Here is a 144179-nt window from a genome sequence, read left to right as displayed (position 1 = left end):
GTCTATTAATGTCTGTAGTGTTTGTATAATTATGTTAACTCTTAGAATTCCACATGTGTTAGAAATATTTATTTGATTTGGGTTTGTAATATAATTGCCATGTTGGACCTGTAAACTTATTATATGCATGTATGATGGGACTGGATGAGAGAGCCAAAAAATATGGAATAACACACCTATAACAGCCAAAAAATTACAATCAACATTAATGTTTTTAGCTTTCTTGAATGAGGGAAGAAATTATATCATCTACAAACTTGTGGTAATTCTAAAGAGAGCTACCACTTCATGTTTCAACTTTCATGTCACAACCCAAACTATGAGTTGGACTGGCACTAAGACTTGGATCAGCATAAAACTCCCAAAGCCCGTAATAAGCCTAACTATTCCTAACTCAACTATGAGGCCCATCACTATAGTCAAAGTCCAACTATAAATTAAATTATCCAACGGGGAGTTTTTAGCTCACCCGACCTGTAAATACAAAATATATCGAATTGGAGAGCTCATCTCACCCTTACTATCCTCAATCAATCACAAATTAATCAAATGGGAGCTCAGCTCCCTCATCCATAAACAATCCATCTCATATACCCATACAAAGTCACATATATTGTAACACCCCTCACCCAACTACAGTGTAGCTGAGCAAGGCGTGTTACATTCGGTGCCAGAGCACTCTATCTTATCTTACTTTATTTCTTTAATAATTTGATATCGTTATATTTTAATATCAATTATTTTTCTATGGAAAAACCAGCAGAGTTTCCCCTATTTTATTAAATATTGACGTGATTTATTATTCACCTGTTTGAAATTTTCAATAATATTTTCAAATAAAGATCTCATCCATGCTCATCATTTCTGATAGTGTCCATACATTTTGATTCTTATTCATTACCATGCATATTCATTCATGCTCATTTCATATATCAAAATTTTCAAATTTCCATTAATTACATAATTTATAATTTACATAATATACAAATTAATTACAATTCCATAATTTATATTTTAACATAATAACTAATTATAAATACATAAAATAACTTTTGTGAGCCCCATCTATATTCATTGCTGAGGAGGTGACAACCTTATACACTTCTGACACTTCTGCAGATCCGGACTCCAAGATCCCAGTCTCATATCCACTGGGCTTTTATCTTTAGTACCTGCACGAAGGAAACAATGCATCGCACTAAGCATTGCTGTTTAGTGGTGTAATAATATAACAAGAAATAATGTATACAAATAAAGAAATAATCAAGCATTCTAAATATTCAAGTATCAATTTGATTTAAAATGACATTTCTAGTATTAACTATCTTATATGCTAATTCGTTGCTCTTTGGAAGTACCGAGTTTATAGCCTTACAGTAATAATATTTAATATACATTTTATTCTAGGAGTATTATATTTGAAGTCTCTCTACAATTATGCAAATTGTATTTTTGTTATGTTTCTATTGCTAATCTCTTTTTCACATTTTATTTAATACTTTCTAATATTTTTATTTGCTAATATGCTTAAATAATTTCAATAATTTACACTGCCCAAGTAACCTATGACAGGCTGACTAAACTGGATAACGGGTCGTTGGCACTGGACACTGCGGTGCCTCGGGCCACCATACCATGGAATGTGGAACGTTAACTACGTATGCAGTCAATATGGTTAAAAAGCCATTATAACACATAATCGAGCATAAAAGCCATGAGTGCAGGCATAAAAGCCATGAGTGCGGGCATAAAGCCATGAGTGCGGGCATAAAGTCTTTTGCAGTACTGCTAAAATAATACCCCATTGGCATGCCAATTTATCTAATCTGACACACGTGTCTAGGTAATACATGGGCACATAGTACCATTAAATGTTAATATATTGTGTTTTATTACTTCATTATTTCATGAAAAATTCCATAATTTATACATTCATTTGATAATTCATATGATCACAATTCTCATCAATGGTTCTCATGTACCATTGTACTTAAAACATTCTTCTATGTTTTAGGGTCACTTAAATTCAAAAATCACAATTCACTAATCATATTATATATTATCAATCATAATGGCTTCTTTAATTTCTTTTATTATTCCTTGTGTTTTTGGGGTTACTATTCATACATTACTATTCACTCCATTTATTAACTTTTTCATACATAATATGTATAACAATTATAGATACATAATTATTCCACATTTTGGGTTCTAGATTTGTTGGTATTGATTGCCAATACCATTTCAAAGCTTATTTCATGTTATTCAAAATTTTCAGATTTCATGCCTTAAATTTACTGTTCCATTGGTCATTGTTACAGTAGAATTTTGATAAAACTTTCTTCATAAAAGTTGTTCCTTTATGTGTCTTCTTTAATTTACTTTTTGAATTACTCCATTTGGAGTTTTGTAGCTCAAGTTATAGCCATTTTACTATAATTGGCCGGATTGACCTGTACGCAAAATTTCTGGGCAATTTGGTTCTGCCAGATTTGGTGTCCTAACTTGGACTAGCAATTTGAATTAGTTAGGTTCAGAATTTGAGTTTGTATTCTTCGTGAAAGTTGTTATAAATTGTCTAAGTTTCTATTGATATAAAATTCAGGTCAATTGGATATTTCTACACTGAGTTATGGTCAATTGAATAGATTGGTCACTTTTACTAGATCCAGAATTGGTTACTCGGATTTGTTCAATTTTTAAGGTTTTCTAAGTTTGTTTTCTGGGCAAGATTTCTTCATTAAAGTTGTGCCATTATGTGTCTAGTTTTATGTTGAATTGGCCTTGCACCAATTTAACCTACACCACTCAAGTTACAGCTGCCCAAATCTGCAGGACTCACATCTAGTCCTGCAGGTCACCTAAGGCAACATACCTAACCTCAATTCCAAGGACATAAATCACTTCAATTCCTCATCAAAAAAAGCCAAATGATCACTAATTGACAATTAGGACTCCAATTCCACAACACATGAACAAAACCCTAACTTCATGCCTCAAACCCTAATTCTCAAATGTCCATTTCATACAACCATGCAAAACTAACATTCTAACCATATATACAAACTAAACAACTCCAACAATCACAATTTATTTCATTCAAATTCATCAACTCCCTTAACTCATAAGCTGGCCAAAATTTCTCTTGAATTAAACATGAATAATTTCTCAATTTCTCTTAAATTTCTTTTCATACAAAAGTTCAAGTTTAAAGAAGAGAAAGGGAAGAAGGTAGCACTAACCTCTTTAGAGCTCCTACTTGAGCTTGTAAATCTTCTAATTTTCTCCTTTTAATGGCTGCCCCAAGCTTATTCTAGTTGCAAGGATAAATTTTTGTGAAGACTACATAAGGGTTTTATGGTGATTGAAGGTAGAAATTGAAGCTTGGACAAGAGCTTAAATGGTGGTTTCTTTCTTCTCTCTCTCTCTCTCTTTTTCTCTTTGGTTCGGCTGCCCATGGTGAGAAGATGCAGATTTGTTTGTCAATTTTCGTCTCATTTATCTCTTTTCTATTAGTTTACTAAATAGTTGTCTAATGGTGATTGGTGGAGGGCTTTTAATTGCATCATGTTTACTCAAGCATGATGTAATTATTAAGTTTTTTTTCATTTTTCTTTTCTTTTATTTATACTCATTTTTAATTAAATTTTTAGCAATATTTATTCATATTTTATGTCATATAATTTATTTACTTAAATAGATAAGTTGGTAAAAAATTGTCTCTGAAGGTGAAATGACCAAAATGCCCTTTGTTTTGCTTAATAGACTAAAATTATCTGTACCGATCTAAAAATTTTCCTAAGAATTTTCTTGGCATTCTAATGCCATCAAAACCTTAATGACTCTTCTCTGGAGTCCCAAAAATTATTTTATGAATTTTCTCCCTGGTTTAGGGCTCCTAGCTACGAGGACCGCAACTTCCCACTGGGTTACCCATTGCTAGGGCACAGGCTCATTTAATTTGGTTGTATTTTATTTCTAAAATTTTTCCTAAATTTTTTATTATCATTATTTGAGTTATTTATGACTCCTCACTCTAGTCTAATTTTTTTTTAGATGTTCTAGCGGTCCGGACCGACTCCCGTCAATGAAACAATAAAATGTATGAAATTGCTACAGTGAGGGTGTTACAATTCTTCTCCTCTAACAAAAATTTCGTCCTCTAAATTTACCTGGTGTCAGTAGTCGAGGAACTACTACCACCTTATTTCTTCACCTTACCAGAGAAAATAGATCTGCATTAGTGTCACCTCGACTCATATGACTGCAATGCATGTTATGCACACGATCCCTTTCCATCTATCTATGCCTAGGAACGCCTAAACCGTGCTCTGATATTAATAAATGTAACACCCCTCACCCGACTACAGTGTAGTCGAGAAAGGTATGATATATTCGGTGTCGGAGTACCCTATCTTATTTTACTTTATTCCTTTAATAATTTGATATCGTTATATTTAAATATCAATTATTTTTCTATGGAGAAACCAGCGGAGTTTCCCCTATTTTATTAAATATTGATGTAATTCACTATTTACCTATTTAAAATTTTCAATAATATTTTCAAATAAAGATCTCATCCATGCTCATCATTTCTAATAGTGTCCATACATTTCGATTCTTATTCATTACCATGCATATTCATTCATGCTCATTTCATATATCAAAAATTTCAAATTTCCATTAATTACATAATTTATAATTTACATAATATATAAATTAATTACAATTCCATAATTTATATTTCAACATAATGTCACGATCCAAAATTCTGAACCGTAACCGATGCATAATTTAAGTATTCTTAAATCATGCAAGCCTTATCAGAGTATCTTGAATGAATATATTGTCACTTACTAATCCCAAAAAAAATAGACAAAATCCAAATAAACTAAATGCTGAATAAACATCATAAATATCCCACAAGTAAATTACGGAGTTTCTACACATTTCAAATAAAAACTTAAACTGTTCAATAAACTAAACTAATTATTAGCCCGAGAAAACATGAATTCGGGCATACCATGAGAACAAATCAAATATTGTCCCTCTCCAAAAAAAGGATTGAATATTTGGATCAACTACAGAATTCTACTTATCTGAAACACATAACAGACAGAGAAAATATGGTTTGAGCTAAATGCTCAGTGAATGATAATTATAGCACACAACGGAATAGGAATAGGCAGACGCTTGATTAATTTCACAATAAATTTTCTATTCAATAAAATAATGCTCATGCTGTTAAAATCATTAATAAAATAATTTCATAAAACATTTATATAAAAGAAATTTATTCAATAAAAATTTTATGGTACAGTGTACCAGGTTGACGATACCCCACATCACCAAAGGCCAGATGGTAAGCGCACTACCAGATATTAGATACCTTCCTCCTCCTTCACAGATATCAATGCATATGATACTAATGCAAACCATAAACTGCAATGATGCATGACTCGACAATGCAACCTAATACCGTGATAGTCTACATAGTGGGGCCAGATAACAGAAATAGATACTGGGCACAGGTACTAATTCAAAATACAAAATCAATTTGTACAAATCAATCAAAATCAATAAAAAATTTTAGATAGCAAATAATAGCTGATAGTGCAATTCCAATAGTTTATTTCAATAATTTTAGAGAGTCAATAAGATCAAATCAATCTCAAATCAATTCAGTGTAACACATCGGTAAATTTAATAGTTAAATATCAATCAATATAAATACATTAAAAACCTGTTTCCGGAATCCTAATGGCTCTAATGCAGAGATTGTTGACAAAATCAATTATTTAATCAAAATAGAAATAAAATTCAATAATAAAATAAAACTCTAGAAAATCACATGTAAAATAATTATTAAAATATTGATTTAAAATTTTATTTAATAACAAACTTAATGCTAAGAAATTTTAAAATGGGCTAAAACGGTGCCATATACTATAATTACCACTCACTTGGAACCTCCAAGACAATAGTTATTTTCAATGGAAGAGGGACAATTTTAACTGACAGATTGAATATTCGAACTCCTTGAAAATAGAATCGAAGGTGATGAATAGATAAGTAAAAATTTAGAGATTGTCTGCGCACATCAGCTTATAAATCGTAAATTTATATATATATATAACAATAAATAAAAGATGATGAAAAATACCTATTGAGAGTATTTGGTATACAAGGAGATGATAAACAGGCTTTGAGAGCAAAGTTTAGCAGAAAGAGATGATTATGGTATATATATTTCAAGAGTTCTATTAGGTGTAGAATGAGATAAGAGTTATTATTGAACTGGGTTGTTCAGATTATAGATATATATTTAATTTCAAAAATAATATATATATATATATATCTAAAAATAAATAAGCAGGCCATCCAATAAAATATATTTTTTATAAATATATTAAATTATTGTTAGCTAATTAAAATAAAATAATAATAAATAATAAATATATATGACTTTCCACATACTTCCCCCCTTAAAAAATTTGGTCCCCGAATTTGAATAGACAAAATTCTAACCTGAATAATCAAATAAGTGAGAATATTTGGCTCACATTTCAGATTCTGCCTACCATGTGGCCTCATTACTTGAGTGATTATGCCACAAGACTTTGACCAAAGCCACTTCCTTAGACCAGAGTTTCCTAATTTGTCGATCTAAAATCTTTACTGGTTACTCCTCATATAACATATCATCCCTAAATTGCATGGTTTGAGGTTGTAAAACATGAGATGGATCTGGTACATACTTCCTAAGCATAGAAATATGGAAAACTGGATGTACGTGTGTAATGGCCCGGCCCACTAGTGATATTGTCCGCTCTGGGCTGAAGCCCTCACGGTTTTAAAACGCGTCAATAGGGGTTAGGAACCTCCATCTTATAAACCCAGCATCTCTCCCGTGTTTTGTCGATGTGGGATTTGCCTAGAGTGTTACAATCCACCCCCCTTATGAGACTCAGCGTCCTCGCTGAGGTTTGCCCCACCATCGCTCAAGGTTGCACGCGGAGTGGCTCTGATACCACAAATGTAATGGCCCGGCCCACTAGTGATATTGTCCGCTCTGGGCTGAAGCCCTCACGATTTTAAAACGCGTCACTAGGAGTTACGAACCACCAACTTATAAACCCAGCATCTCTCCCGTGTTTTGTCGATGTGGGATTTGCCTAGGTTGTTACAACGTGTGCAAAACCAGGTGGAAGGGCTAAATGGTAAGCAACTGCTCTAATTCTCTCTAAAATTTCAAATGGACTAACAAAACAAGGGCTAAGCTTCCCTTTCTTCCCAAACCTCATGATTCCTTTCATAGGTGAAACTCTCAGAAATACATGATCACCAACCATAAACTCTACATCTTTATGCTTAGGGTCAGCATAACTTCTCTGTCAACTTTGAGCAGTCAAAAGTCGATTACGAATTACTCGAACCTTCTCTGAAGTTAATTGTATCAACTTTGGTCTAGTAAGCCTTCTTTCTCCAACTTCATCCCAACAAACAGGTGACCAACACTTTTGACCATATAATGCCTCATATGGAGCCATCTCTATACTTGCCTGATAATTGTTATTATAAGTAAACTCCACTAAAGGCAAATAATGATCCCAACAGCCACCAAAATCCATAACGCATGCACGAAGCATGTCCTCTAATGTCTGTATGGTCCTTTCTGACTGTCCATCCGTCTGAGGGTGAAAAGCAGTACTAAAGTCTACTTGTGTTCCTAAAGCTTCTTATAATTTCTTCCAAAATCGATAAGTAAACTGAGTACCACGATTAGAGACAATGGAAACTGGAACTCCATGAAGACTAACAATCTTGTTTATATACAACTGTGCAAGTTTAGCAAAGTCATATGTAGTCTTCACAGGAAGAAAATGAGCAGATTTTGTCAATCTCTCCACTATCACCCAGATTGCATTGAAACCGCCTCGTGTACTAGGTAGACCCACAACAAAGTCTATGGCAATATGCTCCCACTTCCACTCGGGAATAGGCAATGGCCGAAGTAACCCAGATGGTCTCTGATGTTCTGCCTTAACCTGTTGACAAGTCAAACATTTAGCAACAAAGTTTGCAACATCCCTCTTCATGCTACCCCACCAATAATGCTCCCTTAAATCACGGTACATCTTAGTTGAACCTGGGTGTACCGTGTAAGTAGAATGGTGTGCCTCCTCCATGATTTCTCTTCTCAACTCATCAACATTGGGGACACAAAGTCTAATGCCATAACGAAGAACTCCATCATCATTTAACATGAACCCTTGAGCTTAGCCTTGATGAATATTATCTATAATCTCACATAACTGAGAATCCCTCTTCTGAGCAGCCTCAATTCGATCAATCAAGATAGGCCTAACTCGAAAATGTGCTAAGAATGATCTAGCTACGATTTCAGACTCTACTCCCTGATCTAGCAACTCATGTAATTCACCAATCAGAGGCCTCATCTTGGTAGATATATGGGCTAAACTACCAGAAGACTTCCTGCTTAGAGCATCAGCCACTACATTAGCTTTTCAGGGTGATACTGTATGGTGCAATCATAATTCTTCAGCAATTCTACCCATCTCCTTTGCCTAAGATTAAGATCACGTTGGTCAAAGATGTATTTGAGACTTTTGTGGCCAGTGAAGATTTCACAAGTCTCAAAATACAGATAGTGCCTCCAGATTTTCAAAGCAAAAATTACTGCAGCCATTTCCAAATCATGAGTTGGATAATTCTGCTCGTGCCTTTTCAACTAACGAGAAGCATATGCAATAACCCATCCATGCTGCATCAAAATACATCCTAAACCAATCCTAGAAGCATCACAATGCACTACATAACCCCCTGATCCAGACGGAAAGGCTAACACTGGTGCAGTAGTTAAATGAGTCCTAAGCTCCTAAAAACTTTTTTCACAAGCCTCAGACCACTGAAATTTCACATTCTTCTGTGTCAACTTAGTTAAAGGTGTTGCAATACAAGAGAAGTCTTAAACAAAACGTCTATAATACCCTGCTAAACCCAAGAAACTATGAATTTCTGACACAGTTGTGGGTCTAGGCCAATGAAGCACTGTCTCAACTTTCTTCTTATCAACGCACACCCCATCCTTAGATACTGTATGGCCTAGAAAAGCCACACTATCTAACCAGAACTCACATTTTGAGAACTTGGCATATAGCTTGTGTTCCCGTAAGGTCTGAAGGACTATTCTCAAATGCTGCTCATGCTCCTCTTTACTCTTTGAGTACACTAGAATGTCATCGATGATTACTATAACAAATTGATCTAAGAAAGGCTTGAAAACTCTATCCATGAGATCCATAAAAGTGGCCGAAGCATTGGTAAGACCAAAAGACATTACAAGAAATTCATAGTGTCCATACCTAATCCTAAAGGCCATCTTGAGTATGTCTTCTTCCTTAACCCTCAATTGATGATACCCAGATCAAAGATTAATCTTGGAACAATACTTTGCACTTTGAAGTTGGTCAAACAGGTCATCTATGTGTAGAAGAGGATACTTATTACGCACAGTCACCTTATTCAATTGCCTATAATCAATGCACATTCTCAAAGACCCATCTTTCTTCCATACAAATAACACAGGAGCACCCCATAGAGAAACACTAGGGCGAATAAACCCCTTATCTAGTAGGTCCTGTAGCTGCTCCTTCAACTCTTTAAGTTCTGCGGGTGCCATACGATAAGGTGGCATAGATATGGGCTCAGTTCCAAGAACTAAGTCTATACCAAACTCTACCTCTCGCTCCAGGGGTAAACCTAATAAATCTTCTGGAAACACATCAGGAAACTCCTTAACCACTACAACATTCTCCAAGCCTGCACCTTCTACTTGAACATCTCTAACATAAGCTAGATACCCTTTACACCTCTTTTGCAATAATCGTCTAGCACTCACTACGGAGATAAGATTACTAGAGGCTATACTGCGATCTCCCTGAAATTGAAATTCTGCCTCCTCAGGAATTTTAAAGAGTATAACTTTATTATGACAATCCAATGAAACGTGATAAGTGGCTAACCAATCCATGCCTAAAATCACATCAAACTCAAACATATCCAAAGAAACAAGACTTACAGCTAATTCCCTATCTCCAATATGAACTATATATCCCCTCTACACCATATCAATGTCTATTGCATCCCCCATAGTTGTTGATACAGATAAAGGATACTTTAACAAAGTAGGTGATGTACTAAATCTCATGGAAAAGTATGGAGAAACAAAGGAATGACTGGAACCAGGATCAAGTAGTACTCTAGCATCAAATGAGCAAATAGGAAGTGTACCTGTCATTACTGCATTAGATGCCTGAGCATTCTGCTGAGTCAAAGCAAAAACCCTAGCTTGACCTCTACCACCAGATGTCTGTCCCTGAGTTTGAGCAAATCCTCTACCACCCTGACCGCGGCCACCAAAATCCTGACTTTTATCACTATACTATGAAACTGGTTGAACCTAAGAGGGAGCAGAATGTGCTGCCTGACTAGCACCCTGAGTTGTCTCACTAGTAGGACAGTCCTGTCTACGGTGTCCCAGCTGTCCACAACCAAAGCATGCTCCAGTGACCCAATGACAAGTGCCCTTATGTGGCTTACCACAATGCTGACAAGGAGCGGTAATAGGCTTAATGCTAATCTAGTTATACCGAGCATTCCTTTCATGAGTCCTCTGCTCACGTCCCTGACCAACTATAGATTGATGTGCCCTATTGCCAACTGTAGACTGAGAACCCTGTTTATTATCCTGATAAGAACCCTGATGACTCTGTCCTCTATTAAATTGATGACCTTGACTAACTTTCTTAAACCGCTTGCATTGCTCATGAGCCCAACGTTCATCATCATACATCTCCATCTGTCTAGCCCGATCAACCACCTCCTCATATTTGGGTAGTTGTAAAGGAGCTACACGATCAATTAGCCTATCTCGTAATCCCTTTTCAAACCTGCGAGCCTTCTTCTCCTCATTTGGAATCAAGTGTTTACCAAAACGGGATAATTTGGTAAACTTCATCTCATACTCTGTAACTGTCATTTTACCTTGCTTCAAGGTTTCAAACTCTAAAGCCTTAGCCTCTTGAACACTAGGAAGGAGAAATCGCTCTAAAAAGAGAGAGTGAAACTCATGCCAGAGGATAGAACCTTCGGGTCGCCCATTCTTCTTAGAGATATACCACTCACGAGCAACTCCCTTAAGTTGATTTCCTACCAACATCACCATCCTAGCACTACTGCAACCCATAGTGCCATAACACCTCTCCATGTCATCTAGAAAATCTAAGGGATCAGCTAATGTACCCTCCAGTGAACTCCTTTGGTTTTAGCTTGAGAAAGTCTGTAGAGTCAAGGAATCGAGCCCTATCCTGAGCTGGTGCTGAAATAGAGCCAACCACTGGTTGCTGTGGTTGAGTTGTAAGGTACTCAGTTATAGTATTAACAGCACGATTCACTGCATGCAATCCCGCTGCCAGATCTGCCACAGTAACTTGACCAGCTCTAGGTGCTTGAGCTGCAGTAGCTAATTGGAATGGTTGTGCCCCAGTCTTAGCCATAGGCATCTGTTCAGATGTCTGATTAATACTTTGAGGTGGTACCTCCCCTGTTGGATCAAGGTTTGCACCATTAAGACCCTTGGCCCTAGTTCTCCTCTTATGTCTAATAGACCCAAGCACCTATTCATTTTATTAAACAAGCATTAAATTTGAAAATGTGAGCCAAATTAAGACAGGTGAAAGGTATGAAGGACGCAGACATCTAAAGCAATGATAAACTGAAAAGACGTTAAGGATACTATGCTCCGCAAGTTTACTAGACTTCAACCGAGGTTTGATACCAACTTTGTCATGACCCAAAATTATGAACCGTGACCGGCGCATAATTTAAGTATTCTTAAATTATGCAAGCCTTATCAGAGTATCTTCAATGAATATATTGTTACTTACTAATCCAAAAAAAAACTAGACAAAATCCAAATAAACAAAATACTGAATAAACATCATAAATATCCCATAAGTAAACTGCTGAGTCTCTACAGATTTCAAATAAAAACTTAAACTGTTCAATAAACTAAACTAATTATTAGCCCAAAAAAATATGAATTCGGGCATACCATGAGAATGAGTCAAAGATTGTTCCTCTCCAGAAAATGGACTGAATATTTAGATCAGCTGCAGAATTCTACTGATCTGAAACAGATAGCAGACAGAGAAAACATAGTTTGAGATAAATGCTCAGTGAACGATAATTATAGCACACAACGGAATAGGAACAGGCAGACGCTTGATTAATTTCACAATAAGTTTTCTATTCAATAAAATAATGCTCACGCTGTTAAAATCATTAATAAAATAATTTCATAAAACATTTATATAAAAGAAATTTATTCAATAAAAATTTTATGGTACAGTACACCAGGGTAATGATACCCCACATCACCAAAGGCCAGATGGTAAGCACGTTACCAGATATTAGATACCTTCCTCCTCCTTCACAGATATCAATGCATATGATACTAATGCAAACCATAAACTGCAATGTTGCATGTCTCAACAATGCAACCTAATACCGTGATAGTCCACACGGTGGGGCCAAATAACAGAAACAAATACTGGGCACAGGTACCAATTCAAAACACAAAATCAATTTGTACAAATCAATCAAAATCAATAAAAAATTTCAGATAGCAAATAATAACTGATAGTGCAATTTCAATATTTTATTTCAATAATTTTAGAGAGTCAATAAGATCAAATCAATCTCAAATCAATTCAGTGTAACACATCGATAAATTTTATAGTCAAATATCAATCAATATAAATACATTAAAGGCCTGTTCCCGGAATCCTAATGGCTCTAATGCAGAGATAGTTGACAAAATCAATTATTTAATCAAAATCGAAATAAAATTCAACAATAAAATAAAACTTTAGAAAATCACATGTAAAATAATTATTAAAATATTGATTTAAAATTTTATTTAATAACAAACTTAAAGCTAAAAAATTTTAAAAGGGACTAAAATGGTGTCATGTACTATAATTATCACTCACTTAGCACCTCCAAGATAATAGTTATTTTCAATGAAAGAGAGACAATTTTAACTGACAGATTGAATATTCGAATCTCCTTGAAAATAGAATCGAAGGTGATGAATAGAGAAGTAAAAATTTAGAGATTCTCTGCGCACATCAGATTATAAATCGTAAATATATATATATATATATATATATATATATATATATATATATATATATATATATATATATATATATAACAATAAATAAAAGATGATGAAAAATATCTATTGAGAGTATTTGGTATACAAGGAGATGATAAACATGTTTTGAGAGCAAAGTTTAGCAGAAAGAGATGATTATGGTATATATATTTCAAGAGTTCTATTAGGTGTAGAATGAGATAAGAGTTATTATTAAACTGGGTTGTTAAGATTACAGATATATATTTAATTTAAAAAATAATATATATATATATATATATATAAATAAGCAGGCCATTCAATAAAATATATATTTTTTATAAATATATTAAATTATTGTTAGCTAAGTAAAATAAAATAATAATAAATATATATGGGTTTCCACACATAATAACTAATTATAAATACATAAAATAACTTTTGAGAGCTCTATCTACATGCATTGCTGAGGAGGTGACAACCTTATACACTTCTGACACTTCTGCAAATCCGGACTCCAAGATCCCAGTCTCATATCCACTGGGCTTTATTTTCAGTACCTGTGTGAAGGAAACAATCCATCGCGCTAAGCATTGCTGCTTAGTGGTGCAATAATATAACAAGAAATAATGTGTACAAATAAAGAAAGAATCAAGCATTCTAAATATTCAAGTATCAATTTGATTTAAAATGACATTTCTAGTATTAACTATCTTATATGCTAATTTGTTCCTCTTTGGAAGCACCGAGTTTATAGCCTTACAGTAATAATATTTAATATATATTTTATCCTAGGAGTATTGTATTTGAAGTCTCTCTACGATTCTGCAAATTGTATTTTTGTTATGTTTCTATTACTAATCTCTTTTTCACATTTTATTTAATACTTTCTATTATTTTTATTTTTTAATATGCTTAAATAATTTCAATAATTTACACTGCCTAGGTAAGCTATGACAGGGTGACTAAACTGGATAATGGGTCATTGGCACTGGACACCGCTGTGCCTCAGGCCGTCATACCATGGGACGCGGAACGTCAACCACGTATGCAGTCAATAAGGTTAAAAAGCCATGATAACTCATAATCGGGCATAAAAGCCATGAGTGCGGGCATAAAGCCATGAGTGCGGGCATAAAGCATGAATACAGACATAAAACCTTTCGTAGTACTGCTAAAACAATACCCTATTGGCATGCCAATCTATCCAATCTGACAGATGTGTCTAGGCAATACATGGGCATATAGTACCATTAAATGTTAATATATTATGTTTTATGACTTTATTATTTCATGACAAATTTCATAATTTATACATTCATTTGATAATTCATATGATCACAATTCTCATCAATAGGTCTCATGCACCATTGTACTTAAAACATTCTTCTATGTTTTAGGGTCACTTAAATTTAAAAATCACAATTCACTAATCATATTATATATTATCAATCATAATGGCTTCTTTAATTTCTTTTATTATTCTTTATGTTTTTTGGGTTTCTATTCACACATTACTATTCACTCAATTTGTTAACTTTTTCATACATAATATATATACAAATTATAGATACATAATTATTCTACATTTTGGGTTCTAGATTTGTTGGTATTGATTGCCAATACCATTTCGAAACTTATTTTATGTTATTCAAAATTTTCAGATTTCATGCCTTACGTTTACTGTTCCATTAGTCATTGTTACAATAGAATTTTGATAAAACTTTCTTCATGAAAGTTGTTCATTTATGTGTCCTCTTTAATTCTCTTTTTGAATGACTCCATTTGAAGTTTTGTAGCTCAAGTTATGGCTATTTTACCATAACTGGCCGGATTGACCTGTACCCAGAATTTCTGGGCAATTTGGTTCTGCCAGATTTGGTGTCCTAATTTGAACTACTAATTTGAATTGGTTAGGTTCAGAATTTGAGTTTGTGTTCTCTATGAAAGTTGTTATAAATTGTCTAAGCTTTCTATTGATATAAAATTCAGGTCAATTGGATATTTCTACACTGAGTTATGATCAAATGAACAAACAATGTTCATTTGGTCACTTTTACCAGATCCAGAATTGGTTACCCAGATTTGGTCAATTTTTAGGGTATTCTAAGTTTGTTTTCTGGGCAAGGTTTCTTCATCAAAGTTGTGTCATTATGTGTCTGGTTTCATTTCTAATTGGCCTTGCACTAATTTAACCTACACCACTCAAGTTACAGCTACCCAAATCTGCTGGACTCACATCCAGCCCTGCAGGTCACCTAAGGTAGCATACCTAACCTCAATTCCATAGGCATAAATCACTTCAATTCCTCATTAAATATAGCCAAATGATCACTAATTGACCATTAGGACTCCAATTCAAATGTCCATTCCATTAGGACTCCAACACATGAACAAAACCCTAACTTTATACCTCAAACCCTAATTCTCAAATGTCCATTCCATACAACCATGCAAAACTAACATTCTAACCATCTATACAAACTAAACAACTCCAATAAGCACAATTTATTTCATTCAAATTCATCAACTCTCTTAACTCATAAGCTGGCCAAAATTTCTCTTGAATTAAACATGAATAATTTCTCTTGAATTTCTTTCCATTTTCCTACTCAAGTTCAAGTTTAAAGAAGAGAAAGGGAAGAAGGTAACACTAACCTCTTTAGAGCTCCCACTTGAGCTTGTAAATCTTCTAATTTTCTCCTTTTAATGGCTGCCCCAAGCTTGTTCTTGTTGCAAGAATAAATTTTTGTGAAGACTAGATAGGATTTTATGGCGATTGAAGGTAGAAATTGAAGCTTGGACAAGAGCTTCAATGGTGGTTTCTTTCTTCTCTCTCTCTCTTTTTCTCTTTGGTTCGGCTGCCCATGGTGAGAAGTTGCAGATTTGTTTGTCAATTTTTGTCTCATTTATCTCCTTTTTATTAGTTTATTAAGTAGTTGTCTAATGATGATTGGTGGAGGGCTTTTAATTGCATCATGCTTACTCAAGCATGATGTAATTATTAAGCTTTTCTTTTATTTTTCTTTTCTTTCATTTTTACTCATTTTTAATTAAATTTTTAGCAATATTTATTCATATTTTTTGTCATATAATTTATTTACTTAAATAGAAAAGTTGGTAAAAAATCATCTCTGAAGGCAAAATGACCAAAATGCCTTTCGTTTTGCTTAACGGACTAAAATTGTCTGTACCGATCTAAAAATTTTTCTAAGCATTTTCTTGGCATTCTAATACCATCAAAACCTCAATGACTCTTCTCTAGATTTCCAAAAATTATTTTATGAATTTTATCCTAGGTTTAGGGCTCTTAGCTGCTAGGACCGCAACTTTCCACTGGGTTACCCATTGTTAGGGCACCGGCTCATTTAACTTAGTTGTATTTTATTTCTAAAATTTTTCCTAAATTTTTCTTATTATTATTTGAGTTATTTATGACTCCTCACTTCAGTCTAAATATTTTTTCAGACGTTCTAACTGTCCGGACTGACACTGATCTCCGGAATAGTAGAATGTATGGAATTACTACAGTGAGGGTGTTACATATATAATATTACAAACCCAAAGTTTAGTTACTTCAAACCCAAATAAATATTATACTACCAATACATACAGAGTTCTAGAATGAAGATAAAGAAAAAGAATAATACAATAGAACTTCTTTTATTAAACCTGCAGAAAGAATACAGGTTATACTAAAAAAGGGATCCTTCTGTAGCCTGAAAAAATAAGATGAACCCTGTGAGCATTCTACTCATAGAGTAAGATATTGATTTTAAATATAATTTCTATAACTATCTAGGGCTAATGGATTCCTAAGGATAAAATGCAGCATATATCAATACATTTAACCAAATTCAAACAATATTCGCATAAAGAATAATTTGAAGCGCTCACACACCTCTGTGTTATATCAATCAAATATATACATCTGAGAGTTGATCCCCTACACAGCTCTATGAATTCCAATCTCTGCTAGTGAGATCAACTCGAGCTGAATGTTCTCTTAATAATCTAAATGTGGGGGTCATCGAGATTAACTCAAAGCCATACTCATCCCGACTTATCACAAAAAGAACCGAGCCCCAAGCGAGACTAGCTCAAGCCAATCTATCTGTCCTACCCATATCCAGTACCATACCTCATACACGCTGACACACGCACACAGCTCAAAATTACCCTAAGGTGATATTCACATCAATTTCATCAAATAGTAATGCAACACAAAGCATGCCTATAATAGCTATATACATATAATTATAAGTGAATGCATGAGTATGTCTTGTATGTATAATAATATTGAAATTATAAATAAAATTAATATCTACTCACAGATTAACCAGAAGCTACTATGGCAGCTGAGTGGAGGAAGAAGGTTGACTCTGATCACCTAAATAATTATATTAATAAATTCATCAGTATCAAGACAAAATAAAAGTTTAAAGAGTCAAAGATGTCCTAATTTATACTGAAAATCTAGCAGAATTTTTTCTGTACCAAGGACCTACCCAACCTGCAAGGCAACCCAAACAGCATTTCTAAAACCAAAGGCCTTAGGCCCACTTCACAACAACATCATATTGCCTTTCCTAGGCCCATCAGACTAGTCAAAAATCATATAACTATACATAAAATAATTATTTAAAAATTCAGAGTATTACATTTCAACGTAGAAGGGGATGGGCAGTTTATGGGGAGATAACCACTAGAGAAATGCTTATAAAGCCACTATATCGTTAAAATATCAACAATGTCACTCCATGCTTAAATGTTGAAAAGGGGGAAATTCAACGTCACACAAATTCCTACGAAGTGCATTTGTAGAAAAGAGAAGAAAATTGAATTTCCACTGTGGACTTTTACTTTAATTTGATGAAATATATATATATATATTTGCTGCAAAAGAATCGTATTAAGAAATCTAAAGGCCATCCAAGTACAAGATGGAGGAAAACAATCAGGAGCAACTCCAATCCGATTACAAAGAAGAGAACCTCTCAAACTAATATAGCAATACAATCTGCTGCCTTACTAATAGTTCTCTTAATCAAAGTGAAGGAGTGTAATGCCCCGAATTTACAGACCACATTTAGTATATTTTAGTAAGAATATCAGATATTGAATATGGTATATAAATTAGATTGAGGGGTTAAATAAAAAATTTGAAAAAGATATCTATAGACTTTGTTACAAAATTAATGAAGTTTGAGGAAAAAATTAAAAATTTTCAACTTAGCATCTATTGAGTTTAATTAAGATTACTAAGTGTGATTAATCACTAATTAAAAGGGATCAATGGCAAAGTAACACATGTTTATGAAGGATAAATATCTAGGCATATAAAAACAAAAAAAGGTGTCTTTCTTCCCTCGCCAATCAGCAGATCCATCTCCCTCACTTGCTCTGCATTTTTTGTAATACCCTCTATCCGATCTACAGTGTAGCCGAGTAAGAAATACCACATTCTGTGCCAGAGCACCTTGTCTTAACTAATTTTATCCATTATCCATTATTTTAAGTTCATCTTTATTTAAATCTGAATATTTTTAAGTGAAGAAATTACCAAAATTTTCCCTGTTTTATTGATATCTAACCTATTAAAACAGTTACCTATTTAAAATTTTCAATATAGTAGACAATCTAAATTTCATCCTCAATCATAAATTCCAGTCATATTTTCATATTTATCCATATCATCATTTCATACTCATTCATATCATTAAACATCCATTTCATTCATTTACAAAGGTACATAATTATTTACAACCAAAAGTTAATTTACAACTATGTATCTAATTACAAATACATATCATGCATGTGAGGGCCCTTGCAGTATACCAAAATAGTGGGTGGAGGTGACAATGACTCTACTGCAAATCTATACAACTCCTTGTGCCAAGGACTATTGGGTCTTCTCGCCTGAACCTGCGCGAGGAGAACCATCGCGCTAAACATTTCTACTTAGTGGTGCAATAACAGAATGAAAATATACTATACAAATAAAAGTAAATAGTTCATGTTTGTAGTGACACAAGATTAATGTATTTCTAATTAATTGTGAGTCATTTCACATTTTTTTGATCTTTGCAAGCAATTGTTTCATTGGGATCTTTTTCCTATTCACTTGTTTAATATTCAACATTTTTAGCCCTTTTCAATGCCCAAACAACCTATAATAGAACTGACTGGACTGGATACGCAGGTTTTACTAGCACTTGGTACTCGATACCTCGGGTCGTCATACCATCAGACACATAGTATCTACCAAGTATGCAATATAATGGCTTAAGAGCCAAAATAGTCATAGATATGAAATAGTCATAACTAGCACTGGGCACTCGGTACCTCGAGCGGTCATACCATCGGACATATGAATGTCTACCAGGTATGCAATATAATCGGGCTTAAAAGCCATAGGCAGTACTGCTAAACTCGTTCCTTCTTGGCATGCCAATCTATCTAACCCATACACTAATATCTAGGCATACATAGGCAATTTAACATCCTTAGTTATTCAATATTCTTATTATCTCATCATATGTATCTTTCCAATCATAGTGGGAACATAAGTCCCAATCACATATTCACACGGTATTTATGTTCATCAAAACATTGGTGCTAAATACAAATTATAGTTCAAGTCATTTTGTGAATGTTTCATGAATTTTAGAATTTGTACTTTAACTTTTCTCATAGATTTGGCCAAGATGTAGAATCAATTTGGCTATACTTTCTTCATGAAAGTTGTAGGTTTATGTCTTATGTTTAATTTGGCTTTAGAATCACTCAATTTGCATTTGTGTAGCTTAACTTATGGCTATTTTACCAAAACCGGTCCAGTGACCAATTCTGGTTTTAGGTCAGTCCAGAACAAGGCAGGTTTCTGAAACTAATTTGTCAAGCTATTTTGGACAAGTTACAGTCATAATTTGACTTCATATTCTTCATATGAATTATTTCCTTGTGTCTGGTTTCATAGGTTTAAGAATCACTAAATTTGAAGTTTTGTAGAGAGAGTTATGGCTAATTGATCAACCCTTACTCACAAATGCAATACCCTATAGATTTTAGGGTTTCAAGTTTTTATGTCAATTTTGCACTTAATATGCAGGTATCCTTCACCCAGAATTTGAGCAAGGTTTCTAAAACAAAGTTGTAGGCCTATGTCTTAGGTTTCCAGACATTTTGAATCATCTCAATTGAATTTATACAATGAAAGTTATGCTCTGATTACTACACAGGGGTCATAGGGCATTTGGCTAGAATTGCAGGGAATTATAATTTCAACCATACATATTTACTCTAGGAATTTGACCTATTTACAATTAAAACTAAGCAGTTTATTCTTCATAAAAGTTGTTCTTTTGTGTCTCAGATTTCCAACAAAATAAAAATAACTTCAATTGGAGTTATGTAATGAGAGTTATGCCCTAATCATCACATGGAGGTCAAAGGGCAATTTGTTGGAAGTTCAAGAATTTCCAGTTTCAGTGTTTGGCACTTGTCCTAGCAATTTTACCCATTTTTCTTCAGATTTTGGCCTAGGCCAAAACACAAAAGTTGTGGCTATGTGTCTTAACTTTACTTTGATTTAAGTTTCACAGCAATTAGATTTATATAGCTCAACTTATAGTCAATTGAGCACACTGGACTCAAGCTGTCTAGAATCTACCTCACTACACAATACTACTTTCTATCAACTAATTTGGTATCTCCTTAACAAATTCCAATAATTTACACATCCAAGAGTTATAATGTACACTCAATTGCATCAATTAGGGCATAAACAAGAAAAGCCCTAATCATACCAAACCCTAGTCTTAATTCTCAAAACTTTAAAAATAGGAGGAATTCATAGCACTAACCTTGTTTCCAATGCTCTCTTCAACTTCAATCAAGCTTCAAACCATCCAAAGTCTTCACTCCCTTGTTGAACCCACCTTGGCCGAATTTCCTTTATTTATTGAGTGCTTCCTTCAAGTTAAGCTTTAATTTAGGGCTCGCTATGGATTTACTAAAGAAATTAGTGGAGAAGATCTAAGTTCCAAGCTTGGTGTCAAGCTTTCATGGAAGATTTTTGAGAGAGAAATGAAAGAGAGCAAGGGGACGAGAATTATGGGAAGAAGATGATGAATTTTTACTTCAATTATTGGCATTTATATTAATTAAATACATAATGGCAATTTTGTAATTAAGTGGAATGGCAATCTTGTAAATATTTGGACATTACTCATCATTAGATTTGACTTAGTTAAAAATTATATTTACTTTTTATAACCCTACTTAATTAATTTAATCCTACCCTATTAACTTAATTACTCTCATTTTAGGTCAATATTAGATCTTTAAATTTAATTGACCTAATTTTTCTCTTACTAGATTTATATCCGTCTTTACTGATAGGCATTGGTTTCCTTTCATTTTCTTGACATATTCATTTCCATTAATCTCTCAATTAAATCCTAAATAAATGTTTCACAGGGTTCCATATAAATTTAGAGTATCACTGAATTCACTGACATTTCCTAGTGTTTACCCATCGTTGTGTTTTATGCTCATTTAACCTGTCGCAAAGTGTTTTGCGATTACCAGGCAATTCACACCGAAGTGAAAAAGTGTCGAGTTGCCACTCTAATTTTTGCTAGACAAATAGAGAAAACCTTTTATTTTGAAGTTTTTTTTTACTTAAAAAATATAATAATCCACTTCTATTTTAGATATTCAAGGTTCAGGGTCCTTATACGTGTTGGAAAGATGTTAGGCATCACACATCATCCTAAAAGGATGGATGGATTTAAGGATGTGCTCAAATGAATTAATGTCAATAATTTGAAATGGAGTTTAATTTATAATATTGGTTCCTTGCATTTGATCAGAAATATAAATATAAGAACACTTAAATATCTCACTATTAGGGTAATACACAAATAAGTGAAGCGACCCAAAAAGTGAATTTTGACTCCATTTGATCTTTGTTTTATTTTTATTTTTTGAAAACTTTTTATTTTAAAAAGGCTTCTAGATTTGACGAATAATCTAATAAAATTTTATTTGAAAATTAAATTTGGTTTGAAAATTAAATTTCGTTTGAAAATTAAATTGGGCTTTAAAAATTAAATTTGTTGAAATAAAATCTTGCCTAAAATGAAATTACTTGCCTAAAATGAAATTATCTTAAAAAATTGACTAATAAATTTAAAATTTTTGGAAATTAGATTAACTTGAAAATTAAAATATGTTTGAAATTGAAAATGGATTTTAAAATAGATTTTTGGTTTTAAGATTTTTAATTTTTATTTTTTCAAATCACATTATTAAAAAAATAGAACCCAATTATTTTTAAGAAATTGAATTTTAGTTTTATTTTAAAAAGTTTCAGTTATTTTATTAAATACAAATATTGTTAAAAAGAGTCAAACATATATGTGATACAAGTGATGCCTACTTAACATTTTATTAATTTCTTCATTTTCCTTGATTAAAACTTTAATACTAGAAAATGTGTCATTTAGTTCCTAGGGATTTTGATAGATCGCGAAAACCTCCAACTCCCCATCATTATTCCCATCATCGGTGTCCAAATAATTGAAGGTGTTATGTGTGTGGTGTGCCTAATTATTTATGAAATGCAACTTATGAATTGAACACATATGTTACTTACAAGTTGACTGAGAGATTTAACAAGATGCCCCCAAAGTTAAATTTCCTTTCGATTTGCAGCTCTCAATCAGCCAAATAATTCATGTCACGAGAATAATGTTATCTATTACATCTATCGCTACTTTTAATTATTTTGATTTATTGGGTATTATCATCACACCCAACAAACTATTAATTATTATTTTTAGGTTCAAGATGCAATTATCATCAAACCCAAAATTTTCATTTTATTTCATTTTGTGGGATTTAAGATGAAATTATCATTAAATTTTTCAAAGATTTTATTATTTTAATTTTATTTGATTTATAGAGTTTAAGATGAAATTATCATTAAACTCTAAAAAACCTTAATTATTTGACTTATAGGATTTAAGATAAAGTTATCACTAAACCCTAAAAGATTTTATATGCTTCATTTTTAAATTCGTAGGATTTAAAATGAAATTATCATTAAATCCTAACAACCCTTAGATTTTAAAATCATAAGGTCTAAGATGCAATTTTCATTAGACCAAAAATATTTAATTATAATTTTGTAATTAATAAAGTCTAAGATGAAACTATCATTAGACCTTCAATTATTTTAATGTTGTATTTTAGTGCATTGTTATGGGGTTCAAGATTATATCTTATATTTAGGTGATGAAATTATTAGCCAACCCAACAAATTTTAATTAACAATCAATTTTATTTTATATATGTTTAAGGTGAAATTACCGTCAAACACCAAAACTCTAATATTATATTTTATTTAATGAGATTTATGATGAAATTACCAATAAACCCAAAGATTTAATTAATTTAATTTCAATTTGACCTTAGTGGGGCTTAAAAAAACTCTCCCAAAACTTAGATTAATTATTTCATTTTAATAGGTTTAAGGTGAAGTTACCATTAAACACTAAGCATAGATTATAAAATCTATTTTAAATAGGATATAAGGTGAAAACACCATTAAACCCCAAAACTTTAATTTATATTTTTATCTTTAGGGTTCATGATAAAATTATGAATAAGCCCAATAAATTAATATGATTTTGTAAGATCTAAGATGCAATTATCATTAGATCTTCAAAAAAATATTTTGTTAAGTATTGGCATTATAATTGTTACTATTATAAAATGAAAACAATCCAAGGCTTAATCAATTTGAATATTCATGTCTCCCATGTTATCAATATCATTTTTAAAGGTTGAGTATATACATCCCACGAGCGAATCACACCTCATATATAAATGGAGACATTGAAATAAACTAAAAAAGAAATCATTTCTTCTACTGATGTTTTCAAGATCCATGATAGAAATTAATATATTGAGATTATCATATTTCAAAGACCCAACTAGGACTACAAACTAGTCACACATCATCACCCAATGGAATCATCCCTAAGATTATATATCAAACGCACTAAATGGTAAGATTATATATCAAACGCACTAAATGGTACCACCCATTGTTTATCAACGAATTTAAGTATAAGGGTTCCATTAACAAAATTATCTTCCCATGAAATCAATATAAAACATCACCCTTCATAAAAACTGAATGAAACGCAGTGTCAAAATTTAATCTCACAACCAGCATGTATTGACCCACGTTATTATCAAACAATATATCGAGGAAAAGCAAAGAACAGAGTTGTATAATTTAAATCACCACAATAACAAATTAACTATGTCAAAAATCAAATAGATATCAATCAATTTGTTAATCGAATGGAAATTAATCAATTTGTTAGCATTCTATAATTAACAAAGCAAAATGAAATCAAGAAAACTCATTTCCCATAATACAATTTTATGCGGAACAGTTTGAAATTTTACCTCAAACTCTAACAAGTGTAATTGTTGGAAAAGGATGATGAGATGAGAAGAAGAGACGAGGCGAATCTTCACAGATGGCTTCAACGTGATGGGTCGTTTCCCCTTTTTTTCAGAGGGTCAGTTTCTTCTTCAAAAATAGAGGTTTAGGTTTTTGAGAGAGTCAGTCAAAGGGAGAGGAAGAGTTTTCTCTACAAAGACCTAGGTAGCTTAGGAAATTAACAAAATTAATTAATCTTTAATTAATTCTTATTTTAATTAATTTCTATCCTCTTCTACTTCTCCCTAAAAAATTAAAATGAGAGGATCTTTTCAAACTTAAAGGCTTAAATTAAGATCCAATAGAGTATTTTTTCTCTTTCTATAAAATAATAAAAAAAATAAAATTTCGAATAAATTGAAAATGTGAGATAAAAAATCAGAATGAAATCCAAACAATTCATTTTGTTGTCTTTTAAATTTCTTTTTTTAATTAAATGACACAAATAAAACTACATAATGAAATCTGAAATTTAAAATTTTTAAAAAAAATGAAGATAAAAATGTAGTATAGTAAAGATTGAAATCAAATGCCAACCAAAATTGAAACCAAAATTCAAAATAAATTGATTTTCTTTTTGTTCTCTATTTTACTTTTATTTTATTTCATATTTTATTTTATTTTTTAAATTTTAATTAAATAATAAAAATAAAATTACTATTTAAGAACTAAAATTAAAAAGGAAAATAAAAAAAGGAAAGATTGAAATTGAAAATGTCAATTAAAATTGAAAATGAAAATTGAAAATAAATTGATTGTTCTTTTTCACTTTCCTATTTTATTTTTATTTTCATTTTTGAAAAAAAAATTAATTAAAGTTTGAACAAAATGTGGCGTCTACATAACCCATTTACACTCCACTTCTTTTATTTTTCTCTACCCTTAATTAATCTTTATTTAATTTAATTATAACTCCTCACTCTAATTTGTGGTTCCATACATTCTAACTGTCCAAATAGACCTTAGTCACCGGAACAGTAGAATGTACGGAACTGCCTATAGTGAGAATGTTACATTTTCTTTGTTACAAACTCAAATAAAAACCCTAATTCAACAATCTAAGATGATATTTTGTATTGAAATTAAAAGAATTGATGATCAACACTTGAAATCAAAGTGAAAGGTAAGGAAGAATCAAGAGTTGATGAGCTGATTTCAAGAGGCAGAATTTGTTGGTATGAAAAACCAAGATCAAGTACCGATTTGGCTTGGAATTTTTAATGAGAAGTGCTTGCAATTGAGAGTAAATTGCTGAAACTAAGTTGAGGTAAGTACTTGTCTAAGCTTATTGAAAAAATTGTTACCTTATACATCCTTAAATGGTGACTGCCAGGATTAGTGAATCCAATGAGCAATTTGCACTCATTTGGCTATAAGTTGAGTTATAGAGCTCTAATTGTGATATAATCTATACTAAAATTTTCTTAAGACATAGACTTACAATTTTTATGTTTTGACCCGAACCTAATTCTTAGGACAAAGTGGTTGAAATTTTAGAAAAAATTAGAATTGCGAAACTAGAATTCCTGGAATTCTAGCAAACCAGTCCTATGACCTTTGTGTAGTAAACAGGGCATAACTCCCTCCGTGCAACTCCAATTGAGGTGATACAAGATACTTTGAAAATCTAAGACATAGGCCTAAAATTTTACTTTAGAAACCCTATATAAATTTTGGGTATAAAGTACTTAAATATTGAGTGAAAATCTAAATTGAAAATCTGAAAATTTGGAATTTCCAGGACAATGCATCCATAAATAGTAGTTGATTATTTAGCTATAACTCATGATATAGGCCTCCAAATTAGGTGATTCTTGAACCATTGGAAACTTAAACATGTAGGAACATTTCTTATGCAGACTACTTTGATGGAATCTATCTTTTAAATGGTCAAATTGGCCTATGAACATGAACCATAAATTTTGATTGTAGCTAGACTTGATCAGGTAGAAACTGGACAGTATATAGAAAAGTGAGCATAACTTGATATCTAGACCTTGAAATGGGGTGATTCTTAATTTAAATGAAAGGTAAGACACTAGGCTATAAATTATATGAAAACCATAGGAGCAAATTCTATCCTTAGGATGCCCAAAGAATTGATAAAAAAACAGGGTATCAAATAAGCGTCCCTCTTGAAATGATAACTCATCTTTTTGAATACTTTGTGAATAATAAATTTCTACATGTCTAAACGCTGATCGAATTGATTCCTAATGAAAGTTAAGATATAAATTGACATGTTTTTCAAAAGGAATTGATCTTGAAATGTCTCTCTAAGTCTAATTATGATTGCAATATGAGTTGGGAAAGCTGCCTATTGGAATGTGATTTGATTGATTCTAAATGCTATGGAATAAGATGTTACTACTTTGCCAAATGAAATGATAAGTTATATAATTATGTTCTTGTTGAAAATATGCAAATGATTATATGATGATAAGAAATAATATTATGAGAGTCACTACTTTGCTTAAATAAAATGACATATTACATGGTTATGTCTTTATTCTGAATATGTAAACAATTGTGTGATAATGACAAATGATGTTAAAATGATGAATGACAATCCTTTGTGGATGTAAGAATGGTTGAATTATCTAAGATCAAGTTATGAGATTCTTAAGGCCCAATATTCCATCTAGCTTAAAAATAGAAACCAGATAGTTTGGCATGCCAAATAAGAAAGTAAGTAAGCATATCTACAAAATGAATTGAACCTATATCTTTGATGATTTAAAGATGGCATCTGAAAGACGGTGTCACAATATATGTACTGATTCTTAAAAGGGCACATAAGACAATACTTGAGAGAAGGTGTTGCAATGGTAAAAAGAGCACATGAGACCACCTGAAAGAAGGTATTGCAATGGTGAAAAGGACACATAAGACAACATCCGAAAGAAGATGTTGCACTAGTAAAGAGAAAATATAAGACGACATCTGAAAGAAGGTGTCATATTAAAATCCTAGTATCCAGTATAAGGAAAGTCATACTAGAAAGGAATTGGGCTATTAAATGAAAATAATAAAATGACCAATATTCAGGCCAAATGAGTTGCTCTTTTATGAGTATGTTTGGATTATAGATTGGTTAATGGATAACTTATTTCTATATATATATATATATATATATATTTCATGAGCAAAATCAGTTGATTACAATTAAATAGTTACAGTAGAATGCTATACTTATTTTTGCAAAGTTATTATGAATTGTTACTTGTTTGAATTATTTTAATTGTTTGATTAAATGATTATAGTATATATAGTTATAGACGACTATTAATTAGCCTTCTTATGCAACGCCCTCATATTGGACACTCCTGTACAGTCTACTGTTTCGGCGCCTAATGTCTGCCCGGACAGTCAAGACGTCTGGAGCTATATCTGTGACATCCAAAAAAGTCATAGATAAAAATAAATAACAATTATAAGAAGGAAAAATATAAATAAAGAAAACAAGCATAAAAAGTTAAATGAGCCGAGGGTCACAGCGATGGGTGACCTTCCGGGGAAGTGACTGCGAAGTCAGTCCTAACCCTAATTTTAAATGGGAAATTGTGACGTCGCAGTCCTAAGGACTATCGCGAACCTAGTGGAAAAGAAAAAATCACGGAAAAGAACTGATAAGTAGGTCAAATAATTAGGTTAGGGTTCCGGAAGAAATATCGAATTACTTGCAAATCGGATCAAACCGGCGAGGGACAAATTGAAGAAACGGAAGCGTGAAAAACACAAGTTTATACCATTGAATTCAAAAATTTTCATCTAGGGTCACATGCATCATGCAAGATTTATTTTCATCTATTTGATTTCAATGATAAACAACATATTAAAACTCTTTTAATATGTTTTTGGATCTGTATTTGCCATTTAAGATTTTAAAATTAATCAGATTAATTTTAGAACCCTAGATTAAATCAAGAACGATTACACTAACCTCTTGATGCAATCGCAGTGTCTGCGCCTTTGAGATTCATCTTGAGGACACGGATGTTGTCCCTCTAGCTTGTCCACACCAAGAACACCTATGGCAGCCCTTGAACAGCTTCTAAAGCCTTTTCTATTAATTAGAAATTCAAGTTCTGCCTTTTAAGAGATTAGAGATGTAAACAGGACACTAGAAACAATTCCTAGTGTTCTTAATTCAAGAGATTGATGCTAATCTCCTTGAATTGATAAGAGATGAAGAAGAAGAGATAAAAAACCTCAAAGTGGCGTGACAGAGGAGTGTGGCTGCTGGTTGTATTTTATTTTCTCATAACAACACTTAAATAGCTAGGTTAACACATTAAACCCTTGTCACATGTCACCCTTTGATTAGCTCTAGGTTTAAGTGACCCAATCACATTGTGCCAAGTGTCAAACCTATATTTAATCTTGATTTTAATAATCTTACATGATTAAAAACATTTGGCAAGCTTATGTGTAATCCCATGTGTCACCATCTCATGGTGCCACGTGTCACACTGCAAAAATGACCAAAATGCCCCTATGTCTTAATTTTGAGTTCTCAACCCAAAATAATTATTTTTCTTCTTCTAATTAATTTATATCAAATATAAATTAATTAATTAATCTTTATTAATTAATTTCTCATTAATTAAATTCATATTTAAACACTTTAAATATAAATTTAACTTATATTATACATCCAATAATCTATATTTGGTTTCAAGTCATGCTAGGGACTTTGCAATCTAATTGCAAACCAAACATATTTAATTAATCAATTAAACTCTTTAATTAATTAATTAAATCATATTTAAATAGGAGATAACTTGTGTATGTGTGTGACTTACTAGGCTCATCACTAATTGGCAATGAGACATGATATCAACTCTTAATATCATCAGAACTCTTTCTTACCATAAATGATTTCTCTAAATCATTTTATGAACCTCATAGACCATGGTTAACACCTAGCATAGCATGCCATGGCCACCCAATTAGTAATAAGGTTTACCTTAAGTGAACCTATAATCATATGTTACCATGCACTAGAATCTCTCTGTTACAAAATCCCAACTCAAGCTAGAGTCATGGTTTATGTCAAACTCCATTTGCTATGAATATTATGTTCTCTTTTAATTCCAGTTCTTGACTAAAAAGATTTTCTCATCAGAAACTCTTTTCTTAATAAATCTATTTGTCCTGGCCAGGAACTTGAAACATCAAGAACAATTAAATGAACATAGGATTTTATCTCTATTTACTTAGAGGAACAGATTCCATCTTGATCAACACCTACCTCCATATATAACTAGTAGGAGCCAACACATGCCCATATACCCATACAGTACAAGTATGAAAGCGATCAAACTCAAACTACCTATATACAAGATAATCGTGCTATCTCGTGTCTAAAGTTTCTATGCACTGATATGATTTATGACAAAACATTGACAAGAGTAAACTCCATATGCTTGTCATAAGTGTCACTGGTTCGGCTTACTTATCATTTATAAATGCCTATCATGTTTGTCATATGGCATGAGACTCACCATTCCATCTTATTTATATCTCATATAAATAACTTGGGAACAAACATGAATACAATCTTTCTGGATAAGTCATGTCCTTATTATGAAGTATCCTCGATTGTAAACCTATTTATGATACTTTGTGCTAGAAATATTGTCACTCATATTCTTAACAACTTAAGAATAATATTTCTAACAAAATATCAATGGACCTTTTCTATTACACATAAATATATTATGTAAACGGAAAAGTGGAAATGCCTTTTATTAATAAAAATATATACAAGATACATACTAAATGATATGCTCTAGGGCATACTACTAACAATCTCCCACTAGCACTAGAGCCATTCATTACAATACCTTAGACCCATCTTCTCAAGATGTCGGTCTAAGCGAGCTTGTGACAAAGGCTTAGTGCATGGATCACTAAATTTTTTTGGTGATGTTATTTTTTTTCATGTCTATATCGCTTTGCCCAAATATATCTCTGATAATGTGTTAGTGACTTTCTATGTGTTTGGATTTTGGGTGAGACCTTAGTTCCTTAGCTCAGAGGATCGCTGCTCCATTGTTGTCACGGTGTAGTGGAACTGACTCAATGGAAGGAACTACTGTAAGTTCTCACGAACTTCTTTATCCAAATGACTTCCTTTGCAAGATTCGATGCAAGAATATACTCGACCTCTGTAGTGGAATCTGCAATCGTGCTCTGCTTGGAACTCTTCCAACCGATCGCACCTCCATTACAAATGAACACATATCTAGAGGTAGACTTTCTATCATCAATATCCGATTGGAAATCGTAATCAGATAACCATCCAATTGCAAGTCTCCACCTCCATAAATCAAGAATAAATCCTTAGTTCTTCTCAAGTACTTAAGGATATTCTTGACAGCTATCCAGTGTTCCAAACCTGGATTGGATTGATACCTGCTAGTCAAACTAACAGCATATGCGATATCCGGCCTAGTACACAACATTGCATATATTATACTTCCAATAGTCGAAGCATATGGAATCCTGGCCATCTTATCTCTTTCTTCAGGTGTCTTTGGAGACATCTCTTTAGAAAGATGGATACCATGTCTCACTGGTAACAATCCTCTCTTGGAATCAAGCATGTTAAACCTCTTTAACACCTTTTCTAAGTATAGACTTTGGGATAAACCAATTATTCTTTTCGCTCTATCTCTATAGATGCGAATCCCAAGAATATAGGTTGCCTCCCCTAAGTCTTTCATGGAGAATGTATTTGACAACCATACCTTTATAGTCGTCAACATACCTGTGTCATTACCCATCAACAGTATGTCATCCACATATAAGACAAGGAAAGTGATAGCACTGTCACTAACCTTCTTATATACACATGGCTCATCCTCATTTTTGATAAAACCAAAGGATTTAATGGCTTCATCAAAACGAATGTTCCAACTCCTCGAACTTGTTTCAACCCATAAATGGATCGCTTTAGCTTGCATACCTTGGAACCATCTTGGGATTCAAATCCCTTAGGTTGTTCCATGAAAATGTTTTCTTCAATGTATCCATTGAGAAAAGCTGTTTTGACATCCATCTGCCAAATCTCATAATCATAGTACGCAGCTATTGCTAATAAAATCCTAATTGATTTAAGCATAGCAACAGGCGAGAAAGTCTCCTCATAGTCGATTCCTTGCCTTTGGCGAAACCCTTTCGCTACTAGCCTTGCCTTATAGGTCTCTACCTTTCCATCAGAACCAATTTTCTTCTTGAAAACCCATTTGTTCCCTATAGGTACAATACCTTCAGGTGGGTCAACAAGATCCCAAACTTGATTCTCATACATGGAATCAATCTCGGATTTCATAGCATCAATCCATTTTGAAGTGTCTATATCTGATATAGCTTCTTCATAGGTAAGTGGATCATCCCCATGATCTACTTCTTCATGAGTAGACAACTCTTGTTCTTCTTCATGAAGAAAACCATATCTCACTGGTGGGTGAGATACCCTGGTTGTTCTACGAGGAACAGCTGTAGATGTTTCATCAACGGGTATAGGTTGACTAGATGGATCTATATCCATTTGATATGTTGGTTGGTCAGAATTCTCCAATTCCAACTCTATTTGCCTTCCTTTGCCTCCTTCTTGAACAAACTGTTGTTCAAGAAATGTGGCATCTCTACTTATCACAACCTTTTGTGAAGTAGGCAAATAAAAATAATATCCAAAACTATCTTTTGGATATCCAACAAATCGACCCTTTTCTGATCTGGTCTCCAATTTATCAGTGTTCAGCTTTTTGATATAAGCTGGACAACCCCAAATCTTAACATGCTTAAGACTTGGTTTTCTTCCATGCCATATCTCATAAGGTGTGGAATAAACTGATTTTGATGGAATTCTATTCAGAATATACAAAGTTGATTCTAATGCAAATCCCCAAAAGGAGATTGGCATATCAGTATAGCTCATCATACTACGTACCATATCCAATAGGGTACGATTTCTCATTTCAGATACACCATTCAGTTGTGGTGTTCCTGGAGGAGTCAGCTGAGAAACAATGCCATGCTCTCTCAAGTATTCATCAAATTCAGTACTCAAATATTCACCTCCACGATCTGATCGAAGAGCTTTAATACCCTTTCCTGTTTGATTTTCTACTTCAGATTTAAATTCTTTGAACTTTTCAAAGGATTCATGTTTGTATTTCATCAAATACAAATACCCAAATCTTGATTTATCATCAGTAAAGGCAATAAAATAATGAAAGCCCCCTCTAGCCATTTCTTTAAATGGACCACATACATCACTGTGTATTAGCTCCAAAATATTTTCAGCTCTTAGCCCTTGTCCAACAAAGGGTGATCTAGTCATTTTGCCCTGAAGGCAAGATTCACAAGTTGGAGTAGGTTCAGAGTCCAATAAGGATAGAATCCCCATTTTCTCCAATTTTGTAATCTTATCTTCTGCAACATGACATAACCTTAAGTGTCAAATATATTTTGAACTTGAGTTGTTTTTCACCACGGCATTGCTTTCATTTAGATTGCTATACTCTGGCCAGTGGAAACACTTTCTTACTGGTAATGGAAACACTTTCTTATTGGCAATGGAAACACTTTCCTGTTGGCAGTGGAAACACTTTCCTTTGCCTTCATCAGCTTTAGTCTTCCTTTTCTGTTTAGCTATTTTCTTAGAAGGACCGTGAATCGAGGTTTCTTTTTCTTATTGCACTTCTTCATGTTGGACTTTCCAGAAGAAGATGCAACCAAAGCTACCTCTTTTCCTTTATTGCCTGGCATATTCTTTTGGGCAATAACCAGCATGTTGAGTAAACTAGCTAAGGTGCATTCCTGTTTAGTCATATGGAAATTTGTCACAAAATTCTCAAAAGACTCAGGAAGGGATTGAAGGATCAAATCCATCTGTAGTTGGAAATCCATGTTGAAGTCAAGATGTTCCAACTGCTCAATCAGCCGAATCATCTTGTGGACATGATCCCCAACATTCTGTCTCTCATACATCCTCATACGGAATAGCTGTCTAGATATCTCATACCTAGCATTCCTGCTGTGCTCACCATACAACTCTTGTAGGTGAAGGAGGATCTCACTCGCACTCTGCATGTTCTCATGTTGCTTTCGTAACTTATTACTCATGGAAGCAAGTATGTAACACTTAGCTCTTCATATCATGCTCCATCCACTTGTCCAAAGTTTCATGTTCCTCTTGTGTGGCCTCTGGAGGTAAGGGACCAGGAACATTTGAATCTAGAACATATCCTATTTGTTCAAGGTTCAGGACAAGTTTCAAATTTCTTAGCCAATCAGATAGATTAGGTCCTGTCAACCTATTGTGATTAAGTATGCTTGCAAGGATATTGGATGGTGGTGGTTGTTCTGTGCTCATTATTATCAGAAAATTAATTGCAGAAATAACCAGATTAATTAGTAAATGTATCATGTAATTAACCAAATATGATTATGGTCTTTTAATCAAATTGGTCCTCCCACTAACTTAGCGAATCCTACACTTCCAAAGTAGAAAACGGAAATCCTAGTTGGATGGATTTCTAGTGGGTGATTGAATTCTTATAATTCTATTGATCATCCTCAGGTACATCCATTATTGGAATTACAATAAACTATAAGTGAGCAACTCCTTGCCCATCACATCTCATGTGAGGTTCAATCCTTTACCTAGCCCCTAATGCTCAAAATCACAGGTACATCCATTATTGACTTATCTTGCATTAGTTAAGTTGATCCCATTGAGCCAGTAATTATGCAAATAATTTTAATGTCCTCAGGTACATCCAATATTGGCCACTAAACCATTTACATATTTACAACATCTCATGCTTAACAATTATTCTTAAGAAAATCTCTTAAATAAATTGCATCTTATGCAACTATTTAAAATTTCTTAAAATAATTGCCCCAATGGAGGGCCTATGTTATAATTACTTTAATTATAGCATTTCCAACTTAATCATTTGTTTGGAAGATTTTATGGTCATTCTATTTACTATTAAGGTCTCACTTTGCATATTATCCATTTAGCATGCATATATCATATAATTGCATACATTCCCATACATCTCATGCATTCATGGATAAACAGTAAATATGGTATGATCATGGACTTTCTAAGGGATTCAATTCTGAGCCACCAAGAATTGAATCAGGGCATTCCTAGGTGCATTTCATTCATTCATTCATTTTACAAGAGTTGCTGAAGGAGTACATAATCAACACTTGATCTTGAATTCCTCCCACTAGTCCCACCAATGCTCTTAACCTCCTTGAACTTCTTGCAATCCAACATTACATGGTAATCCTTGGCATACCAAGGCGAATTTACAAGAACTTAAATAAATGAAATTACAACCCAAAAATTATTACAAACTTAATAATACATGCCCAAAATAAATTAAAATAAATTAATTAATTTACAATCCCAAAGAAACATAAAAGAAATAAATCCAATCACATTGGTCTTTTATAGTCCATGATCATCCATCATGCATATCACTATTTAACAATTAAATAAAACATACATACTTAAATTAAATTGAATATCTCATATTCAACTTAAAAATCCAGATTTGAATATGATTCAAATAAATTTAAAAATTCAGATTTGAATCTCATTCAAACAAATTTAAAAATTCAGATTTGAATCACATTCAAACAACTTTAAAAATTCAGATTTGAATCACATTCAAACATTTTTTAAAAAATCAGATTTGAATCACATTCAAATATTTTTTAAAAAATCAGATCTGAATTTTATTCAATCAATTTTAAAAAATCAGATTTAAATATGATTCAAACAATTTTAAAAATTCAGATTTGAATCACATTCAAACAACTTTTAAAATTCAGATTTGAATCACATTCAAACAATTTTTAAAATTCTGATTTGAATCATAATTTAATTGTGTGATAAAAATTCTAATTAAAAAATTTAATTAGACATAAAATGGATCTTAAATCATACAACAATTGCACATTCACCATCCATTTACCTTTGCACACCATTGTGATGCATCAACCATGCGCACCATGGTGTTCATCATTTGTGCCGCCACTTTGACTTTGCAACCAGCAATAAACTCTTGATCTCATGATCAAACACACAATTAAATCATATAAACATCAATCTAAATGGCAAATATAGTGACTCTGATACCAATTGAAGGAACGGAAGCGTGAAAAACACAAGTTTATACCATTGAATTCAAAAATTTTCATCTAGGGTCACATGCATCATGCAAGATTTATTTTTATCTATTTGATTTCAATGATAAACAACATATTAAAAATCTTTTAATATGTTTTTGGATCTGTATTTACCATTTAAGATTTTAAAATTAATCAGATTAATTTTAGAACCCTAGATTAAATCAAGAACGATTACACTAACCTCTTGATGCACTGCAACGTGTCTGCGCCTTTGAGATTCGTCTTCAGGACACCAGATGTTGTCCCTCTAGCTTGTCCACACCAAGAACACCTATGGCAGCCCTTAAACAGCTTCTAAAGCCTTTTTATTAATTAGAAATTCAAGTTCTGCCTTTTAAGAGATTAGAGATGTAAACAGGATACTAGAAACAATTCCTAGTGTTCTTAATTCAAGAGATTGATGGCTAATCTCCTTGAATTGATAAGAGATGAAGAAGAAGAAATAAAAAACCTCAAAGTGGCGTGAAAAAGGAGTGTGGCTACTGGTTGTATTTTATTTTCTCATAACAACACTTAAATAGCTAGGTTAAACATTAAACCCTTGCCACATGTCACCCTTTGATTAGCTCTAGGTTTAAGTGACCCAATCACATTGTACCAAGTGTCAAACCTATATTTAATCTTAATTTTAATAATCTTACATGATTAAAAACATTTGGCAAGCTTATGTGTAATCCCATGTGTCACCATCTCATGGTGCCACGTGTCACGCTATAAAAATGACCAAAATGCCCCTGTGTCTTAATTTTGAGTTCTCAACCCAAAATAATTATTTTTCTTCTTCTAATTAATTTATATCAAATATAAATTAATTAATTAATCTCTATTAATTAATTTCTCATTAATTAAATTCATATTTAAACACTTTAAATATAAATTTAACTTATATTATACATCCAATAATCTAGATTTGGTTTCAAGTCATGCTAGGGACTTTGCAATCTAATTGCAAACCAAACCTATTTAATTAATCAATTAAACTCTTTAATTAATTAATTAAATCATATTTAAATAGGTGATAACTTGTGTATGTGTGTAACTTACTAGGCTCATCACTAATTGGCAATGAGACATGATATCAACTCTTAATATCATTAGAACTCTTTCTTACCATAAATGATTTCTCTAAATCATTTTATGAACCTCATAGACTATGGTTAACACCTAGCATAGCATGCCATGGCTACCCAATTAGTAATAAGGTTTACCTTAAGTGAACCTATAATCATATGTTACCATGCACTAGAATCTCTCTGTTACAAAATCCCAACTCAAGCTAGAGTCATGGTTTATGTCAAATTCCATTTGCTATGAATATTATGTTCTCTTTTAATTCCAGTTCTTGACTAAAAAGATTTTCTCATCAGAAACTCTTTTCTGAATAAATCTATCTGTCCTGGCCAGGAACTTGAAACATCAAGAACAATTAAATGAACATAGGATTTTATCTCTATTTACTTAGAGGAACAGATTCCATCTTGATCAACACCTACCTCCATATATAACTAGTAGGAGCCAACACATGCCCATATACCCATACACAGTACAAGTATGAAAGCAGTATCAAACTCAAACTACCTATATACAAGATAACTATGCTATCTCAGGTCTAAAGATTATATGCAATATATGATTTATGACAAAACATTGACAAGAGTAAACTCCATGTGCTTGTCATAAGTGTCACCGTTCGGCCTACTTATCATTTATAAGTGCCTATCATGTTTGTCATATGGCATGAGACTCACCATTCCATCTTATTTATATCTCATATAAATAACTTGGGAACAAACATGAATACAATCTTTCTAGATAAGTCATGTCCTTATTATGGAGTATCCTCGATTGTGAACCTATTTATGATACTTTGTGCTAGAAATATTGTCACTCATATTCTTAACAACTTAAGAATAATATTTCTAACAAAATATCAATGGACCTTTTCTATTACACATAAATATATTATATAAACGGAAAAGTGGAAATGCCTTTTATTAATAAAAATATATACAAGATACATACTAAATGATATGCTCTAGCGCATACTACTAACACAAATTAGTCAATTCACTCCTAGAGGTGACTCACTACCTAATTGTTCAATAAAATCGGAGAAATGAACATTTTGGAATATAGAATTAAATTAAAGAATTATGAAAAAATAAAGGAAAAAGGAAAAAGAAAAGAAAATGAATTATGACCTCTTCTTAGTGACCTCACCCATGATGTCCAAATAAAATTTAATTATTCTAATTTTTTAATAAGTCAAAAAGCAAGATAAATACATAAAATTAAAAACAAAAAAATGGTCATCTTCATTTTCTAGTTGCCGTCCCTCTCCTCATCCTCTCTTCTCTCTTTAGTTTTCCTCCATAGCCATATTTTTCAAGCTTTTAAAGCTTGAATTTAACCCATAAATCCCCTAATTTTCATAGTTAAAAACCTATAATCAAGCTTTGGCAAGAGGAGTAGAAGAGAAAAATTCAAAAAGGAAGTGGGAATTGGAAGAGTGAAAGAGCTAACAAGAGGTTAGTGGTTAGTTTTTAAATTTATGCTTTAATTCATGATTAAGTATTTAAATTACACTAGAAATTGATAAACAAATGAAACAAATCATGCTCATCCCCATCCACATGAATTTTGGCCAATGTAAGAAAGTTAGGGTTTGATTGATTTTGATGCAATTAAAGGTGTAATTAAACTTGATTTAGGGTGTAAATGATGCTTATACACTTTAATTATATCAATTGAATTAAGTAGAAAAATTAGGGTACTTGACCCTTAGGATTTGGGGGGAAAAATTGAGAAATTAGTAAATTGATGTACTTTGACCTAAATGAGACTCAAAATGGTCAATTGAGACAAATTAGGATGCGTTTGAATGGTTAGAAGTAAAACCAAATTCGGATAGGTAGGGGTCCAATCCAGAACAGCTTGACTTAGGTCCCTTTCAGAGACCAAAACTGTAATTTTGCCATTCTAATTGGTGTGAGACCAATTGGAAATGAAAATAGACACATAATGACACATTTTTCATGTGGAAACCATGCCCAAAAAGTGACTCTAATTTAGCGAACATTTAGGTGAAATCCGGGTAATGTGCATTGCCACTGTACAAAAATGACCAAATGAACAGTGTTTATTCATTTGTCTATAACTTGGTCTAAGAAGGTCCAAATGACCTGATTTTTGTGGCATTAGAAAGATATGACATAGTACTACAGCTTTTATGAAGAACACCAACCTAAAGTCTACCAATAACTAAGTCATTTTGCCACCCAAATTTGGTTGCCCAAAACTGCCAGAACCAAAAAGCTGCCCAGAATTCTGGGTAGATACAAATTTGGCCAGCCTTAGGAAAATGGCCATAACTTGAGCTACAAAACTTTAAATGGAGTGATTGAAAAAGAAAATTAAAGATAAAACATTAAGGAACAACTTTAATGAAGGAAAGTTGGCCAAATTTCCACTGTAGGTAGACTAATGGAACAGTACAAACAAGTAACCCAAAACTGAAATTTTGAGATTTAACCCTAATAGACTTTGAATTGAATTTGACAATCAATGCCAACAAAAACATGACTCAAAATGTGGTATATGAGTGCAATTAGAATTAATAAACCTATTTAGTAGAAAAAAGTTAACATTTTGACTTGAATAGTGTAATGAATAGTAACTCTAAAATACAAAATTCAAAGGAAACCAATTTAAGCAAAATTAAGGCTACAACTAAGTAGGCATGAAATAAATTAATGGATTTACTATGAAATATGGTACTAAAACACTGTAAACTGTGTGTTTCAGTTGAAAAAGAGATTGAAAATGGATCTTTAAGCAAAAATCAAAAAGTGAAGTAAATTAGTCAACAAAGAGGTTTGTGCACAACTAGTGTTTTAATTGATTATGTTTCTTCATATGTCTTTTGACTAAATGATTTTATTTTTTATTGTATTATGTTTATCAAATATTGAATTTATCTCAACAATTATTGAAATGTGTTGTGGTATGAATGAGTTTAGTTTTGGAAAATAAAATTAGTTATGATTTCATTTTGTTATAAATTGAATAAAGTTTGCTTTAGAAAAAATTTTGATTGAAATATATTTGACATGAGAAATGGATAAAATTTGTTTTGAATTGTAATGAGTATAAAATTATGGGATATTGAAATTGACATTAAATTGAATTGTGTTATGATTTATGCTCATAAAAAGGACAAAGAGATTTATAATATTATTTCATATCTCACTATAGATGCTTGACTAGGTTATTACTTTTCTCTCTCATTTGTTAAGGAGACAATGGAGTTAGCTTTGTTTTGTTTTGAATACCATGGTATGTGCACAGGCCTAGATTCTCCTTTTATTAGAGGTTATATCTAAGTTTTTCGTTGGCCCCTTCGAAAGTTTCATTATTGTGTTGTGTATTGTGCACGATGATTCGACCTCCCCAACCATAGGGAGTTAGAATTACCCCGAATATGGCCCTTTCATATTAGTCTTGCAGAGTTAGTGAGATAAATAACGGTTTTTAAATAGTAAAGAATTGTGATTTCAATTAGGATTTATGTATATTTGATTTTATTGAAATTAATATTTATTTCCATAAATTACTGGAATTACTTTAAATGTTCAGTTGTGATTGATAAATTGAATTTATTGATAAAGGTCACTTTAACAAATGATTTATAGTATTGGCAATGAAGATTTTGACTTTTGAAATTTTATTGAATTTCGAGACTTCCAAATTAATTGTTATAATTTTATCAATGTATATTTTATTACATTTTAAATTATAGTTGTGTACCACTGAGTTCACCACTCAGCGATAGCTTTGCATGCTATCGCAGGTGAAAAGAGCATAAAGCAGTTGAGTAAGCTTCCTTGAAGACTCATTGGATCTAGCTCCAGATATATCATAAGTATACCCTTGTATATAAATTTTGATGTATGCATGTAATTATATGTACATAAATTATTTAAGCAGTAATACAAGAACTTTTGTAATGTTATTTTAGTGTGTAATTGAAATGAAAATTATTTGTAATATTAATTTTAGTACTTTAATGAATGTACTATTTAATTTCTTCTTGAGTTTGAATTTATATATGGTTTCATTTATGATGAGTTTGGGTTGAAAATGAATTGAGATAGTTGATGCAAATGATTTATACATTTTTGAGATTGGATTGTGTTGAGAAATGATTTGAAATGGAGTTATGGTTGAGCAAAAATATTGGAATTGTGTTTCTTTGTAGGTTTTGAAGAACTGTTTTATCAAAATACAGCTGCCACTCTGCCGGAATTTTTATAAAAATTGTGAAAATTTTAATTACTAAAAAATTTGATTTGTAATTTAGTGCCAATTAAAGGTTTTTAAAATTTGTGAAAAATTTACCACCAGAAAAAAAAAATATTGAACAAAAATTGTTTCAAAATCCCTTGTAGTATATTTAATGGGTTACCTGTAGGCGAAGTACGGTAATTCATTAGGTATACTACGGGATCATGTTATGCCTTACGGAGGAGTAGGGTGTGACATCTTAAGTTGAACTTGCACCACTAAGCTATATGCTCAATATAATGGGTTTTTACCTCGTGTAGGTACTGAAGCCGAGGGTTCATAAAGAGTAAATCATTGAAGTCTGCATCAGAGGAGCATTATTTTGTTAAGAGATTAATTAAGGTTGGTTTTCTTTATTTATAAATGATTTATTTTGTATAAGTTCTATAAATAACTAATGATGAAAAAGTTGTATCTAAGTGAATGATATGATATGTAAAGTTTGTATTTTATTTATGTGATATATGATAGAATATTCATATGAAATTGATATATAATTCTTATTACAGGTTATAAAAATTACAGATAACGCTCCTGGTTCAGTTGTTATGCTGCCGGATCAGGGGTTATTAGAAGGAGACTTATCGAAAGCTTGGTATCAAAGCTTTAATGGCTCACACAGTTCTTTGAATTTCTCATGAAATAATAACTTATGATTTCGCAAGAAAAAAGAATTGAGGAATCCATTTCTAGAATAATATTAGAAACTCTCATTCTTTTAGCTAAATTGATAGCTTCAAAAACAGTTCTAGCTTCTCCAGATATGGGGAGGAAATCGTTACCTTTCGAGTAAAACCATCAACTACTATGCTCAAGTGATCTCGAAACACAACAGCTATTACAGCACAGGCATTGTCCTTCCAAGCAATATCAAAGTTGAATTTGAATAAATCAAGAGGGGGTACTATCTACATCAAAGGAATTGAAAGCAAAGGTGAGCTACTTGAGTTAACTTGTAAATTCTATGCTAAAGCCTATTGCATCTCCTGAAATTGTCTAGATAACAATCTAGATAGCAAGCAATATCAATGTTATCTATTTGTTTCTAAAAAATAAATGAAATAAAAATTTACTCCACTCATAAGGCCGCCCGTTCTTTTGACAATATCATATGGAAGAGTATTCAGAACTCATATAGCTACAACACCATCTTTGAGGGAGATTCCTTGGTGGTGTTCAGTCCATAAATGGCCACACTATTCCCTTAAATGTATAGGGATTGATCAAGGATATAAAGTGTTTATCTTCCTGTCATTCAATGCATCCTTTGTTCATGTGAATGGTAAGGGTGTGGACCAAATAATCGAACTGAAATGATAGAATTCAGTTATTTTGGTAGGATTAAATATGTTTTGGGTCAAATTTTAATTACTAATTTTAAAATTTTTTTATTTTTAATTATCAATTTGGTTACTTTTGATGCAACCAAACTAACCAAATAACCGAATTTATATTAGTTATATTTTTGTTAATAATATATTATATTTATAAATTTATTAATAGCATTTAATTTATTATTTTTATAAATAAAAAATAAAAAATTAGTTTATTAATAATTAATTAATTAATAATATAATATATATATATTTTAAATTCAGTTATAACCGATAATTGGCTAAACATTTTCAATTCCAATTAGGTTATGTTTTCCATCAATTTCAGTTTATTTTGATTAATATAATTAGAGTCATTAAAATTTCAATTAGTTCAAAATTCAATTTAATTCAATTCAATCAAGTGAATGGTTGTACCTCATAAATAGGATAGGTCTTTAACCCGTTAGCCCAATCAAGCTTTGTACTAGGCCTCTTTAATATTCAATGAATACCATCTTTCCTTAAAAAATACAAATCTGAGTACCTGTGTCAAATGTGATTTTAGTAGTTCCATGGTTTTCAAACCCCGTTGTTAGAAAATGAGTAAAAATAGAGAATTAAGAATGTAAGATTCAATAGAGACCAAACTAATATATTATATAATTAATAATTGTATACATGATATTAGTATATTAATTTTCAATATTAGTATGTTAGTATATTAAACCTAATACAGAGTCCAGTTGGGACACAAAATCACAGGAGAAAGAGGTTACATGTAGTATATAATCAACTATCTGAATAACAAGCTTTTAGAAAGAGAAAATACTATCATTTTTAGGTTGGATTTTCTACTCCAAGGAGTTCTACTCTTGCAATCTGTGGCTCTCCCTTGCCACTCTTGGGCAAGAGCGGGACTTCCTTCCTTGGCCAGCTGTGGGTTTTACCATCTCCATTGCCAGTGGGTTGTAAATAATTTTTTTAGCTTGCGAAGAAAGTTGGGGTTAAAAGTGAGGGTGAAGCTGCTCTCATTCGATGGTTTTTTGTGTGGTTTTCTTTAGACTAGAGGTGTGAGGATTTGGGTTTCCGTCTGTAGGTTGGATCTGAAGGTAGGGTGTGAGTGGGACGCCGATAATCAAGGTTATCATTGCTCGATATCCTTCACGGTGGGGTCTACTGATTCACGTTTGAACCACCTTTTTGGTCTATTTCTTGGGTTCATGGTTTGGTTCTCTTCTTGTGTGGTCATTTTTCGTATTTGCCTTATGATTCCTTTCAATTAGACTAAGAATGACTCTCGGTTTTGCATGCCTCTAACACGGGCGTTCTAATATTTGAAGAGATCAAGCAACATTATTTGGTTTGGCTATTGCATTGTTTTCAGGTTATAGATCATAATTGTTTGGTTTAGGGTTTGTTAGCTAGGTTGGGCCAATTGTAATGAATTTATGTTATAGGGTAGATTTAGGCATTTGTTCTAGGTAATAAGCGTTGCATGTTTTGGTTCTAAAGCCTCGTTGTATTTGAGCTTTAGCTCCTCATTATCCAATGAACCACTATATTTTGAAGAAAAAAAAATTTTTTTTTTGGCCAAAAAAACTACTTAGAATAATAATTGTATGCAACTTAAGTTCGAGAAATTTTATACTTATTTTGCCAGTAAGGCAATGTTGAATAGATTTAGGTCTTTAAACCCTATATCACTCTCTTATTTACTCAAAGAAAACTCATCCCAACTGAGCCAATGGATTTTGGACTTATCAAAAGAGTGTAGCTACCAAAACTTTACTGACAACTGATACAACTTTGAAATGATTCCTTGGGGAATCTTAAACATATACATGATATAAGAAACGCATTGCCTGCACAACTATTTAATCATAGTCTCCCTTTTGGCTTCAGATAAGAATTGACCCTTCCAAATTTACAATTTCTTTAAAACTCTCTCCTTTAGGGAGGATAATGTGTAAGCTTTGGAGAGCCCCTAAGCTATGGGAATGTCAAAATACTTCAATAAAGAACCTAACTTTGGAATATTCATCACATTAGCAATTTGAGTTTGGACATGTAGAGGCATGTTTTTAATGAAAGTAATATCATATTTGTTTTGATTTGATTTACATATTGGCCCGAAATAGCACTATACAAATCCAGAATATACATAATTTTATGATCTTTTTCCCACCTAAGCTTCCCAAAAACAACAGTATCATCAACAAATATTAGAGTTGTTAGGGTTGGGCAATGCTTTTTAATTTTATATCCCTCAATCTGATCCCTTGCAAGAGCTTGATCAAACATACGAGCCAGCAAATCAGATACCAAAAGCAAAAAGTAAGGGGACATAGGGTCACTAATCCTTTGGAAGGAGACATGTATTGGGATTTAGCTCCATTGATGATCATTTATAACTGTAGTTATGCCCTTATAGATCTAGGACACCGATTTCTCGCCGAAACCAAGCCTAGTCATAATGGAAATCAGGAAAAATTCCAATTGACACCTTCATAGGCTTTTTGAATATACTTGGGAGTATATATTCACACATACTATAATGTGCATTATTTTTTAGTCTACGTGTAATATTGTATGAATATCCCTTGAATTGTTTCAAAAAAAAAAAAAAAAAAAAATCCCTTGAGTTCTAATTTTGATTTTCTTCCATTCCCAATCTCTCAACGCCCATTATTGGAAAATCAAAAAGGAAAATGCTAGCCAAACCAAATCAAATCTCACTCCATTTCTTCATCTGATCACTTCGAATTTTCCCTGGAAATTAAAGAAAAAAAAAAGCAAAATTCAGTTTAGAGGAGGAATCATCAATCGCAAATGGCTCGGATCTTCGAGTATTTTGTGGTCTGTGGGCTGGGTCCAGAGATTCGAACTTTGGATGGGGACAAAGGGTACCATGGAACGGGAATGATGTACCTGCCTTCTCTGCTCGACCAATACCCTCTTGATAATTACTCTCTGTATCCTCCTCCTCCTCCTCAGCTCCCCACTGTATGTCTGCTTTCTTCTCTTTATTTTTGTTCCTTTTCTTTTACCCAAGTAATTTTCATGTTCTAGATGTGACTTCGATTTTTCTTTTCATTGAATTGGTAGTGTGTTCTGCCTGCTGGTGTGGAGTTCTACTCCTCTGGATTTGATGCCAATGATGCCTCTACTTTTCCACGGAGCTATCCTATTGTCTTAACTGGTATTTTTTTTTTTTTTCATTTCTGGAATTTGCTAGAGAAGAATACAAACTTAGTTGCATCTATACCAATGTATCATTTGTTGATAGAACTTAGAAATAATACAGTCATTGGTAACTTCAGATTTATCCTAGATGGGTATTTGTTATATCAGTGGAAAATATGAATTTAGGAGATAATACAAGTAGAGATGTGAAGTGTGAAGATAATACTTGCATCTGACCTTACTTTCTGAAAATTTTCTTTGTGATATCTTCCTGAATCTTCCTGACAAATGCTACATTGAGTTCTGTTTGGACCTTTTTTCCTCCTCTGATCTATAATACTCCACTCCTTTATGGAACAACTTCATAAAACAGAAATTGGGAATATTATTTGAAAGCGGAGAGTCTATCTCTTTTCATTTTGAGTTCATTTCTCTTAATTGCATCTATTGGTACAATGTGGCACACTTGGCATTTGTGAGCCTAGCCTAGCACCTCGGTGTTAGTGGTCATCAGCAAAAAGCCAAGACCCTTGATGATGAGGCACACAGAATGATAGAGTCAGGTAATAGAAAGTTAAAATTACAAGTAAAAAGATTACCTGAGCATGGTTATAATGGTTTCCTTCTTGCCAATGCTTCTTAGCTCATTTTCTATCAACTTCATTTGTGTAGATAATAGGGGAATTCAAACTAGTATAATGAGGATGGTTAGGGAGCTAGCCTGCCCTACTTGACTGGCAAGAGATAAAATAAATTGTACGAGAGGAAAGAAATAATAAAAAAACATATTTCATGCTTCCTTCTTTTTCACTTCTTATGATTTTACTTATATTAATGGAGGTCCATGATAAGTAGATATAGTCACATCAGCCAATGAAGGTGGGAAATGGAGAGATAGTTGGCTTGAGGATTTTTCTACATGTGGCAATTTTGTAGGCAGCTCTAATACATCGGTTGTTGATTTCCTGCTTTTGTAGTTAATGTTGCAAACTTGCAGCAGCATTCTTGGATGTCCTATCCTTTTGTGCAATTTCTATTTTTTGACCCTTTTTGTGGTTACTCAATAAAGAAACTTATATTTTGAAAATATGAGCAACTTCCTTTTATTTTTAGGCATCCTGTATGTCTAGGTGGACATATGATGAAAATGTGAAAAAATGCATGGGTTTGTTTGTCTGTATTCATATACTACATTAGATATGCCATGTAATATATATGAGAAGTGCACTTCTGGTGAATTTTCACTTGTGGATGTTTGTGTTTCCTCACGAGACTGAACTCTACTTGTATCAAACCCACAGTGGTCCATACTGAACCAACGATTTTTGGGACTAAATGTTATTAGAAGAAAGAATTATTTGACTTATGGATAAATGTCGTCTCTCCAATAGGTGCTGAATTAAGGGAACAAAATGCTGGAAATATATTGCATCTTCTGGAAATGACTGTGGAAGCAAAAGCTGTAGAATGAAAACTTGATTTTAGAAATTGGCAACTGTTAACACTTCTTATGTATAAAATCTTGATTCAATCATTTTGTTATCAACCTTGTGGCTTTTTTAAGCATTTAGGTAGAGTCTCCCCTCTTCCCTCCACTCTCTTTTCCTTATCAAGGCAAATGGAAATTAATTTAATTCCTGTATTGCACTTTGTCTCCAAATTTTTCACTTTTTTAAGCAATGGGAGCATGAAATCAAGAAGCAAACTACAATGGTGAAGATGGCATGATATGTCTGGAGTTAAACTACAATGCTGAAAAGATATTTCTTTTTGGATAATTGGAGAGAGCATTACTGGTTGTCTTTAAGTTTGTTTACTTCTTAAATGATCAGAGTTTTAACTTTTATAAAAGTGATATAGCTATTAACCTCCTAAATTAGGTTGTGGATTTGACAACAGAATAGTGAAAAGGAGAAAATAAAGAGATCAACGATCAACCAAATAGGCTGAATTTTTGCTTACACAACCGGGAAAAATATCTACCAGTAAATGGGTTTATTTATCTCAGAAATCTACCTCTACACTGAGTTTTACAGCCCTATGTATAGCACATAAAAATCCAATTGAATATCTCTTGCACTATTGCACATAAAATCCTAATAAAACTAGGTCTTGAACATAAAATCCTAATAGAATTAGGTTTTGACCAAAATAACATAATCAAAGATTAAGAGAAAAACATAACACTTATTTGAGAACTTCTGCAGTGCAATGAACAGTAACACACTACGTTAACTTGAAGAGTAACTTTAAAAATTTTAAAGTTTTGTTCCTGCATCAATAAGGCACATGTGTTTTTAAAGTGGAGTAAATGGAGCTGAATGGAGAAAATGGATCTGTGTAGCTGGTATCAAGTTGCCAATTAATTTAGGATTGAGGTTTAGTTAAGTTCAGTATAGCACCGTTTTGAAAGGTGATCCTTTTCCCATCTTTCTTTTTATTTAAATATACTTTGTTTTCCATGAGATTAGTCAAATTTATCTCTTTTTTAATATAAAAATTTTCTGCAGAGGGTGATGGATCAAAAATTTATGTTAGTTGCATTGCTTTTCGGGATCCGGTTAGTGAGGATATTGCTGAAGCTTACCATATACCAGCAAATTCATTTGCTGACAAATGTATTTGTGTTGTATCCCGCTCACCTAGCTTCCGTGTCCTTCGGAATGCACTGGAAGAGATATTTGCACTATGCTTTTCCCCAAGTGGAAGCAGGTAAGAATTCTGTAGTTAAGTGTTTATAATATGGGTAACGATAGTGTGGATTAGATATTTTAGTTTACTTAATTTCCCCTACATAAACACACATTAGTAATCTTTTACGTTCTAAAAGTAGGATTTTATAGTATGTTTTCAAGTAAGCTTTTCTTACATCCAGAATATAGAAAAGTATGGTAGGCTTTTTGTTTAAAGTTATTGGATCTGCAAATTTTTTCAGCAAGCCGTTATGGGATGTTATAGCATACATGGTGTCCAATGTACCTTTGCCTATGCCTGGAAGGGATCGAGTCCTGTTTGCTATTGAGAATTGTTTGCTCTCTGTGGAGGCGCCACCAAGAGATGGGCTTCCTCATGCTGATGTATTACTTCTCACATCTTTGTTCTAATAGCTGAATCTACAGTTGCTGACTATGTAATTTAGTAAGTGTCACCAAAAACTTGGTTGTATCAAAAAGTAACATCAATTTCATCGAATGCAGATATCTTTTCAGCCACTGGTACAATGCTTGGATGTTGACAACTTAATCAAATTTTTTACTGCTGTGTTGCTTGAGAGGAGGATTTTACTTCGATCCAATAAGTATGACTCTTCTTTTGACCTTTGACAATTAATAATCTTTTAAGCAAGCTATGATATATTGACTGGCTATCATTTGATTTTACCATTGTTGAAATAATCACTATAATTATGCCTTAGATTAGGAAATCACTCTGTAATTAGGAAGATTTGTTGTATGCCTAAATAGTGCCTGTAAATATATTTTCCTATTTAGTTTTTCCTATAATTAGTATTTAATCCCCAATGGTTTGAGGGAATTATCAAGCTAATTTTCTCAAACATTCATTCGCTAATTTTAATTCTTCATGGTATCAGAGCCTAGGCTTTGAGTCCAAGCTCTTGTTTTCTCCTTTTCTTCATTCTGTTTCCCGAGAAACCTAACCCCTCTATCAATAAGTGAGTGAAGTTTTGTTTTTTTTTTGTCTGACCTCTACACTCATAAGTAGTGCCCAATGCTGGCCGACCTGCCCCTAGAATCACATTATCGAAATCTGCCCTTGAATTGTCCACATGCCAAAGAAAACTTCTGAGACACTATCCATGCGCTGTGCAGGCACTTGAAGCTACTTCGGCCACCCTTTCTCACCTAAATTCACACCAGTCTTCTTGCCAGAGTCTGGCGACCTCCAATTATTCGCTTGCTTCTGGGTCCTTTGGAATCTTAGCCCTTCTTTGGAAATAGTAACACCTGGCTTATGTTTTCCACAGTAGATAAAAAAAAAAAGAAATTTCTAATTTCACTCTCAATCTTTAATAATGTCTGAAAAAGGAGCTACTTCAACTACAATTCTTGAGAAACCTCTCTTTTCTTCGTTCTCCTCTCCACAATTATTACTGTATAACTACAAGGCAATAGTAATTATGTATCTTGGGCAGCTTCTGTGGAATTATGATTTACGGGACAAGGATGATGACCATTTAACTAGGAATTCTACAGATATTGCCACTTCTGATCAAGCAGCTTGGGTGAAAGTGGATGCTCAACTATGTAGTCTTTTGCAGTATTCACTTAACCGATAGTGATTTAATCTTTTTCAGTCTTGCAAAATTTGGTGCAAAGTTTGGACTAAAGCTAGGACCCTAGGAGTGTGCAAACCAAACCGAACCAAACCGAACCAGAAAAACCAAACTACCAAAAGGTAGATTTTTGTGAACCAAATCTAACTACTAGTAAAATTGAATCAAACTGAAGCGAAAAAATCAGCTCAGTTTGATGCAGTGTGAAGCTTCGAGAAACACACTCTCACATAAGAGTGAAAATTGAGAGAAAATACTCTGTTGGATTTTTATTAATTGAAATCGGAATCTGAAATAATTAAAAACTTGGGTATTTATAGAGTTTTTAAACTCCTAAATAGAATAGGAAAATATCTCTGCTGAATAGGAAGTTAAACTAAACCTAAATACTTTAGAAAACCTAAATAAAATGGGAGTAAAAGTAATCCTAGAAGGAATAGAAAAATATAATTAAATCCTAAATGGAGTTGGATATTCCCTAAATTAATTCCCTTCAATTTCCATAGCTGCTGGGAGTCTTTCCTTGAAGTCCTAAGTGAAATAGGACTGCTGGAGATAAAAAAATAATAAAAAAATGTAGCTGCTCTTGCTGGGACAGAAAACCACACCTCCACAAGCTGTCACAGAGGGAAACATGAATTTTTAACTCTGTTGTTCCTTGTGGAACACACCCTGGGTGTGTTTGGGATTGTTGGAACACACCAGCGGTGTGTCCTTTGCTATTTAAAACACCAAGCTCGGCGTCATGGTTTGGTGTAGTTGATCAATTATGGTACACTTTCTTCATCCAACATTATAGAGCAACACTCCCACAAATCTCAGCAAAACTTTCCCCAAAATAACTAGGGCAACATAAAATCACCAAAATAGAATGAAAAGTAAGAAATTAACTCAAATTACAATCTCAAGTGCTCAAATATATTTCTATCTAAACAAATCTGCAAATCTAAAATCACATTTCAAAATCTGCAAATCCTCAATAAGTCAATTCTACAACATAAAATCGCCACCAACGCAGAGAGAGCATGTTGAAATCAGGCGAGTGGTGAGGCAAAGAGAGGAATCTTGAACATGCTATGCAAAGGAGGCGAAAACCATTGACCCATGAGTTGAATGATTGAAAAAAAAAAAAAGTCTTGGGCTCAACTTGAATCGATGTGAAGAGGAAAGATGGAGTCGGTTTTGTGGCACAACAGAGGAGTCATAGCAGTCGAATTAGGCATCATGGCGTGGGTTGGGTGAGAAGAAACTGAGGTCTGAGAGCAGGAAATGGCATCGTCATCATGGGTGGTTGTGTGAGACTTGAGAGGGTGAGAGTGAGAATCGAGAGGAAGGGGATAAGTGAGACTGTTAGAGTGAGGAAGAACTGAGTGAGACGCAGGAAGAATGAGTGAGAGACTGAGATATGAGAGGTGAAGGGCACTGCAGAGTGGAGTGGACAGCTGGGCCTGTGCTTAGGAAAATAGACAGCAGGCCTGGGCTAATATGAAAGTATGGCCCAATTTAGGTTGATATATATATATATATATATATATATATATATATATATATATATATATATATATTGGTTTAAAAACTGAACCGAATTGAAAGCCAAATTCCCAAAACTCTTAAACTGAAATCGAATCGATTAACTAAAAAAACCAAATTGAAAAACCAAACTAGATTGGTTCGGTTCGGTTTTTCGATTAAAACACTATACGCAAATGATATCCAATGCATATTCAAGGTTGTGTTAGATATTGTTGATCTGCAGCAATATCATGAAGATATGGCGAGCTAGTTGGGTCAAGCAGAATCACTAAAGATGAATTCAATTCTTTTATGCCACCTACAGACAATCTCACTATCCAGGAAAAACAGAGAGAAATTGTTCATGGTCCTTGCACTTAGAGGACTGAAATCAGATCTTGGTTCAGTATGAGGTCAAATTTTGACTAGTCTAATCATTCTTGCTCTCAAGGATGTCTCTGCCCAAGTCCTATGCATAACTGCCTATAAGTTAATAACGTCACTAAGGTAATTTCTAATGACTTTGTTGGCAATACAATCTAATAATCAACAAAATGGGTGATGGAGAACAAACAAAGAAGAATAAAAAACTAGGAGAAATCAAGGGGAAAAACAAAAATTGAATATAGCTGGCACTTATAAAAAAATAACTACAGCTGTAGTTATTTTAGTGCCCCTTTGATATTTATAATGTGAGTCCCATATCAAGAATAAACAAAAATTGAATATAAGTGTTGGATTGCAATATTGACTTGGCTATTTATTTTAATGTGTAAAATAATTTAATCACTTAATTAAAATGAATTAATACGTAATTTGCTGAACACTCTCTCTAAATTTATCATTATTAAAAATGTATATTTATTAAATATTATTCTTTTGTCACTGTGGCATGTTAAAGTTTTTAAATTTCTATTTTACTTTTTTTAAAATTAATCTATTTAATCATTTTTATTTTTTTAAGAATGAAATTAATTATTAATTTTTTTAATCTATTTTAATTATTAAAATTAAATAATAAAAAAAATATATGAAATAAGAGATTGTAAGTAATTAAAAAGATTTTAATTTTCACTCATCATATCCAAGGTATTATTTAAAAGTACCATGTCACGAAAGAGTGAACCGATTAAACCTACCCTCAAAGTACCCGATATATAACTAAGGAGTGTATTGCGTTCCCATTCCTGTACTGTGACTTGCTGCATACCGCATTCCAGGTAACTATGTGCAAGACCTAGAGAAAAGAACGAAAAGAGAGCAGGGATTAAGACCCAGGTTCTGATACCATGTAGAAATAGAAGAGAAGAAGATAATTTTGGGGACTATAATTACTTGATAATTCCCTCAAGCAGCGGGGTTTTTATAGAAAAATGTATGGAAATATTACAATAAATATCTACAGTTAATCCTATAATTTGTGCATGATTCTAACATCAATAATCTGCATGATTATAGCCTGAGATACATAATAGAATCCCTTAATTTTAGCTAATGATTTCACAGCTTGCAAGCCAGGAAATGTAAACAGTAACAGTTTTCTAAGTCTTTGAATTCTGCTAGAAAACAAACAGCCAATTGCAATTAAAACTATAAGTTCTGTATTAGAAATTTATGAATATACATAAAAAAGCCAAACTAATTTTGATGTCCTGACCCTTGTCTATGTTAGAAATATGACATTCTATCCATATCCTTAAGTTGTGTTTGACAGCAAAGTCTCATTTCTTGTGCAAAACTGCTTTTTGTTTATTCAGATAATTAAAAGTGAAAAAGTAGAGAAAGAGAGAGCCAAACAAAAATAAAAATTAAAAAGAGTAAAAATAAAATTTTGCACATAAATTGATAAGAATTTATCAGACCAAATCTTAATGTTTAACTGCCCTCATGTGATATCTTTCACGGATGCATAATATGTTTGCTGTGAGAGCATTATTGTTACTAGTTACAAGCTATGGTACTTATGCTAATACACAGTGACAGTGTCTAGCATTTGGACTGCAGAGTGTAAATTGCAAAGAAGCTAGTTAGTCCATTTTGTGCTGAGCACTTTATGTCTTTTCATCATGGCTCTCATTAGGTTTGTTGATGTAAATTTCATTTTCTTGTCAGAGTTTCCAAGTTGTATTATTTTTCAAGCTATCAATTTTATATATATTTCTACTATTTGATTTCAAGTTGTATTTGGTCACTGTAGCATGAATGCTAGTGAAAATACTAAAATATGTATGGTTTTGTCATGAGCAATAATAACCATTAGTTAATCTGTATTTTTCTTCTTATATGTTTAGATTTTGGGCATTTAGATTCAACAGTTCCATTACGTTCATTTATGTAGTTGTCATTCTAGTATATTTGAAAGTAGCTTTATCTGTTTTTTTACAGGTATTCTATTTTAACTCTAGTATCAGAGGCCGTATGCCATTTAATTTATCCTTTCAGGTGGCAGGTAAGTTCTAAATATGTGGAAGTCCATTGCTCTAATATCAGGCTAGAATAGAATGTTTATTTTTGCATCATTGTGTTCTGCATTTCTTGTTCTATTGCTGGAAATTGCACTTGGTTTCATACTACATAGGTTAATTTGTGTTCTCTTGTCCTACTGTCATCTAATTGTTTTTTGTTTGTTGTGCTGAAGCATGTCTACATTCCATTACTATTTTTCAGTGGAGTAGACTATATTGATGCTCCGACGCCATATATGATGGGTCTCCATTCAGGTGTTGATACATCTAATCTTGCAATGGATGGTGTAAGTTTTATGCCTGAACGTTGGCTATTATTGAATATACTTGTTTTTTTAGTAAAATTTGTTTTGCGTTGTTAATATTTCATCAGATCTTTTGCAATATTTTCATGTTTTGTTATGCATTTCCTCTATCAGCACATTTTGTTAGGGATGATTTAACTAAGTAGGACTCTGGAAAGCCTTTTAAGTTTCTGATTCTCTTTGCTAAAATACACAGAAGGATCCAGTGCATACTGTTTTAATCCTTTTGGAACTAGTTAAGCGTCCATTTTATTTGACGGAGAGTTATGTTTGCAATAGTGTTCCTTTGACAGATGAATTTTTTTTTTTTTTTGTAGATATTGGAGAGTAAAAACTGAGTAATCTTCATTCAGAATAACAAGTACCCTATAAATCTATCCTAATTAGGATTTATACAAATCCCTACAAATAAGGAACTCCTAATATCATGTTATCCTAAATAAGATGGAATACAAATCACTACAAACACATAGTTGACTTTCCTTTTTATAACATTGACTATTATTACTATGTATGCTTTGTGCTCCTTTCTTGTGCTTTCCCCCCTAAGGGTGGGAATTGGGCATGAGTCAGGTAATTGAAACATTAGACATTTGTTTAAATCAATATGAAACTATTAGATCAGAATTTTTTAGAAAGCTGAGTGATATGAGCAGCACAGGGTGCATTTGGGATCACCTTTTTTTTTTAAAATTTTTATTGGGTTTAAATCTCTACCCATTTAGGAATATAAATCCAACACTAAATAGGAATATATAAAATTTCTTTATTTTTGGAGCTCATAATCTCATCAATTCCAACAGAGATAAAATGAGAGAGTCATTTAAGATGTTTGGTCATGTACAATGTAGAGAATTAAATGCGTTAGTACAGAAATGTGATAGGTTAGTAGGGCGGAAAGGAGGTAAAAGGGGAAGGGAGAGGCTTAAAACGATGTGAAGAGAAGTAGTACCAAATGATTTACAAGTTTTGAATATTGATGCGGACCTAGTGTCTAATAGAGTTGAATGGCGAAGAAGGATTCGTAGAGTTGACCCCAACTATTTTGAGATTAAGGTTTAGTTGTTGTTGTTGTTGTTTCCAGAAAAAAAAAAAACTGAAAACTTGTTCGGCTAAACATTTTTTTTTTTAATATTTCTCATGTTTGTTTTCAAAATACAGAAACAAGAATAGGAAACAAGAAAAAACTTGCTTTTCGTTTTGGCTTTTCTGCAAAGGTGCAGATCCCCATGGGCCCATTCCTCCATAATTACAATACAATTGTTTTTTTAAATAATTTTTTATTGGGCTTCTCTAGCTCATCCATATTATTTAATGGTTATAAGTTAATTTAAATGCATTAAATTTATTAATGGTTTCAAATTGACCTCTTTTATGAAGATCATGAATATAATTCGTAGATTGTAATTTTTTTTTCTCATTGTCCTTTATTTTTTTATACTGCTTTTAAATATAATGAAATTGATATTTTATTGTAATTAATATTAGTGTTGTCAAAAGGCACTCGGGCGAGGCGAAATCCAGGTACCATGCCTGGGAAGCCTTCAGGCGAGGCGTTCTCAACTAGGTGCCCCCTAGGCACCCAGGCAAGGTGGCACCAGGCGTCCCAAGGCGAGAAAAAGGCAAGAAATTAAAAAAAAAAAGAATAGTTGAGAAGGAGAAAGCTGACTTGATTTTTTTTTTTTCACTTTCTGGCATCCACACGAAGATTAGAGGATTAGGATTTTGAGTTTGTATAACATATGAATTTGATAGAGTTAGGAGTTTAAAAAGAGCAATTAAAGAGAGAAAATGTAGAGGGAATTGCTCAACAGAGCTTTGTATTGCTGAATAAGAAAAAGAATACAACCAAATAAAATTAAAAACTTCAAATGGCCCTCCAGAGATTCAAAGAACTCTAGCCTAGCGAGTATGCCGTTACAATAGGAAATCACACAAGCATGCTCTTATTCTATTGTTTACTACTATATACAATTTTACTTTCCTGTACATGCTATTTCTTCGGGCATTCAGTTAGTTAGTGGCTAGCTTGTTCCAACTCATCCCTCTCTCCAGAACCTTCCTCCTTGCTACTAGAAGCTCTTGCTGGGTCTCTCTCTTTCTCCTTTTCTTCCTCAGCATCCCAGGTCAGGCCCGTCTTTCTTTAACTTTCTCCAATCTCCATAATTCATATCATTGCCAACCCCTTGAAGTTCATTCTTGACCTCAAGGCTGAAGTGTGGAAATTGATGCTGCATATCTACCAAATCCATCCAGTTCATAAAGCCCTCAAAGTCGTACACAATTTTTAGCCAATCAAAGCCAGAAGGGTTGAACATAAAGGGAAAAATTGTCCATAAAACCATAAGGAAACAGCAAGAGATTGTCATGCTTTTGTGGACAAAAGTATTTGTAGTCAAATCACTGTCGAAAGCATATATTATTAGAATGACTCCAACCTCCATTGCCTTCACAACATGCATTCGTGCAAATAGTCTATAGTTCCTTTGAGACAAAATGACTCCAACCCATTCCTTCGATGGCACATAAAACCAAAGTAATTTTGAGTCATTCTCCCCTAATGAGCTAAAATAATCTCTTGACTTCTGTTATGGAAAGTCAATCACTATATTATTTCTCTGTATATTCTGTATTATGTATTCCTATTTAGGATTTCTTATTTAGGATTTCTTCCTAATTAGTAGAACACAATTATAGGAATCAATTGTATATATATACCCATGTACAGATTAATTGAAATTAAGGAGAATCATCTCATTCTACATGGTATCAGAGCAGGTCATCAATCTAGGGTGACTTTTGTTCTCACTACCCAGCTCAGGAGATACCTTGGCCGCCGACCAGCCGTTTCGACCCCGATCAACATCACCGGCGTCGCCTGATCCACCACTGTGTGTTGTTGCCTGATCCAGTACACCATTAAAGGACTTCTGAGGTTTGGCTCTCAGATCCTATTTCGGTATTTGCTTGATTTGTGATTTTGGGTTATTTTGCTGCTATAAGCACTTTGGATTAGCGTTTCGGTTAGTTTTCTTTGTCTCAACAAATGGCAGACAATAAGAATGTTATTTCTGATGTGATTCCGGTGATGACTAAGATCACGGAACACAAACTTAATGGTTCGAATTACTTGGAGTGGAGTAAGACTGTTAGGGTCTATTTGCGTAGCATTGATAAGGATGATCACCTTACTAAAGATCCACCCACTGATGATACACGACAAACTTGGCTAAGGGAGGATGCTCGGTTGTTTTTGCAGTTTCGGAACTCGATTCATAGTGAGATAATTAGTTTAATTAATCACTGTGAATTTGTTAAGGAATTAATGGATTACTTGGATTTTTTGTATTCTGGTAAAGGAAATATCTCCCGTATTTATGATGTTTGTAAGGCATTCTACCGTGCTGAGAAAGAGAATAAGTCTCTCACGGCTTATTTTATGGATTTTAAACGGGTATATGAGGAACTTAATGTATTGTTGCCTTTTAGTCCTGATGTGAAAGTTCAGCAGGCCCAACGGGAACAACTGGCTGTTATGAGTTTTCTTGCAGGCCTTCCTTCAGAGTATGAGACTGCTAAATCTCAAATTCTCTCCAGTTCTGAGATTTCCTCTTTGCATGAAACGTTCACACGGGTCCTTCGTACAGAGAGTACTCAATCTTCACGAGTGCTCTTCTTAGCCGTAATCCAAATGGACAACAGGGTAATAGAAGAGGAAGTAGAGGAGGAATTACAGGCAACAGAAGTAATCAGCGTAATGGAGAGGCTAGTTCTACTCAAGATTCAAGAGGAGTCATTTGTTATTATTGCCATGAGCCTGGCCATACAAAATATAATTGTCCGCAACTTCAGAGGAAAAATCAGCGATCACAGATGGCAAATATGGCAGCAGAGAATTCTACAGTATCTTCCTCTGAGAAAACAATTTTGGTATCTGCAGAGGATTTTGCACAATTTTTTTGATGTCGTGCATCTCTAAAGCCTACCGGTTCCTCATCGCTGCGATGTTGAGTCGTAAATCCACTACATGCCTTGTGTCTTCCTCATCCAAATGGGTTATTGATTCTGGTGCGATAGATCACATGACAGGTAATTCTAGTCTTCTATCTGATTTTCAGTCTAATGTCACTTCCTCTACTGTTACTTTAGCTGATGGTTCTACTTCTTGTGTCATGGGTTGGGCTGAATCGAACCCGACTTCGTCAATTTCTTTGTCTTACATTTTGTGTCTACCAAAATTCTCTTTTAATCTACTTTGTTAGTAAACTTACTCGTACCTTAAATTGTTCTGTTTCCTTTTTCTGACGGTGTTTGTTTGATCTTACGACGGCGATTATTGGTAGAGGACGCGAGTCAGGTAGTCTCTACACCGCGGTCGCTTGTTTGCTCCAGTACCTTAACACCTCTTGAAGCTCATTATAGATTGGGTCATCCTTCTTTGTCTACCATGAAGAAGCTGTGTCCTCAATTTCAGTCTTTATCAGTATTAGAATGTGAGTCGTGTCAGTTTGCAAAACATCATCGTTTGCCTTCTATGTCTAGAGTCAATAAACGGGCTTCATCCCCTTTTGAGTTAGTTCATTCTGATGTTTGGGGTCCTTGTTCTGTTACTTCTAAAACTGGATTTCATTATTTTGTTACTTTTGTTGATGATTACTCTCGTGTTACCTGGTTATATTTAATGAAGAATCGTTATGAGTTGTTTTCTATCTTTTGTGCCTTTTGTAATGAAATCAAAACTCAATTTAATATTTCTGTGCGCATATTAAGAAGTGACAATGCCAAAGAATATTTTTCAGCACAATTTCAGTCTTATATGGCACAAAATGGCATTCTTCATCAGTCTTCCTGTGTGGAAACCCCATCCCAAAATGGCGTGGTCGAAAGAAAAAATCGACATCTTCTTGAGGTAACTCGTGCTCTTCTTTTTCAGATGAAAGTTCCTAAACACTTTTGGGCGGATGCAGTTTCTACTGCATGTTTTTTGATCAATCGTATGCCGTCTTTTGTCCTTAATGGGGATATTCCTTATACTGCTTTGTTTCCTACAAAATCTTTGTTCCCTATTGAACCCCGTATTTTTGGTTGTACCTGTTTTGTGCGTGATGTTCGTCCACAGGTTACTAAATTGGATCCAAAATCTCTCAAATGTTTCTTCCTTGGGTACTCCCGGCTCCAAAAAGGGTACCGTTGTTTCTCTCCTACTCTTAATCGTTATCTTGTTTCTGCAAATGTCACATTTTTTGAGTCCACTCCATTTTTTCTTCAATCATCTGTGTATGAGAGTCAGGGGGAGGAGGATGATCTCTTAATATATACTGTCCAACCAATGTTTAGTCCTCTCCCACATCCTGTTCCTTCAGTCTCTAGACCTACTCGACCTCCTGTTGTTCATGTTTATTCCAGGAGATTGGAGATTCCTGACTCAGATCCTCCACCAGCTACTTCGTTGGGAGATCCTGTACCTCATACTGATCATGATTCTGATCTAGACTTACCCATTGCTCTTCGTAAAGGTAAACGTTCATGTACTTATCCTATCTCTTCTTTTGTTTCTTATAATCAATTGTCTTCTTGTTCTCGGTGTTTTGTTACTTCTTTAGACTCTGTTCCTATCCCTAATACTGTTGGTGAGGCACTGTCTCATCCTGGCTGGTGTGCTGCTATGAAAGAGGAAATGGAGGCTTTAGATGCTAATGGTACATGGGAATTGTTGCCTTTGCCCATTGGTAAGAAAGCTATTGGTTGCAAATGGGTATTTACAGTAAAGGTAAATCCTGATGGTTCTGTGGCTAGGTTAAAAGCACGCCTTGTAGCAAAAGGATATGCTCAGACATATGGGGTTGATTACTCTGACACTTTTTCTCCTGTAGCTAAACTTACTTCTGTTCGCTTGTTTATCTCTTTAGCAGCTACATATGATTGGCCCCTGTACCAATTGGATATCAAGAATGCTTTCCTTCATGGTGATCTTCAGGAGGAGGTGTATATAGAGCAACCACCTGGGTTTGTTGCTCAGGGGGAGTTGGGTAAAGTTTGTACGCTTCGGAAGTCTCTTTATGGCTTGAAACAAAGTCCTAGGGCATGGTTTGGGAGATTCAGTGAAGCAGTCTAGGAATTTGGTATGCAAAAGAGTAAGTGTGATCACTCAGTATTTTATAGGCAATCTGAGGCTGGTCTAATTCTCCTGATAGTCTATGTGGATGACATTGTCATCACTGGGAGTGACTCTGCAGGTATTTCATCTCTTAAAACCTTCCTCCAAACCCAGTTTCAGACCAAAGACTTGGGATTGTTAAAGTATTTCTTGGGTATCGAAGTTATGAGAAGTAAGAAGGGTATTTTCTTGTCTCAAAGAAAATATGTCCTTAATCTATTGACAGAGACAGGAAAATTAGGTGCTAAGCCTTGTAGCGCACCAATGACTCCAACTTTACAACTGTTAGCAGGGGATAGTAAGTTGTTTGAAGATCCAGAGAGATACAGAAGATTGGTAGGAAAATTGAACTACCTTACCACTCGTCGACATTGCTTATGCCGTTAGTGTGGTAAGTCGGTTTATGTCTTCCCCAACCGTTGCTCATTGGGAAGCCTTGGAACAAATCTTGTGTTATCCAAGGGCGCTCCAGAAGAGGTTTGCTATATGGTAATCATGGGCATTTGAATGTTGAATGTTTTTGATGCCGACTGGCTGGATCTAAGGTTGACAGAGGTCAACCATGGATATTGCGTTTTTATTGGAGGAAATTTGGTGTCTTGGAGAAGCAAGAAGCAGAGTGTAGTTTCTCGATCTAGTGCTGAATCTGAATACAGAGCCATGGCACAATCAGTATGTGAGGTAATGTGGATACTTCAATTACTAGATGAGACAGGTTTTAAGACCTCCCTGCCTGCGAAATTGTGGTGTGATAATCAAGCTGCAGTCCATATTGCTTCTAATCCGGTGTTTCATGAGCGGACCAAACATATTGAGATTGATTGTCACTTTATTCGTGAAAAAATTCAACAACAGATCATCTCAACAGGACACATCAAAACTGGAGAGCAGTTAGGAGATATTTTCACAAAAGCTCTGAATGGAGCTAGGATTGACTACATTTGTAACAAGTTGGGCATGATTAACATCTATGCTCCAACTTGAGGGGGAGTGTTATGGAAAGTCAATCACTATATTATTTCTCTGTATATTCTGTATTCTGTATTCCTATTTAAGATTTCTTATTTAGGATTTCTTCCTAATTAGTAGAACACAATTATAGGAATCAATTGTATATATATACCCATGTACAGATTAATTGAAATTAAGGAGAATCATCTCATTCTACAACTTCCCATTGCCTGAAATTTCTTGTTCTAAGGATCTCTTAATTACCTCAAATAGCATCATAATTGCTAACTTTTCCTCAAATTTGATCACCAAACCAGATATGAAAGAATTAGGCAGGCAAAAGCAAGTTCATATATCCAAATTGAGGACCCTCCTTTCACCTCCATCTCTAAAATCCCTTCCATCATATTGGTATTATTCAAATAACATGATGATATAACGAGCAACAAAGGCTTCCAATGTAAACCAGGTTGGCTTTTAATTTGTGTGAAACAAGATAATACTATCTAGCGACAAGCAATTAGCAATAAGCATTTAACGCCTTCAGTTTCAATGGAATAACATGTGATATATATTAGCCTATGAACACAAAAACAAGTTCTCCAGGTTGCAGATTCATCATTTTCATCCCCGGCATAACAGTCAAAAATAAAATCAACCCAAACCAATGATAACTCATATAGTTTAAACTGTAGGGCTACCTCACTTCTAGAAATTATAATGGATTGGAACATAGGAGCAATATGACTGTACAATTGAGAAATTCCAGAACCAGAACCTGTAAGTTGTTTTGTAACTGGTCGAGACGATTGGGTGACTCCAAGGAAAATAGATACTTTATCTAGATGCTTGGCCGACGAGCGTCCAAATTGATTGGGCCTTGTTTGTTCCTTAGGTGGCCTAACTTGGTGATATAGATATGTTGAGATTAGAGAGAATTGAATAATTTCTTGATGTATTTCACAGTGTTACAATGATTTAAATTTATACACAAAGGCTATAGCCTTAATAAGAAAGAAAATAAAAGCTAAAAAATAAAAATATCCCTAATATCACTAATTTACATTCTAATTTACAGCTAATGCACTAATTAAGGGATTTTAACATATTCTAATTTACAGCTAATGCACTAATTAAGGGATTCCAACACTCCCCCTCAAGTTGGTTCATGTATGTTGCACATGCCCAACTTGCAAACTAGGGTATGAAACACCTTACAACTTAACCTTTTAGTGAACACATCAGCTAACTAATCTTTTGAACCTACGTAAGAGACACTTAAGGAACCATCCGCAATTTTTTCTTTTATGAAGTGTTTATCAATCTCTATATGCTTGGTCTGATCATGCTGAACTGGATTATGAACTATACTGATTGCAGCTTTGTTATCACAAAACAAAAATAAACCATTAGCTTCAAACAATTTTAATTCTTCCATCAACTTCCGTAACCACAATAACTCACAGATACCTTGAGCCATTGCCCTGAATTCGGCTTCTGCACTGGATCTAGCTGTCACATTTTGCTTCTTACTTCTCCAGGTGAGTAGATTACCACCAACAAAGGTACAGTATCCTGATGTTGATCTCCTATCATTAAGAGACCCAGCCCAATCTGCATCTGTAAAGGCTTTAATCTGAAGGTGACCATGCTTTGAAAAAAGAAGTCCTTTCCCAGGTGTAGATTTTAGGTATCGCAAGATGCGGAAAATAACCTCCAAATAAGATTCATGAGGATCATGCATATACTAGCTCACTAGACCAACTGCATATGCTATGTCCGGTCTAGTGTGCGAAAGATAAATTAGTTTGCCAATTAACCTTTGATATCTCCCTAAATCCACTGATTTTCCAACTCCAGCTTGCAATTTATGATTGGCCTCAATGGGAGTCTCTGCCGGTTTACAGCCTAGCATTCTTGTTTCTTCCAACAGATCCAATATATACTTTATTTGAGAAATAAAGATTCCCTTATCTGATATGGCAACCTCTATTCCAAGAAAATACTTGAGCCTTCCCAAATCTTTGATTTCAAACTCCTGTGCTAAATGCTCTTTTAAAAGAGCCATTTCTTCCTTATCGTCGCCAGTTACCACAATATCATCCACATAGACAATGAGTAATGTGATTTTGCCTCTACGATGCCTCATAAATAAGGTATGATCAACATTGCTTTGGCAGTATCCAAAGAAGATCATCGCTTTACTGAACTTATCAAACCATGCTCTGTGACTGTTTTAGACCATACAAAGCCTTTTTTAATCTGCAAACTTTCTCTCTGGTCTTCTCATCCTCAAACCCTGGAGGAATTTTCATATACACTTCTTCTTCCAAGTCACCATGTAAAAAGATATTTTTAACATCAAATTGCTGCAAGTCCCACTCAAGATTCGCTGCACATGACAACAGAATTTTGAGGGTATTCATTTTAGCAACAGGAACAAAGGTCTCTTGGTAATCTACTCCGTACATCTGTGTGAAGCCTTTTGTTACCAGTCTGGCCTTATACCTCTCAATTGAACTATCTGCTCTATGCTTTACAGTGAACACCCACTTGCATCCAACTGGCTTCTTTTCCAGTGGGAGAGTAATCAGTGACCATGTCTCATTCTTTGCTAAAGCTTTCATCTCCTCTACCATAGCTGCCCTCCATTTTGGATCGAGGCAAGCTTTCTTCCAATCCTGTGGGATAGAGACAGAGGAAACAGATAGTAGAAAGGCTCTGTAGGATGGAGACAGAGAATTATAGGAGATGAAATTAGAAATGAGATGTTTAGTACAGGTCCTAACACCTTTCCGGAGAGCAATAGGAATATCAAGATAATTATCAGAAGAAAGAAAAATAGACTGAGAATCAAAATTAGACTCATCAGGAGCCAAAGGAGACTCATCACATACCTCAAGATGTCCAGGAATTGAATCCAGGGATTCCGGTTGATCAGCAGTCTCCTGCTCGATGGCTATATCTGTCTTGTTTTGTCGAGTATATGTTCTCAAATCTGGCCTTTTCAGTTTTTCTCGAGATTTAGGTGACTCTGCCTGAGTTTCATTGTTAGGTATATGCTCTAAACCTAGATTCTCCCCCTGAAATTGAAGGTTGGGAGAGGATGAGGATGAAGAAAAATACATCTTTTCCTTCCTATACTCCCCCTGAAGAGGTGGATGTAAATAAAATTCAGATTCTCTGAAGGTAACGTCCATACTCACAAAATATTTTCGTGAAGGAGGATGATAACACTTATATTCTTTTTGAGTGCTAGAATAACCAACAAAAATACATTTCAGGGCTCAGGATTCTAATTTTCCACTATTAAGCTTATGAACAAAGCAAACACAACCAAATACTTTTGGAGGAACGGTATATGAATTTTTACCCTGCAAAATCTCTAAAGGACTCTTAAACTCCAATGTCCAAAGAGGCATCCTGTTAATAAGATGTGCAGCAGAAAGAGTAGCATCCCCCCTGTAAGGTTTAGGAACATTCATGGTAAATATAAGAGACCTAACAACCTCAAGTAAGTGTCTATTTTTTCTCTTAGATACCCCATTTTGTGAACTAGTATTAACACAACAAGTCTGATGTAAAATCCCATGTGCCTTCAAATACTCCTGAAAGACTCCATTCATATATTTTATACCATTATCAGTTCTTAATATTTTAACATGAGCATCAAACTGTGTACTAATCATTTTATGGAACTGCTGGAAACAAGAGAAAACTTCATTTTTCCCTTTCATCAAATATACCCAAGTTAATCTACTGCAACAATCAATAAAGGTCATAAACCATCTATGAACCGACAAAGACAGTTTGAGTAGGCCCCCATACATCAGAATGGATAGTCATAAAGGGAACTGAAGCCTTATTATTTATTGTAGGATAAGATTGTCTAGTATGTTTAGCAAACTCACAAGCATCACATACTAACAATTTAGTTTTGCATTGTTTAAACAGAAAAAGGATAAAGTTTTTCTAACACAGTAAATGAAGGATGTCCTAGTCTCCTATGCCACATGATAATTTGTTCTTCAGCAACCATAGATTGCCCCAATTTGGCTTGGCTAACATAATCATTCAAGAGATATAGCCCATTGCCAATCGTTCTCCTTGTCGTCAATTCCTGAAATACATAGTGAGTTGGGAAAAATTTAATTTTGCAGTTTAGAGCTTTTGTGATTGAACTGACAGACAAAAGGTTATTATGAAAGCTAGACACATGTAAAATAGAATTAAGACTTATATTAGGGGTGCATTTAACAGAACCTATTCCAGAAACACTAGATAAGGATCTATCCGTAGTGCGGACTTTTTCTTTTTCTAAACATGGGGAATAGGATATAAATTTATTTGAAGAGCCTGTCATATGCTTGTTTGCTCCAGAATCTATAACCCAAAAAGAATTATTAAGATTGGCAAGAAAAGCATTACCTGAGTTGACGAAGTTAGAAGAGACAACTGTGGTGGATTGCGATTCAAGTTGTGATAGAAAACGCCTTAGAGTCTGTACCTTTTCATTGGAAAACATTTTAGTGGTGGTAGTATCTTTAGACAGATTCACAGCCTCAGATACATTAGCTTGTGGTCTAGTAAGGCCCATTCTTTTTCCTCACGCACTTTAGTGGGGCGTCCATGCAATTTCCAATAGTGTTCCTTAGTATGCCGGTTTTTTCCACAATAGTCACAATGTAGTTGATCCTTATCTGATGAACCATGTGACTGTTCACGTGAGGAATTAACAACTAGCCTTGTCTTATCAACAGACATAGAATGAATCATGGCACTCCTCCTGCTGAACATAAGAGTATGGCTGTCTTAAGGTAGGTAAAGGATCCATCCCAAGCACTTGGACCCTAATTTGATCATATTCCATATTCAACCCAGCAAGAAAATCATAGATCCGCTCTTTCTCAATCAACTTCTAAAATTTAATAGCATCTTCAGGACATGAGGCCTGAAAGTCCTGGTAAAAGTTCAGTTCCTGCCATAGACCACTCAATTCTGCATAATATTGAGCAATAGTTAGCTCATCCTGTTTTATACCATGAACCTTGTTTCGAAGCTCATACACTTGTGCATCGTTCCCAACTTGAGAATAGGTCTGAGAAACTGTACTCCAAATGGCAGCTGCACTATTCAACAGTAAATACCCACGAGCTATCTGTGGTTGCATGGAATTGATAAGCCATGACATGATAAGAGAATTTTCTTACTCTCATTGACTGTATGTAGAAGCAGACTTTTCTGGTTTTTGCTTATCTCTAGTAAGATAACCCTGCAACCCTCTAGCTTGAATAAAAAGGAGACACGATCTAGACCATGCAAGGTAATTTGTCCCATCAAGCTTTACGGGGCTAATAATTAATGAGGGATTTTCAGTTGTAGTAATTATTTTCCCTTCAACTATTAAATTTTTTGCATCAGACATGATTCAGAGAACTGATTAAAAGAAACAGTAGGCAAAAGACAAATACCCAAAAACAAAATTGCAAACCAAGAGATAGGAATGGGTTGGGCAGAGACACGGTACACTAGCGATGTCGTCGAAAAAAAAGTGCGGCCGGAAAAACTGACTAGGAACAGGCTTACTCCCTAGCGTGTATACACGGGGCGGAAAACTTCTGTCGGTGCGTGGGATCATGCACCTCACCGGATGGCGGCAAGAATCCAGGTGAGGACCGGCGACGAGGTTCACTTCCTTCTTAAAGGGGCGGTGACAACTACCTCCCTCAATAGACCCGCTTTCAAGGCTTACCCACACAAACCCTAATTATTTCTCACTTTTTTCTCTCTGCAAAAAAAAAATTGCTAGATAAAATGGCTAAAGCTCTGATACCATGTTGAGATTAGAGAGAATTGAAGAATTTTTTGATGTATTTCACAGTGTTACAATGATTCAAATTTATACACAAAGGCGATAGCCTTAATAGGAAAGAAAATAAAAGCTAATAAATACAAATATCCCTAATATCACTAATTTACATTCTAATTTTCAGCTAATGCACTAATTAAGAGATTTTAACACTTTTTAATTTACAGCTAATGCACTAATTAAGGGATTCCAACAAAATATTTCCTTTGATCAAATGAGTTAGGCCCAAGAATTGGGTCTGTTGGTGTAGATGAACATGCTTCTTTTAATGTTGTGTTCAGTTGAAGCCCAACACCCCATTTTATCGTCTTCCTCATTGTGTCAACAGAGAAGCAATGTGAAAGTCCTCTGTCCGTAATTTTGAGCTGAAGTTCTCTCTATTCTTGCTTCCACCTCCCTCTTTCGATAGAGAGCATGGGCCTCTGATATGAGTTGGTCCCAAATGAGTTGAGAATTTTGTTGTCGAGGCTCACGAACATTGTGAGTAGAGGGACCCTCCATGCAAACTAAGGCTGATGCTTCCTTGTCCACTGGTGTGATGCACAGTGAAGCATTGATTGTCAAGGGCTAGGCAATCATCAGGTCTTCATCATTGAGTAATTCAATTTTTTTTGGTGTTAACTGGGACTCTTCGGCAATTACTAGAAGAGTTGGGTGCCTCTGGTTTGATGGACCCTCTGAAATGGCCAAATGTGTTGGAGTCATGGTATTGCCCCATTTCAACCTTCCTCTATTTTACTAAAGTGGTTAACATTACTCTCAATTATATCTAATTTTACTTTTTTTTTTTTGTTGGTTTCCATGAATGAGATGGCTATTGGTTCTAATTTGTTAAATCATTGATTCTATTCTTGTTGCATGGTATTCAACACCTCTTCCAAGGTTGCAAATCTCCTCTCTATCCTCTCTACTTTGTTTTCCATTCTGATTTGGGGATCTTGCAGGTCTGACCAATTTGATAGAGTTAGGAGTTTAAAAAGAGAAATTAAAGACAGAAAATGTAAAGGGAATTGCTCAACAATACTTTGTATTGTTGAATAAGAAAAGGAAATACAACCAAATGAAATTAACAACTTCAAATGGCCTTCCAAAGATTCAGATAACTTTGGCCCAACAAGTATGCCGTTACAATAAGAAGTCACTCAAGCATGCTCTTATTCTATTGTTTACTATTATATATAATTTTCCTTTCCTGTACATTCTATTTCTTCGGGTATTCAGTTAGTGGCCAGCTTGTTTCAACTCATCCTCTCTCCAGAACTTTCCTTCTTGCTACTAGAAGCTCCTGCTGGGTCTCTCTCTTTCTCCTTTTCTTCCTCAGCATCCCAGGTCCAGGCCCATCTTTCTTTAACTTTCCCCAATTTTCATAATTTATATCAGAATGAAATTGAAGAATGCATTTAGAATTTTAAATTATATTATGCGCTTTATGATTTTTGCTTTAACATTTTGTATTATTAGTAGAATGCTTTTAATCTTGAAGTTTAAAACATATAATATATTATGAAATATGAATGTGATATTTGACAATTTATTGATTATGTAATATGTTGGACTTTTTTTACACTGTATATTTAATTGTTTATTATTTTATAATAAATTAGCACTTCAGTTCACTTGGGTGATCACCTAGACGAGCACCTAGCACCTTGCGTGATGGAGGACAGGACCTTCTCGCCTTAAGGGTGCCTAGCGCTTTTGACAATACTGATTAATATTACTTTAATTCCAAATTTTATGTTATTTTCAATGTGTAAAAACTATATATTTTTATTTATTCTACAATTAGACAAGAAACTTAAAAGAATCCTCACAAAACAGTTTTTAAAAAACAGCAAATAAAAAATTGTACAGTATCTTCCTCAACTGTTGATTCCTCTGCAGCCGAGGATTCTACAGTATCTTCCTTTGAGAAAATTATTTTGGTATCTGCAAAGGATTTTGCACAATTTTCTCAGTATCAGGCATCTCTAAAGCCTACCAGTTCCCCTGTCACTGCGATCGCTGAGTCAGGTAAATCCACTACATGCCTTGTGTCTTCCTCATTTAAATGGGTTATTGATTCTGGTGCGACAGATCACATGACAGGTAATTCTAGTCTTCTATCTGCTTTTCAGTCTAATCTTACTTCCTCTACTGTTACTATTAGCTGATGGTTCTACTTCTTGTGTCATGGGTTCTGGAACTGCGAACCCGACTTCGTCAATTTCTTTGTCATCTGTTTTGTGTCTACCAAAATTCTCTTTTAATCTACTTTCTGTTAGTAAACTTATTCGTACATTAAATTATTATGTTTCCTTTTTTCCTGACCAGTGTTTGTTTCAGGATCTTATAACGAAGCAGATTATTGGTAGAGGACGTGAGTCAGGTGGTCTCTACATTATGGAAAATCATGTACCACAGTCACTTGTTTGCTCCAGTACCTTAACACCTCTTGAAGCTCATTGTAGATTGGGCCATCCTTCTTTGTCTATCATGAAAAAGCTGTGTCCTCATTTTCAGTCTTTATCAGTACTAGAATGCGAGTCGTGTCAGTTTGCAAAACATCATCGTTTGCCTTCTGTGTCTAGAGTCAATAAACGGACTTTATCCCCTTTTGAGTTAGTTCATTCTGATATTTGGAGTCCTTGTTCTGTTACTTCTAAAACTGGATTTCGTTATTTTGTTACTTTTGTTGATGATTACTCTCGTGTTACCTGGTTATATTTAATGAAGAATCGTTCTGAGTTGTTTTCTATCTTTTGTGCCTTTTGTAATGAAATCAAAACTCAATTTAATATTTCTGTGCGCATATTAAGAAGTGACAATGCCAAAGAATACTTTTTAGCACAATTTCAGTCTTAATATGACACAAAATGGCATTCTTTATCATTCTTCCTGTGTGGATACCCCATCCCAAAATGGCGTGGCCGAAAGAAAAAATCGGCATTTTCTTGAGGTAACTCGTGCTCTTCTTTTTAGATGAAAGTTCCTAAACACTTTTGGGAGATGCAGTTTCAACGGCATGTTTTTTTTATCAATCGTATGCCGTCTTCTGTCCTTAATGGGGATATTCCTTATACTGCTTTGTTTCCTACAAAATCTTTGTTCCCTGTTGAACCCTGTATTTTTTGTTGTACCTGTTTTGTGCGTGATGTTCGTTCACAGGTTACTAAATTGGATCCAAAGTCTCTCAAATGTGTCTTCCTTGGGTACTCCCGGCTTCAAAAAGGGTACCGCTGTTTCTCTCCTACTCTTAATCGTTATTTTGTTTCTACAGATGTCACATTTTTTGAGTCCACTCCATTTTTTCCTAAATCATCTGTATGAGAGTCAGGGGGAGGAGGATGATCTCTTAATATATACTGTCCAACCAATGTCTAGTCCTCTCCCACAGCCTGTTCCTTCTGTCTCTAGACCTACTCGACCTCCCGTTGTTCATATTTATTCCAGGAGATTGGAGATTTCTGACTTAGATTCTCCACCAGCTACTTCGTTGGGAGATCCTGTACCTCATACTGATCATGATTTTGATCTAGACTTACCCATTGCTCTTCGTAAAGGTAAACGTTTATGTACTTACCCTATCTCTTCTTTTGTTTCTTATAATCAATTGTATTTTTGTTCTCGGTGTTTTGTTACTTCTTTAGACTTTGTTCCTATCCCTAATACTGTTGGTGAGGCACTGTCTTATCCTGGCTGGTGTGCTGCTATGAAAGAAGAAATGGAGGCTTTAGATGCTAATGGTACATGGGAACTGTTGCCTTTGCCCACTGGGAAGAAAGCTATTGGTTACAAATGGGTATTTACAGTAAAGGTAAATCCTGATGGTTCTGTGGTTAGGTTAAAAGCACGCCTTGTAGCAAAAGGATATGCTCAGACATATGGGGTTGATTACTCTGACACTTTTTCTCCTGTAGCTAAACTTACTTCTGTTCGCTTGTTTATCTCTTTAGCAGCTACATATGATTGGCCCCTGTACCAATTGGATATCAAGAATGCTTTCCTTCATGGTGATCTTCAGGAGGAGGTGTATATGGAGCAACCACCTGGGTTTGTTATTCAGAGGGAGTTGGGTAAAGTTTGTAGGCTTCAGAAGTCTCTTTATGGCTTGAAACAAAGTCCTAGGGCCTGGTTTGGGAGATTCAGTGAAGCAGTACAGGAATTTGGTATGCAAAAGAGTAAGTGTGATCATTCAGTATTTTATAGGCAATCTGAGGCTGGTCTAATTCTCCTGGTAGTTTATGTGGATGACATTGTCATCATTGGGAGTGACTCTGCAGGTATTTCATCTCTTAAAACCTTCCTCCAAACCCAGTTTCGGACCAAAGACTTGGGATTGTTAAAGTATTTCTTGAGTATTAACGTTATGAGAAGTAAGAAGTGTATTTTCTTGTCTCAAAGAAAATATGTCCTCGATTTATTGACAGAGACAGGAAAATTAGGTGTTAAGCCTTGTAGTGCACCAATGACTCCAAATTTACAACTGTTAGCAGGGCATAATGAGTTGTTTAAAGATCCAGAGAGATACAGGAGATTGGTAGGAAAATTGAACTACCTTACAGTCACTTGTCCTGACATTGCATATGCCGTTAGTGTGGTAAGTTAGTTTATGTCTTCACCAATTGTTGCTCATTGGGAAGCTTTGGGACAAATCTTGTGTTTTCTGAAGGGCGCTCCAGGAAGAGGTTTGTTATATGGTAATCATGGGCATTTGAATGTTGAATGTTTTTTAGATGCTGCCTGGGCTGGATCTAAGGTTGACAGGAGGTCAACTATTGGATATTGCGTTTTTGTTGGAGGAAATTTGGTGTCTTGGAGAAGCAAGAAGCAGAGTGTAGTTTCTCGATCTAGTGCTCAATTTGAATATAGAGCCATGGCACAATCAGTATGTGAGGTAATATGGATACTTCAATTACTAGATGAGACAGGTTTTAAGACCTCCCTGCTTGCGAAATTGTGGTGTGATAATCAAGCTGCTCTTCATATTGCTTCTAATCTGGTATTTCATAAGCGTACCAAACATATTGAGATTGATTGTCACTTTGTTCGTGAAAAGATTCAACAACAGATCATCTCAACAGGACATATCAAAACTGGAGAGCAGTTAGGAGATATTTTCACAAAAGCTCTGAATGGAGCTAGGATTGACTACATTTATAACAAGTTGGGCATGATTAACATCTATGCTCCAACTTGAGGGGGAGCGTTATGGAAAGTCAATCACTATATTATTTCTTTGTATATTCTGTATTCTGTATTCCTATTTAGGATTTCTTATTTAGGATTTTTTCCTAATTAGTAGAACACAATTATAGGAATCAATTGCATATATATACCCATGTACAGATTAATTGAAATTAAGGAGAATCATCTCTTTCTACAAATTTGTGAAAACTAAAAACAGAAAACTTACAAAATGATACGAAATGTACCCTCAGTTAACTGTTTAGAATGTTAACCAGTTTTAACAAATCATTTAACATTTTTTAAAAATTTTTTTTACGAGAAAACTAGTTTATGAAAGGTATATAGTTATTTTTTTTTTATGTACTTTATGAAAGGTAAATTAATTAAAAGGTAGAAGTTAAAACTTAAAATTTACTAATTGCACCTTTAATAATTGATGTTATAATAGTATGTAGAATGTTGAAAAAAAAAAAGAAAACAGTAGGATAACAACATAAAGCAATCCCCCAACTCAAATTTTGAAAGTAAAATATAAATAAGATTAGTAATTGTTAAGATAGCCGACTTCTTTCCCTGTTTTAATATTTGGAATCAATTAGTTCTGAAGATCTGAAAATTCTGATCTGGATTTGAACTGACTGATTTAGTTGACCCTTTTTTTTTTCTTGAATTGGTTTTTTGCTTTTGGTTTTGTTTGTTTGCCTGTATTCCCCTCTTTATCAAAGAAATAGCAATGATGTTTATCCTTCAATTGCTTTCCCTGTTGGACTGGGAGCTAGTGGAGTGCATAAAAATAATCTCCTTAAAGATTATTTAACTGAAAAAAGAGAACTTTCTTTTGCAATTTTCCTTAAGTTATAACAAATTCTCTTTTTTAAACAATTCTAAATTAAACAAATGTCAAACTGTGCATTATCATGGTAATTTTCTTACATGTTACAACCTGTGTCACATTTATGACTGAGAGTTTCACAAGCGGGGCCATAAACATACAAAGCATATGTTGTCAACTTTTGCTTAAATGGAATTATTTTCAGCCCATGATCAATTGTTTCCTTTGCATCTTCATTTGTGAATATTTGGAATTATGACTTACAATTCCTTTCATATAGGTTTTTGCCATATATTTTGGTGCCAAGTTGCTGCATGGCTGGCCTTCTATTGCTTAATATTGTGATATTATAAATTCCTATTTGCTGTTTTACAATGACAATGAAATACTTCGGATACATTGTGTAAATTTGAGAGACCTTCTCTCTCTTTCTCTCTCTCTCTCTCTCTCTCTCTCTCTCTCTCTCTCTCTCTCTCTCACACACACACACACACACACACACACACACGAGAGAGAGAGAATATGTAGTAGTTGCATTCAAAATCAATATTTTTACATTAATCTAAATGTTATTTTGTCCTCCTTTTATTCTCTTGTAGGTAGTTGTTGTAGACCTTGATTATAACCGAATCAGCACATCAGAGGAAATACCCCATATACCAGAGCCAGAATTAAGTTCTTTGCGTTGTGAGATACTGAAGTTATTGTGCCCTAACGTCATGGGGATAGATCAAATGAAGGCTGGTGTGTTTAGTTCATCTGAACAATATTCTAAAGGTTGCAACAAGCCCTGGGGAGAGGATCATGACCTCCAACTTAGGTGATCTTGGATGAATGTGAAATGTTTATGAAGTACCTTTTGCTTTCCTTAAACTAATAGTTTTTCTTAACTGCACATTATATAAATAGTTTTGAAAAATTCTTATCACAATCTTGTTCGTGCACAACGCAAATTGATTTTTCTATTTTTTAATTTGAGAAAGATGTTCTAGGTTTTTGTTACTTTAGAATAGTTCTCCTTGTAGCAAAGGAGAAGACTTCACATAATCTAATTTTAATTAAAAATTGGAGAAACTTAAAGACTTGCATGTATTTAAGGAATGCCAATTAGATATCATTTGTGCTTCTTGCATACCATTAAGTTCTAGTTGAACGCTTGTTCGTCATTCCTATTCTTCATTTGTAATGTCAAAGAATGTGTGGTCGTTTTCCTACTTTCTTTCTTTCTTTCCACCTTGCTTGGTTATTTTCTTAGATTGATGTTTGGATTGACTGTATCAATCCTTTTTCTTCATTCTGTTCATTTAAAGGCCATTCTATTTTATTAACATCTCTTAATGCTAAATTGTTTCTTTGAAACCTATAGCCATGTCATTCTTGGTCCACTTATCTTTTTTTCTCTTGCAAGTTAGATACATGCATTCAACCTCCCTATCTTTGCTTCTTTGGATCTTTGTTGGTCATGCCCAAACCTTCTTAGATGGTGCTTGCTAGAGGTGGCAAATGATGGTATGGGTTGGGGTGTATACTCGTACCCATTTATTGCGCATTCAAAATTTATATGGTTACCCATACCCATTTAACCCAAATCAACCTTGATCGACTCATTTGCCCAATTACTAATAAATTAGTGGTAGTAATAATGTTGGTGGCTGTGTGGTAATAACAGAGTTGGTAGCTATCAAAAATGCTGCACCAAGGGAAATCCTCTTGTATATATTTTGTAAATTCATTCAAGAATAAAGCAAAAAGATAAGTGCCTATAGTTAATTCTTTATACTAGCTAATTCTGATAGGGAATTTCTTGGTCTCTTATTAGTCTTTATACTAATGAATGTTCATTGGTATATATTTTAACACATTTTTTTATTTAATAGAAAGTCCCTTCATTTCCAATGAAGAAACAAATGAGAATGATATGCAGTTCCTTTGTAGCATATGACATATATACAAGGCGACAACTTTTTTAGGCCTCCATTTAGGCTATAAGTCACTAGTGTTAATTCTTTAGAGAATTACAATTAAATAAAATAAAAGCCCTTAATATAGACAACCTTTATCCTTTCAATTGGATTTGCCTAAGGAAGATGAATGGTAATTGGAACACAAGGAAAATGAGTTTACAAGGTATAGGTTAAACAATTCCAGCTATCCTTCTTGTTCTTAAACATAGGAACGAGGATGGTCCTTTAATTTTTAGGCATCTTTAGTCTCAATATGAGAAAAGTCCATTGGTTTTACTGATTATTTCATGTACTAATGTATTTTTTATTCATTGATTTAAGGACATGCCTTTCCAAAACTTTTCTATCCTTGCTGATGGATTGTAATTCTATCCATTCTAAAAGATTCTTGCTCCAATTTTTTTTTTTTTCTTTATGAAAAGTACAAAATTAGAATTGTGTTTTGCAAGGCTTTTTGATACTACAGTGCATATTTTTTGACCACTCAAACCTTTTTTGTTTCTTTTTTTTGGGGACAATGTAGGGTAGTAAGAGAAAGAAGGGGGAGGAATGAAAGAATGAATTTGAGGGGAGAGATTTTATATTTGTCTCTTCTTGTTTGGATTGGGTGACAATGGACGGGAGAACGAGGAGAGATGACTTTTTGAAAGGTGAAATTACAATTCTATCAACCAAGAGTGATTAGTGAAGCAACCAAAAAAGTCATAAGTGTGTGAGTAGGGGATAACTGTACAGGCATTAACTCAACTACCAATGTTCATATTATCCTCTTTTTCTCTTTGATTTGGGGAGATTTTATTAAGCGGTGTTGTTGAAACACATTTTCCTTTCTCTCGGTTTCCTAAACATGGGGAAGTAGGATTCTATATGCAAATTTCACTTCCTCCTCTCATTCCCAAATTGAGGTCAATTGATAAACTTTTGTGTGCTTGTTGCAGGAACTTATCTTACATGCTTAAGTCATATCTGTAAAAAAATGCAAAGTTTTCTTCACCATATATTTTTTTATTTTAATACTTGTCATATTTGTCTATTATGTGCAGGTTAATATTCTTAAAGTTCTTTGCATCAATTTTAGGTGGCTACCGCAATTTTATTGTATGTACATTTGATAATTTTTCTTCTTGTATGGATTGTTTGTAAAACTTTAACACTTTAGTCTCATAAAATTTATTTTCCTAGAAACAATTTTTTTTCAGGAAAATAATGCAATGCATGTCTTCAACACTCAAGCATTTTTGAAGAAGCGTTCTCGCTCCACAAACCAGCCACCCGAGCCCATGGTGATTTGGTTCTTCCCTTGATCTTTCACTTCTCAGTACCAACTCTTAATAAGCTAATTTAATCAAATGTGTGAATTGTTGAGTTATTTATGAGAGCTTTTTTTTTATATATTTTATATTGCATATCCAATATTATGGACTTTCTAATTTTATGTTTCTCCATGTACTCATTAGTCCTTTTTTTCCCCTTCAGATAATACAGTTTTTAGACTCTCATGGTTTCTTGGATTATTTGGAGAGGGTGGCAACTTTGGATGAAAACAACAATAATCTCCTTGAAAAGTTACAAGATGCAATTGGAAGGGGTCAAAATCCTATTTCAATTCTTCCCTCATCATTGGTAGAGCCTGAGATTATAACCATATCAGACGAAGATGTGGGAGCAGGTAAACTTGAGCTATTGAGATTGTTGATTATGTTTGTTGTTATTTTATGCTTTGGAGTAATTTCATATCCTTCATAAGAACATTTGAGTACATATTTATATGCAATTGTTCCTATGATTATACTAATTGAATAGGAAAACATATAAATCTACTCTTTATACATTATTGACTTTCCTATTTATAACACTTCCCCCAAACTAGAATATAGTTGTTAATAGTGTCCAACTTGTTATAAATATAGTCAACTCAAAGTCCATTCAAAGCTTTTGTGAAGATGTCTCCTATATATTTTCCAGTCCTAATTTATCCTGTAGAGTTTGACCTTATTTGAAGTCTTTTCACGAACAAAGTGACAATTAATTTCAATATGTTTGGTTCGTTGATGAAACAGGGTTAGAGGCAATATTATGAGCAACTTGATTATCACATCACAGCTTCGTAGGCAGCGAAGTCTCAAAACCAACTTCATTGAATAACTTATGTGTCTAAATTATTTCACACTTGTATTGTGTTATAGCTCTATATTCTAATTCAACACTGGATTGGGAGACTATACTCGGTTTCTTAATTTTGAATGGCATTATGTTTCCTCCAACAAAGACAGTATCTCATTAGTAAATCTCCTATCAATTTTGGAACCCACTTAATTTGTATCTAAAATGATTCACTATTAGAATAATCATGATTTCTATACGATATGTTGGAGCTCCCTTAAGTAAAAATATTTTCTAAACCTGCCCAATGGGTAACTATTGGAGGGGACATGAACTGACTTATAATACTAACAGACTATTTAGTGTCAAGACGAGTCATTGTAAGATAATTTAACTTGCCAACTAACCTCTTATACATCTCAAGGTTTTCCAACAATTTACCATCCTCTCTATAAGTTGTAGATTAGGAATCATTGATGCATTGCAAGACTTAACACCTAGTTTTCTTATTTTTGTTTACTAATCAACAACATACTTTTGTTGAGATAAAAAGATACCTCTCTTGCAACTTGTAACCTTAATGCCTAACAAATACTTTTACAAACCCAAGTTTTTTGTTTGAAATTGGGTTGAAGAAAGGATTTGAGAGATGAGATGCCTAGAGTGTCACTCGCAATAACAACAATATCATCAACGTATATTACTAGCAAAGTTAGACCAACCTCTTTATAAAACATAAAATGATCACACTTTTATGCATATCAAACTCTTGAATCACCTCACCGAATCTTTCAAACCAAGCACGAGGACTCTCTTTCAAATTATATAAAGATTTTGGAAGTTGACAAATTTTAACACACCCCTCTCCCCCCCACCCAACCACACCCCCCCCCCGCGAGTGACAAAAGTAGGTGGTTGTTTCATATATCTCATCCTAAAGATTGCCACGAAGAAAAGCATTCTTGAAATCTAATTGATGTAAAGGCCAGTCCCAAGTAATCGCTATAGATATTAACAAAGAAACAGGAGCAAGTTTGGCCATTGGAGAGAAAGTGTCAAAGTAATAAACTCCATAAGTCTGAGCATACCCTTTGGTAATAAGATGGGCTTTAAGATGAATCACATAGCTATTTGGATTAACCTTTATCGCAAACACTTAATTTACAACCAAGAGCTTGCTTGTCTATAGGTAAGGGCACCAAATCCCATGTACCATTAGCATCCAAAGCCACAAATTCTGCTTCCATTCTTTTTCCATAGCGGCACGTAAAGCTTCAAGAACAGTTTTAGGACTAGAAATAGATTCTAAAGAAGCGATAAAACAATGGGACGAAGAAGAACGCAAATGAGCATAATAAACAAAAGAGGAGATAGGACAAGTGCATTGACGTATACATTAATGAAGAGCAATAGGAAGGCCAAGACTGGGATAAGGTGAACAAGTAGGTAGAGGATATGAGTCACAAGTCTTCAATCTTCGATAATATACATGAACACTGGGAGGTCGAGTGGATGTAGGATGATTTGGTGATTGATAGTTTGAGTGACGGTATAGAACGAGAGATTATCTTCCTCCGTTGACTATCATAAATAGGAGAGGAAGGAAAGGAAGGATTAGACTCAATAAATGTGACATCTATAAAGACAAGATAATGATTAAAAGTAGTAGGATAGCACTTGTAACCTTTCGAAAGATGAGAGTAACCAAGAAAGACACACTTAAGAGATTTGTAATCTAATTTGGTGACCTGATGATGGGCATCATGGGCAAAACAATTACTACCAAATATCCAGTGTTCAATTTGAAACAATGAGTTTGCGCTTAAGTAGTTTGCGCTTAGCCGGTCTCAAGCCCGGATAAAGGAGGAGGGTTGCGGTAGGTGACAACCAGCGTAAAAATTTCGTCACACCCTATGATATGGATTCAAATGATATAAACGTTGGGGCGTCCTCTACTAACGACGCGCTACATCGGAGCCCGGGTGTAGTGATAAATATGCAAGGGTGTAGGGCGTTCACCAAAAGCGACGCGCCATGCCGGCGCCCGGGTGTGGTGTTAAGTGAGCAAGGGTTCCCACATCATGGACGGGTGTGGGTAAAGAAGTTAGTCCATAGGACAGATAATAGAACAAATAGTGGAACAGAACACAAGATAGATATAGAAAATAATAGAAGATATCATAGAAGGAGACCAATTAGGAAGGAGCAGGATAGGAGGAGGATCAGGGTTGGTACTTGGAATGTTGGATCACTTACAGGAAAATTAATGGAGCTTGTGGATACCTTGGAAAGGAGAAGGGTGAATATCGCTTGCATTCAGGAGACTAAATGGGTAGGAGAGAAAAGTAAGGAAGTGGGTAATTCAGGGTACAAATTGTGGTTTACTGGAAAGGAGAGAAACAAGAACGGAGTGGGTATAATCATAGACAGGACATTGAAAGACGCAGTAGTAGCTGTGAAAAGAGTAGGAGATAGAATTATACTAGTAAAGCTAGTACTAGACGGAGAAACAATAAATATAGTTAGTGCTTATGCCCCACAAATAGGACTAGACAAAGGAGAGTAAACAAAGGTTTTGGGAAGATATGGATGATTTAATGCAAAGCATACCGAATGAAGAGAATGTTTTCATTGGTGGAGATTTGAATGGACATGTAGGAAGTGATAGGCAAGGTTATGAGAATGTTCATGGAGGTTTTGGTTTTGGCAGTCGAAATGAGGAGGGAAAAAGCATCCTGGATTTTGCTATGGCATACGACCTAATACTAGCAAATACCTACTTTATAAAAAGAGAGTCACATTTAGTGACTTTCAAAAGTGGGCAACATAGAAGCCAAATCGACTTCCTCTTAACCAGGAAGACAAATAGAGCTCTATGCAAGGATTGCAAGGTCATTCCAGGAGAGGCTTTAACAAGTCAACATAGGTTGGTGGTCTTGGATGTCAAGTTTAGGAACAATTCAAGTAAGGTCAGAAGAAATAGTGTAGCTCGAACAAAGTGGTGGGAGTTCACAGGAGTAAAGCAAGTGAAGTTCAAAAATGAGCTTATTGAGTCCGAAGTATGGAAGCTAGATATGGAGGCCAATGATATGTGGATACAGATGGCATCAAAGATTAGAGAAGTAGCTAGAAAAGTACTTGGGGAGTCTAAAGGACATGGACCACCCTCAAAAGAGAGATGGTGGTGGAATGAGAAAGTACAAAAGGCAGTGAAGAGAAAAAGGGAATGGTATAAGAAATTACCTAAATGTGATAATAATGAGGCATATGAACAGTACAAGATAGCAAAGAAAGAGGCAAAAAGGCGATTAGCCAAGCAAGAGCAGGCCTTTGAAAAGTTATATGAGAAACTTGGAACTAAAGAAGGGGAGAAAGATATTTATAGATTAGCAAGGAGTAGAGAAAGGAAATGTCAAGATCTCAATCAAGTTAGGTGCATTAAGGATAAAGAAGGAAAAGTGTTGGTGAAAGACGAGGACATTAAAGAAAGATGGAGAAATTATTTTAATGATCTCTTTAATAATAGTCAAAATGGAAATAGCGTGAATATAGATTATAGAACAATAGAAAAGAATGTAAATTATACTAGAAGGATTAGATCTTTAGAAGTAAAGGAAGCACTTAAGAGAATGAAAGTAGGTAAAGCCTGTGGACCCGATGAAATACCAATTGAAGTGTGGAAGTATTTGGGAGATATGGGAGTGGCATGGTTAACTAAATTATTTAATAAGATTCTAAACTCAAAGAAAATGCACGATGAATGGAGAAAGAGTATTTTAGTACCTGTTTTTAAAAATAAGGGAGACATACAGAATTGCTCAAACTATAGGGGAATTAAACTCATGAGCCATACTATGAAGTTGTGGGAGAGAATTGTGGAGCATCGACTACGTCATAATACTTCTATCTCTCTCAATCAATTTGGCTTCATGCTCAGTCGTTCAACTATGGAAGCGATCTTTCTCATTAGAAGCTTGATGGAGAAATATAGAGATGGGAAGAAAGATCTACACATGGTTTTTATTGATTTGGAGAAGGCTTATGATAGTGTTCCAAGAGAGGTCTTATGGAATGCGTTAGAACAAAAGAGGGTATCTATTAGGTACATACAAGTATTGAAAGATATGTATGAAGGAGCAACTACTATTGTGCACACAGTGGGAGGGGACACAAGAGATTTTCCGATCTCAATTGGATTACACCAAGGATCAGCCATAAGCCCTTACCTTTTACATTAGTTTTAGATGAACTGAAACATATACAAGAGAGTATTACTTGGTGCATGATGTTTGCGGATGATATTGTTCTGATAGATGAGACACGAGAAGGAGTCAATAGGAAGCTAGAACTTTGGAGAAGTACTCTAGAGTCAAAGGGTTTTAAGTTAAGTAGAACGAAGACAGAATACATGCATTGCAAGTTCAGTGAAGGCCAAACTGGTGATAGGGAAGGAGTTAGTTTGAATGGAGTGGCACTGTCCCAAAGTAATCACTTTAAATATCTAGGCTCGATCCTTCAAGTAGATGGGGATGTGAGGAGGATGTTAGTCATAGGATTAAAGCCGGATGGTTGAAGTGGAAACGTGCCACGGAGTTTTATGTGATCGTAAGATTCCCAATAAATTAAAAGGAAAATTTTACCGCATACCATACGACCGCTATGCTATATGGTAGTGAGTGTTGGTCACTGTAAGAGTCGTATGCATCTTAGATAAGAGTTGCAGAGATGAGAATGTTAAGGTGGATGAGTGGCCATACTAGACTAGATAAAGTCCGTAATGAAAGTATTAGAGAAAAGGTAGGAGTGGTGCCAATTGAAGATAAGTTGAGAGAAGGGAGATTGAGGTGGTTTGGTCATGTGAAGCGTAGACATACGGAGGCTCCAGTTAGACAAGTAGAGCACATTAGGCTAGAGGATAGAAAGAAAAAAAGGGGTAGACCTAAATTGACTTGGAGGAGAGTAGTACAGCATGACTTAGAAGCATTACACATTTCTGAGGATTTAACCCAAAATCGTTCAGAGTGGAAAAAGCGAATCCATATAGCCGACCCCAAATTTTTGGGATAAAGGCTTAGTTGAGTTGAGTTGAGTTGTATAAGGATTATCGCCGTGAGTAACAAAGGAAGGCATTTGATTAATTTAAAAAAAAAAAAGCTACAGAGACAACAATAGTCCAAAAGTTTTTAGGGATTTTCATTTAGAAATGAATTACTCAAGCTACCTCAAGGAGGTGTCTTGAAAACCCCATTTTGAAAATGTATATCAACACATGAGAATTGATGAAGAATGCCATTTTTTGTCATAATATATTAAAAAATTTTTGAAAAGTACTTTGGCATTGTTACTTCTCAAGATGCGCATAGAAATATTAAACTTTGTTTTTATTTCAGCATAAAAGGTACAAAAAATAGAACATTGCTCAAAACAGCTTTTCATTAAATATAACCAAATAGCACGAAAGTAATCATCAACAAATGTGACAAAGTATTTAAATTCGTACCATGAAATAACAGGATAAGGACCCCAAACATCAGAATGGACTGACTTAAAAGGGGACAAAGCCCGTTTATTGATTCTAGACACTGAAGGTAGACAATGATTCTTGGTAAATTGATATGACTCACAATCTAAAGAAAATAAATGTGAAACTGAGGACAATTTCTTTAAGGTACCTTAAAAGGGGTCAAAACACTAAAACAAGTAATAGATCTTGGCATCCATACATCAATGATATAGAGACTTCTAGACTCAAGCCCTTTACCAATAATCCGCTTCGTCGTAAGATTATGAAATAAACAAAGATCAGGAAAGAAGTCGGTCATCCTTATCAATACTCCGTAAATACACATTGTCTTGCTCAAATCCAAACAATTAGTTCCATTAAGTTTGTGCTCCTTAATTTTTGTCATCATTGGAATCACATAAAAAAACCATCATTGGAATCACATAAAAAAACCAAAGATTTGTTTTTTGCCATTTTTAAAAAATTCAACCGTACACACGGCCTGAATCAAAATGGCAGTGTCTCAAGATGAAAGGTCACAAGGCCCAAGACACTAAAGCACCCCAATTGAAGTAAGAAACAGAACCTTAGCTCACAAAGCTGCACTCTCCACTTTAGGTCAATGTTGAAGAAGATCTAAGCAAAAAATGGTGGCACACGCTCTCTCACGCGCCAGTGTGTGGGTTGACGGAAATTGGAAATCGGTGTGAGGTGGCGACTCGACTAGGGGTGTGCAGTTTTCGGTTTAAATCGAAAAACCGAACCGAACCGATTAATTCGGTTCAATCGGTTCGGTTCGGTTTATAATTTTGATAATTTCGGTTAATCGGTTCGGTTCGGTTATTTTCATAAAAAAATTAAAAAAACCGAACCGAACCGAAATTATTAATATATATAGGAAATAAAAAAAATCGAATCAAATTGAATCGAACCGAACCGAAATCAAAGAAAACCGAACCGAACCTTAAGATTTTTTAGTTTTGATTTCTAATTTTTTCTGTTTTTATGTTTTTATTATTTAGATTTAATTTTAAAAAAATGAAATTTTATAAATTTCGGTTTGATTGGTTTAAAACCAAACCGAACCGATATTTATCGGTTCGATTCGGTTCGGTTTTCTCTTATCAATCGGTTCGGTTCGGTTTTAAAAATTTTTTATTTTCGGTTTTCGGTTTTATCGGTTCAGTTCGGTTCGGAACTGAACCGACCGGTTGCACACCCCTAGACTCGACAGTGCCTGGGTGACGGGCCGGCAAGGGTAGGCCGATCGACGGCCAAGGAATCTCCTTGGCACGGTGAGATCAACTCATCACCTTAGGTGGATGACCTAGGATTATAGTGAATTTGAAGCTAGGGTTTCACCAAAATAAAGATGGGCTCTGATACCATGTTATTTAATATTTTGGAATAATTTCATATCGTTCACAAGAACAATTGAGTACATATTTTTATACAACTATTCCTATGGTTATGCTAACTAAATAGGAAAACATATAGATCTACTATATATACAATATTGACTTTCCTATTCTATAGCATTTATTTAATGTGTTAAAGGGATACAAGTATACTTCTGGTAATTTTGGTTTGTTATGGTAAAATTGATGGTTTTTGTCTTTGGTTCTTTAGGATCAGGTGCCAAATATACTTATGATAGGTTTCCTTCAAACATCAGATCAGAAGAGCAAGACGAGAAGAGGAAGCAGATTCTTGCAGCAGCGAGTGGAGCTTTTGAGTACATAAAGCATGCTCCTAGGTATATTTTTATAATTGATAGGTTATGTTGTATGTTGTTTGTGTCCTGCAGAGCTGCGTACTGCTTCTGCGTGACTAACTTTTAATTTAATCCTAATTTATCATATTTTCTTACCAGCTCACCATCTGTGCAAGTGGGTAAGGACTCTCTTAGTCCAATGGAGAGAGCTGTAAGTTCTTTGAACCATGATCATGGTGTAACAGTAATTCTTTGATTGAAGTTTTAGGACAAACTTGAACAATAATTACTGATACTTGCAGGCAGAGAGAGAGCGCATGGTTTTGGACATTAAAGTTAAGCTGCAGGTAAGACTCTCCTGTCATTCTTTCCTCTTTCCCTGTTAATATCATTGAGTTATCTGGGTAGATCCAGAATTTTGCATTACTGAAACAGGCTTCCTTTGTTTTTTCAGGGAAAGTATATTTTCCTGTGAAAAGTTTTCTGCAATTTTTAGTGTTTGGGTTGCGTAGGAAAATTATTTTGTCAATGGGATCAGCTTTTTTCATGTTTTCCCGCGGATGGGGGTGTAACTTATGACAGCATGGTGTTGTGCCGTGCTCCCAACAACCACATATTTTTATCCTCTCTTTTGTCATCTCTATTTTCCAGCTGGATTTTTTTTTTTTTTTAAGGGTGGATCTTGTATATTTTGGAGGGTGAGGGAAAGCTCATCAGATACTTAAATCAATTCATACAAATAATATGATATTAGTGAAGCTGGGAATAGGTGTTTTGCTTTTTCATATATGCAACATGCATGCATGCTATGTAAGAACTCATGCGTGTTAGTAAGGCAATACACAAAAATTGGTGGAATTTTGTTGGTTTTTCTTATTTTGAATTTTGTTCTTTGCCAGCTTGAGAAAAAAAAATGTATAAATGATGTTGACAATGGTGCTGAAATTGTTGGGTTTTTCTTGTTGCTATTATCATATACTGGTTTGAAGTACTGTGGTTTTTATCATTATACAGGGTTTGTGGCTGCGTCTTCTGAAACTGGGAGCTACTGATGATCCACTTTCTTCATTTGAATATGGCACAATCCTTGGTATTTTTATACAAGAGTTCAAACTTTTGTTTGCATTTTAGGCAAATACTATGTCAGTAGCAAATTCATTTTACTTTCTTTCAAGACTACATCAGATTAATGAGTGTGTTATTGGCATTGCAGCATTGATTGAGTCTGATGCGGAGGGAATTGGTGGCAGTGGGTTTGTTGAATGTATAGGGGAGCATATACACTCAGTATGTGCTCTTGAGCTGATAGAATACTTGCTGTGTTCAGGATTGAGCTAACTTTTGGCTAAAATTATGCTTGCAGGGATGGCATGGTCGGTTGACTGACGAACAGTTTATTGCAGTAAAAGAATTGGTATGTAGGCGTCATAACTAGGATATCATTTGGTATAAGATAATTGCTATTTCTTGGAATTTTAAAATGTACAAATGGGAAATTGCCTTGTGCATGGATAAAATTTTATAGTCAGTGATCAAGTTTTACCTTGTTGAATGTTTTCTGATGCTTTACCCGCTTTCAGGTGAATTGCTGTTTCAGCGTTTCTTTTATGCTTATCTGTTGGAATCCCTTAATTAGTGCATTAGCTGTAAATTAGAATGTGTTAAAATCCCTTAATTAGTGCATTAGCTGTAAATTAGAATGTAAACTAGTGATATTAGGGATATTTGTATTTATTAACTTTTATTTTCTTTCCTATTAAGGCTATAGCCTTTGTATATAAATTTGAATCATTGTAACACTGTGAAATGCATCAAGAAATTCTTCAATTCTCTCTAATCTCAACATGGTATCAGAGCCTTAGCCATTTTATCTGGCAATTTTTTTTTGCAGAGAGAAAACAGTAAGAAATAGTTAGGGTTTATGTGGGTAAGCCTTGAAAGCGGGTCTATTGAGAGAGGTAGTTGTCACCGCCCCTTTAGGAAGGAAGAGAACCTCGTCGCCGGTCCTCGCCTGGATTCTCGCCGCCATCCGGTGAGGTGCATGATCCCACGCGCAGACAGAAGGTTTTCGCCTCGTGTACACACACCGGGTAGTCAGGCTGTTGCTGGTCAGTTTTTCCGGCTGCACTTTTTTTTCGATGACATCCCTAGTGTACCACGCCTCTGGCCAACCCATTGCTATCTTTTGGTTTGCAATCTTGTTTTTGGGTATTTGTCTTTTGCCTACTGTTTCTTTTAATCAGTTCTCTGAATTATCATGTCTAATGCAAAAAATTCAGTAGTTGAAGGGAAAATGATTACTACAACTGAAAATCCCTCATTAATTATTAGCCCCGTAAAGCTTGATGGGACAAATTACCTTGCATGGTCTAGATCGTGTCTCCTTTTTATTCAAGCTAGAGGGTTGCAGGGTTAACTTACTGGAGATGAGCAAAAACCAGAAAAGTCTGCTTCTGCCCACAGTCAATGGGAGTTAGGAAATTCTCTTATCATGTCATGGCTTATCAATTCCATTCAACTACATATAGCTCGTGGGTATTTACTGTTGAATAGTGCAACTGTCATTTGGAGTGCAGTTTCTCATATCTATTCTCAAGTTGGGAATGATGCACAAGTGTATGAGCTTCAAAACAAGGTTTATGGTATGAAACAGGGTGAGCTAACTATTTCTCAATATTATGCAGAATTGAGTGTTCTATGGCAGGAATTGGACTTTTAACAGGACTTTCAGGCCTCATGTCCTGAAGATGATGTTAAATTTTAGAAGTTGGTTGAGAAAGAGCGGATCTATGATTTTCTTGTTGGGTTGAATATGGAATATGATCAAATTAGGGTCCAAGTGCTTGGGAAGGATCCTTTACCTACCTTAAGACAGACATACTCTTATGTTCAGTAGGAAGAGAGCAGGAGGAGTGCCATGATTCATTCTATGTTTGTTGATAAGGCAGGGCTAGTTGCTAATTCCTCATGTGAACAGTCACATGGTTCATCAGATAAGGATCAACTATATTGTAACTATTGTGAAAAAAAGGGGCATACTAAGGAACACTATTGGAAATTGCATGGACGTCCCACTAAAGGGCGTGGAGGAAAAAGGATGGGCCTTACTAGACCACAAGCTAATGTATCTGAGGCTGTGAATCTGTCTGAAGATACTGCCACCAATGAGATGTTTTCCAATGAAGAGGTACAGACTCTAAGGCGTTTGCTATCACAACTTGAATCGCAATCCACCACAGTTGCCTCTTCTAACTTTGTCAACTCAGGTAATGCTTTTCTTGCCAATCTTAATAATTCTTTTTGGGTTATAGATTCTGGAGCAAACAAGCATATGACAGGCTCTTCAAATAAATTCTTATCTTATTCCCCATGTTCAGGAAAAGAAAAAGTCCGCACTGCGGATGGATCCTTATCTAGTGTTTCTGGAATAGGTTCTGTTAAATGCACCCCTAATATAAGTCTTAGTTCTATTTTACATATGCCTAACTTTCCTATTAACCTCTTGTTTGTCAGTTCAATCACAAAAACTCTAAACTGCAAAATTGAATTTTTCCCAACTCATTGTGTATTTCAGGAATTGACGACAGGGAGAACGATTGGCAGTGGTACACTGCAAGATGGGCTATATCTCTTAAATGATTATGTTAGTCAAGCCATGTTGGGGCAATCTATGGGTGCTGAGGAACAAATTATCATGTGGCATAGGAGATTAGGACATCCTTTATTTACTGTGTTAGAAAAACTTTATCCTTTTCTGTTTAAACAATGCAAAACTGAATTGTTAGTATGTGATGCTTGTGAGTTTGCTAAACATACTAAACGATCTTATCCTGCAATAAATAATAAGGCTTCAGTTCCTTTTATGACTATCCATTCTGATGTATTGGGGCCTACTCAAACCGTCTTTATCGGGTTACAGATGGTTTGTGACCTTTATTGGTTGTTGCAGTAGGTTAACTTGGGTATATTTGATGAAAGAAAAAAAATGAAGTTTTCTCTTGTTTCCAGCAGTTCCATAAAATTATTAGTACAAAGTTTGATGCTCAAGTTAAAATATTGAGAACTGATAATGATATAGAATATATGAATGGAGTCTTTCAGGAGTATTTGAAGGCACATGGGATTTTACATCAGACTTGTTGTGTTAATACTAGTTCACAAAATGGGGTATCTGAGAGAAAAAATAGATACTTGAGGTTGCTAGGTCTCTTATGTTTACCATGAATGTTCCTAAACCTTACTGGGGGGATTCTATTCTTTCTGCTACATATCTTATTAACAGGATGCCTCTTTGGACATTGGAGTTTAAGAGTCCTTTAGAGGTATTGCAGGGTAAAAATTCATATACCGTTCCTCCAAAGGTATTTGTTTGTGTTTGCTTTGTTCATAAGCTTAATAGTGGGAAATTAGAACCCCAAGCCCTGAAATGTGTTTTTGTTGGTTATTCTAACACTCAGAAGGGATATAGGTGTTATCATCCTCCTTCACGAAAATATTTTGTGAGTATGGACGTTACCTTCAGGGAATCTGAATCTTATTTCCATCCACCTCTTTAGGGGGAGCATAGGAAGGAAGAGGTGTATTTTCCTTTATCCTCATCCTCTCCCAACCTTTAATTTCAGGGGGAGAATATGGGTTTAGAGTCTATACCTAATAACGAAACTCAGGGAGGGTCACCTAAATCTTGAGAAAGACTGAAAAGGCCAGATTTGAGAACATATACTCGATGAAACAAGACAAATATAGCCATCGAGCAGGAGACTGTTGATCAATCGGAATTCCTGGATTCAATTCCTGAACATCTTGAGGTATGTGATGAGTCTCCTTTGGCTCCTGATGAGTCTAATTTTGATTCTGAATCTGTTCTTCTTTCTTCTGATAATGATATTGATATTCCTATTGCTCTCCGGAAAGGTGTTAGGACCTGTACTAAACATCCCATTTCTAATTTCATCTCCTATAATTCTTTGTCTCCGTCTTATAGAGTCTTTCTACTGTCTGTTTTCTCTATCTCTATCCCACAGGATTAGAAGAAAGCTTGCTTCAATCCAAAATGGAGGGCAGCTATGGTGGAGGAGATGAAAGTTTTGGCAAAGAATGAAACATGGGAACTGGTTACTCTTTCACTGGTAAAAAAGCCAGTTAGATGGAAGTGGGTGTTCACTTTGAAGTATAGAGCAGATGGTTCAATTGAGAGGTATAAGGCCAGACTGGTAGCAAAAGGTTTCACGCAAACATACGGAGTAGATTACCAAGAGACCTTTGCTCCTGTTGCTAAAATGAATACCATTAGAATTCTATTGTCATGTGCAGCGAATCTTGAGTGGGACTTGCAGCAGTTTGATGTTAAAAATGTCTTTTTACATGGTGACTTGGAAGAAGAAGTGTATATGGAAATTTCTCCAGGGTTTGAGGATGAAAAGACCAGAGGAAAAGTTTGCAGATTGAAAAAGGCTTTGTATGGTCTAAAACAGTCACCTAGAGCATGGTTTGATAGGCTCAGTAAAGCGATGATCTCCTTTGGATACTGCCAAAGCAATGCTGATCATACCTTGTTTATGAGGCATCTTAGAGACAAAATCACACTACTTATTGTCTATGTGGATGATATTGTGGTAACAGGTGACGAAAAGGAAGAAATGACTCTTTTAAAGAAGCGCCTAGCATAGGAGTTTGAAATCAAATATTTGTGAAGGCTCAAGTACTTTCTTGGAATAGAGGTTGCTAGATCAGATAAGGGAATCTTTATTTCTCAAAGAAAGTATATCTTGGATCTGTTGGAAGAAACAGGAATGCTGGGCTGTAAACTGGCAGTGTCTCCTATTGAGGCCAATAATAAATTGCAAGCTGGAGTTAGAAAATCAGTGGATTTAGGGAGATATTAGAGGTTGGTTGGCAAATTAATTTATCTTTAGCACACTAGACCGTTCATAGCATATGCAGTTGGTCTAATGAGCTAGTATATGCATGATCCTCGTGAATCTCATTTGGAGATTATTTTTCACATCTTGCGATACCTAAAATTTACACCTGGGAAAGGACTTATTTTCTCAAAGCATGGACACTTTCAGATTAAAGCCTTTACAGATGTAGATTGGGCTGGGTCTCTTGATGATAGGAGATCAACATCAGGATACTATACCTTTATTGGTGGTAATCTAGTCACCCGGAGAAGTAAGAAGCAAAGTAATAGCTAGATCCAGTGCAGAAGCCGAATTCAGGACAATGGCTCAAGGTATCTGTGGGTTATTGTGGTTACGAAAATTGATGGAAGAATTAAAATTGTTTGAAGCTAATGGTTTGTTTTTATTTTGTGATAACAAAGCTGCAATCAGTATAGTTCATAATCCAGTTCAGCATGATCAGACCAAACATATAGAGATTGATAGACACTGCATAAAGAAAAAATTATGGATGGTTCCTTAAGTGTCTCTTACGTAGGTTTGAAAGATCAGTTAGCTGATGTGTTCATTAAGGGGTTAAGTTGTAAGGTGTTTCATACTCTAGTTTGCAAGTTGGGCATGTGCAACATACATGAACCAACTTGAGGGAGAGTGTTGGAATCCCTTAATTAGTGCATTAGCTATAAATTAGAATGTGTTAAAATCCTTTAATTAGTGCATTAGCTGTAAATTAGAATGTAAATTAGTGATGTTAGGGATATTTGTATTTATTAGCTTTTATTTTCTTTCCTATTAAGGCTATAGATTTTGTGTATAAATTTGAATTATTGTAACACTGTGAAATACATCAAGAAATTCTTCAATTCTCTCTAATCTCAACATTATCTTCCTTTGTTCTTTTATGTTGATTTATCTTAATTCCCTAAACTTTGTTCATCTGCTATTTCAGCTTAAAACAGCAATTAATCGTGCAACATCCCGGAATGACTTGTCAACCATTAGAGATGCCCTTGAAGTATCTGCTGAAATGTATAAAAAGGATGCTAATAATGTTTCTGACTATGTCCAGCGCCATCTAATTTCACTGTCAATATGGGAGGAGCTAAGGTAGGTTTTATTGGTCATTCCATGCAGGATTTCATTTATCATTATATTCTTTTTCAATCTTTCCTGACTTTCTGTCTCTTTTCTTTTACATCAGATGAAATTTGTTTTCTAATCTGTCTCCCAACTTTGCTTGTTTTAGATTTTTCAAATTTGTTGAATTTAATAAGTTGTTAATTTGATTCTCTCTTTTTTTCCTCCTTCCCAAATTGCAGGTTCTGGGAAGGCTACTTTGATCATCTTATGGAGCATTCTTCAAGCAAGTAAGATTACACATTGTTAAATGTTGTAATTTACTAAATCTTCATTATTTATTCATTTATATATTTACTAACTTCAGATTCTGGTTTGCTGTGATCTGCTTACTTAGCTTGTGCTCGTTTATTTGTACATTGCTCCCTATGGCCAACAAATGGCCTCCTGTTTGACTGTGAATGGTGTTCAAGGATGTAGTGAATATTTTTCTGTGTATTTTATTGAATGAAATACAAGGTATTTATATACAAAGCATCCTATAATTAAGTATTCTAATTGGGAAGATATTCTAATAATTTTGCTAACTAATTAGCTAACTAATTAAGAAAGAATATTATTTACATAATTATAGGATTGACTTCCTATAGCACTCCCCCTCAAGTTGGAGCATAGATATTAATTATATCCAACTTGTTACAAATGTAGTCAACCCTAATCCTATTCAGAGCCTTTGTGAAGATATCTCCCAACTGCTCCTTGGTTTTGACATGCCCTGTTGAGATGATTTTCTGTTGAATCTTTTCTCGAAGGAAGTGACAATCAATTTTAATATGTTTAGTACGCTCATGAAACACTAGATTTGAGGCGATATGGAGAGCGACTTGATTGTCACACCATAGTTTGGCAGGAGATGAGGTCTCAAGACCCACTTCTTCTAATAACTGACGTGTCTACATTACTTCACACACAGCTTGAGCTATAGCTTGATATTCTGATTCAGCACTCGAATGAGAAATTACAATCTGTTTCTTACTTCTTCAAGATACTAAATTTTCTTCAACAAAGATACAATATCCTGTAATGGATCTCCTATCAATCTTTGAACCTGCCCAATCTGCATCTAAAAAACATTTAATATTTAAGTGCCCATGATTGCTATATAAAGGGCCACAACCTAGAGCACCCTTCAAGTAACATAAAATTTGCCCCAAAGCTTTCCAATGGTTAATAGTAGGAGAGGACATAAATTGACTTATAACACTAACTGATTATGCAATATATGGACGAGTAACTGTGAGATAATTAAGTTTGTCAACCAATCTCCTAAACATCTCAGGGTCCGCAAATAGTTTACCATCTCTTGCTGTGAGCTGAAGATTGGGAGTCATTGGTGGTTTGGCACCTAATTTTCCTGTTTCGGCTAGTAAATGAAGGACATACTTCCTTTGAGATAAGAAGATGCCTTACTTACACCTTGAAACTTCAATGGCTAAAAAATATTTTAACAAACCCAAATCTTTTGTTTGAAACTGAGTCTGAATGAATGACTTAAGTGATGAAATGTCTGTAGAGTCATTTTCAGTAATGACAATATCATCAACATATATTATAAGTATGATTAATCTAGTTTTAGAATGTCTATAAGGCACCGAATGATCAAACTTGTTCTTCTGCATACCAAATTGCTGAACTACCTCATTGAATCTACCAAACCAAGCTTGAGGACTTTGTTTCAAGCCTTAAAGGGATTTTCGAAGTCTGCAAACTTTACCTAACTCCCCCTGAGCAACAAAACTTGGTGGTTGCTCCATATAAACTTCATCCTGGAGATCACCATGAAGGAAAGTATTTTTGATAACTAATTGATGTAAAGGCCAATCATATCTTGCTGCCAAGGAAACAAACAACCGAACAGAAACTAGTTTAGCAACAAAAGAGAAAGTGTCAGAGTAATCAATCCCATAAGTCTAAGCATATTCTTTAGCAACAAGGCGAGCCTTGAGACGAGCCACAGTACCATCGGGATTCACTTCGACTGTAAAAACCCATTTACATCGAAGAGCTTTCTTATCCAGAGGCAGATGCACCAATTCCCAAGTACCATTAGTATCTAAAGCCACAATTTTCTCTTCCATTGTAGCACGCCAGCCTGAATGGGACAATGCCTCAGCAACAGTTTTAGGAATAAAAATTTTATCTAGAGAACTGACAAAACAACAAGATGAAGGAGACAAGTGATCATAACATACAAAGGAAGAGATAGGATAAGTACATTAACGCTTACCTTTGCGAAGAGCAATGGGAAGATCTAAGTTAGACTGAGGAGCAGTGGATGGAATTGGATCTTTTGATGAAGAAGCTGGTGGAGGATCTGAGTTAAGAGTCTTCAATCTCGTGGAATAAACATGAAGAACAGGTGGGCAAGGGGGTCAAGCAGGTGCTGGTGCAGAAGAATTTTGAGGACTTGGCCGAGGACTTGACACTGAATGGACAGAATAGACTAAGAGATCATCTTCCTCCCCCCTGAATCTCATAAATAGGTGAGGGATGAAAGAATAGAGTTGATTCAAAAAAGGTAACATCAGTAGACACAATATAACGATAAAGAATTAGAGACAAACATCTGTACCCTTTTTGAAGTCGAGAATATCCAAGAAAGAGACATCTAAGAGACTTGGGATCCAGTTTAGTAACCTGTGGATGAACATCTTGCACAAAACAAGTACAACCAAAGATACGAGGTTCAATAGGAAATAAAGATTTAGAAGGAAACAAAATGATATAAGGAATATAACCGTTAAGGACAAATGATGGCATACAATTAATCAGGAAATAAGCTGTAGAAATTGCATTAGTCCAAAACTGTTTAGGGGCTTTCATTTGAAAAAGGAGTGCCCGTGCTACCTCAAGTAAAAGTCTATTTTTTCTTTCAGCAACCCATTCTGGGATAGAGTATCAATACAAGATGTCTGATGAAGAATATCATTTTGTGACCTATAGGTTTGAAAATTACCAGAAAGATATTCCTTAGCATTATCACTTCTCAATATACGCACAGAGGTATTAAATTGAGTTTGAATCTCAGCACAAAAGGCAGAAAAATAGAAAATAATTCTGAACGATTTTTTATTAAAAATAACCAAGTAGCACGAGAATAATCATCAACACATATAACAAAATACTTGAATCCAGAGTTTGAAATAATAAGACATGGACCCTATATATCAGAATGAACTAACTCAAAAGGGAACGATGCCCGTTTATTGACTCGAGACACGTTAGGCAAATGATGATGTTTGGCAAACTGACATGACTCACAATCTAAAACTGACAAAGACTGAAACTGTGAACATAACTTCTTCAAGACAGATAAGGACGGATGTCCCAACCGACAATGGATTTCAAGAGGAGTTAAATTATTGGAACACACGAGATTTTGGCACCTGCTTGTCAAGGACATAGAGGCCTCCAAACTCATATCCTCTACCAATAATCTGCTTTGTCGTAAGATCCTAGAACAAACAATGATCAGGAAAAAATGAGTCACTATAATTTAAGACTCGAGTGAGTTTAATAACAGAGAGTAAATTAAAGGCGAATTTGGGTAGACACAAAACAGATGACACAGAAATGGATAGTGTGAGATTTGCAATGCCAGAACCAATGACACAAGACTTGAACCTATTGGCCAAAACTACAGAGGATGAAGGATGATGAGGTTGAAAGTTAGACAAAAGGCTAGAATTACCTGTTATGTGGTCTGTAGCACCAGAATCAATGACCCATTTGGAGGAAATAAGGCATGTAGTAGATTTACCTGACTCAGCTATTGCAGTGACTGGGGAACTAGAAGACTTTAGAGATGCCTGATACTGGGAGAACCGTTCATATTCTTCAGCTGACACTAAAAATGCTTTCTCAGAAGGAGTTGCTGAAGAGCCATCAACTATCATATTGGCCATCCGAGATCGTGGGTTCTTATTCTGAAGTTTCGGACAATATCTTTTTGTATGACCTGGCTCATGGTAATAATAACATTCAATTCCTCCTGAGTCACGATTAGGGGCAACCTCACCACTACGCTAGTTACCCCTATTGCCACTATACCGTCCTTTACTGCTTCCTTTATGACTTTGCCTTCCATTGTCAGTACGACTAACAAGAGTACTATTAACAGATTGGGAAAATTAGGGAGCTTCAGTGCGGAGTACTCTTGAGAAAGTATCATGCAGAGATGAAATTTTAGAACTAGAAAAAATTTGAGATTTAGCAGTTTCTCTGCACGATAAAATGCCTTACATATCTCATAAATGCGAGAGATATTTCCTTTACCCGAATATAAGAATTCTAAATAATCCATCAATTCTTTAACAAACTCACAGTGATTAATTAAGCTAATTACCTTATTGTTAATGGAATTTCGAATTTGCAAGAACAAACGAGCATCTTCCCTCGTCCAAGTTTGCTTTGTATTATGAGTAGGTGGATCTTGGCTGAGATGATCATCCTTATCGATACTCTGCAAATAAACCCTAATAGTCCTACTCCAATCCAGATAATTAGAACCATTAAGTTTGTGTTCTGTAATTTTAGTCATCACAGGAATCACATCAGCTACTACACTTTTACTTTCTGCTATTAAAAAAAAATCACAGCAGCAAGTCACATAAATCTCCTTTCTCAAACCAATAAACACAGAGCAAACATACCTCAAGACACAATTTTAAAGCAGTTAAGTGTAACAGAAGCCAGAAACATACCCAACAGTAGGTGGACCAACACAAATCACCTCCACATGAGCACCCTATGACAAAACGGCTAACAGGGATGCAGTATACACCCAAGGCAACGCCGGCGAGAGCAATCAAAGCGGCAGAGGATGGCGGACACACCTCCACGTGCCGGCGAGTGGGACAGCAACAGGAACTTGTGCCAGCGCGTACTCGCCGGCCTTTTGTGACTGGATTTTTGGGTGAGGTCGCCGGCGAGGGGTCTTCCTTCCTGGGTGGGCAGTGAGACATAAATGTCACCTTGATACGGTGACCTGACTCCACAATAATGATTCTGATGGTTTTCTCAAAAAAAAAAAAAAAATTTCTTCTCCAACGTGGCTCTGATACAATGTAGTGAATATTTTTCTGTGTATTTTATTGAATGAGATACAAGGTATTTATATATAAAAAATCATATAATTAAGTATTCTAATTGGGAAGATGTCCCAATAATTATGCTAACTAATTAACTAACTAATTAAGAAAGAATATTATATACATAATTATAGGATTGACTTCCTATAACAAAGGAAAAAAAAAATATAGTATTTCTTCACCACTCATGTGACAGTCGTCAATGGTCAAGTTACTTAATGCTCTATTATCCATAATTGATATTAATTGTAAAGGTTTTTGTTTGATTGCTAACAATTGTTATTAGGCTTTTAAGGATTAAGTGGCAAATTGGGATTGGTAAATAAGGGAGTTTGGACACTTTTGGTTGGATCAGAGGGAGTTTATTCTATTCATATTTGTTGATTTCTTCCACCTCTCATTTTTAGCCATGCACATATTTTGCAGCTGCTTGTTGCATTTGGCTTGCTTTTTTGTATAACGTTTCTGTGTGCATAATGTGATAGATGAAACAGATGCTTGTCAGCCTCCTTTGGTCATTTTCAGTTGGGTTATAGACTCCTCTCTTTGGGTTGGCACCCGGGGAGAATTATCTGAGCTGTAGTTTCCTGAAATTTTGATAGCAAATTCTTAACCTATTAATTAGATCAGAAAGCCAATTAACAATCCCATGCCAATCCAGTTGATGTTGGACAACCTTCTGGAAATTTTCTTACCAGAATTTCAAAGCTTATTAGGCAGGAAATTCTTGCCATATTGTTCTGTCTAGAAGCTTGAGAAATGCGTGGACAAGGTTTTGGGTTGGAACCGCATAGGAAAAAGAAGGTAACTGAGGCTCCAATAACTTTGGGTCAGGCCAGGGCTGGAATAGAGTTGTGAACAGTAAATTTATGGTTCTTATATTACTATTTGATGAGAATTTAATTAGCAGCTCAATGCAAAATTTCTAAGGTTTGCTGGTGTGAAAATTATTCTATGATATTATTTGCAAAATCAAAGGAATGTTTTAAAATGCACATCTAATTTCTTATGCATCATGCCCTAGATACAGTTAGTGTCACTCCTAGGGTTAGAAAGCATCATATAATGCCAAAGCAGCACAATTGTTGGAAATTTGAAATAATTCTCTACATTCTATTCTTCAGAAGACATGAGCATATATTTATACACACTAACTCTCAATTTATAATGATTCGGACTTCTAAATGGGAAGAAATTAAAAAATGAAGTCCCAAATTTTCCTAATCTAGAACTTCTCAATGAAAAATTACAGAACTATGCTGTAAAAATGACTGATGTCTTTGCTGTAAAAATGACTGGTGTAGAAATGACCGATGTCTTTGCTGTAAAAATGTGCTGATTTGTATAGTAGTAACTAGCTATGGAGCTCATATGCTCATCTGTCTCTATGTCAGGTCTGCCAATTATGCAGCTTTAGTCGCAACACAACTAATTCTGGTGGCATCCCACATGGTGTTCTTTGCCTTCACTTTCTCCTGTGTCTCCTCTTTTCTTTCCCTACTAAACATGACTTATTTTGATCTTATTTTTTGCCATTGTCAAGGCTGGATTGGGACTCTTTGATACTGATGCTTGGTACATGGTTGAGACTATAGCAGAAAGGAACAATATTGGATACAAGCAACTTGTAAGTTAAACCCTGTTCAGATTTGGATATGGCATAGTTTAATTTTCATGGTTTATTGTAGCATACTGGTCCAGGGCTCCTGGCCCTTTTCAGTCAACATATGAGGTTTTATAGATTCAACCAGGCCCGTTTCTTTATCTGGGTTTTGGTTTTGTTTGTGATTTTACCTTTGTTGACTTTATTTGTTTAATCTTGTTGCTATTGGTTCAATAACCTTGGCTAATTTCTATAGAAAATAGAAAGCTTTTCCTGAAAACGAATGAATAAGCAAACAGTTAGGAGTGTAGTGCATTGTTATAAAATATATTGTTTATTTTCTTGGATTTCTTTTCTTCTGCTACTACTACTACTACTACTTGGTTCTGTTTCTCAATTCATTGCTTCCTCAGTGAAATGTTTCTCATGAGGATTTGGGATTGGAAAATGATTTAGATTTGTTTCATTAGTATAATTGTAATCAATGTCTCCCTTTTTACTCTCCCACCTCCTTTATAATGCAGTATGGGAAGAGAATTCTATTTAAGAATTTTAATTATTATAGAATTAGGAAATTTAAAGAGTTTTATTGTTTAGGAATTATTTTAACATTTTATTTAGGAAGGTTATCCTATTTAGTATTCCTAATTAGAATAAATTATGGTTTATATTCCTAAATTGATTAGGATTTTAAGCTCTATAAATAGAGCTAATCTTCTATTAATCAGTAGCTTTGGACTATTGATTATTAATTGAAAATAATAGAATTGAGAATTAGTTCTCTTTTTCCCAAGGATTTGTAACTTTCTTTGCCTTTTTTGTTTTTGTGCTACATCACCTTGTTCTTGTAGTAATGTAGTCTAATGCTATTGTATTTTACTTTGGTTTATGTTTCAGATAAAGCTTAGAGGATTTTTTTCACATGCACAACAACTTCGTGTTGGTTACTGGGGAACCTCTTCTGTTAAGGCCCAATCTATGTCATCTCATGGATTGTCTTCCCCACGTCCGATAGATGTTACAGATCAAAATCAGCAACCTGCTGAGGCATCTGGTGTAGGCAGGAGCTGGGTACAAAGCATGTTTAGTAGAGATTCATCAAGAGCAAACTCTTTTGCTCGTGTTCGTCAATGGACTTCTGACAGCACTTCAGGTTTGTGTTTTCATAACAATTGGTACTTATAAAGTATCCTGTGATTCATCTGTTGTTACATCATCATTGTTTCTTTTGTTTATGGATTCAGTTGCAAATGAGAATGGGACTCCTCGGAAACAAGATTTATCTACTGCTGGGCAAAAGAAAACTCAGACCAATGTTCGTGTGCTCAGGGGTCACGGCGGTGCTATTACTGCATTGCATTGTGTAACTAAGAGGGAGGTGTGGGATCTGGTGGGTGACCGTGAAGATGCAGGATTCTTTATCAGTGGAAGCACAGATTGTATGGTAAATTATCATATCTGATTAATTCACTTTCCAGTGCAATTCCTTCTGACAATATCCACTCCTGGCAGTTCAAGTGTTTAAATGCCATTCCACCAAAACCATGAATAATGCTTTTGAACACCATTAGAGAGGTGGTGAAATAGGACAGCTTTCAGGGCTGGCATTTGGATTGGAATTTTACATAGGGAAATAAGGATATAGATCATAAATATAATCTGAGCTGATGGTTGAATTTGGAGGAGAAAAGACAAGATTTTAGTGGCTGAAGTCTTCAATTATTTGAGCTATTCTAGATCTGGTTGTATTTGGGGGGGGGGGGGGGGGGGGGGGGGGTGTGGTGAAGAAAGATTCTAAGCTTGATACCTAGAATTCCATGGGCATCAATTGAGTTCCCATAGGCATAGGGTTGAATTGCTTCACAAAATTCAAAGAACCGTAACTGCTCGAATTTTATTCAATGACAAAATGATTAATAAGCATTACAAGCATGGCTATATATAGACTCAAATATATCCTAGAAGTGCTTGAACTCACAATAGTTCCTGAACTCACAATAGTTCCTGAACTCACAATAGTTCCTATGGGAATTCAACACTAAATACAAAAGTGCAAGTAACTGCTATGCAAATTAGGACTCATTAATACGTGAAACTTAAGTAGACTCAAACTTACGACCCATGCCACCAAGCCTCAGCTCATTCTAACAAAACTAGAAGTTACAAAATACTTGAGTCTTAACTAACTTATCGACAACACAAATTTTCATAAGACTGTAAAACTAAAAAGTTGACTTGATAATCCCAAATAAGCCTGATATGAAATTAAGTTCACAATTTCGAGTTTCTAAAGTCTTTATTCTTGAGCTTTTTGTTGTCTACTTCAGGTGGTCTTGTAGAAAGAGATGATTCTCCTTGATTTCAATTAATCTGTACATGGGTATATATATACAATTGATTCCTATAATTGTATTCTACTAATTAGGAAGAAATCCTAAATAGAAATACAGAATACACAATATACAGAGAAATAATATAGTGATTGACTTTCCATAACACTTCCCCTTAAGTTGGAGCATAGATGTTAATCATGCCCAACTTGTTACAAATGTAGTCAATCTTAGCTCCATTCAGAGCTTTTGTGAAAATATCTCCTAACTGCTCTCCAGTTTTGATGTGCCCTGTTGAGATGATATGTTGTTGAATCTTTTCACGAACAAAGTGACAATCAATCTCAATATGTTTGGTCCGCTCATGAAACATGGATTATAAGCAATATGGAGAGCAACTTGATCATCACACCACAATTTTGTAAGCAGGGAGGTCTTAAAACCTGTCTCATCTAGTAATTGAAGTATTTACATTACCTCACATACTGATTGTGCCATGGCTCTGTATTCCAATTCAGCACTAGATCGAGAAACTACATTCTGCTTCTTGCTTCTCCAAGACACCAAATTTCCTTCAACAAAAACGCAATATCCAGTAGTTGACCTCCTGTCAACCTTAGATCTAGCCCAGTCGGCATCTGAAAAACATTCAACATTCAAATGCCCATGATTACCATATAACAAACCTCTTCCTGGAGCACCCTTCAGATAACACAAGATTTGTCCCAAGGCATCCCAATGAGCAACGGTTGGGGAAGACATAAACTGACTTACCACACTAACGGCATAAGCAATGTTAGGACGAGTGACTGTATCTGTAAGGTAGTTCAATTTTCTTACCAATCTCCTGTATCTCTCTGGATCTTCAAACAACTCACTATCCCCTACTAGCAGTTGTAAATTTGGAGTCATTGGTGCATTGCAAGGCTTAGCACCTAATTTTCTCGTCTCTGTCAATAAATCGAGGACATATTTTTTTGAGACAATAAAATACCCTTCTTACTTCTCATAACTTCAATAACCAAGAAATACTTTAACAATCCCAAATCTTTGGTCTGAAACTGGGTTTGGAGGAAGGTTTTAAGAGATGAAATACTTGCAGAGTCACTCCCAGTGATGATAATGTTATCCACATAAACTACCAGGAGAATTAGACCAGCTTCAGATTGCCTATAAAATACTGAGTGATCACACTTACTCTTTTGCATACCAAATTCTTGTACTGCTTCACTGAATCTCCCAAACCAGGCCCTAGGACTTTGTTTCAAGCCATAAAGAGACTTCCGAAGCCTACAAACTTTACCCAGCTCCCCCTGAGCAACAAACCCAGGTGGTTGCTCCATATAAACTTCTTCCTGAAGATCACCATGAAGGAAAGCATTCTTGATATCCAATTGGTGCAGGGGCCAATCATATGTAGCTGCTAAAGAAATAAACAAGCAAACAGAAGTAAGTTTAGCAATAGGAGAAAAAGTGTCAGAGTAATCAACACCATATGTCTGACATATCCTTTTGCCACAAGGTGTGCTTTTAACTTGGCTACAGAACTATCAGGATTTACCTTTACTGTAAATACCCATTTGTAACCAATAGCTTTCTTACCAGTGAGCAAAGGCAACAGTTCCCATGTACCATTAGCTTCTAAAGTCTCCATTTCCTCTTTCATAGCAGCACACTAGCCAGGATGAGACAGTGCCTCACCAACAGTATTAGGGATAGGAACAGAGTCTAAAGAAGTAATAAAACACCGAGAACAAGAAGACAATTGATTATAAGAAACAAAAGAAGAGATAGGGTAAGTGCATGAACGCTTACCTTTACGAAGAGCAATAGGTAAGTCTAAGTCACAATCATAATCAGTATGAGGTACAGGATCTCCCAACGAAGTAGCTGGTGGAGGATCTGAGTCAGAAATCTCCAATCTCCTAGAATAAACATGAACAACGGGAGGTCGAGTAGGTCTAGAGACAGAAGGAATAGGCTGTGGGAGAGGACTAGACATTGGTTAGACAGTATATATTAAGAGATCATCCTCCTCCCTCTGACTCTCATACACAGATGATTGAGGAAAGAATGGAGTGGACTAAAAAAATGTGACATCTGCAGAAACAAGATAACGATTAAGAGTAAGAGAGAAACAGCGGTACCCTTTTTGGAGCTGGGAGTACTCAAGGAAGACACATTTAAGAGACTTTGGATCCAATTTAGTAACCTATAGACGAACATCACGCACAAAACATGTACAATAAAAAATACGGGGTTCAACAAGGAACAGAGATTTTTTAAGAAACAGAGCAGTGTAAGGAATATCCCCATTAAGGACAGAAGATGCTATACGATTGGTCAAAAAATATGCCGTAGAAACTGCATCCACCCAAAAGTGTATAGAAACTTTCATATGAAAAAGAAGAGCACGAGTTGCCTCAAGAAGATGCCGATTTTTTCTTTCAGCCATGCCATTTTGGGATGGGATATCAACACAGGAAGATTAATGAAGAATGTCATTTTGTGTCATATAAGACTGAAATTATACTGAAAAATATTCTTTGGCATTGTCACTTCTTAATATGCACACAGAAATATTAAATTGAATTTTGATTTCATTACAAAATGCACAAAAGATAGAAAACAACTCAGAACGATTCTTCATTAAATATAACCAGGTAACACGAGAGTAATTATTAACAAAAGTAACGAAATAACGAAATCCAGTTTTAGAAGTAACAGAACAAGGACCCCAAACATCATAACGAACTAACTCAAAAAGGGATGAAGCCCGTTTATTGACTCTAGACACAGAAGGCAAACGATGATGTTTTGCAAACTGACACGACTCACATTCTAGTACCGATAAAGATTGAAACTGAGGACACAGCTTCTTCATGGTAGACAAAGAAGGACGACCCAATTTACAATGAGCTTCAAGAGGTGTTAAGGTACTGGAGCAAACAAGCGACCGCGGTACATGATTTTCCAGAATGTAGAGACCATCTGACTCATGTCCTCTACCAATAATCTGCTTCGTCGTTAGATCCTGAAATAAACACTGGTCAGGAAAAAAGAAAACAGAACAATTTAAGGTACGAGTAAGTTTACTAACAGAAAGTAGATTAAAAGAGAATTTTGATAGACACAAAATAGATGACAAAGAAATTGACGAAGTCGGGTTCGCAGTTCCAGAATTCATGACCCAAGAAATAGAACCATAAGCTAAAGTAACAGTAGAGGAAGTGAGATTTGACTGAAAAGCAGATAGAAGACTAGAATTACCTGTCATGTGATCTGTCGCATCAGAATCAATAACCCATTTGGATGAGGAAGACACAATGCACATAGTGGATTTACCTGACTCAGCGATCGCAGTGACAGGGAAATTGGTAGGCTTTAGAGATGCCTGATACTGGGAAAACTATGCAAAATCCTCTGCAGATACCAAAACAGTTTTCTCAGAGGAAGATACTGTAGAATCATCTGCTACCATATTTGCCATTTGTGATCGTTGATTTTCCCTCTGAAGTTGCGAACAATTATATTTTGTATGGCTAGACTTATGGCAATAATAATAAATGACTCCTCTTGAGTCCTGATTAGAACTAGCCTCCCCATTACGCTGATTACCTCTGTTGCCTGTAATTCCTCATCTACTTCCTCTTCTATTACCCTATTGTCCATTTGGATTACGGCTAATAAGAGCACTACTGGTAAGCTATAAAGATTGAGTACTCTCTATACGAAAGACCCGTGTGAACATTTCATGCAAAGAGGAAATCTTAGAATTGGAGAGAATCTGAGATTTAGCATTCTTATACTTTAAAGGAAGGCCTGCAAGAAAACTCATAACAGTCAGTTCCTCCCGTTGGGCCTGCTGAACTTTCACATCAGAACTAAAAGGCAATAATACATTAAGTTCCTCATATACCCGTTTAAAATCCATAAAATAAGCTGTGACAGACTTATCATCTTTCTCAGCATGATAGAATGCCTTACAAATATCATAAAAACGAGAGATATTCCCTTTACCAGAATACAGAAAATCTAAGTAATCCATCAATTCCTTAACAAATTCACAGTGATTAATTAAACTAATTACCTCACTGTGAATCGAGTTTTGAAGCTGCAAAAATAACTGAGCATCCTCCTTTAGTCAAGTTTGCCGTGTATCATCAGTAGATGGGTCTTTAGTAAGATGATCATCCTTATCAATGCTACGCAAATAGACCCTAACAGTTTTATTCCACTCCAGGTAATTCGAAATATTAAATTTGTGTTTCGTGATTTTAGTCATCACTGAAATCACATCAGAAATAGCATTCTTATTGTCTGCCATTTGTTGAGACAAAGAAAACTAACCGAAACGCTAATTCAAAGTGCTTACAGCCGCAAAATAACCCAAAATCACAAATCAAGCAAATACCGAAAGAGGATATGAGAGCCAAACCTCAAAAGTCCTTTAATGGTGTACTGGATCAGACAACAACACACAGTGGTGGAATGAGGGGGTTGAGGCGACGCCGGTGATGCTGATCGGAGTCGAAATAGCCGGCGGACGCGCCTCCATGCGCCAGCGAGTGAAGAAACGGCAAGAACTTGAGTTGGGCGCGTAAGCCTCACGCTCTTGGATTCCGGCTACCGGATCAGAGGGGACGGCTGGTCGGCTGCCAAGGTCTCTCCTGAGTTGGGTGGTGAGAACAAATAGTCACCCTAGATAGATGACCTACTCTGATATCATGTGGAAAAAGATGATTCTCCTTGATTTCAATTAATCTGTACATGGGTATATATATACAATTGATTCCTATACTTGTGTTCTACTAATTAGGAAGAAATCCTAAATATAAATACAGAATACAGAATATACAGAGAAATAATATAGTGATTGACTTTCCATAACAGGTCTGAATGATTTTCTTGTAATTCATAGCCTTTGTGATATGCATATGTTATGGCTTGAAGCATGCAAATTTTCTTTTTTGCTAGTCTGAAACATGAATGCTGAATTCTTGGGACAGCATTGTTGTATTATCTGGTGCAGGCTGCAAATAAGTTTTTTTTGGCTTTCCCAACAATTATGTAGGTTAAGATATGGGATCCTAGCATTCGTGGTTCTGAACTTCGGGCAACTTTGAAAGGGCATACAAGGTATATTAACTCATCTTTAATTTAGGGTAATATCGAACTTAATTTGTGCTGATGACCATGCTTCTCAATGGTTTTTGCTTTAAAGTTATCTAAAATTATGTTATGTTTGCTTCCCTTTCCTCCTTGGCAATCTATACAGAACTGTTCGTTCTGTAAGTTCTGATCGCGGAAAGGTGGTATCAGGATCTGATGATCAGTCTGTTATTGTATGGGATAAGCAAACATCTCAGCTTCTAGAAGAGCTGAAGGGCCATGATGCACAGGTTTGTTCATTTAACATCTTTTCTATGTTTTATGATAAGTATACACTCTACAAATGCAGGTCCATTGAAAAATTATATGCATTGTTAATATGATAGTTCATATAAGAAGGCTGGCTCAGTCTTATTGCATTTCTTGTAGATGGTTCTTACAGGTTTATATGTCATATTTAGAATCTCGCAAACCTTTTTTTCCCTGTGTCTATTATCTTTAATAGTTTTTTGGCTTTTATTATTTTAAATGTAATGTTTTTGTTCATGACTTTTGGGAACTTTCTTATGTATCAATGCATATTTGCATATATGAACTGATGAACATATTCATGCTATTGTTTGCATTATTTTTCTTATATGGGGATAAGGTATTATGGAAAGAACTAGAAATCATGTACTTGATATTTGAAACTAGGATTAACCCTTGTTAATTAAATCTTGTAGGTCAGCTGTGTCCGTATGCTGTCAGGTGAACGTGTCCTTACTGCTGCCCATGATGGAACTGTGAAGATGTGGGATGTTCGAACTGATACTTGTGTAGCAACAGTTGGCCGTTGCTCTAGTGCAGTCCTATGCATGGAGTATGATGATTCCACTGGCATCCTGGCTGCCGCTGGTAGAGATGCGTACGTAATTTGGAAGTTGAAACATAAAATTTATTTAATGCAATATTCTAGATCTAAAATTCCTTTAACTGATTAGCTAAAAGCCAACATGGTGATATTTGTGTTGCCAGGGTTGCGAACATCTGGGACATCCGTGCTGGTAGGCAAATGCACAAGCTTTTAGGACATACAAAATGGATTCGGTAAGTTTAAGAAGGCAAGAAGCATATACTTTTTTTTCTTATTTCAATAATGTTGATGGTTACTAGTGTCAACTAGCTGTGTAAAAAATATGTCCAAAATGCAGGTCAATTAGAATGGTTGGAGACACACTGGTTACTGGTAGTGATGATTGGACAGCAAGAGTGTGGTCTGTTTCAAGAGGAACATGTGATGCCGTTCTAGCCTGCCATGCTGGTCCTATTTTATGCGTTGAGTGTTCCATGCTAGACAGAGGAATAATAACAGGTCAGTAAGCATGAGTTGTTATACTTTTGGTCTGATCTTATTGTTCCATTGCTTCCACAAGTTTGCAGAAGACCTCAATTACATGGACTTCATCTCAAATGCCATATTCGCAAATGGTTCATTACCTTAAGCCAAAGTGCTAGGGAATGTTGAACTCTTGATATTGAATCTTGAAGCTAACGAGAGGAGTTTTTTTTTGTACCATCTACCCCCAATTTTGCAGCCTTGACCATTGAAATTCCCAGTGGACCAAAACAAAAAGTAAAACAAAAAAAGGAAAATGTGAATAGATTGTGATGTGCACTGAGATTTATAATATTTTTTCAGGTTCAACTGATGGGCTACTCCGATTTTGGGAAAATGAGGAAGGTAAGAGCAGTAATGTTTTCTTGATAACTGAAATTTCTTTTAAGATTTTTGTTTAAATTTTTTAATTTATTGAAAGTTGTGGTTTTTAATTTTTTTTTTTTTCCAAATTAGTTAGGCAATTCTATCAAGATTGCATCATTAAATTGTATTTCACAAGGGTTGTTGCTTATCTTCAAGTTAACTGTGTGTAGAAAACAGAGAATTTGAAAAATTTTCTTTTATATTGCTTCATACAAAAATGATTTACAAGTATTCTAATTTATATACAAAGGTTAGGACTAACTAGGAAACTAATAATAGCCAATAAATACAATAATTCCTAATTATATTCTAATTTACAGCTAATTTACACTGATTAAGGGATTTAAACTAATTGAGGGATTCTAACACTATGTAAAGGTTGCAAGTTGCAAACTATGAAAAGCTTGTTGATGGATGTCAATGTGGCTTGGTTATTGAGTCCTATATGATAAATGGAGTGATTTGTTGTTCCTTTCATTTCTCTCCACTTAAATTGAATCCCTCCTTTGCCTCATTGATTGTCACTGATGGCATTTATTATGTTATTTATCAGAAGGTATAAGATGTGTGAAGAATGTAACCATTCATAATGCTGCTATTTTATCTATCAATGCTGGGGAGCACTGGTTAGGAATTGGAGCAGCTGACAATTCCATGTCTCTATTCCAACGACCTCAAGAACGACTTGGCCTCTCCAGCACTGGCTCAAAAATGTCTGGGTGGCAGCTTTACAGAACCCCACAAAAAACAGTTGCTATGGTGTGGATCTCTACCAACATTTTGCTATTATCAAAAATGTCACATTGGTTCTCATTACCTTTTTTTAACTTTCACTATATTTTGCTGTTTATTCATAGAAATTTCATATAAATTTGACTTTTTTAACTTTGACCACCTGATAAACACCCATGATCGCAATGCTTATAATTCAGTTTTGTTATTGAATAAAATACCAGATTTGTTATTGAATAAAATTCAGTTTTATCACTGAAGTTCTGCTTTTTTATATTGTGTGATGCATAGGGAAGTTTAGGTGTGAAGCCTAAACCCTTATTTTACTCTTCACAGCACCTAATTTGCATAACAAATAGATGACAAATTCTTCTTCTTATTATTTTTATATTTTTTTTTTTTTTTTTTTTTTTTTTTTTTTTTTTTTGTGCCTTGGGAATTAGTTTACTTGTTTTTCTCTATATGGTGCCACTTTCTTCATTTCACTTTGGACAATTATACATGAATTTTCTGTGTTTTCTGTTGACTTTCAAAGAGTTTATATTATTTCCTTTTCTTTGAGATATAGGAGGGTAGAAAATTTTGAGAGCCAAAATCACATCAACTAAAATTAAGCTCCAGTGCAACCTGACCAGAGTCATGAAGTGTTTTCTTGTACAAGAATATTTGTTTTAAAATGACTTTATCACAAGCCATTTTGTTGTACTTTGAAGGCTCTAATCCCTGGAAATCTAGTTCCATTGCAGACATAACTATTTGTTTTAAAATGCATGTGCACATTTTCTGCTAGTTATTTTCTTTGGGACCAGTATTTATGTTTTAATTCTTGGATAGGCAAGTCAATTGTGGGCTCAATTCATGAACGAGCAGAGCTACTTTTATGTGAAAATGTTAAAGATAACTCACTTATGCTTTCTATTTTTAACACTTTTTTTATTCTTTTGGCATCCAGGTGAGATGTGTGGCCTCTGATCTTGAAAGGAAGAGGATATGCAGCGGTGGTCGTAATGGAGTTCTTAGGTTATGGGAGGCAACCATCAACATTTAACTTCGTATTACATCTTCCATTTATTATGGTGTCAATTATTGAAGGAACTGCATCAACATTTAACTTTGTATTCAATCTTCCATTCATCATAGTGTGAATTGTTGAAGGCAAGATAGGAAGTGCTTGTATGGTGATGATGTAAATCCAATTTTCTTCAATTTGTAGAATCTAAATTGTATGATTTGAGCATTCAAATATAAAACCCCAATTTTACCTGGGCATATTTTTGGCAGCCTTGATTTGTGCAGCAAACTTTTCCCTAAAGGAGGGAATATTACTTTTACGTACACCAGGAGTATTTTATACTCTTCTTGGATGTCTATGTGCTTCTCTTTGGATTTTCATAAGTTGGTCCTTTTCTCCCTCTTCACTGGTTAATCTTCAAAACCCCTAAAATGTTTCTAGGTTTAGTTAAAATTGGAAACTATAATCAATGCAATTAATAAGGTATTCATCTACATTTTAATCCATTTTTAAAATTTTTCTAGCGGAGGAATTTTTTTTTTTTTAAATGGTAAAAAGCAATAGGATTTATACATTTTGGTAAAAATGATAAATATTTTTATAATTCAGCTCTCAAATTTGATTCGAGTTAATTAAAAAAAATAATAATCTTATAAAATTTATGGAACTCGTTAAAATCTTAAAATAATAGAAATATGAAATCACAATATTTTATTTGTAAATTAAAAATGAACATGAATAATCTAATAAAAACAAAATTTCCAAATTTGATTGATTATTTAACTTGAATTTATTGATATTATTGAGAACCCTAGCATAACATGGTGCCCTAAATCACACTGGACAGGCAATGGGAAACTTATATACCTATCCCCACCAAAAAAATCTTTGGAAATATATGAGCCTTTTTTTTCTCCCCTCCATTCAAAGGATATAGTGAAACTTTTAAAATTATAACAATTTAGGTTGTGCACCCAATGTTTTCTTTGGGAAGTAATATTTATTTGTTTATTTTAGTAGGAAATTTAGAGAATGCAGACTCAAACAGGATTTGCCAGGTAATATGCCTTCAGGTTTCACTGAGGAAGTGTCTGCTTGGGGACGCCCCATATTTGCTCTGCTCTCTCTTTGTTTAACACACACAGAAAGAGAGAAGGCAAAAGAAGAAAGGAAAGTGAAATGGTTGATGAAGTATAAGCTTCGGAGAAAGCTTTATAAAGAGAAGGCGTAGTACTGTAACCGGAGACTATTCATTGCTTTCAATTGCAGTAAAATTTATGGTTAATCTCACTAATTCAGTGATTAAAAAGATATTACTTACAGAGATCAAGCTCGAGTCTCCAATCCCCAATCAAAATCATATATTTTTACGTATTCATGAAATATTATATAATTTCTGGTGTAATAATGCAACAGCTAAGTACCACTTACAAATTACAAACTTTCAAAAATTTGCAACTTGAACTTGTAAATAATCATCATTCTGTGTCTAATATAAATAAAAGCCACAAAGAAGCCTATGTTAACTTTCTTAATTTTTATTATTAATTGCATTATCCAACTCCACTATTTAATTGAATTTGTAGTTATATTAAAAAATAATAATAATTTAACCTAGAATCAGTGAAGGGTTATAAGATCATATTGTAAAATCGAATTGTAAAATCATTAAATTTTATAACTTACTTAAAACATCTCTCAAAAAATATATACTCATATTTATATAAATATAAAATAAATTTTCATATATATTTAAGTATAAGAAGTCATAAAAAAGAAGTTTTCTAATATATTAAGTTTTATATTCAATTTATTTTAATTTTAAATCAAATTTTCTTCACCAATAATGTGAGAATAATTGAAATTATACACACATATATACATATATAAATTTTATATTTGAAAGTATAATTCTAAATTTTTAACTTTGAAAAGATATAAATAGAAATAATAGAAATATTTGATGAACACTATATAGAAATTAGATCATATTTTTTTATAAATAAATATAACAAAAGTTGTTAAGAGAATAATATAAAAAATTACAATATATACATAGTAATTGTAGTAGTAAAAATAATAATTATTAATTTATTGTTGTATTTAAAAACTTAAAAAAATCTAAAAATGATATTAAAATAAACAAATCACAATAATTTTGATAAATTAAAAAAAATAAATTGTAAAATTTTAAATATATAAAATAATAAAATCATAGGATCATAATGTTGTTTTAATTCGATTTTACTATTTAAAATCGTGATTTTATCTCAATTTTATTTAATTTTGATTTTACATAAGTTTTGACTCTTTTTAAAGATTCAAGTCAACAATTTTGTGATTTTAATGACTATGAATAAATATAATATTGATTAATTAATTATTAAACATTTTAATTAGTTTATTAATTTTCAATATTGATGTGTTGCATAAATAAAAATATATAAATATATTTTATCAAACAGAATGCAAATATTACATACCTGTTTATATATGTTAATTGGGAATTGATAAGCATTATAAAAAAAAATTAAGAATTCAATAAGGTTTTATTTAAAAAAATATTGAAAAATTTGGGAATTTTATATCATATTTAAAAAATGGGTTAAAATTCAATCAAAGATTAAATTTACAAAATTACGATTATGAAAATAATTCTAATAATAAACCAAAAGTTTTAGTTAATTTTTTTGAATTAAATTGCATGCAATGGATGGGAGAGAAAGGTAGATTAATGATTTTTTTTTTTTTTTTATAAAGCGTAAATAATGATTTGACAAAAGGGAAGAGGTGATATTTGCAGAGACCTACCCTGGCCGAAGGGTCATGGGCCTCCTGATATTTTGAGAAAGATTAGGGTTATATTAGTCTTAAAAAAAATAAATGTTAAATTACTATATCACCTTTAATTTTATAACAATTTATTTATATATTAAAATTTAAAAAATTTTATATTATATTTTAATATTAAAAAATTATAATATTATAACTACATAAATTCACGAAAGGGTAATTAAAACGTATCTCTCAGACTGGCAACGAGTATGATTGGGCAAAGCACGAAGTCGCCAGCAAGTCGTCGTGAAGCGACAGAATAAAATTAATAACGGGTGCAATGATATGGCGTGCAGCGTGGGTTGCGTCATCACAAAGTCGTCATCGTGGTCCCTCTTCCATGAGAAATTATTGTTAGGGATAATTTACAATAGACTAATTGATAATACGTTTTTAGTAATCCCTTCAGTATAAGCAAAACTCATAGGCCTTGCAATGCCTTGATTTGCAATTCAAAAAAAAAAAAAAAAAATATATATATATATATATAGTAATCATTTTCAAAAAAAATATATCTGTTTTTAGTAATAAATTAGTCTTTAAAATTTAATTCTATTAAAAAATTAGTCCCTATCATTCACTGTTTTTTAATTTAAAATAATTGAATCTAGGAAAAACATCTGAATTTTATTTTTAAGTAATTATTTTTTTATATTTAAATAATTATATAAAATTATTTAAAATTCAGATGCATGGACTATTTTACAAACAAAACAAAATTTAAATACTATTTTATTAATAAAATAAAGTTTCAATGCGTAAATTGTTTTCAATTGAAAAATAGTTAACAAAGTTAATGGTTAATTTAGACTGTAAGAATTAATTTGTTAATAGAATTAAACTTTGAGAATTAAATTGTTACTTAAAAAATACCAAGAACTAATTTGTGAATTTTGTTGTACTTTAAAGATTTAATTGTAAATTATCTTTGTTAGTATCTTATACTCATAATTCATAAATATTTATGATGATATACTCATTTTATATAGGTATTTTAAGATAATTTTGCATTCATTTTACCTGTATTATTTAGTATTTTTATGCTTTTAGTCTTTATTTTAGTTAAATTATTAATTTTAATTTTTTATATTTGATTTTTGGAATTTGATATTTTTGATAGGTTTTAAAGTGATTTGAAGGTCAATAATACAATAGGAGATGATTTAAGGTGGTTTGAAAGCTTAAAGAAATCAAAAAGTTGAAGAAATTATGTTTTGAAATCCTAACTCACCAAAATTTGCTTAAGATGTTGCATGAGATACGCTGAATCCTGCTTATGACATGTCGCAGTGCTTAAGATACGACACTGGGCATGCCGCAAGTCAAGCATAGTGAAAATGCACTGGGTATGTCGCAAGTCAAGCATAGTGAAAATGCAACTTCAAACCCACCGAGAATTGCATGAGAAATGGCTTACTCAGTATCGCTAGGTAATGCAACACCTGAATTCTTGCTTAAGACCCGATATTGGTTATGGCAAAATTTGAAACTGGGTATATCAAAGGCGTGAAAAGCATGCTAATCTAGATAATTTTTATACCTCATCATCTGTGCCCTCAGTTGTCCCTACCATTTTTTGACCTATTTTAGGACATATTTTAGATCGTATAAAAGCATCATACTTTAGTCATTTCCACAAGAAGTAAGAGAGAAAAACGCAAGGAAAAGAAAGAAGAAGATGCCATTATTCTGCTGGATTTTTAGAAGCTGCTGGAGACGTCCGGAGTTATAGAATTCATAGATCTTTGATTCTTTCTTCGTTTTTCTATTTTTAACTCATTTTCATGTTTCTTTCTTCTTCTTCATTATTTTCTCTTATAAATATTACCATGAGTGAGTAGAGATTCTAGATTTCAGAGTTGGGTGCTATATTTAAGATTAAGCTATGGATTTGGACTGGTTTACTCTAAATTTTATATAAATATGAGTTTAATTCTTCTTTTTGTGTACTTATTTTACTTAATTATTATTAGATCCCATTGGATCTAATTTTTAATCTTTGATTAAAAGACCGAAAGATGAAATCATTGATAGATAATTAAGAATTTAAATTTAAAAGCACCAAGTGTTAGAGATAAACTAGGAATTTAAAAGGATTTATTGATTGATTAAAAAGTTTAACGGTTTTGAGTGAATTAAATATCGCATGAGAGTGGGTTTTGATTTTCTTAAAATAATATTTGGTTTGCTTGAGAAAGAAATTAAAAGATTTCGAATAAATCACTTTCAAACTCTATTTTCTTTTAAAATTAGATGAACCAAAATAATCCCAATTAATTTAGGCATAAACCCTAACTCTGGAGTCGCTTTCACAATTAATTAGTTTTTTATTTTAATTACCCACTATTATTTCAATTTAATTTTACCTAGTTTAAGAGTTTAATTACTTTATTAGTTATCAATTTTGTTTAGATTTATTAATTTATTGAATACATTTGCATTTAAGTTGGGGTGTTCAGTTCCAGTTCAGTTCGAGATTTGCTTAGGAACCAGAACCGAACTGAAATTTCGAAATTTCGGTCGGATTCCAGTTTGGTTCTTCATTGTTTCAATGTTTAATTGCTTTATTAGTTATCAATTTTATTTAGATTTATTAATTTATTTAATACATTTACATTTAAGTTGGGGTATTCGGTTCCAGTTCAATTCAGGATTTGCTTAGGAACTAGAATCGAACCGGAATTTTGAAATTTCGGTAGAGTTCCAGTTCTGTTCTTTATTGTTTCGATTTTAGTTCGGTATAGTTCACGGTTCTTCGGTTCCGATTCGGTTCAATACGATTCCCGTTTGATTCTTGGTTCTTAAAATAATTTTATGCAATGATTTCCTCAAAAAGTCATATTTGAATTAGCATTTAAGTTTTGAATTGAGTTATTAATACATAATATATCATATAATATATCTTTTAACTATACCTAAAATATATAATCTTTAATTATAAGGTGCATATATAACTTAGGATTAAAAATATTATATAATATAATAGTATATCATATAATATACATTTTAACTATTTATTAATCATATAATATTTAACTATAAGATACAAATATAATTAAGAATTAATATATATATATATATATATATATATATATATATATATATATAAAAGATAATAGTATATTTATAATTAAGAATGATAAGGTAAGTTAATGTATTTATAACTAAAATTATTAAGAAAATATTGAAAAATGAAATGTAATATTAAGTTATATTTAGTTCATAATTATATATACATACATAAGTATATATAATTATATTGAAAGTATATAACACATCTTAAAAAAATATAGAAAAGCATATATATTAATTCGGTTCTCGGTTCGGTTCTGTTTGATATGGTTTTGGTTCGGTTTTGATACAATTTTGGTTTGATTCTTAGTGAAGAATCAGAACCGAATCAAAGTATCAAAATAAATTCGGTTCAGTACGGTTCCTGTCAGTTCGATATGGTTCTTTGATTCAGTTTGGTTTTTCCTAATAATCGTGCACAACCCTACATTTAAGCTTTATTTACTTTATCATTAGCCCAAATAATCACTTCATTCATAGTTTAATACTCAAACACAAATTCTTGTAGGATGATATCTTTACTTTACTACTTGATTTGGTCCGTATACTTGCCGATTACCACATCATATGACTAATATATAAAATTATCTAAACAATATATATATAAAAAATCCCACATAAATATGATGAAAATTGCATTATTTTCTTATTTATCAAACTGAATTAATAATTCCTTTCAAAATTTTAATATTTTTAAGGATCAGAGGGTATTTACAAACCTTTTGTCACAAATATTTATAATTTACTTAAAATTAAAAATTTTTATATTATGTATTTATCATGAGACAAATTTTTTTGTGCAAATTGGATGATAAATATTACAATTCTATTTTCTTTTTATGAAATTTTGAATTGATTTTTGCATGATTTTTGGAATGGCTTATTTCTTTAAGAAACTTTATTCAAGTCATTTAGGTGTTATTTGAAAAAAAATTATTTAGAAGAAAAGAAATCGATTTAATTCTCACATAGTCATTATTTTTTATTTATAATTTATTTCTATATGAAAAATATAAACAACACAAATATAAATTTATTTGTAATAAAAGACACTTACTATGTGACAAATATAAACTACACAAATTCTACATTATTGATTAATAAGTTTGTCTTACACCAATATTCTTATGTGTTTGTATTTCTCATACACCGAAGACTAAAAAGTGGACTTGGTGTATAAGAAAGCAACTTTATTCATTATTCATGTCATTTCGCCTTTGTTTTTTTTTTTTTTTTTGAAAAAAAAAAATTTACTAATATTGTGTGTTATGTAAATTATTTATTATTATATTTTAATAATATAATTTAATATACATTTTTATATTTTTATAATTATATTATAAATTTCATAATCATAAAATTTTTAATTAATTATAAATTTATTTCAAGCATCCATAAATAAATAAATTATTTTTATTATTTTTTAAATTAATTGACATACATCAATAAAACAATAAACAGAGTGAAATATATATATATATATATATATATATATATATATATATATATATATATATATATTAAATTTTCAGCCACATTAGCAAAAGGATGAATTATTTTTTAAAAAAATTACATTAATATATATATATATTATTAATTATTCCAAAAAATTATTTTTAAATTTAAATTTTCATTATTTTAAAATTTATAATTTTAAATTTAAAAATAATTTTTTTGAATAATTAATAATATATATATATATATATATTAATGTAATTTTTTTAAAAAATAATTCATCCTTTTGCTAATATGGCTGAAAATTTAATTTAAAAAATGATTAATTCTTATAGATTTATAATATAATGAACAGAGTTTTATAATATCTAAAATTATAAGCTTAAAAATTTTAAAATTCTTAAAAAATTTGTACATAACCATTATTTTTTTGGACAAAATAAATTCTTAAAAAATTTTTAGATAACCATTATTTTTTTGGACAAAATAAATTTTAATAGTTAAAAATTGAAAACATTTACATAAAAGGTTGAAATTTAATATAATAAGTTAAAAATCACATCAAAATAATAATAAAAAAAAATTAATTATAGTTTTCAAATATGGGTTAAAAATCACAGGCAACAACATTTTGGGTAAATCATTTCCATGATATTTAAGTATTCATCCAAAGAGAGAAGACAATACATGGGAAGAGAATAATTGACGCAATGATCATAAGAGTCAATCAGTTAACGATGCAAGTTACATTCAATTATAAAACTCAAATATAAATACACGATATTTATATATTTAATAAATAAATTTTATTATATATTTTATATTTTAAATTCATAATAAATAAAGTTTAAAAAGTTTAAGTTTAATTTTTAAAAATCATCTCCAATCTCTAATTGCCCACCAGCTTATTGAGCTTTACTAATTTACCTGATCGTCCCAGAATCAAAATTATTTAAGAGTTGATAATTCATCAACTCAATACTCATTAAGTACTTTAAATTTAAATTTAAATTTAATATTAATAATAAAATTAAAATTTTGAATATTAATAATAAAATTTTTTCAGTTAAATTTAATTTTAATTTTGAATATTAATAAAAAAATTAATTTTTACTTATTTAATGGATTCCATTTTGCTTGATTGGATGTCATATCATTATGAAAATTAAAATTTTAATTATTAATCCATATACCATGTCATTAAGTAATAACAATCCCACATGATATCAAAGTATAACAAAATAAATCACAATATTCTTTTAACAAAAATTTTACTTTTATTAGTAAATTTGGTTCAATTTACAATTAAATCGAAATTAAATTGATTTAATTGAAATCAAAACTAAGCAAAACAAAAATTGATTTTAAACTGAATTAAAATCAATTAGTTTGATTTTATACTAAAACCATATTTTTTTTCTTTTTGAAAAATAAAATTTTAAATTTAATTAAAATTAAATCGAATTAAAACTGAAATTAAAATTTCCCTTTTATTAATAAATTGTTTCTTGGTTATCAAAAAAAAAAACTGAAATTAAAATTAAAATTGAAAAACTCTACAATGCAATTTTAATTTTTGTAAATTGAGAAAAATAAATTTATTAATTTTAATTTAAAATAAAGTCACCTCTACTTATAAACAGCGATCATTTACAAGATCATTTACAAGTAACCACCGTAGCCCGACGTCAACCAACCAGTCTGATTGAGCTAGCTATTACCTTGTGTTGTTAAATAGATACCCAAGCATAAGTCTTTGAAAACACCAAGCTACAAGCTGTTAACTTAAGTGTTAACCTTTATAGAGCACTTTCTCTGCACAGCGACTCTTTTTTGAACATCGAAGATGAGCCACTCCACATGGAGCACGGGTTTATGTGGATGCTGTGAAGATCCCGGTGTTTGTAAGTTTTTAATTATTTCATTATTTTCATTTTATCAAAATTAGATACACGTACACACGGGTTAAGAAAAGTGTCACACTTTTTAATAAGTAATTTTATTAATATACACTAATTTTCATACTATTAGGTTTATTGATAGAGAATTATTAGTTATACTTAAATATCCAAAGTTTTCAATTAAAAAGAGTTAATGATCCACACTGTATTTTGAATTGTCAAAAAACTTATCAAATACTGTAAGAAACAAAAACAAAATAAAACTCTATTAAGAAAAGATAAGATCCCTAATAATGGGGAGAGCAAGACTTCAACTCTATTAAGAAAAGATAAGATCCCTAATAATGGAGAGAGCAAGACTTCGATATTAGGAGAGAATTACAGATTCGTTTCAAACAGACACAGATCTTGGAAGTTTATTAAAAAATAAAAAAAATATTGATAAAAAAAAAAATCTAGGGGTACCCATATGTGAAAAACTCAACTTGTGGCTGCTCAAAGAGGAGATCTAAAAGAGAAATAGAAAAGAGAGAATGAAAATGATGAAGAAAAATAAGAAAGGGAAAGAGTTCTTAGAGAAAAGCAGATCCTCTCATTCTAGAAACCAATAGGACTATAAGACTTTCAAGCACATCATAATATAAGTATATATTTAAAATTGAAATATATTAATTTTATATATTTTTAATAAATAATAGTAAATATGTATTTGTATGGGTTAGTTACAACTATTTTCTTCAGCTTGCTTTTTTAGTCTCTTTTATTAAAATTTGTTTTTTTAAAAAAAAAATATATCGCACGTTTACTCATTATTTATACTCGTAATTTAATATTTTTATATATTTTTTTATTAATTTTTTGTGTATGATATAATATTATTATAATATATTGATTATTATTATGATAATATAATAATTTTTTGTTTTATCTTATCACTTTTAGATTTAACTTAATGAAAATGAGAGTATATATCAATCGAAATATGAAATTATAAATTTGTGAGTAAATATGATAAAAGGTAAAATTTATTATGAAAAATTTGTAATTAAAATATAATTTTATAATTGTAAGTGTTTTATAAATATATAAGTTTGACTATTTGTTTTTTTGTTAGTTGATATATTTTCATATTAATTTTTTTTAATAATAAAGTGTTGAGTTAATTTATCAACACTAGCTACAACAAATATTAAAATTAGTAGCAAAAAATTTTACAGTGACATTAATTTTACTGCTATAAAGTTAATATATAGTAATAACATAAATAATTTATACTAATGGGATATAAAAAAGATATAGAAGCAATTGTTATTCAATATTGTTATCATTGATAAACTTTTGGCAGCAATAATTATTTATACTAATAACTTTTTTTACAGCAATCACAATTTTGTTGTAAATACTTACTGTCACAATTTTTTGATAGCAACATACAATAATTATTATATTGCTGCCACAAATTTATGGCAACAAATTTTTATATTTTTAGCAGCAATATATGAATTGTTACATATTGCTACTAAGAAATTATGGTCGTAAATATTTTATAATAAAATTATGGTTACCGTAAAAAAGAAAAGTTATTGGCAACAATAATTATTGCTACCAAATGTTTATCAATTGTAATAACATTGAGTAATAATTGTTGTCATATCTTTTTTATTTATCATTAATAGTAATTATTTATATTGCTACTATGTGTTAACTTTATAGTAGCAAAATTAATATCCCTATAAAATTTTTTACTGCTAATTGTAACATTTATTGTAGTAGCTTTTTATCATTTTATAATTTCTAAAAAACATATATAATTAGTGTGAAAAATCTAAAATTTTTCAATACTATTTAAGAGTTTATATATATAATAGTAAAATATATTCAATTTGGTATGAGTTCATATAATGTTGATCTTTTTTAATTCTAGTTAATTATATTTGATATGATTTCTTAGTTTTGTTTGACAGAATTAACGGTGTACACCCCTATCAATAAATACCAATATTATTAACTTTTATTTATATATAATATTTTAATATAATTTCAAATTTTCTTATGATATGGAGAAAAATTTTAAAAATAAATTTGAGAAATATATTAACAATACTAATAAATTATTTACAAATAATAAATTAATAGCTAAAATTTTCTCTTTATATAAAAAATAAAAAAAATCAATGCTAATATATGTATCAACATCTCCCAAATATTACGACTTGAGGGATCATCATAGAACAATAGTAATAATACAACAACACAATCCATTTCTTTTCGGCTATAAGAAAATAACAATATCATATAAAAAGGTTGGAATATTATAAAATTTTCCTTAAAAAACCCAATATTAATTTATGATTGGTATTAATGTTTTATATTTGGGAAATGGTGTAGGTCTAAGAACTTGTTTTTTTCCATGTGTTACCTTCGGCCAGAATGCAGAAGCCATTGATAAAACATGTGAGTACTCCTACTCCCTTCTGCCTTGAATTTTCTTTAAATATATATTTTATTTTATTTTTAATTTGAAGAGAAGGGTAGATATTTTTGTTGTGTAGGTAAGAAAAGATCTATATGATTTTTGTTTGTATGAATTAATTTGCAGCTTGTGCCTGTGCGCGGTTGCTTTTCTGTGCCCTTTGCTTCTTGGGGGTTCCATGTTTGTATTCCTTTACATATCGAATTAAGTTAAGAGGCAATTATTTATTGCCAGGAGAAACTTGTGGAGATTGTTGTATTCATTGTTGGTGTCTCCATTGTGCTCTTTGTCAAGAGTATCGAGAGATTAAGAATCGTGGACTTGACCCTTCCAGAGGTACTATGCAATTTCTTAATATCATGGAATACCATACCTGATCAATTTTACTTTGATTCTGTGATAAAGGTGTAGCCATGGCACCTCCGGCTGTTGCACAAGGTATGCCGCGTTAGGGTTCATGAGGCTCACGATATTCTTAAATAATAATTTTTACTATAAAGTTGTTGCAATGTAATAATGTATTGTGGATTGTTAATCTTTCTTGTATTTTAGAAGAGATCATCACTATTTGAGCTTCTAGTGTAGTAATAAGGTCTTGGATTGTTCGTTTTACTATAGAGTCATTGCAGTGCAATAATGTATCGTGGACTGTGAAATGACCCTCCAATTACAAGATAGAAGAGGATTGTGATTATTTTACTTATGGGTCAATTGCAAAAAAAAAACCTTGAAATTTGGCAATTTTTACAATTAAACCCTGAAGTGTCACAACTCAATTTATTGGCTGGACCGGCACTGGAACTTGAATCAGCATAAGGCCCCCAAAGCTCATAGTAAGCCTAACTGATTTTACCTCAACCATAAAGCCCATATCTAGGCCCATTTTCAAGAAATCAACCGGACAGAGTCTTACCATAAACTGGACTACCCAACGAGTAGTTTTAGCTCACTCGATATGTAATCACAAAATATATAAATTTAGGGAGCTCTGCTCACCCTCACAATCCTCAACATAATAATTATATCAAATGGGAACTCAGCTCCCTCATCCAAGGTATATATTCATCCCATTCAATCACACATGCATAAATATAGGTTTACAATTTTAAAACAAATAATCTTTTACAATCCCAAGTCAAATATAATATTCCTAGTACATGTGAAATTTAGATTTTTAATCAATGCTATGAAATACTGATATTTGCTGCTAGTAGACCTACGAGGAAGAAAGCAGGTTAATCACAAAAAAAGAGAACCTCCTGAAACATGGAAAAAATAGGGTGAACAGGAGTGAGCGTTTGACTTATAGAGTAAGATATTAATTTTAAATACAATTTCCATAACTATCTAGGGCTAATGCATCCCTAAGGAAGAAATACAGCATATATTAACATATTCAACAAAGTTCAAATAATATTTGCACAAAGAATAATTTACAGCACTCACACACTCTTGTGTTACATCAATCATATATATATATATATATATATATATATATATATATATATGGGAGTGGATCTCCTATACAGCTCTTTTAATTTCAACCTCTGCTAGCGAGATCAACTCAAGTCGGACTTTCTCTTAATAATCCAAATGCGGGGGTCATCGAGATCAACTCAAAGCTATACTCACCCCGACTTATCACAAAAAGGACCGGGCCCCAAGCGAGACTAGCTCAAGCCAATCTGCCCGTCCTACCCATATCTAGTACCACACGTCACACACGCCGACACATGCACAAGCACCAAATTATCTTAAGGTGACACCCACATCAATTTCATCAAATAATAATGTAACACAAAGCGTGCCTATAGTATCTATATATATATAATTATAAGTGAATGCATGAGCATGCCTTGTATGTATAATAATATTAAAATTATAAATAAAATCAATATATACTCACAGTACACTGGGAATCACTGTGGCAGCTGAGTGGAGGAGGATGGCTGACCCTGATCACCTAAACAATTATATTATCAAGTTATCAAAATTAACTTAAAACAAGACTTTGAGGTGTCAAAAGACAGCCTAACTTATGCCAGAAATCCAGTAGAATTTCCTCTCTACCTAGGACCTACCCAATCTACAAAGTAGCTCAAATCACACTTTTAAAATCATAAAGTCTCAAATTCACATCTCAACAACATCATGTGCCTTCCAAACCAGTCAAAACTCACATACTACACATAAAATAATTATTTAAAAATTTAGGGTGTTACATTATTCTCCCCTTATAAAAAATTCATCCTCAAATTTTACACAAAGCAGAATAATAACACAAAGTGACATATCAAATAAATATGGATTCTTGTTGTGCATATCTAGCTCTAACTCCCAAGTGCATTCCTTCACAGATTGACTCCTTCATAGGACTTTAATAATAGGGATCTGTCTTGATCGAAGCTGTCTCATCTGATAGTCTACTATGGCTATTGATTGCTCCTCAAAGGTCAAATTCTCATTTAACTCCACAGTGTCTGGCTGCAGCACATGAGAAGGATCGGAACATACTTCCTAAGTATAGAAATGTGAATACTGAGTGGACATAAAAAAGGTTTAGTGGCAACTCTAACTTACAAGCAATTGCTCTCACTCTATCTGTGATCTCAAAAGGTCCTATGTAACGGTGTGTCAATTTACCTTTCTTTTCAAATCTCATAACTCCTTTCATAGGAAAGACCTTTAAGAATACATAATCACCTACTGCAAATTCTACATCTTTCCTCCTTGGATCTACATAACTCTTTTGCCTACTCAAAGCTGTCTTGAAAATGTTCCTTGATCAAAGGATCCATCTCTGAAGTGTACTGCACTAGATCTAAATTATGTACTCTCGCCTTTCCAACTTTTGTCTAACACAGAGGGAACCTATACTTCCTTCCATATAATGCCTCAAAGGGTGTCATTCCAATACTGAAATAATAGTTGTTATTATAAGCAAACTCCATTAATGGTAGCTGTTATTATAAGCAAACTCCATTAATGGTAGCTAATCATTCTATTAACCTCCAAAATCCATGACACACATGTGAAGCATATCCTCCAATGTCTTAATTGTTCTCTCAAACTACCCATCCGTCTAAGGGTGGAAGCCTGTGCTAAAGTTCAACTGTGTGCCAAGTACCTTCTAGAGTTTTCCCCAAAATTGAGAAGTGAACTGGGGCCCTCTATCAGATATTATGGAAATATAAGCTTCATGCAATCTCATTTCATAAATGTACACCCTTGCAAACTAGGCTACTGAATAAGTGGTCCGTACTGATAAAAAGTGAGCTAACTTGGTGAGATGATTCACTATCATCCAAATAAAATCACATCCCCGTGTGGTACGAGGCAACTCAGTCACGAAGTTCATAGTAATCATTTCCTACTTTTACTCTGGAATGGGAATCTCTTGCAACTTTCCTGATGGCCTCTGATGTTCAAACTTAACCTTCTGATAAATTAAGCACTCGGACACAAAATTTGCTATGTCTCTCTGCATGCCGTTTCACTAGTATCTATCTTTCACATCATGGTACATCTTGGTGGAGCCTGGATGGACATTGTAGGGTGCATAGTGTGCCTCTTGCATAATCTTGTGTCTAAGGTTGTCCACATCTGGCACACATATCCTAGAGCTTGACATAAGAGCACTATCTATATCAAACCCAATTTCAAACTTTTTTCCCTACTGCACCCATTCTACAATTCTCATTAATTTTGAGTCTCTATGTTGAGCAACTCTAATCCTGTCCCGCAGGTCTGGCCTTACTCTAAAATGTAGCAACAGTGCACCCTCATCTGATATATCCAAGATCAGACCCTGATCTATTAACTCATATATCCCCTGAACCAACGGTCTCCTTTTCACTGATATATGAGCCAAGTTGTCAAAACATTTTCTGCTCAAGGCATCTGCCACCACATTTGCCTTAACTAGGTAGTATTAAATGGTGCAGTCATAATCTTTTAGAAGTTTCATCCATTTCCTCTATCTTAGGTTTAAATCTCTTTGTCGAAAGATGTACTTTAAACTTTTATGGTCGGTGTATATCTCACACACCTCACCATACAGATAGTGCCTCCAGATCTTAAATGCAAAGACTATAGCTGCCATCTCTAGATCATGAGTGAGGTAGTTCTGTTCGTGCCTCTTTAACTGCCTTGAAGCATAAGCTATTACTTTACCGTGCTGCATTAAGACACACCCCAACCTAACTCTGGAAGCATCACAGTACACCGTATATCCTTCTCTACTTACAGGTAATGTTAACATAGAGGCTATAGTTAAGCATTCCTTAAGCTTTTGGAAGCTTTCCTCACACTCATCTGACCAGAAGAATGAGACATTCTTTCAAGTCAACCTGGTCAAAGGAGCTGCTATTCTGGAGAAAGTCTACACAAAGCGCCTGCAGTAGCCTACTAGGCCTAGAAAATTATGCACTTCAGTAACTGTTGTAAGCCTAAGCCAATTAGTTACTACTTTAATTTTCTTGAGATCCACCTGAATACCTTCACTAGATACCACATGTCCCAAGAATGAGATACTCTCCAATCATAACTCACATTTTGAAAATTTTGCATACAGTTGATACTCCCTTAAGGTCTGCAGTACCATCTTTAGGTGCCAAACATGCTATTCTTTAGTGCAAGAATATACCAAAATGTCATCTATGAATACAATGATAAAGTGATCCAGGAACGGTCTAAACACCCTACTTATTAGATTCATAAAGGTTATTGGTGCATCAATGAGTCCAAATGACATCACTAAGAACTCATAATGATCATACCTAGTCTTGAATGTTGTTTTTGGCACATCCTCACTCCTTATCCTCAGTTGATGATAGCCCGACCATAGGTCTATTTTAGAGAAGTATCTTGCTCCTTATAGCTAATCAAACATATCATTAATCCGAGCGAGTGAATACTTATTCTTAATTGTTACCTTGTTCATTTGTCTATAGTTAATGCAAAACCTCAATGACCCATCTTTATTCCTTACAAATAAAACAGGAGCACCACAAAGTGATTTACTTGGCCAGATAAAACCCTTGGCCACAAGCTCCTACAGCTATTCTTTCAGTTCTTTTAACTCCGTTGGCACTATCCTGTAGTGTGGCATAAAATTAGGGTTTATACCCAGCACAGTATCTATGCAGAATTCAATCTCCTTATCAGGTGGCAACTAGAAAGGTCCTCAGGAAACACATCCTTTAATTCCCCAACAACTAATACATTTTCCACACCAATCCTCTTTTGCACCACTGTTTAACCTGACAAACCATCTTTATCTTGTTCCTTGCCTTCTGCTGTATTTTGGAAAATACCGCTTATTAATAGATTCTTCCAGAGCTAACTTTAATCATACCTATTGTCATTACTCTGATCCTCGTACTTACTAGTGACTTATAACCACCTATACCGATCTCTTCCCATTCTACCCCCTGCTACTGTTCTGTCATTATTGCTTTACTGCAAAGTGATTCTATTGGTTCCACTCAAGACATTCACCTAACATTCATAACGAACCTCTAACTACCTTCTCACTATCTCAAAAGTTTAACCTAAAGCCTATGTGTCATTATTGTAGGAGGGGGGCATGAGACGAAATATCATCCATTAGAATCATATAAAATGCACCAGTTAATGCCCAAGAAAGATGGTGGAGTCACAATGGTCTCACTTAAGTGCCACTTCCTTAGACAACATTTTCTAGACATACACTTCATACAATCCTAATAGAATCAAACCAATGGTAAGTACCGTCTTTCCATAACACTACCACAGTACTAAGGATTTATGCCATAAAGGCATAGATAGACAAGAGTCAGCACCCGAGTAATAACCAGGACATATTCAGTGTTTCTTTCGAGGGTCATAAATAGCAACTTACTCCTTGCAGAGTTTCCACAACCGTCATTACCATAGCTCAATGTCTAGGTTCGGGATAGTGGGTACATAAGGGGAAGGTGTTAAGCATCCCTTACGCCTAGTCTAACCTCGTTAATTCGAGTGCCAATCCTTTACTAATGTTTCTAAAAGTCTTGTTTATTATTCCTTTATTAAACTTTTATCCTAAAAATGAAATTCTAATCCTACACATGCAAGTAATTCACTAAAGGGTTATTGTTTAGAAATAATTTTCCTGTACAAATAATTCCTATATATGGGGTAGCTAATTATTTAAATGATATTTACTAGATGACTAAAATTAATTTATTATTGAGAATTTAATTTACAAACAAATTCAATTTGAAATAACCCTAAGTTTCTATTTAACCTAATTAATTAATTTTCACCAAGTTACCCTAGGGATAATTAAACTAAGTTAATTATGTACATGTGTAATTTATTCTAATATCATAAAAGGCCCAAACAATCACAACCTAATAAAGATTTCTAACATGTAAATTTATTTTATAATTATCAAGTATTAAATTAAATTTATTTTACATGCCAATGTTAGTTTAATTTACAAATAAGATTAATTTTAATTTACAAAGTATTTATTTAAATTAATTATATGCAAATATTAGTTAAATTAAAAACAAAGTTAATTTTAATTTACCAAATAAAAATCCTATTATTACTATAATTTCACACCAATGGTTATTCTAAGAATTTAGGATTACTTGTTAATAATTGCAGTTGCCATTGGGGCAAGCTACCCTTAAAAAAGGGTCTTCTCTTTTAGTATGGCAATGATACCCCTGGCTTACTCCTGTTTAGCTCCATGTAAGCTCTACGCAAATGCCCTCTTTAGTACTTACCTTAGGGCTGCTTACAAATTTTATTTGTAATAAAAAATAAAGAAACTAAAGAAAATAAAAGAAATAAAGAAAATAAGAAAATATTAATAACAATTTACATTGGATTTTAACTCTAGTCTCCTAAAGGGTTAAGATTCCTAATTAGTTACAACTACCTAGGGGTCCACATCTTCTAACATATTCCAAACACTTCATAACACTTCTTGAATTAAAAAAGCACAGAAAAATATATCAAATATCAATTGGAACCCAAGAAAATACAAGAACCTGCATAAATATACAATTTCCAAATTCTGGCAGATTGATAGTAGCAAGAAATTTTGATTTTTAAAAAATAGTCAGACAAACCTAAAAATCATGAAAAAAATTATAGAAGATAGCCAAAACATAATACAACATCATAAAATTTATAAACTAAACAAAATCCTAGCCGAATAGTCTACACAAATTGTAACTTTTTCTAGTAACAGAATCGCACTACTTTTTTATAAAATTCATAAATCACCAACCATAACAGATATGAATGCGAAACTAATTGAAAAAGATTCACAAGATTCCAAACTTAATTTTAGACACTAGATTTACACAAAAGTATTAAGAAACAAGGGAGATATGGGCTCCACAATTCGGGTATCCTGCAAATCAGATTTTACAGGAATCCTAATTTTAAACAGCTATAACTTACAAAATATTAAAGCTTTTTTAGTGATTCTTGAGCCTAAAATTAATATAATTTCGTGTAAAATATAAATATAATTTTTACAAAGTTTTTACAGATTCAGAAAATAACGAAAAATAATAAAAATACGAGAGAAAGAAAACTGAACATGTGTAGAATTGTGTATCCCCTCAAATTAAACATGATTACATGATCTATATGAACATATAAAATAAATTAAAAACAAAGAACATAAAATTAAACATTACATGGCATAGATCTTGAAAAGAAAATAAAAGAACTAACCTTTAAGAAATATCGCTAGAAAGAAATAAGAACTAAAAAAATTTTGGCTATTTCTCACTTTAATTTTTTTTTCCCTTTTTTTTTTTTGTCTTCTCCACCACCCCCCCCCCCCCCCCCAACTTTTTTTTTTTTTTCCTTCTCCTCTACCCCCTTTTTCTTCCCTTCTCCAGTAGGGTATTTATAGGATTTTGGGAGAGAGGTGTGATAGGGTTTGGAGTCCTAGAGTAATAAAGTTCATATAACTTTAACAACTAAGATTATAAAATTTGGGTGAGACTGAGATATGGATGAGGTGTTTCAACCAATAGGAAAAGAGGAGAAGGGGAAGGCACCAATAGGGAGTGAGGAAGAGGTGTGGTAGGGTTTGAAGTCCTAGTGTGATAAGGTTCAAATAATTTAAATAACTGAGATTGAGGAATTTGGGTGAGACTGGGTTATGGGTGAGGTGTTCCAACCAATAGGAAGAGAAAGAAATAGGGTGGCACCAATAGGGAGTGAGAAAAAGAATGGGGCCAAAAGGGGAGAGAGAGTTTGTATAGGAGAGGGATAGAGAAAAAGATATTTTCTTATTTTAATTTTCAAAAAATAAATTAAATGGATCCTATTTAAAATTCCTAACTAGGCTTTCTTAGGCCCATGGCGCCCAATTAAACTCAATTAGGTTCATTTAAGAACTACATATATTAAATTTAAACAAAACAAAATTTTATTTAAATTAAATTAATTTCCCAAAAAACATTATTTTTTTTTCAAGATAATGCCATGAAATTAATAATTCAGTTCCATGCTGTAACAGCCCAAAATTTTTAAATTATAAATAAAATGAAAAGGAAATATTATGTTATTAATATTATAGGATTTATTTGAATTGATTTTAAAATAAAGGAAGATAATAATAATAAATAATTTAATTAAAGTTAATCTATTAAATGAGAATAAAATAATTAAATTTTTCTAGATTATATTTATTTTATCATTACTAGAGTTTTATTAAACTTTAACATAATAAAATAATGTTGGACCTAATTGTAAACCTCTAAAAAGTTGAGGGACTAGCTATGTAATTAAAAAATAAAAAAAATATGGTATAGAAATTAAAAGATAAAAAGTTGCATTCCACTCTTTAGGATGCATTAGCTTTAGATAGCTATAGAAATTGTACTTAAAATTGGTATTTTACTCTCTGAGTTAAACGCTCACTCCTGTTCACCATATTTTTTCAGGCTACAGGAGGAGACCTTTTTCAGAATAACCTGTTCCTTTCCTCGCAGGTTATGAAAAAATTACTTAACTGTATTATTATTATCTAAATTTGTAATTTAGAACTTCGCATGTACTAGTAGTAGCATTAATCCTCTCAAGAACTGCATTAATTTAAGTTTTTGTATTAACAAATGAAAAATTTTTATGAGTTTTAAATAGTTTGTAAATGATGTAACAGGGTTGAGCTGGGCTCCTCTAATTTTAGTTTCTAATAATTACTGGGTTAAGTTGGCTCGAAATAAAATTATAACAGTTTAATTTTGTCACACCTTACCCCTCTATAAGGCATAACATGATCCCGTAGAATACTTAATGAATTACCGAACTTCACCTACCGATAACTCATTAAGTACCCTACAAGGGATTTTAAAACAATTTTCTTACTTTTTGGAAGTGGTGAGCATTTTGGTAGGAATTAAAAATATTTAATTGAAGTTTGAAAGCTAGTTAAGATTTTGTCCCATTTTATTTTTTCGCAAATTTTATAAAAATTTCGGCAGAGTGCTGTTTGTATTTGGGAAAAACAGTTCTTAAAAACCTATGAAAAACACTTCCAAATAATTATTTTCAACCCTATTTGCAACCACCAAACTTCAAATCAACAGCAATAGCAACACTTCAATTCAAAATTCAAATTTCAAATCAAGAATTGATATCTTAAAACATTTCATAAACTCTTGCACATTGCCTTTTAAATATTTAATTTACATTCATAAATTAATTTACAGACGCAAAATCTCAAAAATAATATTATTATGCATTGACTGTTTTAGCCGAGGGTTTCTGTTGACTAGGCTTAGGCTTGGTCTTGTTGTTTTGGCTTGAGATTGTTGGGACTGAAAGGGTTCTCTTTGGTACTGAGCCTTGGACCCTGAATATTTATCTGCCTATTAAATAAAATTATCTTATTTATTGAAAAAAAAAAAAATGACTATGATAGTGCAAAATACAAAGTCGTCATCAAGTCGTGGAAAAGTAATAGAATAATGAGGAAATTTGACGAGTAAACTCTGATCAACACCTTCAAACAAAAAAAAAAAATACTCTGATCAAGACCAAGAAAAAACAAAATAATTGGTACAATGATAGGTTTAGGATAAAAACTGTCTAGACCTAATCTTTTGTAGATTTAATGACACAAATATATAAATTTTTATTTATTTTCTATATAAATTTTAATATATATATATATATATATATATATCTTGAATTCACTATTTTAAATAAAATATTTATAAAAATTATTTTATTTAAATTTAAATTTGATTAATATTTTAATATTTAATTTAATAATTATTTTTTGAATAATATTCAAACTAGTTTAACATTTTACATTTCATTAATAATTTGTATAAATATATTTTTTATTAAAAATTTATATTTTCAATTCTTTAAAATATAATCTGTAAAAATTAATAAATATTATTATAAGAAATATATATATATATATATATATATATATATATATATATATTTTTTTTTTGAATAACAAAAACTCAATATATAAAATTAAAGTTTATTTAAATTTGATATAAATATTATTTTTTAAATATAAATTCACTTCAAATTTAGTGATATATTATTTAATTTTTAATAAATTTCAATCAAATTAAGTATTTAAAAATTTATGACCCTCCCTGCGTTTAGGAGGGGTGGCATTTCATCACATTCCATCTTCATGTACGTAGGTAATTATCATTCAAAGTCACTTAATTTTATAGTTATTTCATAAAAGTTGTTAACTTTAACTTTTTTTTAATTTATTTAACTTTAATTTGAGTATCACTAAAATTACTATGATCCGCCATGACAGATTTTCTGATTAAAATAGGCTAATTTTTATTTACAATTACTCAATTTTACTCTTTTTTTTTTAATATTACCACTCAATTTCAATTTCTTTTTTAAAACTCTAAACTAACTTAATTCCAAAATTAGTAAACATAAAATTTCTATTACTTATAAATTTAGGTTTATAGGTTACTACAAATAAAAAAATATATATTTCTCTCTCTTCATATCTCTACTACTTTCATATTTTCTAATAAAAATTGAATAAATTTAAATATTTACACGAACAAAAATATATTCACACTAACTACAGCATACAATATCCTAGAGATTTAAGAAATATATAATTTAGTAAGTTGATTGTTTTAATATTTTTAATATATTTTGAGATTTATTTTAAAAGTTTTATATTTGAATTTTTACTGTTAAATTTGAGTGTATTTAGTGTAATACTATTTAAGGAATAAATTGAAATAATTATATTTTCTATAGACTACTACAATTATTTTAATTTGTTTTTTTAAATAATATTATATTAAATACACTCATATTCAATAGTAAAAAATTTAAATTTAAAACTTTTAAAATAAATCTCAAAATGTATAAAAAATATTAAAATGATCAAATTAATAAATTATATATTTCTTAATTTTGAAAAATATATATATTTTTATCTATGATAACTTGTAAACCTTCAATTATAGGTAACAAGGAATTTAGGTTTATCCACATTGAAATCAATGAGTTTTGAGTTTTAAAAAAGAAATTGAAATTGAATAACAATATTGAAAAAAATATTTAAAATTAAATAGTTATAAATAAAAAATTAATTCATGTTAATATTTAAATTAAATATTTATAAAATAAGTTAATAATTTTTTTCAAAATTAAAAATTGAATAAATTTAAATATTTACACGAACAAAAGTATATTCACACTAACTACAGCATACAATATCCTAGAGATTTAAGAAATATATAATTTAGTAAGTTGATTGTTTTAATATTTTTAATATATTTTGAGATTTTTTTTAAAAGTTTTATATTTAAATTTTTACCGTTAAATTTGAGTGTATTTAGTGTAATACTATTTACTTGTAATTTGAAGGAATAAATTGAAATAATTATATTTTCTATAGACTACTGCAATTATTTTAATTTATTTTTTAAAATAATAATATTATATTAAATACACCCATATTCAATAGTCAAAATTATAAATTTAAAACTTTTAAAATAAATCTCAAAATGTATAAAAAATATTAAAATGATCAAATTAATAAATTATATATTTCTTAATTTTTAAAACTATATATATTTTATTTATGGTAATTCGTAAACGTTAATTATAGGTAACAAGGATTTTAGGTTTATCCACATTGGAATAAAAGAGTTTTGAGTTTTTTTTTTTTAAAAAAATTGAAATTGAGTAACAATATTAAAAAATATATTTAAAATTAAGTAACTATAAATAAAAAATTAACTCATATTAATCTAAAAATCTCTAATCAACTGTTATAATGATTTTAATACTACTTAAATTAAAATTAAATAAATTAAAAAAATTTTAATAATTTTTATAACATAACTCATAAAATTAAGCCATCATGCATAAAATTACCCATGCAGGTGTCAACTTATTTGCTCGACATACAATTTGGGCTGCGTCATCACAACGTTGGCATCTGGGTTGTTTAGCATCTTGTACTCATAATTCATAAATATTTATTACTAATATATAAAAAAAAATTCCCACATAAATATGATTAAAAAATGCATTATTTTCTTATTTATAAAATAAGTTAATAATTTCTTTCAAAATTTTAATATTTTAAGGATAAGAGAATATTTAAAAACCTTTTGTCACAAATATTTGTAATTTACTCACTTAAATTTATATTATGTATTTATCATGAGACAATTTTTTTTTTTTTGTGCACATTGGTTGATTAATATTACAATTCATATATAAGTTTGCATTCATATTTTCTTTTTATGAAATTTTGGATTGATTTCTGGAATGGCTTATTTATGTAATTACATTAACCACCAATATGCTTATATGTTTATATTTCTCATTCATGGAAGACCAAATGGTGGCAAGTCATTTAGACTTCGTTTGAAAAAAAATTATTTGTAAAAAAAAAAATCGAATTAATTTTTTTTACTTGAAATTTATTTTTTATAAAGAGAAATTATTTTAAGTTAATTCTTTCAAACATGGGTTAAACATCACAGAAAACTTTAATTTTGGCAAATCATTTCCCTCCCTGATATTTGGATTGGTAACTTTTGACTTAAAATATATTTTTCAACTTATAAGTTAATTTAAAAATAAATAATTAATTATTTAGTTAAACTATTTAAAATTAACTTTAAATAATTTAAGTATTTAGTTAAAAGGCAATTGAAAGTAACTTAATTTGTCAAAATAAAGAAAATGGATATATCATTGAGTATTATGATTGTTAAAATGAGAATAGTATTGATATTTTAAAAAATTATTAAGATAATATAGTCTTTTATTTGATCAAAACATAGTTTTAAAATAAGTAGATAAGTCATTAGATGTATCTTACTTATAACTTTTGACTTATTTTAAGTAGTTTTTTAGTTTATAAACCCAACCAAATACTAATTTACTTATAATTTTTTACTTATAAATAGGTTTGACCAACTTATAAGCCAAATCAAACACTCTCATAATTTAATTCTCACATAATCATATTACTTTTTACTTTATTTTTATTTCTTTTTAAATGAAATTTTTTTAAAAAATTAAATTCTTTCATCTATTGAATTTTTAAACAGAGAATTGATTAAAAAAATAACTAAATTTAACTTTTATAAAACTTTAGTTTCCAAACATGGATTAAGATCAAAGAGAACCTTATTTTAGACAAATCATTCCCACGATATTATAATGATACAATAAAAGAAAATAATTGAGAGAGACGAGACAATACATTGAAGAGAATAATTGAAGCAATATACATTGAAAATGAATAATTGAAGCAAAGACCATTGAGTCAACTAGGGGTGAGCATTCGGTTCAAACCGAATCGAACCGAACTGAATCAAATTAAATTATAAAAATCAAATTTTAAATTTTAGAAATCGAATCAAACAGAAATGAGAGAAAAATTGAATCGAACCGAACCGCTCTATTTAGGTTCGGTTCGGTTTAAACCGATCAGTTTTGATTTTTGATTGATTTTTTAATTTAGACTTGATTTTCAAGTTATTTGGTCTAATTTTGACTTTGGTTTGAACCTAATAACCATTAATCAATGAAATTAAATAATTAATATATATATATATATAATTAAATATATATATATAGTCTCATAAAAATAAATCAATTCAAAAATCAATTTGGTTTGATTTGGTTCGATTTGAATATGTAAATTACTATTCACTTTGGTTCGGTTTAACTGATTTTTTTTCTCTTCAAAACCGAATCGAACCGAAATAACTGAAATTTTTATAATATAAAATCGAACCAAACCGATTGAATTTTAAAGTCGAATCGATTGAACCGAATTGACTCTGTTAAATTAGATTTTTCAGTTTGAACCGAATTCTGCTCAGCCCTAGAGTCAACCCCACAAGATCCCATCACAATAATACAAGTGACACCCCAAATCTTAAATTGTCCTGGGGAGCTGTCGCTAATTTCAACCTGATCGTCCCTGATTTAGAATTTATTATTTGAGATTTGATCTATAACACTAGTGATTATGAATACATCGAGTGATTTTTTTCTTTTTTTAGAAATTTTTATTTAGCCTATTGGATAGAAAAAGTCAAATATTTTTGCTAATTAACAATTATATCTGATGAAGGCTAAAACTGTAACCTTACTACATAAGGGGTCCTATGATCTTGTCTCAGCTAGAGGACTTGTAAAACAAAGAGAAAGTCCACTGAAATCCCCGGTGAGAATCCTCTAATGCTCAAGTTAAAAGGTTATTATTCTATAATAATGATATAATAAAGAAAGTGAAGAGAGGATCCCTTCTTCCTCTTTACTTGGCCCTATATGCGCAAGGAAAGTAATGAAAACATATTTTATGATATATTTTATAGCATATTCTAAAGAATATTTTCTAATGATGTATATTTTTTTGCTAAATATGTATTCTTTTAAGTGATTATTTTATATTGCATCAATATTTAATCATTCTGATTTTAGACCAAATATTCTACCATAAAAATTAGAATTAATTATATCCAAAACCTTAAAATCAATTTGAAAGATTTTGAATGTTTATCTGGAGTAGTGATTGATAACAAAAAGAAGTCAAAAAAGCAATTTATCATCAATGAATTTTGTTGTGATTAACAATATTAATTCTGAAATTGTGAAGTTTTGATACAATTGTTTCAATATTAAAAATTGAAAAATGTGGTCCAAAATTAAAATATTTGAATGCAATGACCAATTAGTGAAAACATTTGATTTTCCTATCCGATTCACCCTTTTATTTTTACTTTAAATATTTATTAGAATATGGTGTAGGTCTAGTTACTTCTGTCTATCCCCTATATATATATATTACCTTGGCCTAGACTGCAGAGATTATTGATAAACTCTTACAATACTCTTTAAAAATTTGATAGTGGTTTAATGTCTACCTTTTTATAATTTCTTGCTATTGAAATGGTTATTTGAATGCCTATTTTCTATTAGAAAATATGGACTTTTGGTACTATGAAATGGTTTTTGGATTCCCTCATTCTGATGAGAGTGGAAAAAGAAGAACATAGATAAGGTTTTTAGTTAAATTTATTTTTTAATTTTTGAATGTTAATAATAAAATTAATTTTTAATTATTTAATGGATTCCATTTGCTTCATTGGATGTCATGTCAATAATAAAATTACATTTTAATTATTAATCCATACCATGTCATTAAATAATATCAATGTTAATTAATTTAATAATTAAGTGCATAATCTCACAAGATATGAAAGTATAAAAAAAATGAATGACAATATCCTTTTAACAAAAATTTAAAATTATAAGATAATTTTTTTTTTGTACTTTTAGTAAATTCAATTATGGTTCGATTTGTAATGAATCAAAATTAAATTGATTTAATTTAAAATTAAAACTAATTAAAATTAAAATTGATATTAAATTGAAATTAAAATAAGTTAGTTTGATTTATACTAAAATTATTTTTTTCTTTTAAAAAATTTAGAAAAACTAATTTCAAATTTAATTGGAATTGAATCAAATCAAATCAAAACTGAAATTAAAATTGAAAAAAATTCTACAATGCAATTTTTATTTTTTAAATTGAAAATTAAAATTATTAATTTTATTTAAAATCAAGTGCAACCAAACCGTGATCACTTATACTTTTATATCTCATTTGGTTTAAAATAGTCTTTCACAGAAAGTGCACTTCTTGGGAAGTTATTTTTCAAGAAGTAGGGCTTGAGTATGTTTGGTTGGTATATTAAATTTCTGGGAAATAAAAATATATTAGTGAAAAGTGATTGTAGAAATGACATAAATAATCCTACTCCAAATATAAATATAATATTTGAAGAAGGGTAAAGTAGAAAGTAAGATAATTTATACTCAGAAACTTAGGGTTACTTAGGTTAAGTTAAGAAATTTATTTTCTATATAGAAAGGAAGAGAGTACCTATAGTAAGTTGAATAATATGACAACCAAATAAGTTTGATTTTTATGCTTTTTGACCAAATTACCCTCAACAAAACGGGAGCTTAGACGTTATGATATTCGTTAAGAACAAGGAAACTTTCGAAAAAAATAAAAAGGTAGGGATAAAAGATACGACAGGGTGATAAAAGGATTTAACAGTAGCTGTGGAATGTGGGGAGAATGCAGCCAGACACAGACACATTACTATGGAAAATAATTGAAGCAACGATCATAGCTTAACGTCAACCATCCCATCTGAAATTGCCCCATTTGGCTGGCTACTACCTTATGTGTTGTTAAATAGATGCTTTAGCTCAAGTTTTTGAAATCACCAAACTACAAGCTGTTAACTTAAGTGTTAGCCTTTTATAGAGTATTTTCTCTGCTACTGCAACTCATTTTTTGATCATCCAAATGGCTAGCTTTGAAGGACACTCTAAATGGAGCACTGGTTTATGTGGATGCTGTGAAGATCCCTGCGTTTGTAAGTTCTTCTTAATTAATTCATTACTACTCAATACTCATTAATTAATTACTTTTCTTTTCTTCCATTTAACACTATGAATTTAAGGTATTAATTTTACATTATATTTGAGATGAATTATAGTCAAATAAGGTATTTTTAAGAAAATAAACTTTTTAAAAACTATATATATATATAAGTGAATACCATAAAAGTACAACTGCTACACAATTCTCTTTTAATAATTTGAATAGCTATAATTATTTTTATACATTTTTTAATTGATAAACTATTTCACATACACCGTTTCAATAGAATAATTGATCCACTTTCCCCTCAACAGAGGGTTAAAGGGAGTCACTGTTCGTGCTTCATTAAAAGTTGTTACCAACTAATAAACAAATTATCTAAATATTATGCTTTTGCCATATGAATCTAAAAATTAAATTTTTTTTTTTATATATAATTGATTATAACTGGAACTCAACTTAAGATATTGTAGTTTTGGAGATGATTCCAGCATAGTTAAAATTAGTTGTAAATTACTATAACCTGTGGATGAAAATAAAATTTTAATAGCTTCCTTAGTATAAATAATTTGAACGAAAAAAATTTAATTGAATTTACATATAATATTCATGCTCAATTTCTATTTCTTTTAAGATGATATTTTTAAGTTAAAAAATCGAATTCTTTCATATCATTCTTAAAAATTGACCAAAAAGAAATTAATTGAATTAAATTCTTATGAAATTTTACTATTTGAATGGGGAGAATGTGTTTCAAAACAAAATGATTTAGTGTTTGATTTAATTTATGAAAATTAACTTAAAAATACTTAGTGCTTATAATTTAATATAATCTTATAAGCATTTATGCGTTTAGTTAATGTGCTTAATTATAAGTGACTAATAAGTAACTAAAATTATTAGCGAAAACTAGCTTATAAGCACATTTAATTATTAATATTAAAATTACTAAAATGAATATTAAATGAGATATATAGTGAAATTTTAAGAACTAAATGAGAGTAACACAGTAAAATACTTGATCAAATTACCTTTTCTTTTTAGTTTTTAAGCTCACAAAATATTATAAATAAACCAGTAAATTTATTTTTAAAATTTATAAACTAGTTTGACTCAAAAGTTTGAAAATTATAAAATTTTCCTAAAAAAACACTATTAATTAATTTATAAGTGATATTAATGTTTTATATTTGGAAAATGATGTAGGTCTAATTACTTGGTGTTTTCCATGTATTACCTTCGGCCAGAATGTAGAGATCATTGATAAAAAAGCCACATGTGGGTACTCTTACTCCCTTCTATCATTGTAATTTTCTTTTTTATTTTTTAATTTGAAGAGAAGAGTAGATAGTTTTGTTGTGCAGGTAATAAAAAATCTATATGATTTTCATTTGTATGAATTAATTTGCAGCTTGTGCCTGTGCGGGGTTGATTTTTTGTGCCCTTTCCTTTGTGGGGGTTCCATGTTTGTACTCCTTTACATATCGAAGAAAGCTAAGAAACAATTATTCATTGCCAAGAGAAGCTTGTGAAGATTGCTGCATTCATTGGTGATGTCTCCATTGTGCTATTTGTCAAGAGTACCGAGAGCTTAAGAATCGTGGACTTGACCCTTCCAAAGGTACTTTGCAATTTCTTCTTTTATAATCTATTTGGCATTGTTGTGATAAAGAATACCACACCTGATTAGTTTTATTGGGGTGGTTTAATTGTGTGATAAAAGGTTGGGCAGCGAATGCTGAGAAAATGAACAAAGGGGAAGCCACGGCACCTCCAGTTGTTGCACAAGGTATGCCTCGTTAGGATTCATAAGGCTCATGATATTCTTAAATAATAATTTTTACTATAAAGTTATTGCAGTGTAATAATGTATTGTAGATTGTTAATCTTTCTTGTATTGCTATTTGAACTTCTAGTGTTATAATAAGGTCTTGGATTGTTCTCGTTACTATAGAGTCATTGCAGGGTAATAATGTATCATGAACTATGTAATGAACCTCCAATTACAAGATAGGAGAGGATTGTGATTTTGATTTTGCTTATTATGAATTTGAGTTGGGTGGGCTATGATTGTGTGTTAGAGTATTATGATTTTCTACTGCTAATAAAAGATTAGTGGGATATTGTTGGGAATTGAATATATCACAGTGGAAAGATGAAATTTTTTTTTTTATTTCCACATCTTGTTTAAATGAATATGTTGCAAAGAAAATAATGAAATTTTGTACATGTAGATCAAATCTACGAGATGTGTAGATGTATAACAAAGAAAATGCTTTGTTGAGTTTTAGCAAACCACTAATTGTCCAAAGGGGCACAATCTTTGGATTAGGGATGCATATGTATGGTTAGCTTGGAGAGAATCTTCCTAGAATTTCAGTGGCCAACAAGATGACAATAATCACTTTCGAGTGACGCCCGATAGAAAGTGCATTTCACTTCTTTGATAAATGAACGATGGATGAAATGGCCAACATGGACTTTGTTTACCAGGTATGATATTAGTAGCTTAGTCTACAATAACATGAGCATTGCTCTACACAGATATTGGTAGTGTTAGTATGCTACGAAAGAGATGGGCACTGGCAGAGCATTTTAGTAATATAAAGTAAGGCTCGAGGAAAAAATATTTATACTTGTTCCACTTAGGGGTGGCCACAATTCAGGAACTGTTAATTTAGGTTCGAAGAAATATTGAACATAAATCGAACCAATAAAGGACGTTTGGGAGTTGATTCTTGAATCGTCAATTATAGTGGTTCAGAGATGGGCGGTTTGTGGTAGTTCAAGGGGCGATTTAAGGCAATTCAAGGTGCGGTTTAAGGCGATTTGATTAAAAGAATGGGAGGAAAAATTAATAAAAGAAATCTTTCAAATAAAAGAAGAAAATGACATTATTTGTGTTTGTAATAAAAATTAATAAGCAATGTGTAGACTTAATTTAAAAAATTATAGAAATGAAAAGAGATAAAATTAATTTTAGTTTTTAAAAAAAAAGGAAGAAGGGTTTGAACTTAATTTTGTAAAAATTAAGTTACCTACATATCCTCTTAGGATTTAGAGGAATCAAATCCCACAATTCTCTTACCTTTTATTTAGAGTTAGATAACCCTCTTACCCTAATTGCTTCCACAACCGCTTAATCCCATTGTTGTTCCATCAGTTTCTATGTCATAAATCTTCATTTACTTCACGAGTGATCTCCTATTGCCTTAAGATTGTGCTCATCCAAACATGTTTGAGCTTCTAATGATTTAGGGAGCATATTGGATCGTGTCTCATCTAATATACTATCCCTTACACTAAAAGCTTGTTCAACTGCAACTATAGAGACTGGTGCTACTAAAATTTATTTAGCAATTAGTGCAAGAGTGGGAAAAGTATTTGTGTGTTGACACTACCAATTAAGTGTTGGAAATTCTTTACCTATACTACTATCACCAAAATTGAAAATAGTAGTTAAATAAATGTCAAATTCAGAAGTATCGCCAAGGGATCCTTTAGGCCTTTTTTGCCTTTGCAATAACTCACGATCAGCATGCTTATTCTGGAGAACGGCTTATTTTGAACTTGACTATAAGACTGAAATTACGAAACTAATTGTTGGCTAGAAGAACAAATTCACTATATAAATTTAAAATTAATTTTCTAATTTTAACAATTATTGCATGAACATCAAAATCAATTTCATCATTAAGATTTAAACATGAATAAAAAAGAAACAAATAATCATTTAAACCATCTAATTTACATCTACAATCAAAAATACAAGCAGCAAGATAAAGTGGAGGAATATTTTTTATATAATTCAACATTTTTTCCTTCATATTAGAAATGTAATATTTTAAATCAACATCATTTTCATGGTCTTGCAATGCACCAATAATATTAAGACATTCAATCATAAATAAATGATATGCTAGATAATAAACACCACTCAATATATATATAACATCATTAAAAACTTCTAAAATATCCAAAAGTTTTGTACAAATGTCTTAATTTTATGGATATAGTTGAACTTGTGACACATTATTACAAATAAATGTGCACAATAAATCTTTATATCCAAATGACTCATTTAGCCATTTATATGTCAAATTCCAACGAGTGAGAACATCTTTTGGAAATTTTTTTTTGTATTCTATTATTTATTTTATAAAATTTAGCCCATTCTTTCATAATTTGGGGATGTCCCCATAAAACTGAAATTGCTTTTTTGATGAGAAAAATAAATTCATTAAGGTTTTTGAAACCATCACAAATTTTAAACATGATGTGCACACATAATATGAAAAAATTTTCCCCTGGGCTGGCAAATTTTTTTAACGTCACTAATTGATGCAGAATTTACAACAGCATTATCAAAATCAAATGAAGAAATTTTATAAACTAATGTATATTCTTCTAAAATATTTTTAATCATCTTATAAATATTATCAGCAATATGTCTCTCATAAAAAACTCGAAATATAATTATTCTTTTTGCATGATCCAATCATTACTAATCCAATAATATGTTATGCCCATATAAGAATGCATTTGCTAATAATCACTCCAAATATCATTACAAATAAAAACCCATGCACTCATATTTAAAAATACTTCTTATAATTTTTTTTCCTTTTCTAAATAAAGAAAAAACCATGCATTTTAAAGTATTTCTAGTAATATGTTTTCCACTAGAATTTAAAGCATTTTGATAATAATTAATAAAATTAAGTTTTTCACAAGAAATAAATGATAAATGCTCAATAGAAATCATTTTTGCTAATTTCTCTTTATTTTTCTAATCAAAATATAGAAAGAAAGATTGATATTTAGTATATGCGTACCCAGAAATTTGAGTTTGAGACTTATCATACTTGATTTTGGTTGGATGTTTTACTCCAAATGCCTCTTAAATCTGCCATATCCACCTTCCATTTTGAACTTGTATACTTGGCCACAGTAGTTGCAATTTATATTAAATGCATTTTCACATCTTCGCTTTTTTATAAAGTGGACTGTGAAAATGTCAGAAGTGAATGTTCTTTTTATTTTTTTTTTTCACATCTTTCTCAGCTTGTTGATGTTAGCTTTCTTAAGTGTGGTGGAATAAATCTTAAACTTTAACATCATCATCACCATCTTCAATTTGCTCCATTATGTTGTCTAAATCAATTGCAGTAGGGTCATTTGCGTTTGTGTATGTTGATTCACCAACCTTACTCTTCCCCCTACTCCTTAATGAACTTTCAAATCCACTATTTGCCATTTTCTCAAAAAATGGTATGACACTATGATGAAATTTGAAAATAAAAAAAAAAATAGTGTAGAAGATAAAATAATAATAATAAAAGGCACTAGAAATTTGACAAAAAAAAGTGTAGAAGGTAAAAAAAAAAGTACTAGAAATTTGAAAATAAAAAAGATAGTGTAGAATATTAAATAAAAAATAGAGGGTACTAGAAATTTTTATGAAAATATAAAAAAATAGAGTAATAAAGAAAATATTCAATTTTAATGATAGTATAAAAAAAATAATAATAATATCATTGAGTAAAAGAATGAGATACTAGAAATTTTTATCAATGTTTAAAAAGTAAAGTGCATAAATTTAGAGAATATTAGGAATTAAATAGAGAATTGAAAATAATTGAATAGAGAATTTGAGAGATTTAAGAGAATTTGAGAGTTGTGTGAACGAATTAAGAATAGGTTGGGGTATTTATAGAGTTTTTGTAAATTTTTTAATTTCCAAATTATCCCCAAAAATAACTTTTTTTTTTTGTTATTGAAACCAAAGAATAATTTTACAATTAAAATTAAAAAAATACAAAAAAAAATTACCGTTTGAAAAAAAAAATAATTATAAACCACCAATGACCAATGGTCATTTCAATTGCTGTAGAGAGGCATGAGGGCTTGGTGCCTAGCTCTTAGTTGTATATTAGGTGTGGCTCGTAATCTACACTTTATAGATTTGATTTGTTGTTAATCGAACCGTAGTTATGAGCCGGATCAAACTATCGATTCAATGATTCCACTATATTTTGAACCTGAATCAAACCATAGGGGACGATTTAAGTTTGATTTGACAATGATTTCGATTTTGATTGGTTTCTGTCTAGGTTTTTACCAGTTCGGTTCTAGTTACGAACCGGACCATGGCCAACCTTAATTCTACTTGTGTCTTCT

The 144179-nt window shown here is 32.7% G+C and overlaps 3 protein-coding genes across 5 annotated transcripts; all 3 read left to right on the top strand.

The window, feature by feature from the left end:
- Positions 1-44850: 44850 nt before the first annotated feature.
- Positions 44851-109583, top strand: LOC110641445 (DENN domain and WD repeat-containing protein SCD1). 3 transcript variants are annotated; one of them, XM_058136726.1, is made up of 31 exons: positions 44851-45634; positions 45737-45830; positions 48325-48526; positions 48750-48891; positions 49012-49112; positions 54006-54069; positions 54259-54372; positions 73968-74188; positions 76376-76430; positions 76532-76615; positions 76809-77001; positions 84568-84694; positions 84812-84863; positions 84955-84999; positions 85667-85742; positions 85866-85939; positions 86016-86066; positions 91505-91662; positions 91875-91922; positions 98177-98234; positions 98326-98409; positions 99283-99538; positions 99630-99829; positions 105790-105854; positions 105994-106117; positions 106553-106734; positions 106845-106916; positions 107021-107181; positions 107509-107550; positions 108128-108330; positions 109256-109583. In XM_058136726.1, the coding sequence occupies exons 1-31, from the start codon at positions 45461-45463 to the stop codon at positions 109349-109351; spliced, it is 3618 nt and encodes a 1205-aa protein (XP_057992709.1). In that variant the 5' UTR covers positions 44851-45460; the 3' UTR covers positions 109352-109583. The 3 variants fall into 3 exon arrangements, with proteins under 3 accessions (XP_057992709.1, XP_057992707.1, XP_057992712.1); XM_058136724.1 differs by having other exon boundaries at positions 108125-108330; XM_058136729.1 differs by lacking the exon at positions 54006-54069 and having other exon boundaries at positions 54288-54372; positions 108125-108330.
- Positions 109584-118357: 8774 nt separating this feature from the next.
- LOC110659318 (cell number regulator 7) lies at positions 118358-121663 on the top strand. Its single transcript, XM_058136723.1, has 4 exons — positions 118358-118581; positions 120967-121032; positions 121178-121387; positions 121457-121663. Exons 1-4 carry the CDS (start codon positions 118524-118526, stop codon positions 121501-121503), a joined length of 381 nt encoding a protein of 126 aa, XP_057992706.1. The 5' UTR covers positions 118358-118523; the 3' UTR covers positions 121504-121663.
- Positions 121664-137799: 16136 nt separating this feature from the next.
- On the top strand, positions 137800-140079 carry LOC110649035 (protein PLANT CADMIUM RESISTANCE 12). Its single transcript, XM_021803433.2, is given in 4 exon segments — positions 137800-137991; positions 139206-139277; positions 139411-139620; positions 139723-140079. Coding segments are annotated over 4 exon segments (432 nt in total). The 5' UTR covers positions 137800-137921; the 3' UTR covers positions 139803-140079.
- Positions 140080-144179: the final 4100 nt, after the last annotated feature.

The sequence above is a fragment of the Hevea brasiliensis genome, chromosome 2 (assembly GCF_030052815.1).
Source record: "Hevea brasiliensis isolate MT/VB/25A 57/8 chromosome 2, ASM3005281v1, whole genome shotgun sequence".
NCBI lineage: Eukaryota > Viridiplantae > Streptophyta > Magnoliopsida > Malpighiales > Euphorbiaceae > Hevea > Hevea brasiliensis.
This window is presented reverse-complemented; position numbering and strand designations above follow the sequence as displayed.

Coding starts and splice junctions, on each gene's coding strand:
- LOC110641445 (XM_058136724.1), top strand. CDS start 45,461: ATGGCTCGGATCTTCGAGTATTTTGTGGTCTGTGGGCTGGGTCCAGAG. Junction 74,189..76,375: donor GATCATGACCTCCAACTTAG/GTGATCTTGGAT, acceptor TATTATGTGCAG/GTTAATATTCTTAAAGTTCT. Junction 106,735..106,844: donor GCTGCCGCTGGTAGAGATGC/GTACGTAATTTG, acceptor TTGTGTTGCCAG/GGTTGCGAACATCTGGGACA.
- LOC110659318 (XM_058136723.1), top strand. CDS start 118,524: ATGAGCCACTCCACATGGAGCACGGGTTTATGTGGATGCTGTGAAGAT. Junction 118,582..120,966: donor CTGTGAAGATCCCGGTGTTT/GTAAGTTTTTAA, acceptor GAAATGGTGTAG/GTCTAAGAACTTGTTTTTTT. Junction 121,388..121,456: donor TGGACTTGACCCTTCCAGAG/GTACTATGCAAT, acceptor TCTGTGATAAAG/GTGTAGCCATGGCACCTCCG.